Below are 144179 nucleotides of genomic sequence, written 5' to 3' on the forward strand. Positions count from 1 at the left end.
CCCAGGCCAAGTTCAAGACCCACCACCGACAAAAAATTTTTAAAAAAAGAAAAGAAAAGAAAAAAGAAAACAGTAAGAAAGTTGGCAAGGTTTTTAGGAAAGAGGAATTGTCAATATTTGTACAATGCAAATTAGTACAATTACTATGGAAATCAGTATGAAGGTTCCTCAGGAAACTAAACCTAGAATTGCAGTATCATGCTTATTTTTTATATTTATATTTTATATATATTTTATATTTATATCCCTTGAGTGTATATCTGACGGAACAAAAGTGAACAGTCAGTTGAGATATATGAACATCCATGTTTATAGAAAACATCATTTACAATATCCAAGCAATGAACCAATCAAGTTGTCCAAATGCCCAAATGCTGATGAATGGATAAAAAGAAATGTGATACATAGAATGGTGTATTTTTCAGCTATAAAGAAGAATTAAATTTTGTCTTTTGCAGGAACTAGAGAAGATACTGACCAAGATAAATCAAGCTTAAAAAGATAATTACCACATATTTTCTTTCATATGCACAATCTAGATGTTAAAATATCAATAATAATAAGAATAATAATAACAATAAGGCATGATTGAAAAGGGGGTCTTTCTGAAGGAGAACCTAATGGGAATGGAGATGGAATGGAGGTGATGGGAAATGAGTATGATTAAAGCATACCATATGTATATACCTACACAGATATATACATTACATATATGAGAACATATATAATAAACATCATTATTTTTAAAGAATTATTTCTGTGCTTTCCATGAGTGTTCCTTGTCTCTTTATCTAATATCTGCTTTAGTCCCTTTCCTTGCTTATATTGGACATTTTCTGATATCTTCAATGTTTCATTGCTAATTCTGCCCTATGTGTCCTTGCTTCTCACTATAATCCTAATCCTATCTGCACATGGCTGACTCCTTTTTTGTCCTCTAGCTTCATTTAGCTATTACCTCTTAGAAATAATACCAAAATGAAGGACCCTAACAACTCCTGTACAGTTTACTTCTATCACCTTTCTCCTAGTCACTTGTTTTATGCATGTATTATATGTGTACTGTATGTGTGTATTATATAAGTGTGTTTATAAGCTCATATATGTGCATTTTACAGTGCTGGGAATCAAATCCATGACCTTGTGCATGATAGGTAAGTGCTCTAACACTGATGTTATATATCCCTGGCCCTATAATGGATAGAAATCTTTCTACATCATTTTGTTTTGTATTTGGATTGAACCCCCAATCTCAAAATTGCTAGGCAAGCTCTATACCATTTGAGCCATACCACAGTATTTCTTGCTTTTGCTTGGTTTATCATACAAAGTCTTGGGCTTTTGCCCAATTGGTCTCTGACTCTGATAATCCTACTTCTCTCTCTTGAGTAGATGTGATTACAAGTATACATCACCATGCTCTGCTAGTGACAGTTTCTTCATCATACTTACGGCTTTATTGTCTTTATACATTTTAAGTATGAATTTATAATCTTTTTAGTTATATATGGAATGTGAGCTCAAAAATCTTGTTTATCTTGTTCTGTGTTGCATTTTTAGCACCTTGAATTTAGCAAACACAGATTTCAGTTGAACTTGTTAAGGAAAAGATTTTTTTCTTTTTTTAAAAATTATCTAAGTAGTTACACAAAGAAGGTTCAATTCAAATATCAGTTGATGAGTAAAATACATATTGATCATTATCCCTCCCAAATGATTTAACAAAACACCTACCTTTAAGCTTTAACTAAATCCTACATATTATTTTTATAGGTAAATCCACTGATTCCTATAATGTTATATTTGGATATAATCTCAGATATTACCTAACCCAAAGCATTTATTATGCAAATATGAGATGTTACCTAAACCTATTAAGTGATTTATCCAAACCTATTATGTTGCCTAAACCTATTAAATGATTTATCCAAAGAAAGTGAGCATCAAGATCACGACAATTACCCAGGTTGTCTGACACCTAATCCAGTTATTTCTTTCAACAGTAAATTCTGTTACTATAGTAGTGAAAAACTGAAGTAGCTGGCATTTCACAGCAAATCCTCTATTAGGGGAACCTGCCTCTCTGACTAGATATGTTTGTCATGCAGTAGACATCAGTTTACTCTTGTCTAAGTAAGTTCAAGGTTATTAAAATTAAGAATAAAAAAATGAGACTGAGATTCACTTTACTGATGCTGACAGTCATGAGCTTTAAAGATGGGAAACAATGAATACTTGTAAGAAATAAGGCTACAAGTACGGAAATTGAAGTCCAATTGCTCTAGGGGAAAATTAAGACCTTAGGGCACAAGGATTCCAGAAAGCATCTGATTCCTAGGCTCCAGATTTCCAGTTGCCTTCTGCATTGTTGGGTTACTAGGAATCTCCAAGATTCTTCCATTTTCTGTTCCGATAAATTTGAGCGTGTTTCAGTTACACATATTTAATATCTAAAAGGTGTTATAGAAGCAATCTAAATTCCCAAAGTATAGACAAATCAGTATTAAGTCTGTGTTAGGTTCAGGAATGCATTCTATTTATCTTAACATAGGAAGTTCAAATTATTTCCTCTATTGATTTTTAGATTGGGGAACTGAAGTTCAGATACAATCCATTCTAAATCAGAAGGTGAAGGGTTTGAATTCATATGAATAATTTTCAATTAGTTTTATTAACAAATTCAATGTGGTCTAAGTTTCAGTTCCTAAAATGTCCTATAGAATGTTTACATCACCGAGGAGCTTGTTAAAAATGAAGAATCTTGATTGGTCCTGACTTCAGACTTACTGAGACATTATCTGAATTTTCAAAACATCATCATCAGGTTATCTATGTACATGAGTTATGAGATGATCTGATCTAGTTGAAACACAGGCATGAGAGAATTAAACTGGATAACTTTGAACCATAGTATCACATTTCAGAAACATTCTTTCTTTCTTTTTGTTTTTTTGTTTTGTTTTTTGTTTGTTTGTTTGTTTTTGTTTTTTGGTTGTGGGGCCTGAACTCTGGGCCTGGGCGCTGTCTCTCAGCTCTTCAGCTCAAGGCTAGCACTCTACCACTTGAGCCACAGCACCACTTCCGGCTTTTTCTGCTTATGTGGTGCTGAGGAATCAAACCCAGGGCCTCATGCATGCAAGGCAAACACTCTACCACTGAGATACCTTCCCAGCCCAGAAACATTCATTCTTAAAATGTATAAAGTAATTCCTACCTCACTGGCATTTTTGTGAGTATTATATAAACTTGGATATGAAGGCAACTGCTACAGTGCCTGACATTAGGCTTTTAATAAAAGTTAATGCCCTTCCCTTTCAATATTAGGTAAATACATCATTATTCCCATTGGTAGACAATATTCACACAAAGTAGTATTTTACATGCGTTAGCATAGTGCATGATTTTGCTAATCTTTCTATATACCAGCAGTATTCTTTAGAAGATAAGAAGTTTCATGTACAAAAGCTAAAAGTATATATATATATATATATGTATATATATACATTATTAATGATAATAATGTATCAAATATTGTACCTATGCTGAAGAAAATACAAAATCTTAAGGACAGTCATGAAGTCTTGTATCATGGTAGACTATTAGGAAAAAGAATGCAATCAATTTAAATCCAAATGGAATTTCTCATGGGGAACTTGACAGTGATTTTCAAATTAATCCAGATAAACACTAAATAATAGGTGATGAAACAAAAAACAAAATTCAGTAAGGGGTAACAATTTTTAGTTTCAGCATCCTTTAATGAGTTCAAAGAGTGATAGGAAGGGAAGGAAAGAGGAACAGAAGGACAAGGAGAGAGACTAGAAAGAGAGACAGAGAAAGAAAGGACTTTTATTACTTATCTCTACATAACAATTACCCAAAATTTAGCAGATTTAGCAACTTAAGGAAACATTTATTATTTCACGTGGTCTCTATGAGTAGGACCTCAAGACTGGGTGTTTGTAACTCAAGTTTTCTCATGAGTTTGTAACCGGTTAACTGGTGGTGCAGTTGTAGGCTTGAGTATTAGGTGAGTTCTAAAGTCCTTCACATGGCAAAAGAAGGTCTCACATCCATGCATGTGTGTCCTTCGATAAGGCAGTTTGAATGGGATAAGGTTTCAAAAAGCAATCTTTTACTCATTAGAAGTAATTCTTGGTATAGGTTTACATTCTGACTCTTAGTAGTGAATGTTGAGAGCAAATACCAAGTTTTTTTCCTCTTAAACTCATTTGTGTTTAAACCCAGGAAAGTAAACATTTCTCAGAATTATTTAGCACAGGGCAAGAAAGGAATTGGTCCCAATATTGTCTAATATAGAAATAGAGAAATAGATGGATTCATCTCAGATCTTTGAGGGAAACTATAGGGTCTTTGACAAGATAAACCTAGGGACTGGTAACTCTGACCAAAGAATTAGGATGGACTTCACAGAAGAGATGTTATACTAGGAAAACCTAACAGATAAAGTATTTTTGTAAAAAAAATTGCAGTCAGTCATAAAGGGCTCATGTCTGTAATTCTAGCTACTTAGAAGACTGAGATGTGAGGATTGAGGCTCAAAACCAGAATGGGCAGAAAGGTCTGTGAGATTCTTATTTCCATGTAGCCAGCAAAAAGCCAGAAGAGGTGTGTCTCAAATGGTAGAGTGCCAGCCTTGAGCAACAACAGCCAAGGAAGAATGTAAGGCCAATCGATCACTTCTATCTATCTGTCTGTCTGTCTGTCTGTCTGCCTGCCTGCCTGCCTGCCTGCCTGCCTGTCTATATTAAGACAAAAACTGGGAAAATTATTATGAAAATAATAGGTGTACTCAGACCTCACACAAACTAAATATTCTACCAAAGAGCTATATCCCTAATCCCAAGGGAGAATTATTTTTTAATACTAAGTAACAAGTTATATTCTTGTGAGTGTTTAGATTATCAGTTAGGTTGCTCTTCAAAAGAAAAATAATAGACAAGCTTAGATAATTCTAAAAAAAAAACCTTATAAAATTAAATGAGACAACCTGTTATTTATTGCCTACTAAATATACTTGCTTTATATATTTCTGCATCTTGTGCACAGACATATAGTATTTGGTAATTGATGTCATGCTGTGCACAGAGAAAAATAGCTTGCAAAACTTAATATTCGGAAATACCACAAACTAGTAGAATCTAGTGTTGGAATCCTTCAGCTTATCTCTTAGTTTCAACTCTGTGATGTTCAGGCTGTTTCCTACAGCATGTAATATCTTAGGGTAAGCCAGTTTCCTTCTGGCCTTCCTCTCTTGCAGGTTGACGCTCTTAAGGTCAGGGAAAAGTCCCCTTCATCTCTCTCTGTCTGACTTTAATGCAGAGGAGAGGGCAAGGATGTGCGTGTGTGTGTGTGTGTGTGTGTGTGTGTGCGCGCGCGCGCGTGCTGTACTGCTATGGTAGCCCAAGGCACTGAGGTTTCTCTTTGCCATAGAGGGGCAGAAGTGCAGAGGTTTCCTTTCAAGGTTGTGTGGCAGCAGAATGCTGGAGATAATGGGAGTTTCAGTCAGCCTCCAATGGGCCAACCAGTGGGCGAGACGGGATGAGATGGAAGAGTCTTTGGACATTGTAACAGGAGGATGAAAGTGGCAAATGCTCTTCCTTAACTGGGATCCACTTGTCACGGAGTGCTGAGGTGCTTCTGGCTGAGACTGGAGAGGGTGCGTCCTCCCGACTCGCGCCTTTGCTTCTCACACCTACTCAGCTCAACACTCCCACATTTATCCCTGCACCTGCCGCACGCATCTCGGGTCCGCAGGGGGCCGCCGCCGCCGCCGCCGCCGCCGCCGCCGCCGCCGCCGCCGCCGCCGCCGCCGCCGCCGCCGCCGCCGCCGCCGCCGCCGCCGCCGCCGCCGCCGCCGCCGCCGCGGCGTCCGGCACATGCGCAGTGGCGACTCTCCCGGCGCCCTGTCCCCTCCTCCGCCGCCTCCCGGTTCCGCAGTCACTTCCTGCAGCTGTTTCCCTGTGAGTCGGAGCCCGCTGACTTGACAGCACCGCTGCGGAGCGGACTCGGCGGCCGCGGGCGGAGAAAGTTGCTGCTGAGAGACGGAGTTGATCCGGCGAAGCCGGGCCGCTGGGTCGGCGGCCGGCGCCCTGGCCGGAGGCGCCGCGAGACCGACGGCCTTGGCGCCGAGGCCGCGGCGCGCCCCGGGGGGCCCGGTGAGTTTAAGCTGCTGCGAGGCCTGGGGCGGACAGGACGAGTCGCGGGGCTCTGGGGCCGCCGACTGCTTTCCGATTCCGGCTTCCCACTGCCTCCGCGTGACGCTGCGGCGCCGCTCGCTCAGTACTTGACGCGCAGCCTTTGATCCTGGGCCGGGCTGTGGGAGCTCCGCCGCCCCCCGCAGGGCCGTGCACACCTACGTGGATGCGTGTATGTGCTTACCTATGGGGGCTCCACCTTTCGAGTTGGCATTCCTGCAAGATTAAGGTGTGTGCGTGCGTGTGTGTGCGTGTGTGTGTGCGCGTGCGTGTGCATGAGTGTGTGTGCACGTGCGCGCGCACCTCTCAGGAATGTAAGGTGTTTGTTGTGGGTGATGCTGAACTGTCTGTAGCTTTGATCCACAAGTGTAAATGGTTATTGGTCACCGGGGAGACTGGAAAACATTCGCCAATTTGTCAAGGCCTTTCCTTCCTCAGTTCTCTCAGTTCCTTCGAGCCTTCCCGATGTGACACATACATACTCTGCTGATTATCTTTCTGACTGATGCCTTCTGGTGACTTGAGTATAGTTCCTCTCCTTTCTTTTCCAGAATTCGCAATGAAAGTCTTCCCTAGTTTGCAGAGATGTCAAAACTTGTTTCTGCATTCTGTTCCTTTTCCTCTGTAGATTTCTCCAAATGAGAAAGCGATTGCTTCAATACAGTATGTGAAGAGTAGGCCTCAGTCTAATCGAGAAAACTATGCTATGATAATTTGGTTTCTTTAAACCGGGTACTTCGTAGAACCTTGATTTTCTTTAGTATCTTCTCATCCAGTTTCCAAACTAGGACATGAAAACCTATAAATACTTTTTTTTTTTATGCCACTGCAAGTGTAATGTTTTAGAACTGAACAATATTTATTTACATCAGCCTTTAAGTCAGTCTTAAGTCAATGCAACAGCTAAACGGATCTGAGTCACATATGTTTGGGTCTCTTTATATTCCATTAGTAATTTGTTCATCCAGTCATGGAGGCTTGATTTTGCATATTTTGGGTTTATGTATTTCTAAATTCTTATTTGCATTGTAGTAATACATGTTGTAATTTTCATGTGATGTCTTATCTGGAAGTTGGCCTTCTGTTGATTGTTACAGAATTAGAAGAAATAATATTGTTATGCTTAGGTACACTTTAAATGTTACAAAGATAAAATACATTAATGGGTAAGTCTATACTGTAATTGTTTTCTTTAGTTCCTCTGGGAAGAAGATCGTTTTGTTCTTATGCTTTACAAAAGATCCTTTATTTTGATGGAAACCTGCAGGCACAATTGAGGAGAACGCAGGCTGGAATTTCCTCAAGTGGCAGCATTCATAAAACACGTCCAGACGCATTTTGGTGATTGGTGGCATTTGATTTTGTTTATATCACTGATTTCCTTTTTCCATATATTTCAACACAGCCCTGTACCCTTTTTTCCTTATGAGCAACAGTATGTTTATGTTAGTTTAGATCTGAATGACTGTATAAGCATTTTGTGTGGCCTTTTAGCATCACTAATTATTATAGTTAAGTAGTTGATTTTTTAAAAGCTGGTCTTTTAAAGAATTTCCTTAAAAAAATTCTGCTTCCACATTTGCTTTCCAGATATCTTTAATTGAGAAATACTACTAGTATAGAAAACCTGACTTCTTAAATGTTCCACATCCGTATTTTTTGTGGAACAGTTCTAGAACTTGAATCAAGCTTCACTTTTGGCTTTTGGTTGACTCCACTTTTGGCTTTTTATTTGTTAAAGAGTCTTATGGATTTTTCTGCCCAGACTGGCTTCAAACTGTGATCCTCAGATCGCAGGCTCTTGAGTACTTAGGTTTACAAGTGTGAGCCACCAGTGACCAGCTTTGTATTGCTTTTTATATATCCTGAGAGATATGGGCAGAATACTTCTGCTTAGGGTGAAATAATATTTTTATTTTCCTAGACATTGTGATTAATGAAAAGTATTACCTAGATCTATGACTAATAATTTATGATTTTTTTGTCCTTAGTTACATTATTTCTCAATTGCAGTAATTACCTCTTTGACTCTAGATCCTGAATGTAGAATTCAAATTGTTACTTAATTGAAATTATTTGGTGCTGTTTACTTAACAAATGGTGTAGACTTTTACATTTCCAAAACTTATTTGATTCATTTTTATAAATCTACAATTTGCATAATGTGCATATATCCAGGGCAGATGGAAAATTTCAACAGCTACATTGTAGTTATATTGTATTGACCAAGAAAATATGTTTTAGTATTATTGGGACATTGGGGGAATTGTAGATTTTGAAATAAGCACTCTAATTTCAGTTAGAACCTTGGGAAGTCACAGGTATGTATGGTTCATTTTGAGACAGTCAGAATTTGAAGATGCCATTTGAGTAGGAGATAAGAACTATCATGAAGTTTAACAGGGAAGAACATACTGGATCTTCTTTGAAGGAATTAGAAGAGAGGGTTTTATTTATTGGAAGAAGGGGAAAGAAACAATGTGTATGTAGCCTGAGAAACTGGATTACCAACCTGGATACTTTGTAATTTACCTACTGAAGGACAGGAAGTATTTTTACAGAGGATTTATAAATATAGTCCAAGGCAATATGAACTGCGGGCCCTATGCTGGAGGGCCTGCAGAAAGCAGCCTGAGTGGGGACTGCGGTGGTATGGACTGGCAGCCCTGGCTATGAGTACAGCAGCACATCTAAATGTGTATGTTACCAATGGCATCTGTTTCAACTCTGTGTAAGAAACGATAGGCTCAACCTCTCCAGTATTGCTAGTTGGTCAGAAGGAACATTTTAATATTTTAATTTGGAGTTACTTTTAGAGTTCCTTTATATTTTTGTAGATCTGTGACACAGTGATAGTCTTTTGACTTTGATATTATTTGGATGGAAAAGAGATAGGTACTAAGATTCTCAGATGCTACTAGGCATAAATATCCTTGAGACTGTTTAAGTGTACCTGAGGGATGGGGTCTGGACGAGGTGACCTTTGATGTTTGCTTGACTTCTGACTTCGATTTAATTAGCCTTGGATACAATGCTATTAGCGTTCATAGTTCAGAGGGATAGCAGTTGGAGCTGTACCAATTAATATAAAGCCAAATTTATAAAGGCATTTTTCAGTGTTAGAGAACATTGTGTCCATGTGAATGAAGGCGCAGGAAAAGCCAGAACCGCCCAAGCCGCGGCTGCGGGCAACGCCCCAGAGGGCCGCGGGTTCCTGCCGCGAGCTGGGCTCACAGGGGTGAACCGGGTAATGGAGAGGAGGCCTTTGTGGCAGTGTGGACCAGGGACGTAGTCGGCCTGCTTCTGGAAGGTGGATGGGGATGAGTACGACGAGAGCAAGTTTGTGGACAGGGAAGATGGGGTGACGGTCAGGCCGGGCCCGAGACAATGAAGCGTGATGGTTGCTCTCCAGGCAGCTGTGAAGAACCCCTGATCAACACCAAGGCAGGCAGTGCTGTCTCGAGGGTGCGCATCTCCTTTAAAGCTAATGATGGTCAGTCTCCGGACAAGACTGGTGTGGGTCCTCGTGAGGTCTGTTTATAAAGGCCTTCGAGCCCACCCAACACTAGCAGTGCTGTGCTGTCGCGGTGGCCTGCAGGAGGAGTGGGCCTCGTTCGCGTCTGGACTGCCAGGAAAGCCGCGCAGTCCGCTGGAGCTGGGTCTTGGCCGTGAGAGTGGGCATGCTGGTACAAAGACCAAGGCAACCAGATGCCATCACTGCCCCGCAGCGGCATCTGCTGCCCTCAGCTTTGCCTTCTTGCTTTCTTTTTCACATCTGTAAAGAAGAAAATTACACATCAGTTTTCCTTCGATGAAAGTTGGGATAAAATAGAGGAAGCTGTTCGTCGGGAGTGTTTGTCCCCTCATAGTCATTTCAGTGATGTGTATACCAATCTGTATGATTTACATATAAGTTTAATTGTGCAATTTTAACCCCTAGTGACTTGATTTCCTATTACATTATTTTTAACTAATACTAAGAGATCTGATCAGACTTTGAGGCCAGTTTCCTAACTCATCGCTAATCAAGAAATGATTTTTATAAATAAAAAAGTCTCGCAGCTTTTACCATTGGAAAACTGGACCATGCTTCCTATTTAAGCAAAATCTATTTCTGGACGAAGTGGTGAATGAACACCACTACCAATCTCCATCTTGACTTCTGCTGGTCTTCAGATTCTGCTGAGCTTAAGTATGCTGATGCCTTTTAGCATCCAGTTATCATGACTTCTCAACTTGTGGTCACCCAGGGTCCAGAGCAAGGAGTCTTGCTCTACACAAATGTATCTATAAAAGATCAGAGCATGTTTAGCACAAACATCAAACTTTTGTGTTCTGATAGTATGGTTCTGTTTGGAAACTACTCCAAACCAGAAGGGACATATTTAAAACTCTGGGCAGCCTCTCTGAGTAAAATACTATTTTATGTAAAAATATAGTAGCTGCCTTAAACATTGTGAGGTATACACAAGTATTTACTCTGCCACTTAATATGCCCCATAAATCCCTCAGTTTTCTTCAGGGTAATTGGGATCTCAGAAGATTTGGTTCAGATTCAAACAAATATACATTATGTGTTTCAGCTCAGTGTTTTTCTTAAGAAAATGACATTCGGCAAAAAATTGTTTACTTTATTGGAAAACCAAATCGGTTCTCAAGAAATGACGGGTGCTTACGAAAAATTATTATTATTAAACTCCAAAACCACCTGAATGCATATGATCAAGAGGGAAATCAGCCTGTGTTTAGTATTTACATTGGATACCAGTTTTAAAATCACTGATTTATGTGTGAACTGGTGCAGAAATTCTATAAACTCTGCTGTTTTTGATACTTGCTTTTTGTTTTGTTTTGTAAAAATGATAAACTTCAGAAAATAAAATGTCAGTGTTGAGTAAAAAAAAAAAAAGAAGAAGAAAGAAAGAAACAGGAGAAGTTGTTATATATGGCAAAGGAAAGAAGTCCCCAAAATGGATTTGGGGTAGAAGGAAGATTCGGTTGTTGTTATTTTACATGTCATGTTGCTGAGGTCTCATTGTGCATTTTTTTTCTGTTTAGATTTGAAGACATTCTCTCATTTCCCATTGGATTATGCTCAAGGCTTTCCTATCCAATGATCCTTCTGCAACACCCTGGGCTTCCTCCACCTAAGCAGCCCTCATCCTCTCCTCCTATGTCAGTGGCCACCAGGTCCACGGGAACCTTACAGCTTCTACCACAGAAGCCTTTTGAGCAGGAAGCTTCCTTGCCTCTGGCAGGGGAAGAAGAGCTACCTAAAGGAGGAGAGACAGATTCTGCCCTGGAGGAGCTGTGTAAGCCCCTGTACTGCAAACTCTGTAATGTCACCTTGAACTCAGCACAGCAAGCTCAAGCACATTATAAGGTAAGGGAAAAGAAGAAAATTAAGTATTGAGTGGGGTGAAAATTTCAGGCTCTGCCTATTTTACAATTGTCCCATATAACCAGATGTGACCAAATATGCCTGGAAAATGTGATGGCATAGAAAATAAATATTAGTTCGTTTCACTAAAAGCATAATGTTCCTATTTTACACATAATCATCATTTTTTTTACAATGAGTCTCTACCTCCTACTGTAAGATGTCTGTTGTTTGATAACTTACTTTATGAGCAAATATAAATTCTACTGTGGCAATCTCCTGGGGAATGCCTGGACATAGCCTTCTCTTTCCCCTACAGTATCATTTTACACCTTCATGTGTTTATTGACAGTGATGGATGTTTTGGGTAATGGATAGGAAAATCTCACTTTAGTGGATTATAAGATTTAAACTAGATAAGGAATGAAATCAATTGTACATTGTGTGTGTGTGTGTGTGTGTGTGTGTGTGTGTGTGTGTGTGTGTGTGTGTGTGATTGCTATAAATATTTTAGTTGGTAAGATTCATAATTAGGGGAAGCATGGTTGCTCATACCTATAATTCCAGGTACTAGGGTGGTAGAGATAGGGAGGATTATGATTCCAGGCCAGTTTTGGCCTAAAGCTAGTGAGATCCTATCTTAGCAAACAAGCTGTAGATATGAGTGATGGCACATATGTATAATCCCAAGTACTGGGGAGGCATAGGTAGGAAGATGGTAGTCAAAGATGCCCCAGACAAAATATATGAGATTTTATGTGAAAGACACCCAAAAGCAAAAAGGGAATATGTTTAGAATCACTGAAAACAAACCCCATTACTGTCAAAAGAAAAAGAACAAAAATAATTTCTGCTCTCAATGATGTGAATAAATAAATTTGAAAAACAAAGAAATAGAATAAACTCTATTTCTCCAGAACAATTAATTGGAGAAGGTAAAAGAGAAGGACTGTCACAGGGGAGAAGACAAACAGTGAAACAAGATTAAAAATAGAGAAAAGAAGGAGAAGCAAGTTGGGATTAAAGTAGAAATCAATTAAAAGTGAGAAGTTTGGATATAATAAAGCAAGTTTCTAAGAACAGAAGCAAAGAACTAACTAAGAAAAATGATACTAGGGGCTGGGAAGGTGGCTCAGTGGTAGAGTACCTGCCTCACATGCATGAGGCCCTGGGTTCAATTCCTCAGCACCATATAAGCAGAAAATTCAACTGGAAGTGGCGCTATGGCTCAAGTAGTAGAGAGCTAGCCTTGATCTGAAGAGCTGAGGGACAGTGCCCAGGCCCAGAGTTCAGGCCCCAGGACTGACAAAAAAAAAATAATAATGATACTAGTAACTGTTAAAATGAAGAAACAAATTGGAGTAGTTTAAGTATAAAAATAGAAGAATAATATTAAAAGTATTAAAGGAGAAAAGTAATCTTTGCATTTTAACTTGGATTTCAGTAAGGTAGAAATGGTGAAGATGACAAAATGTAATTCAAAATAATTGGCAACCAGAGAATAATTATATAGCCTAGAGACATGTCTTTCTTTGTTAAAGAAAGTGTTGATTGCCTTAAATAATATTATTAAAAGCTGGGTGCTCGTGGCTCACACCTGTAATCCTAGCTATTCAGCAGGCTGAGATCTGAGGATGGAGGTTCAAAGGCAGCCCAGGAAGGAAGTCTGTGAGACTCTTATCTCCAGCTAACTACCAGAAAACCAGAAGTCAAGTTGTGGCTCAAAGTGGCAAAGTCTTGAGTAAAAGAGCTCAGGGATAGTGCCCAGGACCCAAGTTCATGCCCCAAGAATGACAATGTAGCCTGGTTTGTGGTCAATTTGGATATATGCCTGTGAGTGGGATTGTTGGGTAATAGGGACTCTATGTTTAGTCTTTTGAGGAACCTCCATTCTGCTTTCGTGAGTGGTTGAACAAGTTTACATTTCTTTTTTCTTCTTTCTGCTTATGTGGTGCTGAGGATCAAACCCAGGGCCTCCTGCATGCAAGGCAAGCGCTCTATCACTGAGCTACCTTCCCAGCCCACAAGTTTACATTTCTACCAACAGTGTAGTAGAGTTCCCAATGATGCTTATTGAAATCAACTCTAAGAAATGGAAGCAAGAGGGTTTTTTTAATTGTACTGTTTGCAATTCTTTTTTTTTCTTTTTTCTTTCCTTTTTTCTTTGGTTTATTCTCTTTTGTCACTTTTTGATTTCTGTACCCTTCATCTATTGTATAGGCTTATCCAATTTGAGGAGGGGAGGGGGAAGCTCAGAAATGGTGGGACAAAGGTTGAGCCAATTCAGCATTGAAACCCATATGGGTCATTGGTGAATGAACTATATAACTTGAAGGTGGTGGGGAGGGAAGTCAGGAGTTGAAAAGCTGGGAGAGAATGAGGGAGGAGGTGACACTGTTTCAAAGGAAGTCTACTGGGCTGGGAAGGAGGCTCAGTGGTCGAGTGCTTGCCTTGCATGCATGAGGCCCTGGGTTCGATTCCTCGGCACCACATAAGCAGAAAAAGTCAGAAGTGGCGCTGTGCCTCAAGTGGTAGAGGCTAGCCTTGAGCTGAAGAGTTGAGGGACAGCGCCCAGGCCCAGAGTTCAGGCCCCACAACTGACCAAAAAAAAAAAAGGGAAATCTACTCATTACCTGACTTATGTAACTGTAACTCCTCTGTACGTCACCTTTACAACACAATTTTAAAAACTAAAAAAAAATGAAATACTTAAAATATTTTGGTGATTTTGTTTAGTCTCAATCCTTGATTCTAGCTCGTTTTAGGTATTTTCTGATTTCATATCACCTTGTCCTACCTATCCTACCTTAAGCCTGCATTGTACTTTTTAATTGATAGTGATTTTATCAAGGCATAAATTCATTAATTTATCTATATGCCAGATAAAAATGGTCACTGGTAATGTGCTGGAAACACCTTCACTGGAAGTGATATATTACTGTGATTACATTACCCAAATCTTTTGTCAGTTTATTCCATTGTTGAAACCTAAACATTAGATTGATAACTTAACATTTCCAAACTGGGGCTGTTGTATCAATGACCCAGGTACATCTGTAGTCATCATACATACAGTTTTCTCCAGGACTTTTTTTTTTTGGTCCTGATGTTTGAATTTAGGGCTTTGACAGAAAAGTCTCAAGAGTCATTTTTTTCCCAATTAACTAGGAAAATACTGGAATTAGAAGTGTGGCTCAAATGGTAGGGCTAGAGCTCTTGAGAGCAGAAAGCCAAATGAGGGTGGGGAAGGAGAGAGAGACAGAGACAGAGACAGAAACAGAGAAGAGACAGAGGCAGAAACAGCAACAGAGAGACAGAGATTCTAATAGTCCTTACTTGTGTGTTTTAGTTCCTCAAAGTCGTATGTAGGTTAGTATGTTTTGTATGTAGATTATGACTTTCAAGTATCTTCTTGTTTCTCCTTTTGGTTTTGATACTTTTTTTTTAAGGGAGAATAATCTTATGCCTTTAAAAAATGATTAGCATTTTAACAGATTTAGGAAGATATGGGCCCTAGCAGGAGAGAAGAGCTAACAGAGTAAAACAAATTTAGTTAATTAGCTTTTCAAATCCCTCTCTTTATAAAATTCACTGATTTCCTTTTTGATTTGAATTTGTTCCATATTTGGAACTTGATTTATTTTGTAGCTTTCTGTACTCCCAGGAGTTTTTAGTTGCTTTTTTTTTTCTTTTCCCTCTTGTTTTTATGTTATGTTTATCATAGGTTCATTCCTATTTCCTCTACCAAGCCCAGTAATTTTAGCTATCATGTTGAAGCCTCCTTTTATCTTCAGTGTCTTCTCAGGCCATTTCAGATGCCTGCCCTCTGATTTTACTGTATAGCTATCAACTTTCTACTTTTCTTTATTGCTATTTGGGTTGGATTTTCACTTTTTAAATGTACTTATTTTCTTGTTTTAGTTTATTCTATCTTGTTTTGTTGGAGTGTATCTTCACATTACTTGAAAAAAGAAAGAAGAAATATAAAGTGTACATTGCAAATACGTCTCAAATAAAATGCGAGATAGTGGGAAAACTGATCTCTAAAACAAAATTCTTCCATTGTGTTCTCATATTTGGCAGTTCTGTTTTACCTTGAGATTTGTTTTCCTCAGAATGTTAAAGACTGTATAAACCTTTAAAAAAATCATATAATGTTTCTGAAAAGAAACCTTACTCTGGTTCTGATTCTTTTGTAGGTGACCTGCTTTAATTTTGTGGCCTTGATTTTTCCCCCTCCTCTAAGCGATTAGGCTTGCTTTTTTTTATCTGGAGTTTGAAATTTCTCATTGGTGAATGTGTCTATGTCTGGTTTTCTAGTTTTCTTTTCCTCTGGTTAACATTAGAAGATTCATCAGTTTGTACATGCCTGATCCTGTGAGGTAGGGGGATTTTTTTTTTTCCTTTATTTTTTTGTTGGTTGTGGGGCTTGAACTCTAGGCTTAGGCGCTGTCCCTCTTCAGGCTCTTCAGCTCAAGGCTAGCACCCTATCATTTGAGCCATAGCACCACTTCTGGTTTTCTGGTGGTTTGTTGGAGATAAAAGTCTCTTGAACTTTTCCTGCTCGGGCTGGCTTTGAACCGTGATCCTCAGATCTCAGCCTCCTGAGTAGCTAGGATTACAGGCGTGAGCCACTAGCACCCAGCTCTTTTATTTCTTAGATAATATAATCTCTACTATTTCTTCCTCTGGAAATATTATCTTATCCTATATTCCCTGGTTGTCTTCTTCTTTTTCTCCCCCAGCTTTACTGAAGCATAATTGGTTTTATATATTATTTTCTTTTATGAAGTAAGACGCCGCTTATTTATGAAGATACATTCTAAGAAGTATGAAATCTTAGATACTACTAAGCCTATATGTAATATGGATATATACAAACATACACACATTTAATGCCCTTTCAAAGCACTTAGGCAATATATGCATAGTTTTGCAGCTTGAAATGTGACAGCAAATGAGCATAGTTAGATTTGTTTTACCACAGATACCAGCAAACCAATGTGTGACTTTTTTTTCTTTCCTTACTGAGAGTGTTAATTTTTTTTTTTTTTTGGTCAGGTGTAGTGGCTGAACTAAGGCTAGCACCCTACGACTTGGGCCACAGTGCCACTTCCAGCTTTTTTCTGTTTATGTGGTGCTGAGGAATTGAACCCAGAGCCTCATGCATGCTAGGCAAGCACTCTACCACTGAGCCAACTTCCTAGCCCTGAGAATGTTAATTTTTTACTTAAAGGGAGGATCTTAAAGCTTCTCTTTGATATATGTGAATTGTCAGTATCATTAAGTTTTCATTTTGGAGACAATCTAATGACAGTGATAATTGGTAGGGTGAATGGCAATGGCTTCTAAATGATAGTGGCATATCCATCATGGAAACAGTGGACAAATGCATGTTTCATGTATCCAGCAAAATGAAGCCAAATTGCATGAGCTCTCACCACACTAGGGAATTCGTACAGTATCTAACTTAAAACTTGTAAATTTTACATTTCTGGAACTTTCCATGTAACTGGGACTGAAACTGTGGAAGGAGAAATGAAGGGTAAGGGAGACTATACTGTATTGCTTATCTCTTCTCTTTCATATTATTATTTTATTTTTATTTGAGAGATGTTACTGACTTCTAATTCTACATTTATGTGTTTTATTTCGTTTGTCACTATATTTAATTAGAAAGGATTTCTTTATTTCTTATACCTTTTCACAGCATCAATTAAGAACATGAACTTATTGACTTTGAGATCGGATTACATATAACTTGTAATTTACCACCTACTAGATTTAGGATGCTGGAAATATTTCCCAACCTGTTTTTGTCTCATGAAGATGATGATTTTATTGACTTATGGAGCTGCTAATTCTACTTCAAGTCAATGAGTATAAGGCATACTGTACCTGAGTGCCTGTGTCTGAGGCAGTTCTTAATACTGCTACAGCTAAACATGGTGACATGGGACAATGAGAAGAATCAGACTTTCCAGATATATTACTTGGGGCTTTTGATAGTTTGGGCTTACCTAACTTTTTTAAAAAAAATTTTTAATTTTATTTTATTTGTGAACATACTGTACAGAGGGGTTACAATTACATGGGCAGGATAATGCATACATTTCTTACCAAGCATTGCAGCCTCCTCCTTTGTTTACCCTTCACAAAATCCCTTCCTTCCCAGCCTCCCCCCTCCCCCCCCAACCCCCCCCCCCCCCCCCCCCCCCCCCCCCGCCTCCGCACCGACGTTGTAAAGCTCATTTTTGACATGACAACTTGTACTTCTCATTGTTGCAACAGGTCCATCTGAATCCTTAAACGGCTTGTTTTTCCCCATCTCCCCCACAAGTTATACTGACATCAAATATAGTGAAAGCAGGGGTTATACTGTGGGGGAGGGACATACAAAGCAACAAAGAAATAATATTATAAATGTGTTAGAAACACATGCATGAAAGAAAACAAACATTAAAATACATATCTAAGGGTTCATTTTCCTAACATCACATTATCTGACCTTTTCCGCTTGACTCATACATATACTAGATATTGCAAATAAGGGAAACCATGGGACCTGTGTTTCTTTGGGCCTGGCTTACTTCACTTAATATAATTTTTTCCAAGTTTTTCCATTTCCTAACAAATGGGGCAATGTCATTCTTTCTGATGGAGGCATAGAATTCCATTGTGTATATATACCACATTTTCTTGATCCATTCATCTACTGAAGGGCATCTGGGTTGGTTCCATGTCTTAGCTGTCTTACCTAACTTTTTATTTGAATAACTTTAGACTTAAAAAATGGCTCCAAAAATTAGTAGAGTCCAAAATTTCTAACTATACCTCATCCAGATTCCTGAAAGATTAATATTTTATGTAACTACATAGAAATGATCAAAATCAGGAAATTAACACTGTAATATTTAATCCATTATACCATGTCAGTACAGTTCATTATGCTCGGTATCGAATCTAGAATGAATTAAAGTAGTTTGTGTGTTGCTTTGAATTTGGACATATATTTTGTGGAGTGATTGATTGTGGTGCTGAGGAGGAACGTTTGGCCTGAGCATGCTAGACCGCTGTTCTACCACTGAACTCAGTTCTCAGTGCCTTCTTTTTTAGGATCCTAAACTTTTTGAAGAGTTGTATTGTAGAATGGCCTAAATTTAGGCTTATTTTACTAAATTCAGATTATATATATTATTGGCAAGAATACTACAAAAATTATAGTGTGTTTTTCTAAGTGAATCAATTCAGGAAGGATATGATGTAACTGATGTTGGATTACAGATAACTGTGAAATTAGATCACCTCATTAATTGTGTTGCCTGCAGGAGCCTCCATTGTATAATTATTTTTCATTTCCTGTTGTATGAATGTCATATGGATAGATATTATGGGACTGTGTAGACATCTTATATTTTTGTCCAGTGATTCTTATCTGTAATAACACAGTGGTGTTTGTCATGTAGTGATTTTTCAGTTTTAATCTTTCTATAGTTACTAGTTGAAATTTTACATTCAGAAACACTTTCCCTTAACGTTTATTTATCTAGTCAAGTTATTTATTAATATAATTAGCCATAGATTCTTACTTTATTTCTAAGGAAACAATTTGTTTTTATCTAGCCAATTATTAATATCACCATGTGTCTACGGATCCTTGCTTTATTCTAGAGTGATAATCTACTATTTTCTACTATTATCATTATTTATTTATTTTTATGTTTAAAGTGTTCCAGATTTAACAGTGTCTTTTCAAACTTGTGCTTCTGTCATTTTGATATGCTTCAATAAGTTTTTCCATAGTTCCTTATTTTCTAACAGTATAAACTATCTAAAAATCTTTTTGTACTTTTCCTTCTCCCAGTTGTTTCTCATAGAGTCATGAATAGTATTGGAAAATGAATGCTGTTTTTATAACCCAAATCTAGGCACTAGATATTCCTTTGGTACTGGAATGTCCATTCTGTATCATGTGAGTGGATATTTAAATGTATGTTTGTATGTGTGTGTGTGTGTGTGTGTGTGTGTGTGTGTGTATTAAAAACGGTCCAGAGTGAGGGTTCCAATTTCAATATGACACTAGTGTTCATTTTAATATTTCTTCTTTTTCCCTTATGTTTAAGTACTTTGACAGAAATACCAGCATTCATTATTCACAAAATAAGGATGTGCTCATACACATTCTTAGTTTATTTTTTTATTTTTATTTTATTTATTTTTATTTTTTGATGGTTGTGGGGCCTGAACTCTGGGCCTGGGCACTGTCCCTCAGCTCTTCAGCTCAAGGCTAGTGCTCTACCACTAGAGCCACAGCACCACTTCTGGCTTTTTCTGGCTTATGTGTTGCTGAGGAATCGAACACAGGGTCTCATGCATACAAGTCAAGCACTCTACCACTGAGCTACCTTCCCAGCCCCTCTTAGTTTCTTTAGTTAGGCTTCTTTTTTCTGTTTGAATTTTATATTGGTTCCTCATCCATACTTGTTTGTTTTGATTTTCCTTTTAAGAATCAAATACTGCTCTAAAGTTCAAAGTGATATAAAATTGTGTGCTCAGAAGTGTCATATTCCATTCATATTAAAATGTCGCAAGGAAGCCTGGTGCAGATGGTTCATGCCTGTAATCCTAGTTACTACAGGAGGCTGACCTTTGAGGATCAAAGTTCGAAGTCAGCCTAGGCAGGAAAGTTCATGAGACTCTTACCTCCAATCGACCACCAGAAAACCAGAAATGGTGCTGAGGCTCAAAGTAGTAGAGGGCTAGTCTTGAGCAAACAAAGCCCAGGAACAGTGCCAGGCCTAGATTTGAAGCCTCAGGATTGACAAAAACAAGTCATAAGGAAACTCAGTTGTACAATTGCTATAATAAAATAAGTATTCCAAAAGAAGTGTCATATTTTACCCTTTCTGTTGTCCATTCTTATTCTGCTAATATTTATACTTTTATGATGACTTTATTGTTTTTTAATGGGAACAAGAAATTTCTACTAAGCTTTATTTTTTAATTAAAATTTATTAAACATAATATACAGAGGGGTTGCAGTTTTCAACAGCATCACCTCTTTCCTCATTTTCTCCCAGTTTTTTTTTTCCCATCCAACCTCATTCTCTCCCAAATTTTATAGTTCATTTTCAACATAGTGTCTACTGAGTATTACTTCTGACTTAATTCACCTTTTGTTCCACCATATCTATGCTTACCCTTCCCCTTTCCAAATAAGACATATGGAAGGCTTCATGGATTTGTGTATCATCCTTGCGCAGGGACCATATTAATTTTATTTGTATCATTCCAATTTTAGTACATGTGCTGTCAAAGCAAGCACTTTTCTCATGTTATGGAATATTTTAGCATTTGAGTTCTCAGCTATTCATAGAATCCTAGCTATTGACCTTTGCAGTATCATGAACTTTTTCTATTTTCCTCTTTTTTACTGCATTACTCCCATGTGTCATATTGTATAACATCAAATATTAATCTTTCAAGCTGGGCTTGGGATGTGGCTCAAATGGTACAGTGTCTGATTTCAATCCCTGGATATAGTGGGAAAGACGTATGGTGAAGTGCTGATGGCTCATGCCTGTCATTCTAGCTAGTCTGGAGGCTGAAATCAGATAATTATGATCCAAAGCCAGCTCAAGCAAAGCTAGTGTTTAGGACTCCATCTCTAATTAACCATAAAAATGCCCAACTAGAGGCATGGCATGAATCTAGTGGTATAGTGTCACCAGTGAGCAACATTGAGTGAGGGCATGAGGTGCTGAGTTTAAGCAATCAAGCCACCAGTACTGTCAAGCAAAAACAAAAAAGAAAAAGAGAAAAAGAGAGAGGGGAGGAAGAGAGGAAGGAAGGAAAGAAAGAAGGAAGGAAAGGAAAGGAAGGAAGGGAGGGAGGGAGGAAGAGAGGAAGAGGGAGGGGGTGAGGGAGGAGGGAGGGGGTGAGGAAAATAGAAAGGAAGGAAAGAAGGTTGGTTTTTGTATTCATCTCTCCTTTGAACCAGTCTTCCATTTACAGAGCTTAAAAGTACCACCAGCCATTTGTTGGAGTTTGTCATCTGTTTCTTGATTGGTTAAAACACTATTTATAGATTCCTCATTAGTATTGAATTCCTTAGTTTTTACATGTTTAAATTTGTTAAAAACAGTCTTTATTTTACAAAGATTTCTCTTACATCTTGATTTTTTAATACAAAGACACTTAGATGGATATAAAATCCTTCGTTGATTTTTAAAATAAGTTGTTTTTAAGTATCTATTGTCGTGTTATTTTTTTATATTGTGGATGTCATGTTATTCTTTGTAAGTTATTTGATTTTTTTTTTTTTTTGTCCAGAGAGTCAAAGGCCTTTTTTTCCTTATGAAGTAGCCTTTCTTTTAAAAAGTTACGTCTAATAGCTGGGCGCTTATGGCTCACACCTGTAATCCTAGCTACTCACGAGGCTGAGATCTGAGGATTGTTGTTTAAAGCCAGCCGGGGCAGGAAATGAGACTCTTATCTCTAATAAACCACTAGAAAACTGGAAGTGGCGCTGTGGCTCAAGTGGTAGAGACTTGCCTTGAGCTGAAGAGCACAGGGACAGTGTCCTGGCCCAGAGTTCAAGCCTCACAACTGACAAAAAACAAAACAAAACAAAAAGATATGTTTTAGTTTTGTCTCAGATTCATTTTTCCAGATATTTAGACAGCCTTTTTAATATGTTCATTTTAGTCTTTTATTTTTGCAAATTTTCTTGGCCTAAATATTTAAACATCAGTTCTATTTCTTTCTTATTATTTTTTCAAAGACACCAGCTATAATGTACATGGAGATAATAATTGTTCTACCTAGTAGAGATGTCCTGATTATTAAATATGATAATATTTGTGGGGCTAGGAAATGGCTCAAGTAGAGTGACTGTTATGAGGAATTGAGTTCAAGTCTAAGTACTACCAATAAATAAATATTTATAAAGTGCCTTGCATATGACAAATGCTCAAAAAGTTTGCTTCCAATATTGTCATAATTCTTATGTTATGGGTACAGTGTTTACTTTAATACTAGTAGGGATGTGGCATTGGAAGTAAAGTACTTGCACTATCTGACTTTGAGCTATCTGGTCGTACTGGATTCCTTAGTCATATCCTTTACCTTCTGTATCATATGCTATATTGTTTTCAGTGACTTCTTCCTGTTGTTATGCAGATAAGCCAAAATATAACATGTCTTAAAAAAATCTTCCAGTGACATCATGTCCCTATTTAGCTCTATACTTTATTCTTCTACTTGCTCTAAGATAGAAAAATCTTCTATGTGCATAACTCTTCTACCTACTGCTTGTTTTTTTCTATTTTCATGCCTCACATTCCCTGCCACATTTTATCTCAACATTCCACTGACTTGTCTTGATTTTACTCAAGGAAGTAGCAAACTACTTCTTTTGTTTATTTGTTGTTGTTTTTAATTATAATGAAATCCTTTAGATGAAAAATAAAAAAAGTTGAGCAGTTGTATTTGCCATCTAGCTTATTAACAAGAAATATTCTTTTTTATATTTATTAAGTACAAGTAGTGGAGCTTAGTGCCTAATGTTTTTGCTTAGCTCTTTTGCACAAGGCTGGTGCTCTATCATCTGAACCTCATCTCCACTTCTGGCAATTAATTAGAGATTAATCTCATGAACTTTACTGCCTGGGCTGGGCTTTGATCTTCCTGAGTAGCTATTATCAAAAGGGTGAACCACCAGTAAGAAAAAAGGCACAAGTAAAAAATATTAATTCAGGTGATATTCTCATGCATTTTTCCCAACTATATCCCTGCTGGTGTTTCTGTATTGTTATGATTTCCCCCCCTCCCCCATTTTGGGTGTACTTTTGCTGAAACAAGGACACAGGATGACCCATTGCAACGAAGATACCCACTGGACAGTATATTGGAAATAAACTTTACAACTTCGGGTGGCAAGGTAGGGAGGGGGGAGATAGGAGTGTGGAAGCTGTGGGAGGAAAGGGATAGTGGGACAACAACAAGGAAGGGAAGGGATAGCAATGATTGACAAGTAATATACTCATTGTCTTACTCATATAACTGTAACCCCTCCATACAACATCTTAACAATAAAATAAAATTTAAAAATTCAAATTGTTACACTTTATATTAAAAGTTATTTAGCCAGGCGCCAGTGGCTCACACCTATAATCCTACCTATGCAAGAGGCTGAGATCTGAAGATCACAGTTCAGAGCCAGCCCAGGCGGGAAAGTCCTTAGACTCATCTCCAATCAATTACCAGAAAACTGGAATTGGCTCTGTGACTCAAGTGTTAGAGTGCTACCCTTGAGCTGAAGAGCTGAGGAACAGCACCCAGTCCCAGAGTTAAAGCCCACAACCTACCAAAAAAACCAAAGTTGTATATTTCTTTTTATGCAAGTTTGTTGTGAAACTAGCCCTTGAATGTTTCTTTTCACTACTGTCTTGTCTTTCATGAGACAAATAATCTACAATTTATCCACTATCTTATAAATGGTCATTTGTTTTCACTTTTCTGCTTTTATACACAGTCCTACTAAAGAAATTCTTTTAGTTGTTTCCTCCAGTGCATATTTAATACTTTTAAGCAGAGTTCCTATGTGGTAATGTATCTAACTAGATTATTTTCTTTTGAGACAATTTGCTTTAGGCTTCCATGATGTTGCCTGAGTTTCATCTTTCTCCTTAAGATAGGCATTACATATCTCATTATTTTGGGTCCTTACTTTTTTTTAAGTGATTTTTTTTTGAACAGTGTCACCCCTCCCTCATTTTCTCCTAGGTTTTTTTCCCTCCTGACTCCTCTCTTCCCCAAGTTGTATCGTTCGTATCGTTCATTTCCAACATAGTGTCTAGTGAATATTACTGCTGAATTAGTTCACCTTTTGTCTCACAGTTTCTATGCTTCTCCTGTCCTTACTCTTTCCAACAGTCTATACTGCAATGTCCTAAAGATTTATCCTTCATTTTTATCTCTATGACAGTATCAATTACATCATCTTGTTTCTTTTTTTCCCTGCAAAACAGATATCAGTCACACATACACACACAAACATACTAATGTGTGAATAAAAAATTAATAATAAGAAAAAGTCCTTTGGAGCCAGGCACCAGTGGCTTATGCCTATATTCCTACCTACTTAGGGGGGCTGAACTCTGAGGATCAAAGTTCAAAGCCATCCCTAGTAGAAAAGTCCATGAGACTCAACTCCAGTTAACTACCAAAAAAATTGGAAATGATGCTGAAAAAATGATGCAGAAAAAGCTCAGTGACAGCACCCAGGCCCTGAGTTCAACCCTCATGACCAAAACCAAAAAAAGTCCTTTGAAGTCAAAGATTTAATTTTTCTTCAGTATTTTATCTCTGTTTCTTAGAATAGTGTTTTACACATCTTCCCCAAAATTTATGGATTCAAATTCTCACATATTTTTAGAAGAGTCTCAGAACTCCTTTAGGTTTGACTTCCTTAATCCCAATTCCTTTTTTAGGGGAGTTTCATCCAGATGTCTTTCGGTGTGGTCTGTGTCTCAGGTTGACTTCAGCTGTCTTTAGTCCGTTTCGTGGTACTATAGCAAAATACCCATGCAGGTCATTTCAAAAAGAAAGAGGCTTATTTTGGCTCACAGTTTTAGAGTTAGGAAAGTCCATCAAACTCATGGCATGAAACTCAGCTTCTAGTGAGGGCCTTGTGCTGTGTTATAAGGTGATGGAGAAGTAGAAAGCCAACACATTCAGAAGGAACACACATGTGACAGAGATTCGAGGAGATGCTAAGGCATGCCTGAAATAACTTGCCCTGGAAATAACTAACCCAGTACAGAGGGGATTAAATTAATCTCTTCATAGGTTCAGTGTCTCCATGACCTCAACAACCTCTTAAAGGCCCTGTCACCTTTCCGTATTGGTAAAATGGCAAATATGTGTTCTGGTGGGGCAAAACCATTTGCAGAGATGCCATTCATTTTCCCCCTTAAAAATAGTTGTTGTTTTGTTTGTCCTGGGCTTGAACTCAAGGCTTGGGGGCTGTCCCTGAGCCTTTTCAACTTGAGGCTAGTGCTCCTCCACTGGAGCCACAGCTATGCTTTCAGCTCATGTGTGTGTGTGTGTGTGTGTGTGTGTGTGTGTGATTAATTGGAGCTAAAGAGTTTTACAGACTTTTCTACCTGGACTGGCTTTGAACTACAAACCTCAGATCTCAGTGTCCCAAGTTAAGATTACAGTTGTGAGTCACTGATGCCCAACTTAAAAATGGTTTGGGATCAGTTAGCCCTATTTACCCAGTTGATTCCCTCCTTCCCTCATTTCAGTTTCTTATTACTTGCTTTTGTCTTTTTCAATTTCTGTATTTTTTTTTAAAATTTAATTTAATTTTATTTGTGAACATACTGTACAGAGGAGTTACAGTTACATGGGCAGGATAATGCGTACATTTCTTACCAAGCATTGCAGCCTCCTCCTTTGTTTACCCTTCACATCCCTTCCCAGCCTCCCCCCTCCCCCCCTAATCCTTCTCCTGCCCCCCCCCCCCCCCCCCCCCCCCGCACCAACGTTGTAAAGCTCGTTTTGGACATGACAACTTGTACTTCTCATTGTTGCAACAGGTCCATCTGTATCCTTAAACAACTGGTTTTTCCCCGTCTCCTCCACAAGTTATACTGACATCAAATATAGTGAAAGCAGGGGTTATACTGTGGGGGAGGGACATACAAAGCAACAAAGAGATAATCTTATAAATGTGTTAGAAACACATGCATGAAAGAAAAAAACATTAAAATACACATCTAAGGGTTCATTTTCCTGACATCACATTATCTGACCTTTTCCGCTTGACTCATAAATATACTAGATATTACAAATAAGGGAAACCATGGGACCTACGTTTCTTTGGGCCTGGCTTACTTCACTTAATATAATTTTTTCCAAGTTTTTCCATTTCCTAACAAATGGGGCAATGTCATTCTTTCTGATGGAGGCATAGAATTCCATTGTGAATATATACCACATTTTCTTGATCCATTCATCTACTGAGGGGCATCTAGATTGGTTCCATATCTTAGCTATGGTAAATAATGCTGAATTTCTGTATTTTTTTTTTAAATTTTATTTTATTTTATTTGAGAACATACTGTACAGAGGGGTTACAATTACATGGTCAGGATAATGCATACATTTCTTACCAAGCATTGCAGCCTCCTCCTTTGTTTACCCTTCACCTCCCTTCCCAGCCTGAATTTCTGTATTTTTTGTCTTTTCTTCCCTCCAACAATTCTCTTGTGTCAAGCTCCCCTCATTTTATTCCAGTGCTTTTTGAAAATTATTATTTCTCTCTACTCTGTCTATGTAATATATTTTAGTTTACTGGTCTTAAATATCATCATATGTTAATACTTCTTTTGCAGTCTGACTTCAATCCTAAAATCCCCTTTGGTTTTATAATACATTATCTGGTTTTCATCTTATTTGATAGATTAGGTGTTTTCAATTTCACTTTGTGAGCTATTTGTATGTTGGTTTTCTACCACACCCTGTTACGGTATTCTGAGCCTTGGCTCTCTTCTCTGTCTTCCTAACTTCCAACTGTGGTCTACTTTAATTTATCCCCCATCCTTATCTCAGAATGAGTTTTATGAAATACAATTCAGTCATGTTCCTACTTTTTGCTGACAATCTCAGCGGCTTTCTGTTCCCTCCAAAGTTGAAGTTCTAGGCAAGATCACTAAGGATGGACGTGTTATGTATCTTCACACCTACTACTTCCCCTAAGAATCCTGAAAACCACCATCTGTTCTGGAGGCTACATAACTCAGCTGGTTGGATCTTTCCCATACTGTTTTCTCAATTCACATTTTTTTCTCCCTTTCAATCTTCCCTGCTTGGTCAAGTTTTACTCAAAGATGACTCAGTGTCTCCTTCTCAGGAGAACTTTCTCTCTAACAATCTAGAATTGAAGTACAAGCAAAAAACTCCTTCTCTGTGTTTTCCTAATTTTAAAAAATCTCCATCATAATAATTATCCAACTCATTTTTGCAACCAATGTTTAAAGCTTGCTTGTCCTATGTTAGAAATCAACCTGACACCTATAATCCAAATTAATCAGGAGTCTCAGAGTTGTGGTTCAATGACAGCCCAAGCAGAAAAGTCTGTGATTCTTATCTCCACTTAACCAGCAAAAATCTGGAAGTGGAGGTGTTGTTAAGTGATGAAGTCAGTCTTGAGTGAGGAAGCCAAGGGAGGGCACTTTGTCTAGAATTCAAACGGCAGTTACTGGGACAAACAAATAAAATAAAAAAATCTCAGCACTGGAGGAAAAAAAATAAAGTCAGTGTTTTCAAAGAGTCTACATTTCAGAAAGGAAAGAAAAAAACGAAAATGAATACTATGTTTGATAATGTTATGTGGTAGTAAGATAAAATAATACAATGTGATAATATGATGGAGTGTGTATATGCTTAGGAATGCTGAATGTAGCCCTTCAGGATTAGTGAAATGTGCTGTAAGTGGAGACATCCATGGTAAGAGAGCCAGCCATGCAGAGATCTGAAGCAGCCTCAATCTGATTAAAAGGAGGATACTTACAAAGGCCCCAGAGTGAGAATGTTCTTGGTATGTTTAGGAGCATAAAAAGCAGGAGCCCAACAAGCAGTTGAAAGGAGCATTAGATCTGAGAGGTACTCAGGACCAAAGCATTTTTGAAAGAGTCCAGCACACAGTTCATGTAAGCTCATGAAATAGTTTATTATAGGATTAGAAAGACACATATGCTTCATGCTGACTTCCCGTAGTCCGTACATCTGCATTGATAATTTTGAATGGCCTATAAATGATGCCTGTAAATGAAAAGTTTTGAAAAGTTTTCAAAAGGCCTTTGGCCTTTGATAAGGCTGTAAAAGTAAGATTTGTCAGCCAGGTACAGGTGGCTCATGGCTGTAATACCAGATATTCAGGAAGCTGACATTTGAAAATCATGATTTGAAGCCAGGCTGGGTGAAAAAGTCCATGAGACTCTTACTTCAATTAATTATCCCCTCAAAACAACAACAAAATAAAATAGCCAGAAGTGGAGGTATGGCTCAAATGTTAGAGTGTAAACTGTGAGCAAAACTATCTAAGAGACAGTGTGTGTGCCCTGAGTTCAAGCACGCACACTCTCACACACATGAGTGCACATGCACACACACACACACAGATTTGTCAGTTTTAAGTATCAAATTTTGAGCGAGTGACATAAGCTAGTTGATTTCTGTCTAGAATTATGTCAGTCTAGTTTATAATGAGGAAAATTACAAAGGGACAGATTTGACAGCAGAGCCTAGTTAGGAGCTGTTGCCTACTGTAAGTGAAAGCTGTTGGTAGTTTCAATTACGGTAACATATTTAGTGTTTGTGTATATAAGTGGAATGACTGGATGTGTATTGTGAAGGTTAGCTGACAGGACTTCCTTATACATTGAAGGTGTTGTTTTAGGGAAGATTGGATCCCAGAAAAGAACTCCTTGATATCTCCTGAGTAAGTGAGTGGATGATGGTACTGTTTATTGGTCTATGGATGAAAGTGACAGTGGCATTGGATGGAATTAAGTTATGTTGGATGCACCACTGAAGATTTCAAAGTTTAGATGGGACGTCAGTTCTATATATGGTACTGGAGGTCAGGGACGGAGCTAATTTTGTCTTAGAGTTGTAGGACTGAGTAAAACAACCTTAGAATTAAAGAGGAGATGGAGAGCAGGCTAAAGATCTAGATTACCTCAGAGTTTATGGTCTGGTAGAGGAGAGATGGAAAGGGAAAAGGAATTACAGAAGACATAGGCAAAAAGAAAGATTATTTCCAGAAGGAAGGAGCATCAATTTTGTCATGCTGCTCAGAGTTTGAGTTAGGTGAAGATATACAGATAGGACCATTGGATTTGACTCTGGGAGTCACTGTGGCTGTGGTATAAGCACAGCTAGGATATTTGAGGGGGTAGAGATAAGACTTAGCTTACTACTTTTATTGCTTATGTGCCTGTCTTTGTAGATTGCGTACTAGGTCTTCAGTTTATTTCTATAGTTTAGAATATAGTAGATGGTAAATGTTTGCCAGTGGATTTGAAGATTAGTAAAGTTTAATAAGTTGTCTTACCCTCAGAATGTTCTTAGACTATTAGTTCTTGCTACTAGTTTGTATTCATTCAAGCTATGGAAACAAGTGAATAATACAACATAAGGCCAGCCCATTTTAGTAGAGGTACATAGTGGATCCTAAAACCATTATGGTTAGAGTGGAACAGATAATGCTTTGGATTCAGAAGGTCTTCTTGAGGCTTTGAATCTGCTACTTTATCCTTTGGAAAAGGGTCTTTGGCAAGTCCCTGTCCCCTAATTTCAGGTTGCAAATTCCTTAGATGCCACATATGGGTAGTATCAACAAATTTTACTTGTAGGATTTTTGCAAGTGGGAAAGAAGCTATTGCATGTGAAAGTCATTTGCAAGTTTAAAAATGCTCTATAAGTGCTCTTTTTGTAAAAATAATGGGGGTTGTCCATTTCATCACTCACTTCTAAAGCAGATTATATTGAGTATCAAAAGATTTGTATTTAAGTAATGGTTTTCAAATAACAATAAGTTGACTAACTACATGGATCACTGGAAAACATGATGCTTTTTCAGAAATATATAGGAAATTACTATTATTTTTAGTTTTCTTCTTTTTTTATTTTCAATATTTTTTATTTACTTAGGGTGATATATATTTAGCCACAGACGAAAAGCAAAACTCAGGATTTGTTGAATTAGCATAAAGAAAAACATGCAGTAAACAGAATCATTTCTGTAAGAATTCCAGAAATTGGTTAAAGTTGTTTTAGTTATTTTAAAGAAGCAAACAATATAGTAAATTAAACTTAATTTTTAATTTATTTCTATTTGAGAACCTTTATGTCTGTATAAGTATGTCATGTATACATGGTGTGTTTGTGTGTATATATAAATACATGTGACTGTTAAAATTGCTTGAAAATTTAATTTCACTATGTTAGATTCTAGTCCTCGATAGGTCATGTCATATAATCAATATGAAATACAGATTAGTTTAAATGTAAAGTTAGTGACTCCATGGCCAAAGAATACAACATATATTAGGAAGAAATTTTTCTACTTATTCCTGCATCATTCTTTTTTTTTTTTTTAAATTTTATTTTATTTTATTTGAGAAGATACTGTACAGAGGGGTTACAATTACATGGGCAGGATAATGCATACATTTCTTACCAAGCATTGCAGCCTCCTCCTTTGTTTACCCTTCACCTCCCTTCCCAGCCTCCCCCCTCCCCCCCCACTCAATCATACCCCCCCCCCACACACCGACATTGTAAAGCTGGTTTTGACATGAAATTTTGTACTTCTCATTGTTGCAACAGGTCCACCTGAATCCTTAAACGACTTGTTTGTCCCCATCTCCTCCACATGTTATACTGACATCAAATATAGTGAAAGCGGGGGTTACACTGTGGGGGAGGGGCATACAAAGCAACAAAGAAATAATCTTATAAATGCGTTAGAAACACATGCATGAAAGAAACAAAAACATTAAAATACATATTTAAGGGTTCGTTTTCCTAACATCACATTATCTGACCTTTTCCGCTTGACTCATACCTATACTAGATATTGCAAATAAGGGAAACCATGGGACCTATGTTTCTTTGGGCCTGGCTTACTTCACTTAATATAATTTTTTACAAGCCTTTCCATTTCCTAACAAATGGGGAAATGTCATTCTTTCTGATGGAGGCGTAGAATTTCATTGTGTATATATACCACATTTTCTTGATCCATTCATCTACTGAGGGGCATCTAGGTTGGTTCCATATCTTAGCTATGGTAAATAATGCTGCAATAAACATAGTTGTGCTGGTAGCTTTAGTGTGGTCTTTTTTGTAAACATTAGGGTAAATGCCCAAAAGTGGGATTGCTGGGTCATAGGGGAGTTCTATGTGAAGTCTTTTGAGGAACCTCCATACTGCTTTACAAAGTGGTTGAACAAGTTTACATTCCCACCAACAATGAAGTAAGGTTCCTTTCTGTCCACATCCCCTCCAGCATCTGTTGTTGTTAGAGTTCTTGATTTTTGCTGTTCTAACTGGAGTGAGGTGATATCTCAATGTTGTTTTGATTTGTTAGTTTTCTTCTTTTATCTTCCCCAGATGAATTTAATCATCTGTAAAAAAAAAAACCCAGGCTTTTATATTTAAGATCTAGTAAATCAAATTTAGCTATTACTCTTACTTCAATTTTGTACATACATGAAAGAAGAATAGCATGAAATTAGTGTTTGTGATTTTTTTTTTGGGGGGGGGGGTGGGTCGTGGGGCTTGAACTCTGGGCTTGGGCGCTGTCCCTGCACTCTTCAGCTCAAGGTGAGCATTCTACCACTTGAGCCACAGCACCACTTCCGGTTTTCTAGTGGTGTATTGGAGATGAGTCTCACGGACTTTCCTGCCCGGGCTGGCTTTGAACAGCAATCCTCAGATCTCAGCTTCCTGAGTAGTTTGGATTATAGGCGTGAGCCACCGGTGCCCAGCTTTTTCTTTGATTTTTTAAAAAAATAAATATGTTGATTAATGCAATGTGATGTTCTCATTCATTTTTTATTTTTACTTCTAGGGTAAGAACCATGGCAAGAAACTCCGAAATTACTATGCAGCCAATAGTTGTCCTCCGCCTGCTAGAATGAGCAATGCAGTAGAGCCTGCAGCAACTCCAATTCTTCCAGTTCCTCCACAGGTGAGACATATATAAAAGGTAGGAAGCTGTTGTTTGCATAAATGCTCCTCAATGACATTTATTGTCCATTTGTTTAGCTAGGTACAGTTAGGCAAAAACTCCTAAAGGATCTTACTTGGTACTTTTAACTTATTGAACTGTGCTAGATTTAATGTTTGCTAAAATCTTTAAACATTGAGATTTCTCATTGAATTTGGTAGTGATACATGATATAATGAAACAAATCCAGTTACAGTACACCTGTCTTAGAATTCTGAGTTAAATGACCTTAGGTGTATGGACCATGAATGAAAAGAAAGAGATTTAAACATTTCTTTTTGTAATTTATTCCATTATTATTTCTTTATTATAGTTATGCATATATATACATCTATATACAGTTATATATGTGTATATAGATGTATATATAGTACCCACACACACACACACACACACACACACAAACACACACACCCCTATTGTTAGGTCTGTCCAGGAAAAAAATTGTTTTCCCTCCATGCACATGTGGCTCTCCCTAGCAGACCCTGCTCAGCCATGTAACCTCAGTAACTGGCACACCTGGGGGCAGTGGGAGGTTCCCAGGCTCTGAGGTAATTTCCATGTCTGATGTGGCCATACCTCCTTCCTGCCCTCCCTCTATATAATCAGTCTCCATCATTAGTTCCTCCCTCTGCATGCCTACATCTCCTTTGGGCAGGCAGGTTCAGTTCTTATAATAAACTTTCTCCTCTGCCTGAACCAACATGGAGGGCTCCTTTCTCCAAACCTTACATCTGATATCCCAGGAAGGGATAGTGTCAGGAGTTACTGGACCCCTCCTCTCTCTCTTTCTGAGCATCAGTCCACCTCCTGATCCCCCTCCATGGACCCGAACAGCCGAAGGGAGCCCAATGCCAGACCTCTCTCCATTACCATTGCTGGCAGTGCATTCACTACACTGTCCTCTATCTTCTGTCTATGTCTGGTGAGTGACTTCTGTCTATGGGTCCCTCTGTCCCCACCCCCGTCTTACCATAACAGGGTTCCATCTAGTCTTGTTGGCCTACTTTCTGCATCCCTAGGGACCCCTTCTTTCTACATCCTCACCAGACTCGTATTGAAGGACTCCATAAAACCAAAACACTTTATTTATTGCAACAGTTTCTGCCAATGCAATGGTAAATGGTCAGAGGATACATTCAGGCTTTCTTCACTCTCCTTGCTTGTCCTTTGCTGTCTCCTGTTTCCCTCTGTTGATCTTCATCCCTGTTCCTGCCACAGGATGGGGGTGGGCATAAGCTTCTCAGCCATCTCCTCTAGAAAGGTAACTTATTTTGTTTTGTAGCAGTTCAATTTCCTCTTTCTTTTTCTCTCTCCCTCCTTCCTCCCCCTTTGCTTGTACCCTTGAGAGTGAGGTGGAGTCACTCCTGGGACCCCTCTTGAATGCTAGCCATTCTGGGCTTAAATTCTTTTAGTTAAAACTCTCTCTCTCTCTCTGTATCTCTCCTTGGCCCCTTATTTTCTGTTTGTCTGTGTGTTTGCTTACTTAATAAAGCTCTGCCAAGTTTTCTTATCTCCATGATTTCTCCAGAAATTCACTATCTTGACTAAGTGGTGTGTTTTCATGGGATCCCCAGCCATCTAGCAAGTGATCAAAGGTCAGTTTGTCTCCTAATATGTCTGTTTACCAAAATTAAAGATTTTCTGGTAACCAAGACTTAACTGGCTCCACAGACCAAAAGAGAAAAAAAGGAAAACAAAAAACAGGCAGTTTTAAACTCAAACCACATACAGTTCTAAGGTAATCAAGACTTAATGGCTCTGCAGGTCAAAGAAAAAAAATGAGCAGTTTTAAATTCAAACCACAAAGAAGCTCACCTGATTTGGATGTGAACAAATGTGTCTAATGTCTGTTTCCCAAGTGTGTTGGGCAACTTGATGTAGAGCTGACAATGGTTTCAATCTTAAGTAGTGTCCTAAAGTGCTACATTCAATTAATTAATTGCTTTTTCAAAACATTCATCATGTCTACTGTTGAGTTTGTCATTGAAGATTTTATCCTCTGCAGCATTTTGTCAGATTCACAGAGGGATAAATAACTCTTACATTTAATTTTTGGTCAAATTTAACTTCTATTCTTAACAAGTTCCAGGTAAGCCCTCCTTTAAAAAAAACTGATTTCAGCCAGGCACCAATGGCTCACTCCTATAATCCTAGCTACTCAGGAGGCTGAGATCTGAGGATTGCGGTTCAGAGCCAGCCCAAGCAGTAAAAGCTGTGAAACTCTTATCTCCACTAAAACAACAGAAAATTGGAAGTGGCATTGTGGCTCAAGTGGGAGAGCACTAGCCTTGAGCTGAAAAGCTGAGGGACAATGCTCTGACCCAGAGTTCAAGCCCCATGACTGACCAAAAAACCCCCAAAACAACCAAAAAAACAAAACAAAACCCCAAAACCTATTTCTATTGAGCTGCTTGTTGCTTCAGTTGAAATATAAAAAGCGTCTTCTTGGCATCAACTCTCACTTGATCTGTCATTCATCTGCTCCTCCGATGTGGGACATGCCATCATCAGTCAACTGGAACAAGCCATCCCAGCAACAAGTAGATGGGACATCATCCCAGCGAGGAGCAGACATTCCTGGGACAAAGCTTGTCCTGCCAACAAGAGTCCATCCAGAGGCAGTTTGAAAAACTGTGCAGATAAAAGAGAATCGTGTCAGATCCTAAAAGGAGACACTTTCTGCTAGCCCTTTCAAAACTACTCAGAGCCAGAAGATCAAAAGAAAATAAGTTAATAAACATGCCTATCTAATGTTCATATCTGTCTGCCTTCTAACTAGACAGGAACTAACAGTATTCAATTTCATTGAGTTAACAAAGAGTTACAAAGAAGGTTTGGGGTAGAGAAAAATAACATATAAAGATTCTTGAAACCATGTGATATTTGAAGAAAATAGCACTGTCATATGGAAAAGAAGAATCTCTAGGGACAGATAACTGTCTTCAAAAGTCAAAGGGGGCTTGGCACTGGTTGCGTAATCCTAGCTATTCAGGAGCCCAAGATCTGAGGATTCCAGTTGAAAGCTATCCCAGGCAGGAAAGTGAGATTCTTTTTTATTATTATTATTTTTTTATTGTGAAAATACCATACAGAGGGGTTACAATTACATGAGCAAGGTAATGAGTACATTTCTTTTTCTTTTTTTCTTTTTTTTTTTTTTTTTTGGGTCCGGTCGTGGGGCCTGAACTCTAGGCCTGGGCACTGTCTCTCAGCTCTTCAGCTCAAGGCTAGCGCTCTACCACTTGAGTCACAGTGCCACTTCAGTCATTTTTCTTTTTGCTTATGTGGTGCTGAGGTATCGAACCCAGGGCCTCAGGCATGCAAGGCAAACGCTCTACCACTGAGCCAACTTCCCAGCCCATGAGTACATTTCTTATCAAGCATTGTTGCCTCCTCCTTTGTTTCCCCTTACCATCCCTTCCCATCCTCCCCTCTGTCCCTTCCACGTCCCCCCACCCACACCAAAGTTGTAAAGTTTGTTTTTCCACCATAAGTCTTGTACATCTCATTGTTGCAATAGGTCCACCTGCATCCCTATTTAAGCAATTTGTTTTTTCCCTTCCCCTCCACAAATTATACCAACATCAAATACAGTGAAAACAGGGGTTATACTGTGGGGAAGGTACATACGAAACAACAAAGAAATATTTTATAAATATGTTAGAAACAATAGCAAGAAAGAAAAAACATTTGAGTCTTTATCTTGGGGTTCATTTTGCCTCACATCGACTTATCTGACCGTTTCTGCTTGTCTCAGATATATACTAGTTATTGCAAATAAGGGAAACCTATGGGACCTATGTTCCTTTGGGCCTGGCTTACTTCACTTAATATAATTTTTTACAAGTCTTTCCATTTCCTAACAAATGGGACAATGTCATTTTTTTTGATGGAGGCATAGAATTCCATTGTGTATATATACCACCTTTTCTTGATCCATTCATCTACTGAGGGGCATCTAGGTTGGTTCCATATCTTAGCTATGGTAAATAATGCTGCAATAAACATAGTTGTGCTGGTAGCTTTAGTATGGTCTTGTTTGTGATCATGTGGGTAAATGCCCAAAAGTGAGATTGCTGAGTCATAGGAGCTCTATGTGGAGTCTTTTGAGGAACCTCCATACTACTTTCCAAAGTGGTTGAAGAAGTTTACACTCCCACCAACAATGCAGTAGGGTTCCCTTCTGTCCACATCCCCTCTAGCATCTGTTGTTATTAGAGTTCTTGATTATAGCCATTCTAAGTGGGGTGAGGTGGTATCTCAATGTTGTTTTGATTTGCATTTCTTTTATGGCTAGAGAAGTTGAGCATTTCTTCATGTCTATTGGTTATCCTTTCCTCTTCAGAGAAGTTTCTCTTTAACTCTTTTTTTTTTTTTTTTTGGTCCGGTTGTGGGGTCTGAACTCTGGGCCTGGGCGCTGTCCCTCAGCTCTTCAGCTCAAGGCTAGCGCTCTACCATTTGAGCCACAGCGCCACTTCCGGCTTTTTTTTCTTTTTGCTTATGTAGTGCTGAGGAATCGAACCCAGGGCCTCAGGCATGCAAGGCAAGCGCTCTACCACTGAGCCACCTTCCCAGCCCCTCTCTTTAACTCTTTAGCCTACTTATTTATTGAGCAGTTGTTTCTTTGAGGATTTGTTGTTGGGGGATTTAGTTTTTTGAGTTCCAGGTATATTTTAGATATGAGACCCTTGTCTGTTGTATGGCTAGTGAAGATCTCCCATTCTGTGGGCTTTCTATTAATCTTGCTAGCTATTTCCTTTGCCATGCAGAAGCTCTGCAATTTCATGCAATCCCATTTGTTCAACCATTTGTTCTTGGATTTGTTGTGTTTCTGGGTCTCTATTAAGAAAATTTCGACCTGTGCTAAGGAGACCTAGGGTTTTTCCTATTCTGTTCTGTAATGTTTTCAGGGTGTCTGCTTTGACTCTGAGGTGTTTGATCCATTTGGAGTTGATTCTGGTGCAGGGTAATATATAAGGATCTAGCTTTAGTTTTCTACAAGTGATTAACCAATTTTGCCAGCACCATTTACTGAAGAGGCTGTCTTTCTTCCATTCTAATTTTTTAGCTTTCTTTTGGAAGATTAGATGGCCATAGGTCTGTGGGTTTATTTCTGGGTTTTCAATTCTATTCCATTGGTCCTGAGGTTTTTTTTTTTTTTGTGCCAGTACCAAGCTGTTTTGATGACTATGTCTTTGTAGTAGAGTTTGAAATTTGGTATTGATAGTCCTCCAGCACTGTTCTTTCTGTTAAGGATCATTTTTGCTATTTGGAGTCTTTTATTGTTCCATATGAATTTTTGGAATCCCTCTTTTATTTCCTTGAAGAATGAGGTTGGAATATTGATAAATATCACATTGAATTTGTAGATAGTCTTGGGAAGTATTTTCTGGGTGTTGATCCTTCAGGGAAGTGAGATTTTTATCTCCAGTTAACCACCAGAAAACCAGAAGTGGCTTTGTAGTTCAAAGTGGTAGAGTGCTAGCCTTGAGCAAAAGAGCTCAGGGACAGCACCCAGACTTTGAATTCAATCCCCATAACTGCCACCATCAACAAAAAAAATGTCAGAGGGAGTGATGTGATGAAAGGCAGCTTCTATGCTTTCCTAGTAGTAAGCAACCCCAACAGGAGGCACCCATCCAGTCTTAGAGCAGCCTTCAGCAACCAGTAATGTGCAAACTATTCAGCTTGATGATCTCTCTTTGAGTGTTTTTCTATCCTGGTTTCATTTTCAATATATCTCATCCCCCCTGAAAAATCTACATGAAGGAAAAATAGCTAGAATTGCCGTCCACATTTGAAACATTAAAACAGTGATACTAGAAACATAAATTTACACTATGGTGATTAAGAACAGATGTCCAGGCTCAGAAGGAACTGGTCTCACCACTGCAAAATATATAAATCTGTGGAAAGTTACTCAGCAATCCTGAGTTTCTAATAAACTTCCAGAAAGGCTCATACTTGTGATTCATGTACTGTACTTTGAAAAGTAAGGCTGATACTTCTATGTTGTTGCAAGCATTAAATAAAGTGAAGGTCTAGAACTAGATTGAAGGAAGTGAGACACTTTCCCAGTACACAGAATTTAAGTGAATATTCCAAAGCTAAAGTAATTAAAATAATATTTAAAGAAATATTTTTAAAATCTAGTACAAAAATAAGTTAACAATAAAAATGTTTAAAATATGAAGTGTAAAGTTCAGTAACAGTGCTATGCCAAGTGATATTGCATTTGAAGGCAAAAGAAAAATTAGTATTAGTTATCCTATCATTAAGTTTTCAGTTATTTTTACCACTGATTTTTTTTCATTAATTTCAGACTTTCTAATATTGCTGTAAAATATTTGCCTTGAGAACTGAGGTTTTGTTTTTCTGTGTTTTTTTAATTGTGAAAATACTGTACAGAGGAGTTACAATTTCTTATCAAGCATTGTAGCCTCCTCCTTTGTTTCCTCTTCCCATCCAATTCTGTGGGTTTTTTTTACTCCTCCTTAAAGTTTGTGTCCCAGTCAAGAACCTCATTCCACCCTTTTGCTAACCCTGACTGCTTCAGAGAGTGCTTGGGCATCCTGAGTTTACAGTTATTTTTTTATGAGAACTGTACCATTCTGTGAAAAAATAATAATTCAAAGATTAAGTAGTAGAATACATATTTTAAAAGCTACAAAAAAATGCAAGAACATCTTCTTGAATCACCTACTTTGTCTTCCAAAGAACAGAAGGGACTGAACTCTTAAGTCTATCATAACAACACAATCCAGAATGCATGTATACTAGCTCCCTAGACAAAGGTCCCTAAAGGGTACCTCAAGAAACTGATCTTACAACTGGAACTATACATATATACATATATATGTATGTATATATACATTATGTATATATGTATAAAACTATATATATAACTGTATAGTTATATATATGTTCTCTCTCTCTCTCTCTCTCTCTCTCTCTCCCTCCCTCCCTCTCTCTCTCTCTCCATATATAAACATATGTAAAGTTTGGAGAAAGACATCCATGTGGTTGTTCAGGTAGAGGAGAAAGTTTAATATAAGAACTGAACTTGCTGGCCAGCACAAGGTAGAGGCATGCAGAGGGGCAACTTATAGCAGGCAGGAGGTGTGCCCACAGTGAAGGGTGGGAGGAGGTATAGTCACAGCAGATCCTCAGAGGATGAGGAGGTGACCTCAGGGCCTGGGGCCTGCCCCCAGGTGGGCCAGTTGCCTAGGTTATGGCTATTTTTCTTGGGTGGGCCTAACAAATATCCTTAGTATTATATTTCCTTTAATATGTTCCCCAATCTGAATACAGTTGTCTGGATCTGCTAGTTATCTTTCTTTGATTATATTGAATCTGTATATTGTTTGTAGACTTTATGAGTATTGGGACATTGAAAATAATAATTGAATCCCTCTGGACTTGGCAGCAAGCCCAATAAACAATTGGTATTTAGTATATGCTTATTAATAGATTCTGAGCATACTTTACTCTTTCTAGAAATGAGATTTTAGGCCTCATCTATTTATCTAACTATTATTTCCTTGTCCAACTCCTCTGTGTGGAAATTCTAAAACACAGTTAAGTTTTTTCTTCAATGATCATTCAGAGCTTTGGTACATAGATGATTATAATACAAAGCCATGAGTGCCTTCCAGTCTGGCTTCGTTTTTCTCAGACTCATTTCATTTTCTTATAAAGCTGAATGCTAGGGCTGGAGGAATGGCTCAAGTGGTAGACCATCTGCCTTGGAAGTATTAAGTCTGTGTGCCAGAAATTCACACCCAAGTGCCAAAAAAGTAAACAAACTGAGTGCTTGTGGTCATGCTATATCTTTTGATTATTTTTCAGCTCTACAGAACAACTTTTGAGACGAATGATGAAATGAATTCTATATTTTTTATTAACCTTATTTCTTCTTATGTTTTTCTTTTTTTATGTCAGATGGGCTCTTTCAAGCCTGGAGGCAGAGTGATCCTGGCCACGGAGAATGACTACTGTAAGCTTTGTGATGCCTCCTTTAGTTCCCCTGCTGTGGCACAGGCTCACTATCAAGGGAAGAATCATGCCAAGAGGCTGAGACTGGCAGAAGCCCAGAGTAACTCATTCTCGTAGGTATTGCCATTTTCTCTGAGACCAAACTGTTACGAGAGATAATTACCTTTACAAGAAAAGAACAGAAATGGATCCTTGTTTAGAAATCTCATGTTTTTTAAACTTTCTCTAGGGATTCCTCAGAAGTGGGTCAAAGAAGAAGCCGTAAAGAAGCGAATGAATTTAAGATGATGCCTAATAGAAGAAATATGTATACAGTACAGAATAATTCAGGTAACCTGCATATTTTTATAGGTTTTGGACATTTCCACATACATTCTGCAAAGGGACTTTCTTATTTTTATTTTCTTTTATTAGTAGTACATAAGCCCTGAGAACTTATTGAGCAGTCATTGAGCAATCATTGTTTTGTTGAATTGGTTTAGTGACTTTGCAGGCTGGTGTGTATTTCAGGTTATATTTATTTCCTACTTAGTTTATTTATTATTATTAATTTTATTTTAAACCACAGTAGTATTTTAGGGTCTCTTACCATAGGTTCCTTTATGTTTCTTATGGTACCACATTGTAAGAATAAGCTGCTTTGTTGAAAGTTATACCACGTTCAATTTCTATGTCATGAGGAAGATATTTCTTGTTTCTGTCAGTGCTAGGGATCAAACTGGGGATCTTGAGCATGCTAGTAAAGCACACTATATCCCTAGTCCTTATGGGGAAAATAAAATAATAGCAGTTGTGTTACTAAGCAGGAAATTTAACCATCCTTTGTTGTTGTTGGTGGTGGTCCTGGTACTAGGATTTGAATTTAGGAATTCTCTTTTGTGAGGTAGGCAGGTCTTTACCACAGAGCCATGCCTACAGTCCTTGTAGTATTTTTTTTTTTTTTTGGTCCATCATGGGGCTTGAACTTTGGGCTTGGGCGTTGTCCCTGTGCTCATTAGTTCAAGGCAAGCGCTCTACTGCTTGAGCTACAGTGCCACTTCAGGTTTTCTGGTGGTTTATTGGAGATAAGAGTCTCAGGGACTTTTCTGGCTGGGCTGGCTTTGAACTGTGATCCTCAGATCTCAGCCTCCTGAGTAGCTAAGATTCAGGCATGAGCCACCGATGCCAGGCTCCTTGTAGTATTTTTATTGTCATTTCTGTTTTGTTTTTTTGACTTTTGATTTTTGTTTTTCTTTTTATGCCAGTAACTGGGGCTTGAACTCTGGGCCTCATACTCTTATTTAGCATTTTTGTTCCAAGCTGGCACTCTACCACTTGAGTCACTCCTTCATTTCTGGTTTTTTGTTTATTAATTGGAAAAAAGTGTCTCATGGCCTTTTTCCCAGGCTAGTACTTTGAACTGCCATTGTCATATCTTAGCCTCTGGATTAGCTAGGCTTGCAGGCCTGAGCCAATAGCATGTGGCTTCCTGGCAGTGACATTTTGATTGTTAATCAGAAATGGTGGGACAAAGATTGAACCAATTCAGCAGTGACACCCACTAGACACTGTGCTGGAAATTAACTATACAACTTGGGGGAGAGGGAAGTCAGGAGGGGAAAAACTGGGAGAGTGGTGTGGGGTATTGACACTGTTCAAAAGGAAATGTACTCATTACCTGACTTATGTAGCTGAAACCTCTCTGTACATCAGCTTTACAATAAAAATTTTAAAATCTGAAGGAAAAAAAAAGACTTTCACGGATTTTCTTGCCTGAGCTGGGCTGGTTTCAAACTGGAATTCATGCCTTTTGAGTAGTTAGGATTATAGATATAAATCATTTCCTGGCTCTTAGCAGTAGTTTCAACAAGGGTAGTAAATCAGAATGATATAAGGAGTTCTTAGAAAATGTAATTACCTGAAATATAGAGATTTTTTTTTAAATTTAATTTTATTTGTGAACATACTGTACAGAGGGGTTACAATTACATGGGCAGGATAATGCGTACATTTCTTACCAAGCATTGCAGCCTCCTCCTTTGTTTACCCTTCACCTCCCTTCCCAGCCTCCCCCCTCCCCCCCAATCCCAATCCTTCTCCTTCCCCCCCCTTCCCCCCCCCCACCGACTTTGTAAAGCTCGTTTTGGACATGACAACTTGTACTTCTCATTGTTGCAACAGGTCCCCCTGTAAATATTAGAGATTTTTAAACAGTATATTTGAAATGGGATCCAGACAAACATATGCTTTGAAATGTTCCCTTGGTGCTTTTTATATATAACATTCAAGTAGAATCATGCATTTATAGGAGTTTGTTCTGCTTAAGTGTCCTTTATCCTTTCCCAACTTTTGCCTGCAATACAACACATGCTATCAGAGCTATTTATATATACAGGAAAACAAGAAAGCAAAACTTTAAAAAGTTCATTGAAAAGCAAGAGATGACTAAGAAAAAGACCATTTAGCCTGGCACCAGTGGCTCATGTCTGTAATCCTAGCTACTCAGAAGGCTGAGGATCATGATTCAAAGCCAGCCTGTAGAAGGAATGTCCATGAGGCTCATCTCCAATTAACTGCCAGAATACCACAAGTGGCGCTGTGGCTCAAGTAGTATAGCTCTCACTTTGAGCTGAAGAGTTGAAGGACAGCACCCAAGCCCACAGTTCAAGCCCCATGACCAACAAAAAAAAAAAACGAAAAAGAAAAAATGAAAAGAAGAAGAAAAAGACCATTTAGAAAACAAAATGCAGGGCATTAAAAAGTCTAAACATGGCTAGGAAGGTGGCTCAGTGGTAGAGTGCTTGCCTTGCATGCATGAGGCCCTGGGTTGGATTCCTCAGCACCAAATAAGCAACAACAACAAAAAAGTCTAAACATTAGTAATTATAATAAATGTTATTGAAATCAGTTAAATGACAAAGATTATTCAACTATATAAGGAAAGTCTAGGTAAAATGAAGGATGCCTCAGTAGGTATATTAATATCAGATAGAACAAAATTTTAGGATAAAAGTAGTAGAGATTATATTCTCTGACCAGAGTATAATTTAATGTCAATTAACAAAAATGTTAATGTCAATAACAAAATTTAAAACTAAACAATATTTCTATTCAGGATTTTAAGTTTTTTTCATTGTTTTTATAAAGGTGACGTACAGAATGGTTACATTTACGTAAGTCTGGTAAAGAGTATATTTCTTTTTGGATAATTTCACCCCTTCCCTCTGTTCAGGAATTTAAAATACTTATATATAATTCCTGATTCAAAGAAAAGATTATACTAGACATTTAAAATGCTAAGAATGAAAAAATTAGTGAAAATACCATATCAAGATTTGTGGAATGCAGTAAAAACTGTTTTGAGAATAGCACTGGATATTTATTATTTTGATGTGTTTGATGATCAGACTTTAAGTAGTCAATAATGTACCTAGAAGAAATGTAGTGTAAAGGTAATGTAAAAAGTAATGTAATCAACATTCCTGATGTCATTCTAATCTTTTCACATATGATATAGAAATAGAAATAGTGATATTGTGATGTTCTCATTCTACTTAATATAATCATAATTAAGGATTTTCCTATGTACGTATTTTTTTATTGTCTATGTGGTTCTGGATATAGAATTCAAGGTCTTATGGATGCTAAGCAGATGCTCTACCACTAAGCTGAATCACTGGCCAACGACATAGATTTCCATTGCATTCAGTTGTGGATTTCTCTTATAAAGTTTCATAAACACTGCTAAAGTGAATATCTTTGTTGCTAAGTCTCTGTGTAAAACCTCAGTGTTTCCCTTGGGTAATTTTTCAAGTGGAATTTTTTTATTAACACATTAACATAATTATAAGAATTTAATGCTTAGAACTTAAAGTATGTTTTAAATTGTATTCATGTTATAGAGTTTGGCTGGACAGACAAACACATATAGTCAAATATATATATTGTATGCTAACAGCTGGAATGCTTTTATTGTGTAGATTAAATGTATAGTTTAAGAAAATCCATTAACTTCTCCTTTAAAATTAAGAATATGTAAATATATAATAAATATACAAAGATACATAATATATACATGTTATATAATTTATATGTTATATAATTTATATTTATATTGGTAAGAATGAAACTATCATTTCCTAAGTGAATAAAATTAAGAATATATAGTAAATATACAAAGATACATAATACATACATGTTATATAATTTATATTTATAATTACAAATATCAGTAAGAATGAAACTGTCATTTCCCAAGTGAATATTTTGAATATATTATTTTTATATCTTACTTTGCCAGGTCCTTACTTCAATCCACGCTCTCGGCAGAGAATTCCACGTGATCTGGCCATGTGTGTTACTCCAAGTGGCCAGTTTTACTGCTCAATGTGTAATGTGGGAGCTGGCGAAGAGATCGAATTCCGGCAGCATTTAGAGAGCAAACAACATAAAAGCAAGGTGTCTGAACAGCGGTATAGAAATGAGATGGAGAATCTGGGATATGTATAGTGATTACCATATTCAGATAGAACAATTTGTCCTGCCTGTGGTTTGCCTTCTGTCAACTTACTCTACTTTGTGATCCTTTTGATATGAGTACATTCCTCTGCTTACTGTTCTATATGTAACCTGCAGTGGTACTGTGAGATGTCAAAACTTAGGGGTGGTGGGAGGGGGGGTGCGGGAAGCCTGCTTCTTAGGTCATAATGCATTCTAAGGCCAACTGTGTTGTGCTGTGTATAGCATGTGACCTTCTTGTTCCTTCAGAAAGAACTTTTTATTCTTGGCCAACCTCTTGTTGTCAGTAGCCTGATCACTTAGACTGTTTAACAATCTCATATTCTTTTGTTATTTTAGTTTTATGTACTGTTAGATGAAACACAACTTTGAGTTCTTACTTCAGATCTCAATAAAAACAGTTAAGTAGAGACGTTCATTTTCCAAGGCTCCACTGGAACCATCAACTCAGTGCATTGTCAGTAACACACATGCTCTAGGCTCCATTAGGGATTAGGGTTGTTTTTGTTTTTGTTTTTCCCCAGGATGTTATTTCCCTGTGTCATTTCCCTCCATTTTAAAATGAAGCTTTCTTAAACTTAGACATTTTCAAAGTGCTTTAGTTCTTCCAAGTAGTGTAACTTCATTTTCAATTATTTCACACATTTAATTGCCACTTACCCTCCTCCTACTTTTTCATGAAACACCTAGTTGTATCAGCCTGTCTAATAAGCTTATTTGTATGCTTTAGCTGTACTATTGGTTTTCTAAGCCCAGATTTGAATAATAAGTTTAAGATGGATCTTTTTTTTTTTTTTTGTCAGTTGTGGGGGCTGAACTCTGGGCCTGGGCACTGTCCCTCAGCTCTTCAGCTCAAGGCTAGTGCCCTACCACTTGAGCCACAGCAACACTTCTGGCTTTTTTTTCTGCTTATGTGGTGCTGAGGAATTGAACCTAGGGCCTCATGTATGCAAGGCAAGCACTCTACCACTGAGCCACCTTCCCAGCCCTGAGATGGATCATTTTTTAATGAGTTTAAGAAATATGAAGACATATTTGATTTTTTAAAACTTAAAGGAATGTTTTCATTGATAGTCAACTGCACTTACATGGTAGTCTAAACAATAACTTCAATCTCTATTTTATTTTGGCAGATGTTTTAGATAATCCAGTCCTTACCTTTTTACATTCTTCTTTGTCCTGCCGGCTTATTGGGCTGTTCTGAAAAATACCACTTCCTGCAAATCCATAGAGAAACTGTTTTAAAAATTGTGCAGATTTCAGCAGCATCATTTTCAGTAATAAAATACATGAATTTTGCTCTTGATCTTTGTATTTTGGCTTTCTTGAAGACACTAAAAATGTGTTACAAATGATTTTAGTATCTGGTAATTATGATAGAATTATTATCTCTTTTACATAAAAGCCATAGTATATTTCTAGATGAACTAATGAAATTCTCTGAACTTTGATTAACGGCATTTTCTCTATTTACTATGTTTTAGTAAATGAATTTATATTTTTGGTTAAGATTGGTAGCCATCCATGCCACATTCACCAGGACGTTTATATTGAGCAGTATTTTTATAGTACGGTAAACATATGTATGATTATTAATGTTTTCAAGTGAAAGTGAAACTCCTGTGTAGCCTTGAGAACTCTATGGGCAAATGGATGTAGAGAAGGGAAATTATAATCATCATTCTTTTTAAGTAATACAACGGAACAATTTTGAGCACTCTAGACCTGTCATTAAAATTCAGTTTTGTGATTAACTTCTAGAATAGTATGAAGTTACTTTATTCTGCCAAAGTGATGGTTTATTGGAAGGCAAAATTATTTGATAAAAATACTTTTCTCCCAGAAACAGAAAACTTAATTAATGGTCTGTTGAGATCTATCTTGGTCTGTAATTCTTTGAGTAACACATTTTTTTCAGTAATTTTTAAAGTACAACTGCCAGTTTAGGGCAATTTAGGGCTTATTTACAAGTTGGTTATTCATTTTGCTGCTAAGTATGATTTGCCGGGGTGGGGTAGATTTTAATACACTTGGTTCTATGATTGCTTAAAAATCTCATGTTTCCCTCTGTAGAGGTATGTATGTGTGCATAGTTACACCCACTCACCCTCACAGGTTTATGTGATACCATTTAGAGAGATTTGTTTTTTACTGACTCTGTTTCAGATAACACTAAAATATTACAGATATGAATTTACATTTTGTAACAGTGGCATTCATCTTTCATTTTTGTTACTCTGAAAATGAAATTGATGGACATCCTCCTCCTGCTCTCCCCATTTAGCAATGCCATTGTATATGTTCAAAAAGCTGTGGACTTAAAGGGCTTGATTTCTTTTCAAGCCTGTGTATTCAGGTTTCCAGTTTCCCAGTGCCCTTAATGGATGTTATGGATGCATTTTCTTCTGATGAAAAAAGTTAGTTTTCTAGTGTTGTTTCTTGTTCAGTTACTTTGCACTAAAAACAAGGTATGTATTTGTTTTATATGACATTTTAGTACCATATTGCCTATGATAGCTAAATTTCTTTCTTAATTTTCAAACTCGGAAAGTTGATGAGTAATTTCTGTGATCATTTATAGAAAAAAAAAATCACAAGTCTCTGTGATGCTAGGTTGGGTTTAGGGCTAGTTACTTGCTGTATTCTTTCCATGTTCCCTAGGTGAGATAGAGGGTGACAGAGGTTGCTGTGGCTGCATGCTGTATAGTCATTCTAAGCAGGAAGTTGTTGCCTTTAGGTCAGTGACATGTGATCTCTTATTTCATGTTGTGAAATAAGCTCTATTCTGTAATATGCTTAATATCTGTACTCTTTCTCTGAGAAATCATGTGTCTTTTTCTGTCCTATATACAAGAGGGCAGAGACCTAAAAACATAAATGATTAGTTAAAAACAAAGAGAAAGAAAAAGGATAAGAAAACTAATAATCATATCAAATCTTCCTACTCTGTGAATATCTTTGTATATGTCGTCATTAAAAATCACTGTTGAAGATAATTAGGAACTCCTCCAAAGTGTTGAGAGTGAGAGGTTGTAATGGAGAAGTTTCATGTTTCAATTAAAAGATCAGATTGCATATGCTTTCAAAGTGTTTTTGTTTTTTTAAAGGTCAGTTGGAAAACTGAGTATTTCCATTAATAGTTTGACTCCAAAGCAGTTGGAACAAAAAATACTTTACTGGTCCTGACTTGGTGTCATATCTTGTAACTTGCCAATATGTGCATGTTGTTTATTGTTTGTGTTGCTTGTCTCTTGGCTTTTTTTATTTTTGGACCTTCTTGTCTGGTCTACCTTTGAACTGTGATCCTCAGATCTCAGCCTCCTGGGTAGCTAGGATTACAGGCATGGCCTTCTGGTGCCCAGCTCCCACCTAGGATTTTTGTACCTGAGATTGAAAAAAGAATTATGACTTGGGTCATCTCCATTCATGTGACCTACCAGGCTAATGGGAAACACATGGCCTCTCACCTGACTTCACAAGCTATTCTGCAGAACTATGTGAGGTAGATAACTGACTACAGTTTGAACAGTGATAGAAAGATACATGTATGCATCATACACACACACACACACACACACACAAAGACACACAGACATGCACATATTATAAATCTCCCTCTGTAGATAGAGTCTAAGCAATAACAGTGGGATTTGCAATTGCTTGATTCCCATTTCAGTTGAGACTGAACAATGGTAGCTTGTCTGTTACTGTTTTTCACAGTATTCTTGACTTTGTTTTAAAATTTAGGCTGAGAATACTTGCTTAGGAACTTGGAGTGGAGTGTGTGTGTGTGTGTGTGTGTGTGTATGTGTGTGTTAGTAGAATTGTTTTAGAAATATATTGAGTGATGTGCTTTCAGAGTAGGCAAAAGTTTAATGTTGACCTTTGAACAGCTTTTTAAAAAATTTCACCTTACCATTTTTTTCTTTATTACCCAGATCAGTGGTTAGGAGTTTTATATATAAAAGAAAGTGTCTGGTTTTGGTGGTGATATTCTGGGTAGGGGTGTCCTGCCCTTGGTAGCTATTAGTATTTGTGTAGCTGAATAAATCTGTGTAAATAGTTACTCATAAGACATTTCTACTGATAATTGTTTTCCCAGGATGATGGGAATCATTTATGAACTTCTTTTCTGTGTATCTACCAAAAAAGTACTGGCTTATGGTTGCATGTGACCCTATGTCTGTTAAGACCAGAATATGAGTGCCTTTAGCAAGTGTTAGCATTTCACAGAGAGTAGAGATGAAAGAATTATTGACATTAATCATGATTCATAAAACAAGAGCTTGAAATAGCAAAGATTTGGGTGAATTCTGTTCTATATCTTTTTTTCTTTTTCTAATGCAATCTCAGTTTGATAACAAGTAAAATTGTTATATGAATCCAATTTTAATAGCATGGCCATAACTACTTTGGTATGTTACATTCATATTTAGTGAAGGTAGTTACTTGCTGGATTGTGAGGGCTTGACACTGATGTTGGGAAAAAGTTCTTTTTCTTCACTCCACAATGCCTTTTTAAATATTTTTTTCTATAGAGAGTAGAAAACTGCATATTTGTGAATCAAGTGTATTAAAAGACTATTGTGCATAGTAATTGTTAATTGTTGGTTCATCTCTGCATCAAAAGAAGTATATATATTTTCTATGAAGATACAAGGCATTTTGATATTATTCACCCTCCATCTTTCTCTAAAAGTATTCACAAATTGGGCTTCTGGGTTTTCAATTGCAGTTTTCCTTCACTTAGTTTAAACATTTAAATTTCTTGAGTACTTAAAAGCTTTAAGATACGTGGTAATCTTGTTATAGAAATACATTTTTCTCAGCAACTTTTCATGACCAATTTCAAATATCTATCAAAGCTGTAAACATTTACAATATACCCACCACTAGATTCTGCTATCACTTGCATTACATTTCCATGTCACCACGCATCAATTTTCTACACTCAGTCCATCAGGATCACCATTTCAATAAAAATATCAGACAGTACACGCTCACTTGGTATCATCAACAAGGACTTAATATTTTTTAAATTAACATTTCTTTTTATTCTATGGACTTTAATCTCCCTGCTTCTGTTCTTGTGTGTATGTGTAGAATGAAGAAAAACAAACTCCTTTTGCAAACTGAAGTGTTCTAGAGTAGGTTATCTAAATTGTTTCATTCTTAAACATTTTTGTTTTCATAATAAGACCCTCTTCCCCATCTCAGCCAGTGGTGTGTTTTTCCTGAACTATGCAACCTCATTTTATTTAATTGCTGCTTTTTATTGTTGTTGTTCTTAATTCTTGATCTGCTTTTAACTCCTCTGCCAGAAGATAGAGGGGAAGAAAAGGTGAACCTCATATGTGATGAGGTGTTTCAAACAGCTTTAGAACTGATTAAGTTTGTTAGAAATTTGAAACTACTAATTTATCTCAAGAATTTTATTTCAATTCCTAGAGCATGCTTCTTTTAGTTGCAATTAGCAAAATTAAAAGCAATTTTACTGTACAATGAGTTGATGAAATTGTGAGCCTACTATTGTTAGCTTTTTGTATAATGTTTCAAACATTTAGCATCTGACTTTATTTTTTGTGCCCACTTCTTGTCAATAAATCTAAGGAATTTAAGTATCTTCCTCCAGGTCACCAAGATCAATGGTGAATCAGAATTGAAGCTTAAATCAGTAGATTCATATTCTTGTGCTTGAAAAGATTCGTAGATTCTTAAATAACTAAACAATTTTGGGTCCTTCAAAGCAACATACATATTTTTACTAATTAGACTTTTATTTTTAGACATTTTAAAATGCTTTGAACCTAAAGATACTCTCATAATCAGTTTTAAAGTTAAGGCCAGTGGCAGTTGTTAAAGTCTCACACACTGTTATTAATGCAGGATTCATCAGATTTTTTTTTGCCTTAAAATGGCTGTCAGGAATCACTCATAACTGTGTGTTTTAGCGACCCTTTCACTAGAGAAGGTGAATGTTCTGTATCACTGATTAATCAGTGCTATATAATATATAATCATATATTATATTCTCTACCTGATGTTAAGTGATATTGTCCTAGGGAAATTACATAGTCTATTATAGTTAGCAAATCTGGCATTTATGGAACAAAACTCTTTTGGAGTGGCTAGTCATTATTTTGTCTTCTGTTGGTACCTGACTACCTTCCTATGGTTTTGTAAATAAAAGTCCTTTTTTGGTTAGAATTTCAAGTAGGTTCTGCATTATTTGGTATTCACCTCGTGGCACCCTCAGCTGACCTTGATGATTTGGTTTGGATGTGGTGTGTCTGCTTTCAAATGCCTTACTAGAGTATGCCAGGCTCTGCTTTAAAGCATTCTGTGCACTTAACTATGCTGACAAGTGCCCTCTCTTAGATGTATTATGCTCTAGGTCCAAAAGCAAAGTTTTGCTTTTACTGTTAAGGTTGTAGTTGAATACTATTATTGTCTTAAATTAGAGAACAAATCATGGAAAACCAAGGAGGACTTTAGAACCTTCATTTAATGGCATGGCAAATTTTTAAACTGCTTTTGCTATTTCACTCAGACAAAATTTTTGGTAAAGAATATTTCTGAAAAGTGCTAGCCCAAACAGTACAAAACTGGGTTGTTTCCAAAAGTCTTCACTAAATGTCACACAGGTGTTTAAGATCTGTGTATACTATTGGAGCAATGTGGCAATGTGCCAATCACCACTTTTCTTTTGGGGCTACAGAAATGACAAATGTGTCATGGCATTAAAACCAAACAACTGTGAATTATGAACTTGAAATTGTTCTTTATATTGAATATAGAAATCTGAAAGTTATTTAAGATTTATACTGCTTATGTTGATGGCTTATTTTGGCTGTGTATTCTCTCTTATGCACTGATTTCTGGTAAAGGCTTGATGTTATGTTCAATTTAATAAAACAATTTCTGAGTCTTGTCTGAAAATGGCTTGATTATTAGTTGGAGATAAGGGAGGAAGTGAATTTTCAGTAATGAATCTTATTTTGATGTCAATTGTTGAAGTCTGTAAGTCTTCATTAATGTCTGTACATGATCTGCCCTGTCCTTCCTGAACTCTTGTAGAGCACGGTAAACCCTTGGATTTACAATGGAATTGACCTACTTGTGTCTATTGCCTCTTGCTCAGCACTGGAGCAGTCCTGGGATTAGTGTATATTCTTAATGTTATTGGTATATTTGAATATTTATCTTCTCTTCAAATTCTAAACAAATGGCCTTAGCAGGATCACAACCATTTCTTCTAGAAATAAACATGTATTTAAAAATTACATGCTTAATCTCTTGAATGTTTTACATATAAAATGCTCCACAAATGTAATGAGTTTTTAAATGTGTAATATTGAGATGTAGTCTTTTGAGCACTATGGTTTATATTCATTGTGCTTTTGGATTAATAAAAAGTAGAAGCTGGGTGCCAGTGGTGCATGTCTGTAATCCTAGCTGCTCAGGAGCCTGATGTCTAAGGAATGCAGCAAAGCCAGCCTGGGCAGGAAAGTCCATGAGACTCTTAGAAAAAGCTGGTGGTAACGCTGTGGCTGAAGTGGCACCTTGAGCACAGAGAGCCTCATGGACAGAGCCCGGGCCCTGAGTTCAAGCCCCAGACTGGCAAAAAAAAAAAAAAAAAAGTAGATTATAAGCCATACAATGCCTATTATACTTTTTGTAACCTGAATGCAAGACACACTTACTGTTGTGGGAAAAATTCTTGGTTCTTCATAGAAAAATGTTTCTGAGTGAAGTGAATGTGTCACATTGAATTTGTGTGTTATAAAGTAACCAAGGCATCAGCATATTTTACTTAATCATCTTTGTAGAATTTTGGCTCAAAAGAAAGCTATGGTAATGGCCATCAGCCAAATTCTTTTTTTTTTTTTTTCTTGTCGGTCATGGGGCTTGAACTCTGGGCCTGGGCGCTGTCCCTGCGCTCTTCAGCTCAAGGTGAGTGCTCTACTGCTTGAGCCACAGTGCCACTTCCGGTTTTCTGGTGGTTTATTGGAGATAAGAGTCTCATGGACTTTCCTGCTGGGCTGGCTTTGAACCGTGATCCTCAGATCTCAGCCTCCTGAGTAACTAGGATTACAGGCGTGAGCCGGTGCCCGGCCAATCAGCCAAATTCTTAAGCCACTGGAGATTTCCAGCTTTTCTTTATTTAGACATTTCTGAAGTTTATTCATTTGCTGAAAATCTATTGCTTTATTAAGCAATAGGAATTATACTTTAAATTGCTTTTACATAAAAGGCTAGCAGTGAATTTTGCCAGACTATTAAAAGTCAAAATGAGATTGTCAAGAGATCAGAAATGCACCTTTGTGTGTGTGTGTGTGTGTGTGTGTGTGTGTGTGTGATGAGTTTTTAAGACTTGTACTATTTGAGGCTTTACTCACCAACTGTTACTCCTATTTGTAGGGTATTCATAAACAATTGAGAACTGGGAATTTACAGGAAAAATTAAATCAATTTAAACATTATTGTGACATGTGAGTATTGCATAATAGGGATGTAGCTATCAGTTCTTACAGAAAAAATAAAAGTCCTTCCCAAACACACATACACACACACACTCGCTCTCTCTCACACACACACACACACACACACACATACACACACACAAAGTGGGATAGACATTAGGAAGAAATGACTAGAAATAGGTTTAAGGTGATCAAGTAACAAAAGTGAAATGTGTTCAGAGGAACAGATGTAAACCTGTCAGTGGAAGAAATACACTCCACAATAGGCCGTCTATAACTTATGATTGTTGTTTTGGGTAAGTATGGTTAGGTATGAGATTGGAATTCATGTGTGTTTTGGCTGACAGTCTTCCCTTCAGGCAAGAGAAAAATATCTTTCATATTAGCTTTAGTGTGTGTGTGTGTGTGTGTGTGTGTGTTGGTCCTGCAGTTTGAATTCAGGGCATGGGCACTGTCCTTGAGGTATTTTGCTCACTTAAGACAGTGCTACTTTTGTTTTTGGTAGTTAATTGGAGGTTTCCCTGGATGGCTTCAAACCCCAGTCCTCAGATTTCAGCTTCCTGAGTGGCTAAGGTTACAAGTATGAGCCACCAGTGCCTAGTTTATCTTTCATTTTAAATCTTTTCTTAGGTCAAGGCACTTAATAAATCCTGATTTTTAGGAACAGCTTCTAGGTTTAGACTTAAACCAAAGGCATCTAGTGCCACCCTGTGGTTTCTTCAAAATTTACAGTTAACAATTGTGGTTGGTATACAGACTTTCAGGCAGGAGGATCTTTAGTTAAAACTGACCTTGTGGAGGATAGGAATTTTTACTGGTAGGCAAACAAAGCCAAACTTAGTTGTTGTTTTCTTAACTGTAAAGAAATAGGAAGCACAATATAGGCCTTTCTGTTGGTGCAGCTGTTAAAGGTATAACAATGGGAAAAGTTGAGAATCAGGATACTTACCTGTATGTGTGTCGGTGTGTCTGTGTCTGTGTGTATGTAGCTATGTATGCATAAACATGTCAATGTGAAATTGTTGTAGTTATCAAAATACATTGTTTATATATTTTCCTGCCTAATAAATTAGAACTACAATAATTGAAACTCTCAAACAGGAAGCAAAGAACCACAAAAATCTTTCCATCCAATGACTGGTGAAAATTAAAATCAAAATTGTACAGAGAGGCAAATGTTACCAAAAAAATTAAAAGTTAATGCTGATATTATTACACTTTACTGAAATTATTTGGGCAAAGAATTATTTTAATATAGTGTATCTATCTGAAGTACATTTCCCTGTTAGGTATGAATTTCAGTCATGTCATTTCTTTCTTAGTACTGTAGGTAATTTAGGAGACTGTGTTTTTAAAAAAATGAACTGATTTTTATTAGTAAGTTTGAACGCTGTGCTTCCCTGTCCCCTTCTCAGAGTTTAATGCCAATCATGAGTTTCTTGAGTATTTACCACAAATGGTCTATTATGCCATTCCATCTGCACTGTTAATCACCTTGGGTTTTTGGTAACCTGTGGGTCCTTAAAAGCATTCCATTCCAGCCAAGGAGAAAGTGTCTTATTTTTCATCATTGTGTTGTACTTTCTTGAAGGAGTTCCACAATTTCATGTATTACCCTATAGAGATAGACCCACACACACATTTTTAAATTTTAAAAAGTATATGCTGCAAAGTTTAATATTTTTAACCAGTTTAGTGTATAGTTTAGTGACAGTAAGTACACTGTTGTTGTGCCACCATGGCTAATATTATCTCCAGAACTTGTTTTTATATATCCAAGTGAAACTCAGTACTCATTAAATAGTAACTTCCCATCCCCATCTCCCGATTTTTGCAACTACCATTCTATTCCCTCCTCTTTCTCACTTTCTTTGCCCTCTGTAAATTCCACTAGGCACTTTATGCAAGTAGAATTATGTGAACATTTGTGTTTTTGCATCTGTCTTATTTCACGTAGCACTAATCCTCAAATTCATCGATATTATAGTGTGAATGAAGTCCTTTTTTTTTTTTTACTTCTATGATTCCTTTATATATCACATTAAAAAAATCTATTCATCCATCAATGAACAATTGAGTGGTTTACACCTTTTGGCTATTATGAACAACGCTAGTATGAATATAGTTGTGTTGGGTATTCATAAATTAAGACAGGTTGTAAATTAAGAGTAGACATACAATAATCACTGCCAGTTTAGATGTATCAAATTTTAAGATTTTTTTTTGCCTTACATTACACCAGAATCAAAAGTATATGTGTGAGCATGGTCACACCAAGGACAGGTTGAGGGTCAGAGGCTGTCGGGTCTTCGTTGGTCCTTGGAAAGACCCATGGGGTCTGAGGAAAGGTAAGTGAACTGCTAGCTCATTCCCCAGCCTCCCTTAGCCCAAGAGACAATCAGATGCAGCGCAGCAGCGGGGAGTCAAGCCAAGCAGGAACTCCTTTATTAACACAGAGCCAGGGAGGAAATGGAACCAACCAATCACACTGTAAAGATCACACTCTATCCTGCACCTAAGCTTCCACAAGCTGTTTACACACTGAATGTAAACAAATCCAGCTCTGCCCACTTAACTTCCTCTCAGGGCCATCTTTGCGACCAGTGTACCCCACAAGAGGCCATAACTGTAATTTCCAAAGTCTGTTTTTTCTCTAACTTGTTTTTGATTTGGTCGGTTGTGGGGCTTGAACTCTGGGCCTGGGTGCTGCCCTTGAGCTCTTCAGCCTAGTGATCTTCCACTTGAGCCACAGTGCCACTTCCTTTTTCTGAGTGGTTTATTGGAGATAAGAGTCTCAAGACTTTCCTGCCTGGGCTGGCTTTGAACCATGATTCTCAGATCTCTGCCTTCTGAGTAGCTAGGATTAGAGGCGTGAGCTGTGAGCACCCAGCCCTCTCTAACTCATTTTGTGGATTTGGAAACAAATATCCTAAAATGTAAATTAATTCTACCATTTCACACTGCTTTTCAGTATCATATTTTTAGACAATATAATTATATTTCCCCTAGTTACAAGTTTCATTTCAAGAAGTAAGTTCTAGATGGCATAAACCAATTTGTTATACAAATTCTAAGCTCACACACACGACTGTAGACTCAAAAAGAGTACTAAAAAGTTTTGAATTGGGATTTTAGATTAGTGGCAGAAAAGTTGCCTAAATATACACAAGGCCCTGGGTTTGATCCTAAACACTGAAAAATAATAATTTAAAATATTTCTATGGAGAAAAATATATGTATGCCATAAAATGATAAGGTTTATATATGATACAAATAATAATATAAAAAATTAAACATGGCAGAAATACATGAGATTCACTGTGCACCTATACTGATTTCAATCTTTCTGCTCCCCAAATAAACCTACAACCTTTGTGGTAGTTATTCTTTCTATGTATGTTGTCATAATAATATCATATGATTCTATAATCACATCATTCATGCTTAAGTAAATCAATGTCTTATAATGTGAAAATACCTCTGCTTTTTCATTTTTAATCAGCATTGTTTATGAGGTTTATGATAATGCATGTAAACTTATTTTATGTGCCTATGGTATTCCATTATCTTAATATACTTTCTATAATTCATCCTTCTATTAATGGACTTCTTTTGTTTTCAGTATTTACTTATTACAAAGAACACTACAGTAAATGCTTTTGCACATATTACCATCAATGCTTGTATGATAATTCTAGAAACTGAATCTTTGCTTCATCATATTGGTGCTTATGGCATCTACCCAGGACTTGTAGAATTAGAATCTGGCTTTATTGAAGAACCCTGGGGACTTTTTTTTTTTTTTTTTTTGGTCAGTCATGGGGCTTGAACTCTGGGCCTGAGCACTGTCCCTCAGTTCTTCAGCTCAAGGCTAGTACTCGACTGCCTGAACCACAGCACCACTTTCAGTTTTCTGGTGGTTTATTGGAGATAAGGTTTTCATGGCCTTTTCTGCCTAGGTTGGCTTTGAACCACAATCCTCAGATCTCAGCCTCCTGAGTAGCTAGGATTACAGGAGTGAGCCACCTGCACTTGGGTCCCCAAGTGACTTTGTAAATATTAAAACTTAAGCTGGAGTGCTCAGAATCATCTTGTAAGTTACAAAGAAAGCAATTAAAACAATTATCAGGAAATCCTGATTTTTTAAATTTATTTTTTATCTTTTTACTTTTTTGCCAGTCTTGGGGCCTTAACTAAAGGTCCAGTCACTGTCCCTGAGCCTTTGTTCTCAAAGCTGGTGTTCTGCCACTAGAACCACAGCTTCACTTCTGACTTTTTGCTCGTTAATTGGTGGGAAGAGTCTCACGAGCTTTCCTGTACAGGATGACTTTGAACTGTGATCTTCAGATCTCAGCCTCCTGAGTGGCTAGGATTACAGGCATGAGCCGTAGATGCCTGACAGGAAGTCCTGATTTAATTTTTTAAATATATCTCTGGATCTAAATGAATTTTTGTTGTCTTAGGACTTGAGCTCATGACCTGGGTGCTGTCCCTGAGCTCTTTTTTTACCCAAGGTTAGCTTTCTACCATGGGAGGCACAGCTTTACTTCTTGTTTTTTGGTGGTTAAATATAGATAAGAGAGTCCCATGGATTATAGACATGAACTACTGGCAGCTGGCCTTTTTATGGATTTTTTCCCCCGAGTCTTGGGACTTGTACTCTGGGTCTGGGCACTCACCCTGGGCTTCTTTTGCTTAAGGCTAGCACTCTACCACTTGAGCCAGAAGTGCTGCTGTGGCTCAAGTGGTAGAGCACTCACCTTGAGCTAAAGAGCTCAGGGACAGTGCCCAGGCCCAGAATTCAAGCCCCATGACTGAGAAAAATAAATCAGAAATATTAAATGAAAAATAGTTTATAAGAAAATCATAAAGGTATGTTAGCAGAATGTATTTCACCAGAGGAAGGTGTGGCTCCTTGGATTTGTGTTCAGTGACTCAGTATGGCAATGGCACTCTGACAAAGCTTTGGTGGCTCAGGCTTCCTAACTTCTAAGGAGGCTCAGATCTGAGCATCATGGTTTGAAGCCAGCCAGGAATGAAAGTTTGGGAAGCTCTTACCTCCAATAACCACCCAAAAGTGGAGCTGTGGTTCAAGGGTAGAGCACTAGCCTTGAATGAAAAAGCTATGGAACAGTTTCAGGTTTTGAGTTCAAGCTTCAGTTTAGGCACCAAAAAACACTGCATGGACACACTGCTTTCAGCACTCCACCTGCACCTGCCTAGAACGGAAGCTGATATCCACCTACCTGTATATGGCATGGGGTCTGCATGTTCAAAGCTACTTCAGAAAGGGAGAGAACTTGAGACCTTCTTCATTAGTGATTTAAGCTTTACTGCCCCACCCTACAGTGTCATTGTGGTCAGAACTCAAAAGTTTTCTGATATTCCAGCACTCTGGTTACTTATTAATAATTCAGCCACTCCCACCTGTTGCAACAATGAGAAGTACAAGTTGTCATGTCGAAAACGAACTTTACAACTTTGGTGGTGGGGGGGGAGGGTTGGGTGGTGGGGGGAGGCTAGGAAGGGATGGGAAGGGGAAACAAAGGAGGAGGCTACAATGCTTGATAAGAAATGTACTCATTATCTTGCCCATGTAATTGAACCCCTCTGTACAGTATTTTCACAATAAAAATAAATAAATAAATAAATAATTCAGCCACTCCATGTCTTTGAGAAGAAGTTGGGGAACAGAGCACTTTATTCAAAACTGGATTGGCTACTTCAGTGTATGGTTCTATAACCTAAATGAATTTTCTTGAGTGAGGAAATTCTTTTTTCCACTGCTTACATGTGCTTAATCACATAAGTAAATATACCTATATTTCTACTGTCAAGAAGTCAAACACTTTTTAAAAGGGAAAAAGTGGGGCTGGGAAGATGGCTCAGTGGTAGAGTGCTTGCCTTGCATGCATGAGGTGCTGGGTTGGATTCCTCAGCACCACATAAGCAGAAAAAGCTGGAAATGGTGCTGTGGCTCAAGTGGTAGAGTGCTAGCCTTGAGCTTAAGAGCTGAGGGACAGCACCCAGGCCCAGAGTTCAGGCACCACGACTTACAAAAAACTCAAAAAGTGCGAGGGGGGGGGGTTTCTTAAATTCCGTATTTTCCTAAATCCTGTTTTCCTTTCTCAGAAGTAACTAGTATCATCATATATTTAGCATAGCATAGTGATTCTTGCAAATCTTTTTCTATGTATTTCTAAATACATAGATGATACATTTTATTGTTGAAGACTTTTTATATCCTATACTTTTAATATTTATTTTAGTCCTCCTTATGTAACTGTTTCCTCATTATTCTAGATTTACTAAAATCTATCATGTGTTACACTAGCAATGAGTTTATTCACTCAGAATACAGCTTAAGAATACATTCCAGTGGGGCATTTATGGCTCATGCCTGAAATCCTAGCTTTAAGGAATGAGATTTGAAGCCACCCCAGATAGACATATTGAGAGATTCTTATCTCCAGTTAAGTAGAAATGGAGAAGTAGAAAAGTATCTTAAGTAATACAGTGCTAGCTTTAAGCAAAAAAGCTAAGGGATAGTACTAGAGCCCTGAGTTCAAGCCCCAATACTGGCAAAGAAAAAGAAAAAGAGGAAAAGGGGGAAAAACACACTCCAAAACAATTAAACAAGCTACTAAAATTTAAGAGGTCATTGCTGTGTTGGATTTTAAAAACCTGTTTCAGATAGCTCCTTTAGTCAGCAGCCTGGGACATTTTCATTTGTGGAGAAAGATGCTTTTCTTCTTTCTCCTTCCTCTCTTGGAGGAGGACTGATAAATGTTGTTCCATAGGAATGCTCTCAGTAATCTGGCGGAACAGTAGTCAGCTACTGATCTCTTAGGGTGAGGTAGGGCCTTGTTTTCTGCAGATAGGACACCCTAGGGATGACTGGTGTCAAATGTTGGTGCACCTTTCCTCAACATACTCTCTGGCTGGGCCTTCTTAGAGGACTGGGGAAAGAAAATGAGTAACTGACTGTTTCTTTGTATCTGATCATTAGTTGATCATCTGGTAGCCATCAAGGAAAACAAGGAATTCATCTTGGGCTCAAGGATTTTGCAAAGTCATTATCAATTAGGAAAACTTTGGCCTATTGTGGATTTCAAGAGTGATTTGTAATGGGATGCCAGTAATCCTTTCTTCTTAGGAAGCTAAGATCTGAGAATCACTGTTCAAAGCTAGCCTGGCTAGAAAAGTCTAAGACATTTCTCTCCAATTAGCCATTGAAAAGTTGGAAGAGGAGGTGTGTCTTAAGTAGTAGAGTGCCAGATTGAGGTGAACAAAAGCCAATCTAGATGGTAAGGTCTTGAATTCAAGGCCCAGGAACAGCACAAAAAATGAGAGTGGAGGGCCAGACATAGCAAGAGACAGGGTTAGAAAGACAGAGAGACAAAGACAGAAAGAAACATTAAAGAGAGATTTGTAGGCTACCTTGAAATTGTTCTATTGCAACCAGCTACAACCTTTGAGATTTGGGGACTGAATGCTTCAGATGGAAAACAAAAGGCTGTATTCATGACATGTTTTTGCTTTTGCTTAAAAACATTCTCTCATTCCCCAATGAAATTTAAATTCTTCTGTTGCAGAACCAAAGCAAAGCTTTTTTTTTTTTTAATGTCAGTCATGGGGCTTGAACTCTGGGCCTGGGAGTTGTCCCTCAGCTCTTCAACTCAAGGTGAGTGATCTACTGCTTGAACTACAGTGCCACTTCCAGTTTTCTAGTAGTTTGAGATAAGAGTCTCACTGACTTTCCTGCCCCAGCTGGCTTTGAACCGTGATTCTCATATCTTAGCCTCCTGAGTAGCTAGGATTACAGGTGTGAGCCACCGGTGCCCAGCTTCAAAGCATTCTTAAAAATGAGTTGTGTGTATACTTTTCAGATGAACTGTCCTTCACCTTGTAGCATCCCTTTAGGGAGGGGATCTTCACATTCCTTCCTTCCTCATTGCACCAGGGTCCCATTATGTAACCTTTGCCTTATTCCCCTAAAGTTTCTCTGCCCTTGCAGGGTACAAAGAAATTCACAAGTCTCTCTTAATCCAAGGGAAAATGTGAAAGTGAGGAATGTGTTAATGGTTTATAGGGCAAGAGCCAATTTATAGTTACTCCCCATGTTTAAGTCTCAAGTGAATAATTGCAGAATGCATTCTTTTTTTTTTATTTTTTTTTTAATTTTATTGTAAAGCTACTATACAGAGGGTTACAGCCACATGAGTGAGGCAATGAGTACACTTCCTCTTGAACATTGTTACCCCCTCCATTGTTTTCCCCCTACCATCCCCTCCCTCCCTCCCTTCCCCGAGGTTCTTTTTTTTTTTTTATTGTGATTAAATGATTACATAATTTCAAAGTCACAAGTTCATTCTAACTTCCCTGGAGCAAATTGTCTACCACAGTCTGTAATATATAACAGTGTTCACATGTTATATACCATGTTTGTGATCAGCAGCATAGGGATATTTAGTAGTGGTTCAACCAGATGAGCGGGAGTTCTTTGTTTCTTAAGTCCTGTTAATTTTGTCCTATCACCTAACCTTTTGGATTTAGCATCCACTTATCAGGGAGACCATGTACCGTTTGTCTCTTCGTTCTTGGCTTACCTCGCTCAACATGATTCCTTCTAGCTCCATCCATTTCCCTGCAAATGCCATCACTTTGTCATTTCTAATGGCTGCATAATATTCCATTGTGTATAGATACCACAATTTTTGGATCCATTCATCTGTGGTGGGGCATCTAGGTTGCTTCCATATCCTAGCTATTGCGAACAGTGCCGCAATAAACATGGAGGTGCACGTGTCCTTGTATATTGGTTCCTGTTGTTTAGGGTAGATGCCTAGAAGTGGTATGACTGGGTCGTAAGGGAGGTCAATCTTTAGCTTTCTAAGGACCCTCCAGACTGCTTTCCAAAGTGGTTGTATAAGTGTACATTCCCACCAGCAGTGTAATAGGGTTCCTCTTTCTCCACATCCCCTCCAGCATTTGTCGTTGGCTGATTTGTGGATGTGGGACATTCTGACTGGGGTAAGGTGGTATCTCAGGGTTGTCTTTATTTGCATTTCCTTCACCACCAGGGATGATGAACATTTCTTCATGTGTTTCTTTGCCATTTTTATTTCTTCATTTGAGAAGTCCCTCTTTAGTTCCCTTGCCCATTTAGTAATTGGTTTGTTAGGTTTGGGAGGGATTAGTTTCTTGAGTTCCCTGTATATACAGGATGTTAACCCCTTGTCTGATATATTGCTGGTAAATATTTTTTCCCAATTAGTTGGTTGTCTTTCTAGCTTAGTTGCGATAGATTTAGCTGTGCAGAAGCTTTTTAATTTAAGGTAGTCCCATTTGTCGAGTCTCTCTCCAACTTGTTGTGACCCTGGGACTCTGTTCAGGAAGTTCCTTCCTGTGCCTATTAGTTCAAGTGTCTCTCCTACTCTGTCCTGCAGTAGTTTCAGAGATTCAGGTTTAATGTTAAGGTCTTTAATCCATTTTGAGTTGATGTTGGTGCATGGTGATAGGCTGGGGTCCACTTTTAGTTTTCTGCATGTGGCTGCCCAGTTTTCCCAGCACCAGCGGTTGAAGAGGCTGTGTTTCTTCCATTGTATGTCTTTGGCTCCTTTGTCGAATATCAGCTGGCTGTAGGCCTGTGGATTTATATCTGGATCTTCTATTCTGTTCCATTGGTCTTCGGGTCTGTTTTTGTGCCAGTACCATGCTGTCTTTGTTATTATAGCTCTGTAGTAGAGTTTGAAGTTCGGCATGGATAGCCCTCCCATATTGTCTTTATCCCCTAGAATTGTTTTGGCTATTCTAGGTCTTTTGTTGTTCCATATAAATTTTTGGACTGTTTTCTGTATTTCAGTGATGTACGTCATTGGGATTTTAATAGGAATTGCATTGAATTTGTATATTAGTTTTGGAAGTATCACCATCTTTACTATATTAAGTCGGCCTATCCAGGAGCATGGGAGGTCTTTCCATTTCCTAGTGTCTTCTGCAATTTCTTTCTTTAACTTTTTATAGTTCTCATTAAATAGTTCTTTTACATCTTTGGTTAGGTTAATTCCTAAATATTTTATTTTTTGGGAGGTTATTGTGAATGGGGTTGTTCCCTTTATTTCCCTCTCTTCCTGTACGTTATCAGTGTATAGGAAGGCAACTGATTTTTGTGGGTTTATTTTGTATCCTGCTATTTTGCCGAAGTGACTTATGATTTCTAAAAGTTTGGGGATGGAGTTTTTGGGATCATGGAGGTATAGTATCATGTCGTCTGCAAAAAGGGATAGTTTAACTTCTTCTTTCCCTATGCGGATCCCTTTAATGTCTTTTTCTTGCCTTATTGCCCTGGCTAAGGGTTCTAGGACTATGTTGAAGAGGAGTGGAGACAGTGGGCATCCTTGCCTTGTTCCTGTTTTTAGGAGGATTGGTTGTAGCTTTTCCCCATTAAGTATAATATTGGCTATTGGTCTGTCATAAATGGCTTTTATTGTTTTTAGAAATGTTCCTTCTATTCCTATTTTCTCCAGAGCTTTTAGCATGAATGAATGTTGAATTTTATCAAAGGCCTTTTCTGCATCTGTGGCGATAATCATGTGATTCTTGACCTTGGCTCTGTTGATATGCTGGATTACATTTATTGACTTACATATGTTAAACCATCCCTGTGTCTCTGGGATGAAGCCTACCTGATCATAGTGTATTATTCTTTTTATGTGTTTCTGGATTCTGTTAGCTAGAATCTTGTTAAGGATCTTTGCATCTGTGTTCATCAAGGAAATTGGCCTGTAATTCTCCTTTTTGGTTGGGTCTTTGCCTGGTTTGGGGATGAGTGTGATATTGGCTTCGTAGAATGAGTTTGGGATAGCTCCCTCCTTCTCTGTTTCTCTGAAGAGCTTGAGGAGTATGGGTGTTAGTTCTTCTTTAAAGGTCTTATAGAATTCTGCTGTGAATCCATCTGGTCCTGGGCTTTTTTTTGTTGGAAGACTTTTGATAGCTTCCTGTATCTCATTATAGGATATTGGCTTATTTAATTAGTTAACTTCTTCTTTGCTCAGTTTGGGTAACTTGTATTTCTCTAAAAATGCATCCATTTCCGCCAGATTTTCTTCCTTTAGAGAGTATAGCTTTTGAAAGTAGTCTGTTAGAATTGTTTGGATATCTTGGGTAAGTGTTGTGATGTTTCCCTTGGCATCCCTAATCCTATTAACATGGGTTTCCTCTCTTCTTTTTTTAATTAATCTTGCCAACGGGCCATCAATTTTGTTTATTTTTTCAAAGAACCAGCTTTTTGTTTGGTTTATTTTGGTTATGGTTTTCTGATTTTCTAATTGGTTAATCTCTGCTCTCAATTTGGTTATCTGGCTTCGTCTAGTAGCTTTAGGTCCCATTTTTTCTTGTTTTTCTGGCTGTTTTAGTTGCAACATGAGATTATTTACTTGGTCTGTCTCCATTCTCTTGATGTGGGCACTGAGGGCAATAAATTTGCCCCTCAGGACTGCTTTTGCTGTGTCCCACAAATTTCTTTGTGAGGTGTTTTCATTTTCATTGAGTTGTAGGAAATGCTTTATTTCTTCTCTGATCTCTTCTGTTACCCAGGCCTTGTTAAGGAGTGTGCTGTTCAATTTCCATGTATTAGAGAAATTTCTGCGGTATGCTTTGTTATTGAGAGCTAGCTTGATTCCACTGTGGTCAGATAGGATACAGGGGATTATGTTGATCCCTTTGTATTTGCTTAAGTTCCTTGCATGAACTATGATATGGTCTATTTTGGAGAAAGTTCCATGAGCTGCTGAGAAGAATGTGTACTGTGTTGTTTTAGGGTGAAATACTTGGTAGATGTCAGTTAATTCCGCTTGAAGTATGGCCTCACTTAATTCGGTAGCTTCTTTGCCAATCCTCTGATTGGTAGACCTGTCCTTTGGTGAGAGTTGCGTGTTAAAGTCTCCTAGTATTATCGTATTGGGATCTATTTTATTCTGTAAGTTTGAGAGCATTTGTTTGACATATCTGGGTGCACCGATATTTGGGGCATATAAGTTGATGATGGTTATATCCTCCTCTTGGATTGTTCCCTTTATTAATATGTAGTGTCCGTCCTTGTCTTTCTGTACTGATTTTAATGAAAAGTTTATTTTGTCAGGTATCAGGATAGCTACACCTGCTTTCTTATTGGGGGAATTTGATTGGTAGATCCTTTTCCACCCCTTCACTCTGAGTTTGTTTGTATGTTTGGCTGAGAGGTGGGTCTCCTGAAGGCAACAGATGGATGGGTCTTGTTTTCTGATCCAGTCCTCAGTTCGTTTTCTTTTAATTGGCGAATTCAGCCCATTTATATTAAGAGAAAGTATAGAGAGATGCATTGTTGTCCCTGCCATTCCGTTTTCCTAAGTTTTTCTTCTTTCCTTTCCTCCTGTGCTTGCTCAGTTAGACTTTGAGTAATGCCTGTTTGGGGCAGGTCCCAGTTCCTGGTTGCTTTCTTCAGGTTGTGTCCCCCCTCTTAGAATTCTTTGTAATGCTGGCTTAATGTTTATGTATTCATTTAGTTTTTCTTTGCTATTAAAAGTTTTCAGTTCTCCATCAAATGTGAATGGAAGCTTTGCCGGGTATATCAGTCTGGGTTGGCAGTTATTGGCTCTCAGGGCTCGTATGGTGCTTTCCCAGGCTTTTCTTGCATTCATTGTTTGTGTGGAGAGATCTGCAGTGATTCTAATTTTTTTCCCATTGTAGTATAGCTCCTTCTTCATTTTTGCTGCATGCAGGATTGTTTCCTTATTATTCAGATCCATCATTTTTACTATAATGTGTCTAGAAGTGTTTCTCCTGGGATCTTGCTTGTTGGGTGTTCGATAAGCTTTTGTGATGTAGTTAAGATGGTCGTTTTTGAGGTGGGGAAAATTTTCATTGACTATCTTGTTAAATAGGTGTTGCATTCCCTTGCTCTGGAATTCCTCACCTTCGTCCACTCCGATTATGCGAAGGTTAAATTTTTTAGCATTATCTGCTTGCTCTTGAATTTCCCTTTGGTTTAATTTGAGTGATTTTTCCATATCTGTCACTTTTTGGTCCAGTTGGTGTATTCTGTCTTCTGTATCTGTACCTTCCATTTCATTCACTCTGTTGACCGTGGCTTCTATTGTGGTTTGCATGGTGGAAATGGATCCCTTTATGGAGTCAATGTTGGCGTTTATCTCACTTCTTACTGAGGTTTGTGCAGCTTCTATTTTTGCATCCAACTTTTGTTTGATATCCTGTATATCTTTTGATAGTTCATCCTTGTGCTCTTTCAATTTCTGATCCATTTCTCGCTTTATTTCTTGAGTCATTGCCTCCAGCAACCCTTGGATGTAGCTTTTGTCTTCCATTCCTGCTTTGCTCCCACTGGGGCTCTCCCCTGCGTGGCTGCTGGCTTTTGAGGTGAGCTTGCTGTCCTGGGTAGTGGTAAACCTTGTGATTTTTCTCTGTGATTTTCGCATGGGGGTTCAGGAGACTGCTCTTCAATCTTGTTTTGGTGTGTCTGTCTTTGCTTGGTTGCTGATTCTGTATTGGTAGAGAGAGTCTGTGCCTGATCTGGATTTTGTTGGGAGCCTATTTCCAGCTGCTATTCTGACTTACTTAGGATTCTCAGCTCTCTGCTGTAGATTGCTGGCAATTCCCGCCTTTGGAAGGGTTGAGCAGCCTAGACTGCTTGTGTTTGCTCCTGCGGGTGCTCTTGGGAAGATCAGATGCTCTGGATGCACTCTCCCAAATACTGGAGTCTGCTATGGGCTCCTGATGTGTTTTTGTTTGTTTGTTTTTGGCTGGTTGTGGGCTTGAACTCTAGGTTTGGGTGCTGTCCCTCAGCTCTTCAGCTCAAGGCTGGCACCCTACCATTTGAGCCACAGCCCCACTTCTGACCCTTTTTGCTTTGTTCAGGCGCTGGTCCCCCGGCCTGGTTCCGGCCCCAGCCTGGAGCACGCTCCTTAGGCCTGTGCTAATGTGTATACCACCTAGGTTATGCAGCCTGGAGGACACAGTTCAAATTTCTTCTACTGTTGGTAGTCTTGACCCAGGGGCGCTGTTCCTGGCTTGGGAATTTAAGCTCCCTTCCAGGGGCACTCTTGCTCTGGCCTGGCCAGCAGAGTGTGCTCCACCAGCCGGTGGAGCTCTCGAACAGTTCCCAGTTTTAGTGGGTCCTGTGGTCCAGGTGTTGGGGTAGGGAGTCTAGGTCAGGGTCTGGGGATTCCCTCCAGCTCTGGTCTCCCTTGATGGATTCACTGTCCCCTGTGGGGTACTCACCCTGTAGGTCGTCAGTTGTTGTTGCAATCCGAGTTCAGTTGGGGTGGTTGCGGGCTGGGTTGGGCGCCCCCCCCCCCCCGTCGTTGCGATTGGGCGGCTGGTCTCCGGACAGGTCCCTTTGTCGCGCTGCTGGTGCTGGGCGGCTTTGGCGGGATGGAGCCTCTCCGCTCCGGTGGAGAGTGAGGGGTGGGGGTGGGATCCTCGTGGAGACTCCCGGCTGGTAGGTTTCTCTGTTCCTGGCGATCCGCTGTTCTGCAATCCGGTACCTGGTGATCTGCAAGCAGCCCCCTGTGTCTCTGTGGCTCCGGCAGCCCCCGCCGGGCCAGCTGGCCGGCGGCTTGGCACACTGCCTTGCGGCCAGTAAAGGTTGGGGGAGGGGTCTTCGCTCTTCTCTGTTCTGAATTTCTTCTTTTCCTCTCTTTCTTTTTTTGTTATTTTCCACCTCTGGTTTTTCTCTGAGTGTTCGTCTTTTTGTTGTTGTCGGTCTCTTGGGGAGATTAAGCGTTGGAACTCGAACTCTCTTTTTGGTTGGAGAGAGCTGTGGCGTTTCCCTACTGCCCCGTCGCCATCTTGGTCCAGAATGCATTCTTCACAGCTCTTCAAAGAGTTCACCATAGAAAAGAGCCACAATTGGGGGATTCCGGGAAGATGGCGGAGATGAAGCTGGAATCTGAACAAGCTCTCGCATAGAAAACAGTTTTAGAGTTCCAGTGAACAGTCCTAAGCCAGAGAATCACACCAAGTGTGCCATCACAGGACAGAGAGTTAGACAAGAGAGGGAAAGCCAAGGCAAGAAGACACATCTGAGCGCTTGCCAGCAGCCGCGGCGGCGGCGGCAGGGTCACGGCAGAGACTACAGCCGGGGCCATACCTGAGCGCTCACACAGAGAGTCCGGGACGAAGGAGCCAGACGCAGCGGGGGAGCGGATTCTACTCAACACCAGCAAGAACCGACAAGGAGCAGACATCTTCATCCGACAAGGAGCAGGCATCTTCATCCTGCAGTTTGCAGACCAGAGATGACCCAGGATCTAAGACTTGGCGTGAGTAGAAGCCCAACGTCCTCACTCCTTCTCAGGGAGCAGAGGAGGGAAGGCCACCCCTCCCCCCCAGCACCGGTGATCTCCATCTTGGATACCGACAAAGCCTGGAGGAGCTGCCAGCTCCAACTCAGGCCTTGGAATAAAACGAGTCATTTATCAGGTCACAAGAACTTAACGGCGAAGTGACCTGCCAGACTCAGCTCGATCCAGGGAAAAGTCACCCAGCTCAGGCGCCAGCCATTGGAGTGGCTTTCCTCACTGGGTAACCAGAGCCAGAGGCTGCCCCTCCCTCTACCACCCTCAACAATCAATTGAAAAACAGAAACCCTGATAATGGCTCCAGGCTGGGCTCTGTGAGTTTTTTCACAAAATAGCCCCAGGGAAAAGCTACTGATTGTTGAAAGGCCTCAACTCTACCCAGAACCTAGCCTCACCACTGCATCCCCCTCTTTTGTGATTCTCAAAGCAGATCACCCTCCCATTAAACTAATCTGGGAGGGGGATCTCAAAATCTTGGGTAAAGCAGAGCATTTTTCTGCCTGTTCCAACAAACTGACTTAAGAAACCAATCAAGCCACAGGACCTCAAGCTGACCAGAGACTCCAACAAGAGGTTGGTTACAGACAAAAGGGAGATACAGGATTCTTCCCACCCCTCCCCAAAAAATCAAAGAACTTTTTTTTTTCTTCTTCTTCTTTTCTTTTCTTTTTTTTTTCTTTTTTTTTGGTACCTTATATATATAAAAATTTTTTTTTCCTTTTCTAAAAATTTTATTAATCTTTAATTTTTGCCTTTTTTGAAAAAATAATTGTTTTCCAGTAACTTTTTTTTCCTCTTATAATTTTTATTTTAGGAATATGTGAATGTGCGTTTTCCTTTCTTTTCTTGTCTTCTTTCTCTTTTTCTTTCTTTCTTAGCTATCTTTTTGTTTTTTGTCTAGCTCTACTGAACTTCTGATCTTTTTTCCTCCCTTTCTCATCCTTTTCACCTTTTCCTCTCTTTTGATCTTCTTTATGTGACCTAACTCTTGTCCTGCACATCCTCAGATAAACCCGTAGTTAACTAGTAGACCCTATCCCCCATTGTGTACACACGTAATCCACAAATTTATTACTCAATTCAAAACCTCTGAGACTTAAATTCCTTAATAGCAGTACTACCTCTTTATACCTATATAATATTTTAAGCATTTTTTTTAAGTTTTTCACTTCTCCTCTGTGTCTCTTCCCTTCTCTTAATATACTCACATTCCTCTCTAAATAGACGGTCTTTTAATCTCCATAATAATATTAATTTTTACGTTTCTATTTTTTTCTGGTCTCTTTTCATTTCCCTTTCCCTTTCTTCTTTTTCTCTCTCTCTCTACTTGCATCCTACCCAACCTTTTTCCTGCATTGGGATTAGGACATAGTTAACTCTCCCTGTGCCTCCCCACACCAATCTATTCCTATTTTTTACCCACATCTCTCCCTAACCCTAAGAATTTCTGGTTTTCCAAATTCTTCTCTGCGGTCCGAAGCCCATTAACATATAGTTGTTTGATGTTGAATAGATGTATCTGTTGAACTAGATTGTATCTGTAGACTATTGACTGTACAAACTCAAACTTTGTTTGATGGTTGCCTTAAGATAGTGTTCTAGCACAAAACTGGTGCTATCTTCATCTCAAATGGGCAGAGTAAGCCGGAAAAACACAAGAAAAATGGCAAATCCAGATATCTCAATTCCCAATCTTGATAATCAGGGGTCAGAACAGAGAATGAATAATCCAGATGAGAGTTCTCAAATAGCTCTACAAACACTGCTGGCAAACATGATAAATGAGAAGTTTGACAACTTAAAAAGGACTCTGTATGAGCGTGAAAGGGAGAGAGAGGAGGCAACACAAAAGCTTATACAGGAATATCATAAACGTGAGGAAGCTACTCAAAAACTGATACAGGATTTGCGTGAACAACTTGAGAATACTCAAAGAGAAAGGGAGGAATGGCGTGAGCAGGCTGAGAACACTCAAAGAGAACTGCAGGAATTCCACGAACGGCAGGAAAGAGAACTGCAGGAATCCCACGAACGGGAGGAAGCTAATCAAAGAGTAATACAGGAATTGAGAGACCAGGTAGAGAACACACAAAGATCACTAAAGGCATTCATGGAATCCATTAACAAAGAGCTGAAGGAAGTCAGGGAGACCACAAAGGGAATGCTGAATGGAATCCAACAGAAGGAATGGGAGTCCAAAGAAACCATAACCAATCAACTAAGTAATTTGAGAACAAACACTGAACACCAAATTAAGGAAGTAAGAAATTCATACAAGTCCTAAAACAGAGCTTCAACAAAGAACTTGAAGCCATCAAAGCTGACCAATTAGAAGGAAAAGAGATAAAAAACAAAGTAGAGAGTCTTGACAGCAGGTTAGATCATGCAGAAGATCGAATCTCAGGGATTGAAGACAGCCTAGATATTATAGAGAAAGAACATACAACCATCCAAGACAAGTCCAAGAAATATGATAGATCTATCCAACACCTGGAAAACACCATCAGAAGGCCTAATCTAAGGATAATGGGTGTAGAGGAGCACCTAGAAATAGAAGTTAATGGTCTAGGAAATTTGTTTAACAGGATCCTAGCAGAGAACTTCCCAAACATACAAAAAGATAGGCCTATTCAGATACAAGAAGCTTTTAGAACCCCAAATAGACCAGACCAGAATATGACATCCCACCGTCACATTATAATCCACACAGGATCAACTCAGAACAAGGAAAAGATCCTTAAAGCTGTCAAGGAGAAAAGGGTAATCACCTATAAAGGGAAACCAATTAGAATCACCTCAGATTTCTCAGCAGAGACAATCAAAGCAAGAAGAGCCTGGAATGATGTATGCCACATGCCCTAAAAACAACTATCGACCAAGAATACTGTACCCAGCTAAACTCTCCTTCATAACTGAAGGCCAAATAAAAACCTTCCATAGCAAAGAAAAATTGAAACAATACATCTCCACCAAACCAGCCCTACAAAAGATTCTTAAAGATGTCCTACTCATAGAAAACCAACAAGACCGCAATAAAGGCCAAGAAACTGCACCCAAACTGAGAATCCAAGATCCATAGGAAGAACCCAGTTTTTGCAGCCCCCAAGAAGGTGGATAACATGGCAGGAACTCCCAAATACCTCTCAGTCCTATCTCTTAACGTGAATGGACTGAACTTTCCAATTAAGCGACATAGACTGTCTAGTTGGATTAAAAAACAAGACCCTTCTATCTGCTGCCTGCAGGAGTCACATCTTGCCCGTAAAAACAAACACAGTTTCAATGTTAAAGGCTGGAACAAAATCTACCAAGCAAACGGCCCCCATAAACAGGCAGGAGTTGCAATCCTAATATCAGATAAAATAGACTTCAAATTAAAATTCGTGAGAAGAGATAAAGAAGGTTGCTGCATACTAATTAAAGGATCTCTCCTTCAGGAGGATATTACAATTCTAAATACCTATTCGCCAAACAATGGAGCACCCAAATTTATCAAAGAAACACTACTTTCCCTCAAATCCCATATAGATCCAAAGACATTAATTGTTGGGGATCTTAACACACCACTCTCCCCACTAGATAGATCAACTCGGCAAAAACTCAACAGAGAAACCGCAGCTCTAAACAGCTGCATAGATCAACTAGACTTAACAGACATCTACCGAACATTTCACCCAGCAGCATCAGAATACACGTTTTTCTCAGCAGCACATGGAACGTTTTCTAAAATAGACCACATTTTAGGCCACAAAGCAAACTTGTCTAAATTCAGAAACATTGAACTTATACCTTGCATCCTCTCTGTCCACAAGGGAATAAAATTAGAACTCAACAACAAAAGCCACCAAAGAAAGTCCGGCATCACATGGAGGCTGAACAACACACTGCTGAATCATGAGTGGGTCATGGAAGAGATTAGAAAGGAAATTCAAATGTTCATGCTATTCAACAAAAATGAACACACAAATTACCAGCTCCTCTGGGACACAGCAAAGGCAGTACTCAGAGGCAAGTTTATAGCTCTGAGCTCCTACATCAACAAATTGGAGAGATCTGAAACTAACAATTTAATGACACATCTAAACCTCCTTGAAAAAGAGCAGCAAGATAAACCCCAATCCAGTAGACGGAAAGAAATAATCAAAATTAAATCAGAATTAAATGAATTAGAATCCAAAAAAACTGTAGAAAGAATCAACAAAACAAAGAGTTGGTTCTTCGAAAAACTTAACAAAATTGACAGACCCTTAGCAAATCTTATCAGAAAAAGAAGAGAACACACCCAAATTAATAAACTCAGAGATGAGAATGGAAACATCACCACGGAAACAACCAAGATTCAGAACATTATAAGGGAATACTTCTCAAAACTTTATGCTAATAAGTTTCAGAGCTTGACAGAAATGGACCTTTTCCTAGCAAATATTGACATGCCAAAACTAAACCAAGATGAGTTGAACTATCTTAACAGGCCCATATCAAGCACTGAAATAGAAACAGCAATAAGAGACCTCCTAGCTAAGAAAAGTCCAGGACCAGATGGTTTTACAGCGGAATTTTACAAGGCCTTCAAAGCAGAGCTCACACCAATACTCCTCCAACTCTTCAATGAAATTGAAAGAGAAAGCTCACTACCGAACACATTCTATGAAGCCATCATAACCCTCATCCCAAAACCAGGCAGGGACTCATCAAAGAAAGAGAACTATAGACCCATTTCTTTGATGAACATTGATGCAAAACTTCTCAACAAAATTTCAGCCAATCGACTTCAACAATTCATCCAAAAAATCATACACCACGATCAAACAGGATTCATTTCAGGGATGCAAAGCTGGTTCAATATACGCAAATCAATTAATATTATTCATCACATCAACAGGAGCAACAATAAGAACCACATAGTTATCTCAATAGATGCAGAAAAAGCATTCGACAAGATCCAACACCCCTTCATGATGAAGGTTTTGGAAAAATTAGGAATCCATGGAACATTCCTCAATACAATAAAGGCTGTATATGACAAACCTACAGCCAGCATTATACTCAATGGTGAAAAACTAAAGCCATTTCCTCTTAACTCAGGAACAAGACAAGGATGCCCACTCTCTCCACTTCTCTTCAATCTAGTATTAGAATGCCTAGTTACAGCAATAAGACAAGATGCAGACATAAAGGGGATCCAAATAGGGAAAGAAGAAATAAAACTCTCCCTCTTTGCAGATGACATGATCTTGTATTTAAAGAATCCCATAGACTCCACTCCCAAATTACTCAAGCTGATTCAAAACTTTGGCAAAGTAGCAGGCTATAAAATTAACCCCCCAAAATCAATGGCTTTTCTGTATGCCAACAATGAGAAAAGTGTGGCTGAAATTAGGAAAGAAACTCCATTTGTAATAGCCCCACAAAAAATAAAATACCTAGGAATTAACTTAACTAAAGAAGTGAAGGACCTCTATGGTGAAAACTTTAAAATCTTGAAAAAGGAAATCAACACAGAACTAAAAAAATGGCAAAGCCTCCCATGCTCCTGGATTGGAAAGATTAACATCGTGAAAATGGCAATACTTCCCAAGGCTATCTACAAATTCAACGCAATACCTATCAAAATTCCTACCTCATTCTTCAAGGAAATAGAAGAGGCAATCCAAAAATTCATATGGAACAATAAAAGACCCCGAATAGCAAAAATGCTCCTCAACGGAAAGAACACTGCTGGAGGAATATCAATACCAAATTTCAGACTCTACTATAAAGCCATAGTATTCAAAACAGCTTGGTATTGGCATAAGAACAGACCTCAGGACCAATGGAATAGAATTGAAAACCCAGAAATGAACCTACAGACCTATAGCCATCTAATCTTCGATAAGGGAGCTAAAACAATAGAATGGAAGAAAGACAGCCTCTTCAGAAAATGGTGCTGGCAAAATTGGTTAACTATATGTAGAAAACTAAAGCTAGAGCCTTATATATCACCCTGCACCAGAATCAACTCCAAATGGATCAAAGACCTTGAACTCAAAGCAGACACTCTGAAAACATTACAGGATGGAATAGGAGAAACCCTAGGGCTCCTTGGCTCAGGCCGAAATTTTTTGAATAGAGACCCGGAAACAACAAATCAAAGAAAGGTTGGACAAATGGGATTGCATAAAGTTGCAGAGCTTCTGCAGGGCAAATGACATAGCTAGCAAGATCAATAGAAAGTCCACGGATTGGGAGAAGATCTTTACTAGCCATAAAACGGACAAGGGTCTCATATCTAAAATATATTTGGAACTCAAAAAATTAAACCCCCCAACAACAAATCCTCAAAGAAACAGCTGCCCAATAAATAAGTGGGCGAAAGACTTAAAGAGAAACTTCTCTGAAGAAGAAAGAAGGACGGCCAATAGACACATGAAGAAATGTTCAACACCCCTAGCCATAAAAGAAATGCAAATCAAAACAACATTGAGATATCACATCACCCCAGTTAGAACGGCAAAAATCAAGAACTCTAACAACAACAGATGCTGGAGGGGATGTGGACAGAAAGGAACCTTACTTCATTGTTGGTGGGAATGTAAACTTGTTCAACCACTTTGGAAAGCAGTATGGAGGTTCCTCAAAAAACTTCACATAGAACTCCCCTATGACCCAGCAATCCCACTTTTGTGTATTTACCCAAATGTTTACAAACAAGACCACACTAAAGCTACCAGCACAACTATGTTTATTGCAGCATTATTTACCATAGCTAAGATATGGAACCAACCCAGATGCCCCTCAGTAGATGAATGGATCAAGAAAATGTGGTATATATGCACAATGGAATTCTCCACCAGAAAGAATGACATTGCCCCATTTGTTAGGAAATGGAAAGACTTGGAAAAAATTATATTAAGTGAAGTAAGCCACGCCCAAAGAAACATAGGTCCCATGGTTTCCCTTATTTGCAATATCTAGTATATGTATGAGTCAAGCGGAAAACGTCAGATAATGTGATGTCAGGAAAATGAACCCTTAGATATGTATTTTAATGTTTTTTTCTTTCATGCATGTGTTTCTAACGCATTTATAAGATTATCTCTTTGTTGCTTTGTATGTCCCTCCCCCACAGTATAACCCCTGCTTTCACTATCTTTGATGTCAGTATAACTTGTGGAGGAGATGGGGAAAAACCAGTTGTTTAAGGATACAGGTGGACCTGTTGCAACAATGAGAAGTACAAGTTGTCATGTCCAAAACGAGCTTTACAACGTCTTTGGGGGGGGTGGAGGGGGGAGCGAAGAAGGGGGGGAAGGAGAAGGATTGGAATTTAGGGGGGAGGGGGCAGGCTGGGAAGGGATATGAAGGGTAAACCAAAGGAGGAGGCTGCAATGCTTGGTAAGAAATGTACGCATTATCCTGCCCATGTAATTGTAACCCCTCTGTACAGTATGTTCACAAATAAAATTAAATTAAATTAAAAAAAAAAGAAAAGAGCCACAATTTCCCACAGAAGATGGACTTTCTCCTTTTTTAATCATTCCTTAGGAACTCCTCTTAAAACATCTGTATGGTGGCCTCATATCTGTAATTCTAGCTAGACAGGAAGCTGGGATCTTAGGATCACAGTTCAAACCCAGCCAGAGCTGGAAAATCTGTGAGACTGGAGCAGTGAGTCAAGTGGTAAATCACCAGCCTTGAGCAAAAAGCTCAAGAACAGCACCCAGGCCCTGAGTTGAAGACTTTGGACTAGCATAAAAGCACCATATAATACACAGCACAATGCATCATCTGTTTTTAAACCCTTATCTCAAGATCTGCTTTTTGGTGGAAACAGGTATTTTATTGGGGGAGGGGTGTCATTTCCCTCTCTCTCTATATTTTTAATTCTTTATTCTCCCTGCCCCAGTTTTCTCCACTCATCCCTGTCCACAAGTTACCTACACCATTTTCCATAGTGTATACTGAATAACATGATTACATTTGTTCACCCTTCCTCCCTCTCTTTCTGTGCCCCCACCTGCTTTATTCCTCCTGAAAGCAAAGCAAAGCAAAACAAAACAAAACAAAAGCGCACAAAGCAAAACCCACCACCACCACCACCACAACCAATAACAATAACAAAATGTCCCCATGTTTTCATTTTTTAAACTTAGGTATTTTTTTTAACCAGCTTTCTTGACTCCTACAGCTAAACATGTTAAATTTTGAAAACAGTTAAATTTGAAATTGTGACTATTGGAGGCACTTTACACATTAGTACCCTGAGCAACTTCCTGAACATTCCTTGTAATGTAAAGAAAATATTCTTTGCTCTGCTTGAAATCCACTTCCTCTAAACCTGCATGGATGCCTTGATAGCCTTCTTTTCATCAAACAAATTCCTGTGCAGCCTTCACAGCCAGCTTCACTTTAGTTAATTCCTTAATGGCCAATAGGAGGGTGCTAGGAGAGGGGAAAGATTGCAGATGAAATCAGTGCTTGAAGAGAATAGAAATACCATCAAGTGCAGGAGAAGGATTCTCCATATCCTGTGCTTAGAATAATAATACAAAACAGTTATATGTGCCAGGCACTATTCTGCTTGTTTTCAGAATATTAAGTAAATGTTAGTCTTTATTTCTCATAAGAACCTTACAAACTGCATGTTTTTATTACCATCCCTGGTAATAAATGTTTGAGTGACTTGTACAAGATTATACAACTTATAGGTAGCTGGTAGGTGGTCTGGCTTTTGAGTTCATTATTTTGACTACTGTGAGCATTCTTTTCTAAAACTCTTTTCTTCAAGACAGTGTCTCACTATATAGCCCATGCTGGTCTAGAACTCTCAAATTTTCTGCTTTCAGGGGGGAATAACAGGCATTTGCCACCACTCTCAGCTCTGCTTTACTACTTCTTAAGGGAAGATAATATATAGTCAGTTCTAAAAAAGAAGATAACTTGAACCTGGAAGTTCAAAGCCAGTCTAAGTTCCGGGCTATCATGGACCTCATGGTAAGACCTTATCTCAAACAAACAAAATACATAGGGGCGAGAAAACGGAGTTTTATGATGGTTAAGCTTAAATTTTCTTGTTAAGACAGGAGACCCAGCAGACAATATAATTGTAGGAGGCAATGACCCTATTCAATTTGCCTCTTTCTGTTTCTCTGGCCTCCTCCTTTTAGCCCCTGCTGTCACAGCCCAGACATGTTTTAGCTTTATAATATTCATTTGTTAAACTTTTAATTGTTTAAAAGGGTAATACTACGATATCACACTCCTGAATATACCATACTTTAGTCATAGTTTGATCTGTGTGGTGTGTGTGTGTGTGTGTGTGTATGTGTGTGTATGTGTGTGTGTGTGTGTGTGTGTGTGTGTGTATATGCATGACTCTGAATGTATTTACATATATGTTTATATTTCAGGCCTAACATCCACATGAGAGAAAATGCATGCCCTTTATCTTTCTGAGGCTGGCTTACTTCACTCAGTATTTTTTCCAGATTCACCCATTTTCCTGCAAATCACCTAATTTTATTCTTCCTGATGAATGAATCATGAAATATGTACATTTGATTTTGTTAATTGTAGGTAAATTAGTCTCTAAAATGCGACATGGAATTGTATGCTGAGATTTGTTAAAGACAACAGAATATAGCTGCCATGCTTTTTCTCAAGGCGTCCTTGTGCCATATAAAGTCCTTCACCCTGTCTTTTTATTTGGAAAGGGACTAGTGGAAGACTTAACATATAGAGCTTCTGGGGTTGGGCCTGATGTCTAAAACTTCAGTTTCAGCTTTGGTAACACAAGCCAGGAGGCAATACATCATTTTAGCATTGGCCACTAACAACTAATCAACTCTGGATGATGAAGAAAGAAGAATGAAAGAAATGAAATTAAAGAAGAAACATGGTATGGTTTCCTTAAAGCTATTGAAATTATTTTTATTCTGGGAATTTCTTTTTTTTTTTTTTTTAATGTTTTCACTTCAACCAGAACTGCCTACTTTTTACCATTCTCTGATTATGAAGAGAAATGTATGTTTGGACTGGAGTCCCTGAAGTCTGACCTTGGTGAATTCTTTCTTATCAATGCAATTTGGGTTTTTTGTTTGTTTGTTTTTTTAAATAAGTTTCTTATTGTAAAAATACCATACAGAGGTGTTACATAAGCAAGGTAATGAGTAGATTTCTAGTCAAGCATTATTGCCTCGTCCTTTGTTTTTCCCCTACCATCCCTGCCCTCCCATTTCCATGATTGCACTCCCTCCCACCACCCCCCCTGCCAAACTTGTAAAGTTTGTTTTTCTATATAGCATCTTGTATATCTCATTGTTGCAACAGGTCAACCTGTATCCCTATTTAAACAATTTGGTTTTTTTCCCTTCCCCTCCCCAAATTATACCAACATCAAATACAGTGAAATCAGAGGTTATACTATAGGGGAGGGACATACAAAGCAAAAAAAAAAATCACGTTATAAATATGTTAGAAACAAAATAGCAAGAAAGAAAAAACCACTTGTGTCCTTATCTTGGGGTTCATTTCACCTAATGTCATCTTATCTGACCTATTCTGCTTGTCTCAGACATATACTAGTTATTTCAAATAAGGGAAACCATGAGACAATATAATTTTTTCCAAGTCTTTCCATTTCCTAGCAAATGGGGCAATGTCATTCTTTCTGATGGAGGTATAGAATTCCATTGGGTGTGTATGCCACATTTTCTTGATCCATTCATCTACTGAGGGGCATCTAGGTTGGTTCCATATCTTAGCTATGGTAAATAATGCTGCAATAAACATAGTTGTGTTGGTAGCTTTAGTATGGTCTTGTTTGTGATCATTGGGGTAAATATCCAAAAGTGGGATTGCTGGGTCATAGGGGAGCTCTATGTGGAGTCTTTTGAGGAACCTCCATACTACTTTCCAAAGTGGTTGAACAAGTTTACACTCCCACTAACAATGCAGTAGAGTTCTCTTCTGTCCACATCTCCACCAGTATCTGTTGTTATTAGAGTTCTTGATTATAGCCATTAAGTGGGGTGAGGTGGTATCTCAATGTTGTTTTGATTTGCATTTCTTTTATGGCTAGGGAAGTTGAGCATTGCTTCGTTTTTATTGGTCATCCTTTCCTCTTCAGAGAAGTTTCTCTTTAAATCTTTAGCCCACTTATTTTTGGGCAGTTGTTTCTTTGAGGATTTGTTGTTGGGGGATTTAGTTTTTTGAGTTCCAGGTATATTTTAGATATGAGACCCTTGTCTGTTGTATGGCTAGTGAAGATCTTCTCCAAATCTATGGGCTTTCTATTGATCTTGCTAGCTATGTCCTTTGCCATGCAGAAGCTCTGCAATTTCATGCAATCCCATTTGTCCAACCTTTCTTTGATTTGTTGTGTTTCTGGGTCTCTATTAAGAAAATTTCGGCCTGCGCCAAGGAGCCCTAGGGTTTCTCCTATTCCATCCTGTAATGTTTTCAGGGTGTCTGCTTTGACTCTGAGGTCTTTGATCCATTTGGAGTTGATTCTGGTGCAGGGTGATATATAAGGATCTAGCTTTAGTTTTCTACAAGTGATTAACCAATTTTGCCAGCACCATTTTCTGAAGAGGCTGTCTTTCTTCCATTCTATTTTTTTTAAACTCCCTTATCGAAGATTAGATGGCTATAGGTCTGTGGGTTTATTTCTGGGTTTTCAATTCTATTCCCTTGGTCCTGAGGTCTGTTCTTGTGCCAGTACCAAGCTGTTTTGATTACTATGGCTTTGTAGTAGAGTTTGAAATTTGGTATTGATATTTCTCCAGCACTGTTCTTTCTGTTAAGGATCATTTTTGCTATTTGGGGTCTTTTATTGTTCTATATGAATTTTTGGATTGCTTCTCCTAGTTCCTTGAAGAATGAGGTTGGAATATTGATAGGTATCTCATTGAATTTGTAGATAGCCTTGGGAAGTATTGCCATTTTCACGATGTTGATCTTTCCCATCCAGGAGCATGGGAGGGTTTTCTTTTTTCTAAATTCTGTTTTGATTTCCTTTTTTAGGTTTTTAAATTTTTCAACATAGATGTCTTTCACATCTTTGGTTAAGTTAATTCCTAGGTATTTTATTTTTTGTGTGGATATTGTGAATGAAGTTGCTTTCCTGATTTCAGCCATGCTCTTCTCATCGTTGGCATACAGAAAAGCCATTGATTTTTGAGGGTTAATTTTATGCCTTGCTACTTTGCCAAAGTTTCCAATCAGCTCGAGTAATTTGGGAGTGGGGCCTGTGGGATTCTTCAAATACAAGCTCATGTCATCTGCAAAGGAGAGTTTTACTTTATCTTTCCCTATTTCGATCCCTTTAATGTTTGCTTCTTGTCTTACTGCTGTAGCTAGTCATTCTAATACCAAATTGAAGAGAAGTGAAGAGAGTGGACTTCCTTGTCTCATTACTGAGTTAAGAGGAAATGGCTTTAGTTTTTCAACATTAAGAATAATGCTGGCTGTATGTTTGTCATATACAGCCTTTATTGTATTGAGGAATGTTCCATGGATTCCTAGTTTTTCCAGGGTCTTCATCATAATGGGGTGTTGGATCTTGTCAAATGCCTTTTCTGCATCTATTGAGATAACTATGTGGTTCTTATCCTTGATCTTTTGATTTGATGAATTATATTGATTTGTATATATTGAACCACCTTTGCATCCCTGAAATGAATCCTGTTTGATTGTGGTGTATGATTTTTGGATGAATCATTGAAGTCAATTGGCCAAAATTTTGTTGAGATGTTTTGCATCAATGTTCATCAAAGAAATGGGTCTATAGTTTTCTTTCTTTGATGAGTCCCTGCCTGGTTTTGGGATGAGGGTTATGGCTTCATAGAATGAGTTCAGTAGTGAACTTTCTTTTTCAATTTAATTGAAGAGTTGGAGGAGTATCTCTGATTTGAAGGACTTGTAGAATTCCACTGTAAATCCATCCGGTCCTGCGCTTTTCTTAGCTGGGAGGTCTCTTATTGCTGTTTCTATTTCAATGCTTGATATGGGCCTGTTAAGATGGTTCAACTCATCTTGGTTTAGTTTTGGCATGTCAATATTTGCTAGGAAAAGGTCCATTTCTTCCAGGTTCTTAAACTTATTAGCATTAAGGTTTGAGATATATTCCCTCTTAATGTTCTGAGTCTTGGTTGTTTCTGTGGTGATGTTTCCATTCTCATCTCTGAGTTTGTTTATTTTGGTGTGTTCTCTTCTTTTTCTGATAAGATTTGCTAAGTGTCTTTCAATTTTGTTAATTTTTTTGAAGAACCAACTCTTTGTTTTGTTGATTCTTTCTATGTTTTTTTTTATTCTAATTTGTTTAATTCTGATTTAATTTTAATTATTTCTTTCTGTCTACTGGATTGGGATTTATCTTGCTGCTCTTTTTCAAGGAGGCTCAGATGTCTCATTAAATTGTTGGTTTCAGATCTCTCCAATTTGTTGATGTAGGAACTCAGAGCTATAAACTTGCCTCTGAGTACTGCCTTTGCTGTGTCCCAGAGGAGCTGGTAATTTGTGTGCTCATTTTTGTTGAATATCATGAACATTTGAATTGCCTTTCTAATCTCTTCCATGACCCACTGGTGATTCAACAGTGTCTTGTTGAGCCTCCATGTGTTACAGGACTTTCTTTGGTGGCTTTTGCTGTTGAGTTCTAACTTTATTCCCTTGTGGTCTAAGAGAATGCAGGACATAACTTGAATGTTTCTGAATTTGGACAAGTTTGTTTTGTGACCTAAAATGTGGTCTATTTTGGAAAATGTTCCATATGCTGCTGAGAAAAATGTGTATTCTGATGCTGCTTGGTGAAATATTCAATAGATGTCTGTTAAATCTAGTTGATCTATGAAGTTTCAATCTGTTGAGTTTTTGCCAAGTTGATCTATCTAGTGGGGATAGTGGTGTGTTAATGTCCCCAACAATTAATATCTTTGGATCTATGTGAGATTTGAGGGAAAGTAGTGTTTCTTGGATAAATTTGGGTGCTCTGTTGTTTGGTGACTAGATATTTAGAATTGTAATATCCTCCTGAAGGAGAGATCCCTTAATTTGTATGTAGTGACCTTTTTTATCTCTTCTCACAATTTTAATTTGAAGTCCATTTTATCTGATATTAGGATTGCAACTCCTGCTTGTTTATGGGGGCCATTTGCTTGGTAGATTTTATTCCAGCCTTTCACTTTCAATATATGTTTATTTTTATGGACAAGGTGTGGTTCTTGAAAGCAGCAGATGGAAGGATCTTGCTTTTTAATCCAACTAGACAGTCCATGTCTCTTAATTGGAGAGTTAAGTCCATTAATGTTGAGAGATAGGACTGAGAGGTGTTTGTTAGTTCCTGCCATGTTATCCACCTTCTTGGGGACTGCAACAATGGGGTTCTTCCTATGATTTTTGGATTCTCAGTTTGGGTGCAGTTTCTTGGCTTTTATTGTGGTGTTGCTGGTTTTCTGTGTACGGCTCTTTAAATATCTTTTGTAGGGCTGGTTTGGTGGAGATATGTTGTTTCAATTTTTCTTTGCTATGGAAGGTTTTTATTTGGCCTTCAGTTATGAAGGAGAGTTTAGCAGGGTACAGTATTCTTGCTTGATAGTTTTTTTCGTAGGGCATGGCTCTTCTTGCTTTAATTGTCTCTGCTTAGAAATCTGAGGATATTCTAATTGGTTTCCCTTTAAAGGTGACTGATCTTTTCCCCTTGACAGTTTTAAGGATCCTTTCCTTGGTCTGAATTGATCATGTGCGGTTATAATGTGACAGTGGGATGTCCTGTTCTGGTCTGTTCTATTTGGGGTTCTTAAAGCTTCTTGTATCTGAATAGGCCTATCTTTTTGCATGTATGGGAAGTTCTCTGCTAGGATCCTGTTAAATAAATTTCCTAGACCATTGGCTTCTGTGTCTAGGTGCTCTTCTACCTCTATTATCCTTAGAGTAGGTCTTCTGATGGTGTCTCCCAAATATTGAATAGATCTATCATATTTCTTGGATTTGTCTTGGATAGTTGTATGTTCTTTCTCTGTAATATCTAGGCTATCTTCAATACCTGAGATTCAATTTTCTTCTTCTTCTTCTTTTTTGGTTCGGTTGTGTGGCCTGAACTCTGGGCCTGGGCGCTGTCCCTCAGCTCTTCAGCTCAAGGCTAGCACTCTACCACTTGAGCCACAGTGCCACTTCCGGCTTTTTTCTTTTTGCTTCTTCTACATGGTCTAACCTACTGTCAAGACTTTCTACTTTGATATTTATTCTTTTCCTTCTAATTGGTTGGCTTTGCTGGCTTCAAATTCTTTGTTGGAGCTTCGTTTTAGATCTTGTGTGAACTTCTTTCCCTCCTTAATTTGGTGTTCAGTATTTATTCCCAAATCACTTAGTTGATTGATTCCTTGGACTCCCTTTCCTTCTGTCAGGCTACATTCAGCATTCCCTTTGTGGTCTCCCTGGATTCCTTCAACTGTCTGTTTATGGATTCTGTGAATGCCTCTGTTGATCTTCATCAATTCTAATCCTGCTCACACAATTCCTGTATTACTCTTTGATTAGCTTCCTCGTTCTCACTCAATTCCTGTATTTCTTTTTGACTGTTCTCGGTCTGCTCATGCAATACCTGTCTTTCTCTTTGGCTGTCCTCAGCCTGCTCACGTAATTCCTGTATTAATCTTTGAGTAGCTTCATCATGCTCAGGAGATTCCTGTATTAATCTTTGGTTTGCCGCCTCTGGCTCCCTATCATGCTCTCACCAAGTCTTTTGCAGCTTTTTGTTCACCATGTTTACCAGTAGTGTTTGTAGACCTTTTTGGGAACTCACTTCTGTCATTTGATTAGATATCTGGACTTGCCGTTTTTCTTGTGTTTCTCTGCTTGTTCTGCCTATATGTTATGGAAGTAACACCAATTTTGTGCTAGAACACTATTTTAAGGCAAGCATGAACCAGAATCCTGTAGTTGCACAGTCAAAATGGCTGCAGATACAATCTAGTTCTACAGATATAATCTATTCAACATCAAACAACTATGGATTAATGGGCTAAGAACAGCATAGAGGGATTCAGCAAACCAGATATTATTAGGTTTAGGGAGAAATGTGGGGAAAAATAGGATTAGAGGGATGTGGAGAGGTAAAAGGAGAGTGAATTTAACCAAGTCCTAATCTCAGAGAGGAAAATGGATTGGAAGGATGATAGGAGAGAGATTTAAAAAAAAAACAAGAAAAAATAGAAAACAAAAATTTTAATTTAAAAAATGAAACACTTAAATGTAGGTAAGTATAAAGAAATTATATTGAGAAAAGAAAAGGATAGGATGAAAGGAGGGGAGGGATAGAAAGGAAACATGAAAAACTGAAAAATAAAAATTCTTAAAATTGGAATACTTGAAAATTATATAGGTATAAGGAGACAATACTACTATTAAAGAAGTTAAGCCTAAGAGGTTGTGAATTGAATAATAAATTTCTGGATTAAGTATGTACACAATGGCGGATAAAGTCTAATAATCAACGATGGGTGTATATCTGGGGATGAGTAGAATAGCAATTAAGTCATGCAAAAAAGAAAGAGAGAAAAAAAGAAAGAAAAAAGAACAAACAAGAAAAAAGAAAAGGATCGAAAGGTCAAAAGAGATTTTTTAAAGCTCACATATACATACATACCTAAAATAAGAATTATGAGAGAAAAAAATAATAGAAAACAATTTTTAAAATTTTTTCAAAAGGGGTTGGGGAGGTGGCTCAGTGGTAGAGCGCTTGCCTTCATGCATGAGGCCCTGGGTTCGATTCCCCAGCACCACATAAGAAAAAAGCCGGAAGTGGTGCTGTGGCAAGTGGTCGAGCGCTAGCCTTGAGCTAAAAGAGCTCAAAGACAGCGCCCAGGCCCAGAGTTCAGGCCCCATGACCGGAACAAAAAATAAATAAATAAATAAATTTTTTTAAAAATGTAGAAAAAAGAATTCTTTGAGGGCTGGGAAGGTGGCTCAGTGGTAGAGTACTTGCCTTGCATGCCTGAGGCCCTGGGTTCGATTCCTCAGCACCACATAACCAAAAAGAAAAAAGCCAGAAGTGGTGTTGTGGCTCAAGTGGTAGAGCGCTCACCTTGAGCTGAAGAGCTGAGGGACAGCGCCCAGGCCCAGAGTTCAGGCCCCATTACCGGACCCCCCCAAAAAAGAATTCTTTGATTTTTTTTTTTGGGGGGGGTGGGGAAGATCGTATATCTTCCCTGTGTCTGTAACCAGTCTCTTGGTGGAGTCCCTGGTCTGCTTGTGGTGTTTGGTTTTCCTGTGGCTTGATTGGTTTCTTAAGTCAGTTTGTTTGAGCAGGCAGAAAAATGCTCTGTGTTACCCAGGGTTTTGTGATCCTCCTCCCAGTCTAGTTCAGTGGGAGAGAAATCTGCATTGAGTATCAGAAAAGAAGGAGATGGCTGTTTCCTCTAGTTTGGAGATGCTGTGATGAGGCTAGGTTCTGGGTAGGGTTGAGGCCTTTCAGCAAACTGTAGCTTTTCCCTGAAGGGCTAGCTCCTGAGACACTCATAGAGTCCAGCCTGGAGCCATTCTCAGGGTTTGTTTTTCCTGAGTTTCAATTGTTTGTCTAGGCTGCTGTAGGGTCGGGAAGCCTCTGGCTCTGTTTACCCAGTGAAAAAAGTCACTCGCCTGGGGGCAGAGCTTTCTCTGCCTGGGCTGGGTGATTTTCTCTGGGTGGAGCTGAGCCTGGCAAGTCAGATCAGGTTCCTGTGACCTGCTAAATGATTTTTTTGTTTTCTTCCAAGGCCTGAGTTGGAGCTAGCTGCTCAGCCAGGCCTTTGTCAGTATCAAAGATGGAGATCTCTGATGGTGGGGGAGGGGCAGCCTTCCCTCCTCAGCTCTCTGAGAAGGAGTGTGGATGTGAGGGTTCTACTGTCACCAAATCTTGGTTCCTGTGCCGTCTTTGGTCTGCAATCTGCAGTATGAAGATTTTTACTCCTTGTCAGTTCTTGCTGGTGCTAAGTAGAATCTGCTTGTATGCCGCATCTGGTGCCTTTGTCCTGGACTCTCTCTGTTGGTATTTCAGCCACGACCGCTGCTACTGCTGCCACCACAACCATAGCTACTGGCAAATGCTCAGATCTGTCTCCTTGACTATATTTTCCCTCTCTGGCCAAACTCTCTGTACTGTGGCGGCACACTTGGTGTGATTCTCTAGCTTAGGACTGTTCTGTGGAACACTAACATTGCTTTCTCTGTAAGAGCTTGTTTAGCCTCCAGCTTCTCCTCTGCCATCTTCCTCCAAATCTATGAGTGGTGTCTTTTGCTAATATAGCAGCAATTACCACAGCCCCAAACTGAGTTTGGTTGCTTCCTCAAGCCGGGGAATACAAGCACAGGGCTGGGGAATCTAGGGTCCTTTACCACTGCTAATGCTGCCTGCCTCAGCTGCTGCTGCCATCCCAGGCTGGGCTGGGCTGCTTATGCAGGCTGGTGCAGGGAGGTGCTGAGTCCCACAGCAAGTCTAGGGTTGCCCCAGTCTGGACCCATACTTATGAGGGTGGGTGCAGAAAGGTGCTGTGTCATGCTGGAAGCCTGAGGTTGTTTATTGCTGCCACTGCTGTGGACTCTGCCCTGGGCTGGACTGGGTGGGGCTGTTCCCACAGGCAGATGTGGAGAGGCCGTGTGCTGCACGTCTGGGGTGATTCATTACTCACTGCTGCCACTGTTGCTGGCTGCGGTTCAGATCTGAGCTGGGCTGTTTATGTCAGCTGGGCCAAGGCACTGCACCATGGGGGGTTTTTCTGTGTGTTCTGTGTTCTGAGTTTTCTGTTCGAATTCTCTGGTTTGGCAATGGCTCTTGAGAGTCTTCCCGGAGCCTTGGGATGCTTGTGGCTCTGTGGTCCCTGGTGGGTCCTGAGCCGGGCTGCTTAGGCAGCTTGGCACAGAGCCCCGCCACTGGAGCAGCTTGGCGTGGAGCCCTGCTGGCAGCAAGGGGTGGGGGAAGCCTATTCTTACTTTACCATCTTTGTGTAGGTTCTGGAGTTTTTCCTTTTCCTTTTTTTCACTTCCTGTATCTCTCTGAGTAATTGCCTTTTTGTTTTTGTTGTCTTTTGAAGAAACAGAGTGTTGAAATCCAAACTCTATTTGGTTGGAGAGAGCTACAGTGTTTACCTACTGTTCCATCGCCATCTTGGACCCCCCCCCCCCCCCCATCCATTTTGTCTTCCTTGTTGTAAGGTCAGCGGGCTCCTGAATAGCATGAGCAGACTCCACCATCCTCGCAGCAAAGTCTCTGCCAGTACCTGCGTTACCTAGGCAACTGGCACACCTGGAAAAGGTCACATCTGCATCCTCTGAGGTCACATCTGGATTCGATGTGGCCACACCTTTCCCCACCCCTACCCTAGATAAAGCCTAGCCCAGGGCCAGAAGCTCTTTTCCCAGGACTTTCCCAACTGCGTGGAGTGCTAACGTGGCCTGGTGCTAGCTGGAACGATGAATAAACCTACCCCTTACCTGAATACCATGTGTGTGGTGTGGTTCTTACTTGGCTACCTCTCTTTAAAAACCTAACATAAATGGTGCCCTTTGAACCTGGGAAGGGCTTAAAGTCAGGATAGATGGGATTCCTCACTGTTTTTTTTTTTCTTTCCCCCTTTTTTGCTCTGAGGAATACCCACAGTTTTGATGGCACACACACAATGCATCAATACTATTGCTGGCCTCTGCATCCACCTCCATGTTTCTACATTTTGGTGAGTGAACTACTCTCTAAGGGTTCTCTGTCGCTCAGTCTCTCTTCAGATGTGGTACCACATCAGAGAAGCTATTAGGCCTTTAACTGAAAGGCCGTCACCTCTGGAGCTGAGGGCTCTTGACTCTGGTTGCTTGGCCACTCCTCCCTACAAGGCTCGATGGTAAGCTGGGATACCACTTTCATCTGATAAGCCCTGCACTCACTAATTTTTTCTCTCCTATGCCTTTAATGGGGTGCTGTGTGTCACTCTGGTGCCATGAAACTTCTCTGAAATGCCTCCTGAACTCCCTAGAAAGCCAGAGTGCCTAATTTTTTTATGCTGTTCTCAGATGCACCCTTACTGTCAAAATCTTTAGCTCTCTCTAGCATTGACTATGTGGTGGATGTGCCATCTTGGCATCATGGGAGCTCAGCTGCTATTTCACACCAACTCAATTTTGCACCGACCTCAACTTGATTCTCTGTGTATATGCCTATGTGTGCATGTCTGTGTCTGTGTAAACTTGTTATCTGGCATTGTAATCAAGTTATTTGGCTTAAATAGTGTGAGATTCCTGAAGTTTGTTCAGTTTGGATTCGTAGTTCAGTGCCAGCCAGTCTACATGTAGTCCAGATCCAGTCCATCTCTTCCAACCTGGAAGACAGGCCTCACTCTTGCCTAGACCATCCTGACTACCTCCACCATGATAAAAGTAGACTGGAGTCTCGCTTGGCTCCATCACACACAGCTGATTTCCTGGTGAAAGATTGCTTTGGATTTGCAAAAGCTAAGGCTCTTTCTGTAACTTTGGTTAACTTAAGCACTGTTAGGGTTACCAGAAAGAAATCAATACTATATTTGTGCTAAAATTCTCATCACATCTAACAAGTTTTGTCATTGCAGAATATTTGTTGGTCAATTCTTGATAAGCTGTATTTATTCTACTTGATCTCCTTGTTGCTTTAATTGAAAATAATAAAGGTTTTTTTTGTAGAAAGATTGCAGTTCAAAGCCAGCCTGGACTGAAAAATCCCTAACACTCCATCTCCCAACTAACCTGCAAAGAGTCAGGCTGGAAGCATAGCTCAAGACTCATCTCTAACCAGCAAACACTGGAAGTGGTACTGTAACTCAAAGTGGTAGAGCACCAGCCTTGAGCAGAAGTGCTCAGGGATAGAGCCCAGGCCTTGAGTTCAAACCTCCATGAATACTAACTGGGACAGCCATCCCAGCAAAGAGCACCTAGACTCAGCCAGTCTGGGAAACAAGGGACCATGGAGAGGAGTAAGAGGAGATGATGTGACATCAGCCACTTTGTGCCTGCCCTTTCAAAATTAACCAGAGCCGGGAGGCAATAGAAGTAAGAAGCCTGCCCATCTAATGTCCATACCTGTCTACCTTTTAACTGGCCAGGAATTTAGGTTCTTGCCTTTGTTATCTGACTTCTCTACCTAGTTGTCAGATATCAGAAGTAGCTAGGGATAGTTCTACCAACTCCAGGACAGCCTGTAATGCACGAGATAAGAACTAGCCATTCTAGCCAAGTCATCCAATTTTTAATTTTCAACCCCAAGTCCTTCCTCTATTTATTTGCTCTCTAGTATTTTTTTTCCAGCCCCTCAATGCCTCATGAGCCTTCCTCCAGACTTCATCCAAGAGACTTGCCTCCTCCAGACTTCATGTAAGGAGTCACACCTACCAAGAGACAGCTGCTGCTCACTGCCTTCTCTGAAAGGGGACCACATTCTGGCCTTTTACCCCCAATGTCGACTCCCCTTGTCAGCAGGAAGTAGCCAGAGAGAATCCACACCCTATTTCATGATTATTAAAAGGCTGGAATGTAAGGTCCACTCTTGGGTGGTGAGCAGACTCCACCCTCCTCACAGCAAAGTCTCCGCCCAGTACCTGTGTTACCTAGGCAACTGGGATACCTGGAAGAGGTCACATCTGCATCTTCTGAGGTCACACCCCTACCCTAGATAAGGCCTAGCCTAGGGCTAGATGCTCTTTTCCCAGGTCTTTCCCAGCTGCACAGAGTGCTAACATGTCCTGGTGCCAGCTGGAACAATGAATAAACCTACCCCTTACCTGAATTCCATGTGTGTGGTGTTGTTCTTATGCAGCAAACTCGTCTTTAAAAACCTAACACTTATCCTTGTTGTCTGACTCCTCTTCTGAGTCACTTTGGAGTCTGCTGACTAATTAGGGATTTTGCTATCTGACAAAGAAATCTGAATCTTGCTCAGAAACATTTATGAGCATTTGGGTTCTTCTAAAGTTTTGTATAGGCCATTAGCACCAACAGGATACAAGATACACAGAGAAACCCAGATGTCTTCGTTGGAAATCTCTCCAAGATTTGCTTGAGAATGCAAAGAGTTAAGTCTATCTTGCCCCCTATGGAGTATTCAAGTTCAGTATTCTACTTAGAAAAGAAGGCAAAAGGTAATTTATCTAAGAGTGTACTCTTGAGTGAACATAATCCTTTTGAGTGTCATTGTTTATCTGTTAGTCTGGCTATGAGGATTTGTTTGATGGAGGCTAAAAAATCTGATGATTGAGACTCTTTCTTTTTAATTGGAGATTAACTCCTATCACTTCCCTAGTAGCAGCTCTTGCTTCAGCTACCAAAATAAGTCTCATAAAATGAGTCCTAAAATAACAACATTGATTATAGATTATCTACCTCTGAAATTCCTAGAAATAACTAACCATATGTTTTTGGCCTCTACATTAAATTTTTGCAATTATTTTTGCTCATTCACACCTAACTCTGGGCATAACAAATGTAAAACCTTTTCCCCCCATATATACGCTTGTATGTATGTGAGAGTCTTTTAAATGATTTTTAGGAGTTGTACATTTTTTCTCCCTCTTCACTTGCACAGCTAAATAAACCAGGTTTTCTTCTCCTTTTTTTTTTTTTTTTGGGTCTGGTCGTGGTGCCTGAACTCTGGGCCTGGGCGCTGTCCCTCAGCTCTTCAGCTCAAGGCTAACGTTCTACCACTTGAGCCACAGTGCCACTTCCGGCTTTTTTCTTTATGTGGTGCTGAGGAATCGAACCCAGGGCCTCAGGCATGCAAAGCAAGCGCTCTGCCACTGAGCCACCTTCCCAGCCTAGTAAACCAGGTTTTCAAAGTTCATTTTATTTAAATTAGCCCACTTCAGTGGGCTACTCTCAAACTTGAAAATAAAACTACATGGAACATATTCATTCTCATTCACTCTCTTCATTAACCATCTCCTCTCTAACTGGCATTTGAACTTCCCAAGAGAACCTATCCATTTTCCAAAGTTATTTTCTCAGCCATGTCTAATTAAAATGCAGTCATTCAGGAATTACCTACCAAACATGAGGCTGGAAAAAGAAACATTTTATGAGCAATAATCTCATTTTTTCTGTCATAAGTTAAATTTAGATCCAATTCTCTTTTATAAATGTGGGTCTATTTACAACTGTGTTTTATAAATTGTAGAGAAACAGTTTGATTGCTTTACATCCTGGATCTTGATTAGAATATAAGGCTAATGAGAATATTTTATTTCATTCGAGAAACAATATTGTCCAAATTCAAAGATTTATAAGGTCATTTTAAAAAGACAACATCATTATTCATTTTAGAACTTCAAAGGTGAGAAAGAATTTTTATTTTTGCTTTAAAAAATTGTAAGTGTTTGTAAAAGGGGTTTCAATTCAACATGTCAGTATATGAATATGTTGCATCTTCATCAGTGTCTCTCCTCCCATTGCCCCCCTCATCTATCCCAACCCCACCCATTCCCTCAAGTTACTAGATTTTATTTTCACATATCTACATTGAATATTAAGACTGTATTCCTCCGTCATTGAGAAGGACTTTGAAAATATGGTTTGTCCTAAAAGTATTATTTCAAAATTGAAAAAAACAATCTAGAACAAAAGTCTGAATACTCAAAAAGAAGTTGCAAAGTGTATGAATAAGTATATATAGTCTATGATTCTATATATCATAGATATAGTCTATATTTAAGAATATATGATATATATTTTAGATACATATTATATAGAATATATATACTTATTCATACAATTTGCAAATTCTTTTTTAGATATATATAATGTATAAAATATGCATTATATATTTTAGAATAATACATTTTATAGATATATAGAATATATATGGTGCTTAAATTAAAGAGTTATATTTCTAAACTTTAAGTATTGTGTAAACATTTGCAGAGTTAAAAACACAGGTTTAGTAAATAGGAACTGACTAACTGATGTTCTATTTTATCAAAAGTACATTCCATTTAAATGTTCTACATTATATACAAAACTTTTGATATTTCTGCTGCTTATAATTAGTATAATGGGCATGGAAAAACTCTAATCGTTTAGACAGTCTTGCTACTTAAAATATGATCTACATTTATCTGCCTAGACTAAATAAATGTTATTGTATATAAGATGTCCTTATACATTAGGAAATACATCTATTTGGAATCATTGGCACTATATACTTAACTTGTAGGAGCTCTAAAGTTTTACTTTTTACTCCAAATGGAAAACTACCTTAATATATAATTTCTTTGCACCTGTGATTCGACTTACTTTTGAGTGAGTGTCTTTATTCCTATGGGACACCCTAACATCCTGAGCTATTTCTAATAAGGCTTAGTTTAGGTTCATGTGTTTCTAAATATAAAGAACTTGACAATATTAATATAATGCTGTGAAGTATAATTAATATCCTAAAATGCTGTATGTAATGGAAATATCTAGAGTGTTCTAACAATTGCTACTGTTTTCCAATATTTTAATCATGTCTAAGAATTTTGTCATTGCCATTTTATCCTCTTAAAGTATTTGAAATCCGATCCACAGAAAAAATAACTTTGCTATTTTTATTTTATAACTTCGTTATTTGTCAAACAAACTTTTCAGACATTTGTTTTTATTGGCTTTAATAAGTATATTCATTTCAAACTTTGTATTTATTCTCTATTGACATTCTGCGCCATTTTGGAAATGTTAGGACATCACCTATAGAACAGACAGAATCAGACTTAGGAATGGAAGTCAAGTAAGCCAAGCCTAAAAACTCAGTCCTTCTAAACTTCTTAGTTGCTTCAGTTTAGCTGAAATGGTATTCTTCTTTTTTTCTTTTTTTTTGGTCGGTCCTGGGGGCTTGAACTCTGGGCCTGGGCGCTGTCCCGCAGCTCTTCAGCTCAAGGCGAGCACTCTACCACTTGAGCTACAGCGCCACTTCCGGTTTTCTGGTGGTTTATTGGAGATAGGAGTCTCACGGTCTCTCCTGCCTGGGCTGGCTTTCAACCGCTATCCTCAGATCTCAGCCTCCTGAGTAGCTAGTATTACAGGTGTGAGCCACCAGCGCCTGGCTGAAATGGTATTATTGATTCCAAATACTACCTGACCCGTAACTTCCCCTCTGAAAATAACTCATCCTAGTGATAAGGGGATTTTTGTTTTAAGCAGAGAAGATTAATTAGTGAAATATTTAGTTAAATAATTCAGAGGCTTTGGAGGAACACTGCTCAGAAAATAGAAATGGTAAGAATCCAAATGGAGTCATCGTGCAAGCCTTTCCAAAAGTAACTAAAGCTTAGAGTTTATGAAAAAGGTGCTTTTATGCATTTGAATGTCTGACATTAAAGCTCTTACAGGCACTTTTGTCATAAGTCAAACTCATATTTTTAGTCAAGGTATTTTATTTAAGTAGAGTATTTCTTCTGCCACCAAAAGTACCTTTTTTTTTTTTTTTTTGGCGGTGGTGGGGCTTGAACTCTGTCTGGGCTTCGGTGCTGTCCCTGCGCTCTTCAGCTCAAGGCAAGCGCTCTACGGATTGAGCCACAGCTGCACTTCCGGTTTTCTGGTGGTTTATTGGAGATAAGAGTCTCATGGATGTTCCTGCCCGGGCTGGCTTTGAACCGGGATCCTCAGATCTCAGCCTCCTGAGTAGCTAAGATTACAGGCGTGAGCCACCGGCGCCCAGCTTAAAAAGGACTTTTGACATATATTTATGCCTAAAGATAAGGGATGGGGGAATGAAACAGGTGCCTAAAACCAGATTGTGCTAAAAAGCACTGTTACTTGGGCGTATAATAATTAAAGGCAACAAAAACTTTTTACCACAGCTTTCATTTTGTATCTATGTACCCATTTATTTCCAGTAGACACTTGGTAGTCATCTTGGAATCCAAGAAGTACTTGACCATATGCCAGTTATTAATGACTCTTATTGTAAGAAAGTACATCCGACAAGTTCTAAGGCGATGAACTGTCAGACTACCTCTAATAACACCTCTGGCCACCCCTGTGCATGCTTGTGAGTGAGACTTTAACTATGAATATCTTTCATTCTCTACCCCAACTCTCTACTTAAAACTGTAATTCATGTCTGTATCTTAAAGATAGATGAATATGGAGAAAATTGTATTTTCTTGGGACTCTACATGCCATAAAATAAATCTCCTTTTTTCCTTAAAAATAGATTGATCTTTTTCTACCTTTATTCTTTTTTTGGTGGGGGGGGTCCAGTCCTGGGGCCTGAACTCTGGGCCTAGGCACTGTCCCTCAGCTCTTCAGCTCAAGACTAGTGCTCTACCACTTGAGCCACAGCGCCACTTCCGCCTTTTTTCTTTTCGCTTATGTGGTGCTGAGGAATCGAACCCAGGGCCTCTAGCATGCAAGGCAAGCGTTCTACCACTGAGCCACCTTCCCAGCCCCTTTCTACCTTTATTCTATGAAGAATTTTTCATAAGGAAAACCACAGATGCTCAAAGATTCATTAAAAAAAGAAGTATACTAGAGCATAACAGAACAATGGAAAAATAAACCACAACATATTATAGATTACTTAAAAGAAAACCATAAATTTATTGTATTTCAGTATGCATTTCTTTTGCTCTGTGACTTTGCAAAAAAAAAAAGATGAAAGCTATTTCTTCATTTTTTGAGTTTGGAGTTGGTCATGTGACATATAATTAATTAGCCTGTGAAATATTATCAAGCATGATGTAAGTAGAGGCTTGAAAAGTGTTGTGCATTGAGGCCTCAACACCATCTGAACACATTAGGACCACCTTTCTGGAGGATGAGAGTCTTGTGACAAAAGACTTATCATTCTGCCTTCCCAGGTATGTAAATAGGGCCATTCTAGATGGTCCATGTTAGCCCAATGAGCTCCCTTCTCATAACTTAACATCCTCCTTTCTTAGGCAACATTAGGCCCATTTAGTAAAGGCAGTAAATAATCAGCCTCTAACCCTCCTTTACCTTGAGATGCCACTCCTCTCGGGCAGCAGGATCCCCTTAGGGAGCTCTTCAGGTCTGGGCAGTTACAGGACCCCTTATCTACTACTTAGGCAGCATCCATAAATCCTAGTCTGCAATATGGTAGAGCCCCTGGCCCTCATGTCCACCCCAGGGTCTCTGCCCCTTAGTCCCTTCTAGCGCTTCCTAGCCTCAGTAGGTTATATAGGTTACCTCAGACAATAGATGGCACTTCTTTTCATTTCTCCCTTGTGGGAAGGGGTCTTCCTGGTCCCTTTACTGGAAATAAACCTTTTCTTTGTTCTTTGTACCTGTATGTCTGTGTGGTTTTCTGGCAAAGTCTAATATACTCTTAACAGTCCAGACCAGAGATATACAGCCATCTACATAATAAGGAACAACAATAAGCTTTTATGGAAGAAGCTAGACCACACACACACACACACACACACACACACACACACACACACACACACACGTATATAATGTCTCACATGGGATGAGTAATAAGCAGGTAACATAAATACCTTTCTCCATTTATTTAGAATTTTTATTCCTATCATCAGCCTTTTGAAGTTAGCGCCTTACAAATCTTATGAATACTGTAACATCTATATATCAGTTTTTTAATATAACTGTAAATGATACTATATTCTCCATTTTGATGTCCATATATGTTTATTGCTAGTATGATGAAAATAATTTGATTTTTAAAAGGTGTATCTTTTATACTAATTGTTGTAATTATTTAATATTTCTAGGAAATTTTCATAGTTTCTGTGCAATTTTCAACATAGATAATCATGCCACATACAAAATTTATCAGCTTTATTTCTTCCTGAGTGTTTTCAATTTCACTTATTTGTTTATTTCATTGGCTTGCACTTCTAGCATCATTGTAAGTAATAAAGTAATAACCTAGTTCTAATAATGGGAAAATATTCAATCTTTCATCATTAACTGTGATGGTTGTGGCTGTCAACTTGTTTGGCTTGGTTTGAGAATGACTAGAAGATTAATAAATCCCAATTTTGAGTGTTTGTGAATATATCCCCAAATATGGTTAACAAAGGGGTGGGACATACTCTAAATGTGGAATGTAGTATTTAATAGGAGTGTGGGAGGGTGTAGATGAAATAAAAGGAAAAGAAAAAGAAAGCCCATTAGTTAGATGCTAATAAAGTGTCTTGTCAACAGTGGTAACAAGTCTGACAAACACAATAAGATTTTGTTTAGGGTTGTTTTTTGTTTATTTGTTTTACAGACATTTTTTATAAAAGTAAGAGAATATATTTCTATTTTCCCAGGAGTTAAAAAAATTATGAATAAACCTTGATTTCATCAAATAATTTCTACACATTGTTTGATGTGATCATGTGATTCTAGTCATTAGTTTCTTAAGGCAGTAGTGGGTTAAGCCAGGCACCATTCAAAATCCAGAAAAAAATGAAACATGGAAGAAAAAGAGAGAAAGAAAGGAAAGAAAAAGAGAGAAAGGAAAAAGCAAGCAAGCAAGCAGGAAAAAAAAATAGAAAAGAGCCAGGTGTTGGTGGCTCACATCTGTAATGCTAGCCATGGCTAATGCCTGTAAGCTCAGCTATGTAGGAGACTAAAAGTATGGGTCGTGGTTCAAGGACATCCTAGGCAGAAAAAGAGATGAGACTTACCTCAAAAATAATCAGCAAGCCAGGAACTAGTGGCTAAATCATTAAGCCTAAATTTTCAGGAGGCTGAGAGCTAAGGAGCATGGCTCAAAGCTGAGCAGAAAAGTCCATGAGATGGGGTGTCTCCAGTTAAGCATAAAAACTAGATTGGTGACATGGCTGAAGTGTTAGAGCATCAGCCTTGAATAAGAAAGCCGATCTATAGTGCAAGGTCCTAAATTCAAGCCTTGCTACTGGCACATAAAAAATATAGCAGCCCTCCCGTCCCCCCCCCCCCCCACCAAAATAACCATAGTTGGAGGCAAGGCACAAGGTTCAAATGGTACAGTAATAGTCTAGCAAGCACTGGATTCTGAGTTCAAAATGCAGAAGAGAATGAAGATAAAAGAAAGAGAGAGAGAAAGAGAAAGGAAGGAAGGAAGGAAGGAAGGAGGGAAGAAAGGAAGAAAGAAAGAAAAGAAGAAAGAAAGAAAGAAAGGAAGGAAGGAAGGAAGAAAGGAAGAAAGAAAGAAAGAAAGTAAGAAGGAAAGAAAGAAAGAAAGAAAGAAAGAAAGAAAGAAAGAAAGAAAGAAAGAAAGAAAGAAAGAAAGGAAGGAAGGAAGGAAGGAAGGAAGGAAGAAAGAAAGAAAGAGTAAGGAAAAGGATAGAAGAGCCTGGTGCTGGTGGCTACTCAGGAGGCTGAGATTTGAGGATCACAGGAAAGTCCATGAGATTCTGATCTCCAATTAACCACCAGAAGACCAGAAGTGGCACTGTGTGTCAAAGTGGTAGAGTGCTAACCTTGAGTAAAAGAGATTAGGGACAGTGCTCAGGCTCTAAATTCAAGCCCCACAACCAACCAAAAAAGAAGAAAAGAAAAAAGAAGGAAGGAGAGAGATTGAGAGAGAAAGAGAGAGAGAAAGAGACAGAGACAGAGAGAGAGAGACAGAGAGACAGTGACAGAGACAGAGAGAAGAAAAGAAAGGAAAGGAAGGAAAGAAGGAAGAAAGGTGAAGGAGGAAGAAAGAAAAAAAAAGAGCATGATGCATTAACAAAAATAATCAGCCAATTTTGCATCAGTGGAGTAAAAGTTAACTGATTCTGATGAACAATATACTCTAATGATTTATTTATTGGAATCAATGACTTTTAAAATAGGATTTTATTATGTCTACGTATGCAGTTTATTTGATCAGAGTGATCATTTCTATCATTTTCCTTCCTCTTACCTCTTCCATCTTTTTTTTTTTTTGGGTCCGGTCGTGGGACCTGAACTCTGGGCCTGGGCGCTATCCCTCAGCTCTTCAGCTCAAGGCTAGTGCTTTACCACCTGAGCCACAGCGCCACTTCCGGCTTTTTTCTTTTTGCTTATGTGGTGCTGAGGAATCGAACCCAGGGCCTCATGCATGCAAGGCAAGTGCTCTGCCACTGAGCCACATTCCCAGCCACTACCTCTTCCTTCTTAAATGTCTTGTCGTTTCCTTGTTTTATTTCCATATATGTTCATAAAGTATTTTGACTATATTCATTCTTTTTTCTCTATTTGCCTTACTCCAGTAGGACCTATTAACCAGAAGACATGGTTCAACTTACTAATATTCATTTTTTATTTTCACTTTTGTTGTTATTTTTAAGAAGTAGTACAAAAGGGTTACAATTTCATAAGCCAGGTTATGAGTACAGTGCTTCTTGGGCAATGTCACCCTTTCCGTCACTTTCCCTCATTTTCCTCCTCTTATCTCTACTCACAGGTTATATACATTTTTGTTAAACAGCATTAATCTGATTGCTCATATACATATGCATAGATATATGAATATAAACATATAGATACATATATATGTATATAAACATATATAAGATCTCATATATATGTATATGCATGAATATATGTATATATTTACATATGTACACGTTTATATTTTAGATCTAACATCTACATTTGAGAGAAAATAGATGACCTTTGCCCTTTTGAACCTTGATTGACTTAATATTTTCTAGTTCTATAATTTTCCCTACAAATGGCATCCTTTCGTTCTTTATGACTGAAAAGTATTCTGTGTATAATTCATATATTTTCTTGATCCATTCATCAGTTGTAGGGCATATGGGTTTTTTCCATAGTTTAACTGTATTGCAGTACATTCCTATAATAAAGATGAGTGTACAAATGCTTCTTTTGTATCCTAATATACATTCCTTCTGAAAAATGAAAAAGTGATATTGCTATATTTTTTGGTAAATCTATCTTTAACTTCTTGAGGACTATCCATACTAATTTTCATAGTGGTTGAACTAGTTTGCATTCCTACTTATATGGGCTCCATTTTCCCACATTTTGTTATTACTTTTATTGTTTATGTTCTTGATGATGGCCATTCTGAAAGGCATGAGATAGAATCACAATGTTGTTTTGGTTTGCTTTTCCTTTATGACCAAGGATGTTGTGTATTTATATATTTATTGTTCATTTGTATGTTTCTTTCAGGAAATGTCTGTTCATCTCCTTTGCCTATTCATTAGTTGGATTATTGGCTCTTTGGAAGCTTACTTTTTCAGCCCCTTTATGTTTTGGGAATTATGATACATAGTTAGCAGAGATTTTCTCTTCTTCTGTAGATTGCCTTTTCAGCCTAGAGACTAATCCTTTGTTGTGCAGAAGCTGTTTAGCTCGATGCAATCCCATTTGACAATCCTCATTCCTATTCCTAAACTACTTAGAGTTTTATTGGGTAAGTTAATGCTATGCCAATAAGTTTTGGTGTTTTTCCTGTACGAGTTTCAAAGTTTCAGGTGTTATAGTAAGGACAGTAATCCACTTTGAAGTGGTTTTAGTGTACGATAAGAGATTGGGGTACAAATTCAATTTTATACATGTGGATATTCAGTTTTCCCAGTACCACTTGTTGAAGATGCTATCTATTTTCAATTAATGTTTAGGGCTTCTCTGTCAATAACTGAATATTTGTGGATATTCATTTCTGGGACTTTTAATTTGTTCCATGCATTTTTGGTCTGTTTTTGTGCTGTTATCATGTTGTTTTTGTTACTTTAGCTGTGTAGTATAACCTGAGGTTCATTATTGTAATACCTCCAGCATTGATTTTTTTTTTTGTTCAAGATTATTTTAGCTACTTCGCACCTTTTTTGCTTCAGTATGAATTTTAGGACTGATTTTTCTATGTGAGGAATGACACTAGAATTTAGATGATATTGCACTGAAATTGTAGATCACATCTGTCAGTATGGCCATTTTCAGAAACATAGTATGAGACACAATAAACACCAATAGGTTCGTTTTGTGCAGCAACATAAACAGAAAAAACATCAAGAGAATAATTCCATTCACAGTTGCCTTAAAAAAAAGTAGGAGTAAACTTAGAAAAACCTCTACAGTGAGAACTAAATTCTTTTTTTTTTTTTTTGTTCCGTCGTGGGGCTTGAACTCTGGGCCTGGGCGCTGTCCCTCAGCTCTTCAGCCCGAGGTGAGTGCTCTACCACTTGAGCTACAGTGCCACTTCCGGTTTTCTGGTGGTTTATTGGAGATAGAGGTCTCACAGTCTCTCCTGCCCGGGCTGGCTTTGAACCGCGATCCTCAGATCTCAGCCTCCTGAGTAGCTAGGATTACAGGCGTAGGCCACCAGCACCCGGCGAGAACTAAATTCTTAAAGAAGGAAACTGAAAAAGGCAAAGAAAATGGAAAGATCTCCCATTCTCAAGGATTGGCAGAATATCATGAAAATGATTATACTACCAATAGCAATTTAATTCAAACTCACCTAAATCCCAATGCTGTTCTCTGCAGAAACAGAAAAATTAATTATACTAAAATTTGTGTTCATAAGACTTGAATAAACAAAGCAATTCTGAGTAAAAATAGGAACACTAGAAATATCAGACTTCAAATTAGACCAAGTCACAACATCAATATTATAGTACAGGTACAAAAACAAATATGAAACCAGTGGAATAGACTGGAAGACCTAGATATAAATCCACACAGTTACAACCATCCAATTTTTGGCAAAGAAGCCCTAAAAATACACTGGAGATAAGGTGGCCTTTTCAACCAGTACTCCTGGGAAAACTTGATATCCATATGCAGAAGACAGAAACTAGACCTATCTGTCACCTTATACTAATATTTACTCAAACTGGATCAAAGATTTTAATGTTAAACCTGAACCTCTGATACTACTCGAGGACAGAATCAGGAAAAACTAGAACTTTTTGTATATCTTCCTGAACAGAACCCCAATAGCTCAGCAAATAAAACACAAGAGCTGACAAGTGAGATTACTTCAAACAAAAAAAGCTTTTGTACAAAAACCATTGCTGTATTGAAGAGAGAATTCACAACATGGGAAAAAATATTTTCCCACTCTCTGACAAAGGACTGTTGGTCAGAATATAGAGGGAGCTCAAAATGAAACTCTCAAGTAAGAAACTGCCAAAGTAAGAAATGTGCAAATTAACTGAATAGATAGTTTTCAAAAGAAAAGAAGTACAAATACTAAACACATGAAGAAATGCTCAATATTCCTGTCCATCTCATTCAACTCATAACATCCATCATCAAGAACTGAAACAAAAAATGCTGTCAAATACATGGGAAAATAGAATCCATACACTGTTGGCAAGAATATAAACTAGTTCAACCTCTATAAAAATCAGTATGGATATTCCTCAAAAACTAAAATTAGCAAAGTGGATTATTCTGAGCAAAAATAATTCTGAGCTCATGCCTGTAATTTTAGCTACTCAAAGTGCTGAGATCTGAGAATCATGATTAAAAGTCAGCCCAGGCAGCTAAATTTATGGAACACTTATCTCTGTCTAACCACCAAAAAGCCAGAAGTTGAGTTGTGACTCAAGTGGTAAAATGCCAGCCTTGAGCATAAAAATCTAGCAGAAGCAAGGCCTTTAGTTGAAGCCCCAGGACTGGCAGGCAAATGTACACAGACACACAGACACAGACACACCAAACTAAAAAACTAATGTTTCCCTTTAGCTGTGCTGTCAACTTTGGAAAAAGTATCCCAGTTTATCGTGTTGAGTTGGCATTGTACAGAAATTAATAGCCATATGGGTCTAGAAATGTTAAACTTAATTTTTTTCCATTTGTACAGGGGTAAATGCACTGTATTAAATATGTAAGGTCTTATCTATATGGGTTTGATTACAGAAACTAATAAAGTATTCTCTAAATAATGAAAAAAATAATGTTTCTATAAGACCCAACAGTACCATTCTTAGTCACTTAACAGGAGTGTAAGTCAGCATACAACAGAGACACTTGTACATCCATGTTCACTGAAGTACTATTCTGCAATACAAATAAACTATAGGCAATAAGCCTTACAGCTGCTAATGGGTCAGTAAAATGTTACATGCATACACAACAAAGGATTATTCCATTGTAAAGAAGAATGAAATTATGTAATTTACAGGGAAATAAATGATATTATTGTACTAAGTAAAGCAAGCCAGGTTCAGAAAGACAAAGTCACATGTTTTCTTCCATATGTGAATGCTAAATGTAAAATACACACACACACACACACACACACACACACACACACACACACATACACACACATCTTTGGGTATATATCTGAAAACAGAAAAATTAGGTTTGTTGAAATTGGTTTGGGAAGGGAGAGGTGAATGAGGGAGAATGACAGCTGGCAAATCTGGTCAAGGTACATAGTATGCATACATGGAGATGTCAAAATAAAACCCTCTAACCAAAGATGTAAAAGAACTACTTAATGAAAATTATAAAAACTTAAAGAAATTACAGAGGACACCAGGAAATGGAAAGACCTTCCATGCTCTTGGATAGGCAGACTTAATATAGTGAAAATGGCCATACTGCCAAAATTAATATACAAATCCAGTTCAATTCCTGTTAAAATCTAAATGACATACATTTCTGAAATACAGAAAATAGTCCAAAAATTCATGTGGAGCAACAAAAGACCTAGAATAGTCAAAACAATTCTAGGCAAAAAAGACAACATGGGAGGGATCTCGATGCCAGACTTCAAACTCTACTATAGAGCCATAATAACAAAGACAGCTTGGTACTGGCACAAAAACAGACCAAAAGACCAATGGAATAGAATAGAAGATACAGAAATAATACCATACACCTACAGTCAGCTGATATTTGACAAAGGAGCCAAAGACATGCATTGGAAGAAGCACAGCCTCTTCAACTACTGGTGCTGGGAAAACTGGGTGGCCACATGCAGAAAACTAAAAGTGGACCCCACACTGTCACCATGCACTAACATCAACTCAAAATGGTTTAAAGATCTTAACATCAAACCTGAATCTCTGAAACTACTGCAGGACAAAGTAGGAGAGACACTTGGACTTACAGGCACAGGCAAGAACTTCCTAAACAGAGCCGCAGGGTCACAACAAATTGGAGAGAGACTCGACAAATGGGACTACCTTAAAATAAAAAGTTTCTGTACAGGTAAAGTAATAGCAACCAAGCTAAAAAGACAACCAACTAACTGGGAAAAATATTTACCAGCAATATATCAGATAAGGAGTTAATATCCAGTATATACAGGGAACTCAAGAAACTAATTCCTCCCAAACCCAACAAACCAATTACTAAATGATCAAGGGAACTAAAGAAAGACTTCTCAGGAGAAGAGATAAAATTGGCAAAGAAACACTTGAGGAAATGTTCATCATCCTTGGTTGTAAAGGAAAGGCAAATAAAGACAACCTTGAGATACCATCTTACCCCAGTCAGAATGACCCACTTCCTAAAGTCAGCCAATGACAAATGCTGGAGGGGATGCAGAGAAAGAGAACCCCTATTACACTGCTGGTGGTAACGTACACTTATGCAACTACTTTGGAAAGCAATCTGGAGGGTCCTCAGAAAGCTAAATATTGACTTCTCCTATAACCCAGCCATACCACTCCTAGACATCTATCCTGAACAACAAGAACCAGAATACAAGGACACATGCACCTCCATGTTTATTGCAGCACTCTTCACAATAGCCAGGATATGGAAACAACCCAGATGCCCCACCAAAGATGAATGGATCCAAAATTGTGGTATCTATACACAATGGAATATTATGCAACCATTAGAAAGGACAATAATGACACTTACAGGGAAATGGATGGAAATAGAAGAAATCATGTTGAGTGAGATAAGCCAAGAGCCAAGAGACAAACGCTACATGGTCTCCCTGATAAGTGGATGCTAAATCCAAAACATAAGGTGATACAACAAAGTTAACAAGACTTGAGAAACAAAGGACCTCCACTCATCTGGTCGAATCACTATTAAATAGCCCCATGCTGCTGATCACATATATAGTATATATGTGCACACCGGAGGGAAACTAGGAAGATGACACAGAACTAGAGGGAATCAGGAAAAAACATAAAACAATGGGACCCATCAGCTGCACTGTACATTGATCAGAATGAACTAAGCAACTCAATGGCAGGGATGAGAGGGAGGGAATGAGTGGGAAAGAGGGAACAGCTGACACTAAGCAAAAGGAAAAAAATGTACATATCACCTGATTCTGGAAGAAATAACTGTATTGTCAAAGCTCATAGAACTCATAAACTTTATAGACCACAATAGACAATTTTCCCCATGAAACTTAGAGTGTGTTTGTGATTTTAACTAAGCATCACTATCCCACAATACTGTGAAATTTGTGAAATTATGTAATCACTCAATCACAATAAAGAATTTAGAAAAATAATTTTTCTTAGCTGGGCACTGTTGGCTCTCATGATACATGTGTAGTAAATAGCTGCTGAATATGTGCATGTATAGTTGTGAAGAGAGTGAGCTTTATGTCCAGACTCACTGGGTTTGCATATTGAAAATTACATTTCATACCTGAGAGAATTTAGGATGTTACTTAATCTGTCTGCCTCAGTTTTATCATGGGTAAAACAGGGATGAATATCCTCTACCTTTAAAGTTAGTGTGAAAATTAAATTAGTAAGTAGTAAGGACTAAAAGTAGCTCCCAGTACATATATCACATCTCATTAAGTGCTGAGGTCTCCTGCATAATCTCCTATTTTTCTTACTGAAATAATGAGACAGGTGTTTGGGGCTAAACCCCTGAGGACTTTCAACATCATAGGACTTGGTCAAAGGAAAAAAGTGTCTAACATTGAGGCTAGATTTAAATCTGATTTTTTACCTTACACAGGTTTAAAGATAACAGATATTTTAAAAGAAACATATTTAGCACTTATGTCACTAAACATTATGAGTTTTATAAAAATCAAAATCACAAGGTTGAATGAGGTTAAGTGAACTTTCATCAAAATGCCTCCTTGACTCCTGGGAAGAGTGAAAGAGGCAGTTTAGATTAACTGAAGAAAAGAATAAATCAACCCAATTTAAAACTGAACAGTATCTTCTTATGTATTTAGTGTTACTATTGGGCTTTTGCTGAAAATTCACTGTGCTCTAAAATGGCCTGATTTTCCTTTTAATTTGCATTTCCTTCCTGCCCAGATGAACTGGCAGCAGCCCAGTGACAGTTCTACCAAAACAACTGTGATCCAACACCTAAATTTGGGTCTTGGATGGTTCTTTTTTCTTTTTCTTTTTTGTTGCATAATTAGTCAGATTTTGCAAGTTATTCACTATCTTAATTCTGCCAACAAGGAAAAGGGTCATTCATCTATCTTGCTATATTGCTGCTGAGATTATTATCACATTAGCAATTTGGAATTATGTTAAAAACTTCTGGGCACTAAATATGGAAAAACAAAAACAAAAATCTTGAGCAATGAAGAGAGGTGCATACATTATACATTTGGTGAGCTGATTTACTTACCCAGGGAAATCAGGCATAAATCCTCCAGCCCAAGGTTAATTTTGTTTTCTTCTCAGCCAGGAATGGGTGTGCTATTACAGGGAGAGGAATGAAGACTCCTTAATTGGCAAAGAGGAACTGCTGCTGCATAAGGAGATACTCCCGTTGCTGCAAGTCAATAGAAAATGCTCTGGATTTAAAAAATCCTGCTATGTTCACAATTTAATATGAAATCCTTCAAATTGCTAGTACTTGAATATCCTGCATTGTTTAGAGACAGAATAGAGAAGCTCACTGTGTTGTGTCAGATTGATTCATTCACCTTTTTTTGTTTGCTTGTTTTTGGCATGGAAAGGAAATCTACATTTGCATGGAAATTAAAAATATTTCTGATACTGGGTGAAAGAATGAATAAAATGGTTCTATTTATGTTTTACAAGGCTTTAAGTAAAAATTCTGTGTCACTCAAGTTTTGTGAGACTTCAGAGTCTGATCTAGTTAGAGTCATAGCTTAGTTATAATGGGGCACTTAGATTTAAATCTGAATAGCACATGGGAGTTCTTTACTGACCAGGTAGCCTGCTTAACTCTCCTATATTTCTACTCATGTCTAAATCCCAGTATTTCTCAAAATTATCTATTTCTGTAAATCTTTTAGAATTGTATGTGAAGTGTGCTTGTGTAATGTCAAGAGAGAGCTGAAATTTTAATTATATTATCTACATTTCCCTGGGTTGAAACTCTGGGAAGTTTCCATGTTTAATTTTACCTCATACTAATTGGTCTATTTTTCTGTGTATATTCAAAGGCTTTATTTATGATACCTTGAACAAAGCTTATTATAGCAAATGAAAATGTTAGCAATTGCACATCAGTTTAAATAACAGTCATTATAGAAAACAGTAATAAGCCTTTGAGGGTTTTTCTAATTCTTTGCATTACATTTTACAAAAAACACCAAAAAAGCTTTAGCTGAATGCTTACAGACCCAGCTACTTGGAAGACTGAGTTAGTAATGTCATTTAAGTTCAGGAGATTTGAGATTTGAGTTCATTTGAGATTTGGAGATCAGCCAAAGTAAAAAAATGAAAGAAAGGAAGAAAGAATGAATAAAAGGAATGAAGGAAAGAAGGAAGAAAGGAAGCCTGGTGCAGGTGGCTCCTACCTTTAATCCTAACTAGTCAGGAAGCTGAGATCTGAGGATCGTGGTTCCCAGCCAACTTGGGCAGGAAAGTTCATGAGACTCTTATCACCAAACAAGCTACTCAGAAAAAGTGAGAAATTGCACTGTGGCTCAAGTGGTAGAGCATTAGTCTTGAGCACAAAGAGTCTCAGGGACAGTGCCCTGGTCCTGAATTCAAGCTCCAGGACTGGCAAAGAAAAAAAAAAGAAAAGAAAAGAGAAAAGGAAAAAAGATTGGTGAAAAGAAAAAGGTTTAGAATCAAAGGAACTTTTTAATCTGATCCAATCTGATCACACATTACTGTAGTTTTAAAGAGAAGTAGTGATTTGCCCAGAGTTTTATAGTCAGTGACTATCAGAGTTCAGGATTATAGAGTACTCTTTTAACTTTTAACCCACACTCTTTTCTCTCAGAATATTTCTCAGTTTAATGCTTCCATTGGTCCCAAAATAGATGAGATTTATATTGCTCTGCTTATGCATTATAGTTTTGTGTTCAGCTTTATTTATTTTTTGTCAATCATGAACTCTGGCCCTGAGCACTGTCCCTCAGCTCTTCAGCTCAAGGCTAGTACTCTACCACTTGAGCCATGGGCACCACTTCCAGTTTTCTGGTGATTTATTGGAGATAAGAGTTTCACAGACTTTCCTGTCCAGGCTGGCTTTGAACCACAATCCTCAGATCTCAGCCTCCTAAGTACTAGGATTACAGACATGAGCCACTGGCGCCCAGCCTCAGCTTTATTTTTGAAGTGAACACTTTTAAAACAGAAAAAAAATTTCCTTTTCAAGTTGTTCTACCTTACTAAAGGATAAATTTACCTTATTAAAGGATAAATTTAGTGAAAGCCAGTTTGGAAGCAAGGAGGAACCAGTTGTTGAATAGGATAATGAAGAAACTTAGCTCCCAATTTGACCTCTAGGTTTTGTATACTTTTTATTGTACGGCAAAATTTTTTTTTTTGGGGGGGGGGGTCCAGTCGTGGGGCTTGAACTCTGGGCCTGGGCGCTGTCCCTCAGTTCTTCAGCTCAAGGCTAGCGCTCTACCACTTGAGCCACAGCGCCACTTCCGGCTTTTTTCTTTTTGCTTATGTGGTGCTGAGGAATCGAACCCAGGGCCTTGAGCATGCAAGGCAAGCGCTCTACCACTGAGCCACCTTCCCAGCCCCTGTATGGCAAAAATTTGATCTTGACTATTTTATTACTGTCTCCTTTGTAACCCCACTTGAAACTTGAAAAATAATCATTTGTAATACCAATCTCTTTCTATCAGAATATCTAGAACATAAAAGTTGATCATTTTTCAATTTTTTAAAAAGCTGGTCATTTTAAAAGAACCATTAAATTCTTGTTGGAAAGCCTCCTTGCTTTATGAAATACCTCAATTCTGAAGATTACATTTTTAAAAGGTTTAGAATATTTAATTGGGTGCAAGTGGCTACTATAATTCTGGCTACAAAGCCAGAAGTGGAGATATGGCTCAAATGGTAGAGCATTAGCCTTGAGCAAAAAGGTTAACAAGAGTGGGGCCTCTTGAGTTCAAGCCCTAGAACTGGCACATAAAAAACGTTTGTAAATTACACTACTGGCAGTTTAAAAAGCCTTACATATTGTGAAGTGGCCAGTTTATTAGACTTATCAGATCAAACAATACATTGTCTTTCTGTGTCCTCGGAGTCTCCGAGAATTTTATTAGCTATCATGGAGTTAACAGAGCCTTTTGGAACCAGAAAAGCCTAGAGACAAACTCTTCTTTTGGATACAGATTCCATGTTCTATTTAGGGCTGAGGTACTAGGATCTCTGTCTTCTTGGACAATGTTTAGGGTACTTTCAAGACAGATAGCTAAGCCTCTACTTTATTCAATGGCATTCATGCAATCTATTTCCTCATTACTGAATTTATGGAATGCATGTATTACAATCTAATGTTTGTGCATACTCTTCTCTTTATAAATCACACCTGATATTTGTAGGTTGGACACCAGTGGCTCACACATGTAATTCTAGCTACTCAGGAGGCTGAGAGCTGAGGATAGGGGTTCAAAGCCAGCCCATTCAGGAAAGTTCATAATCTTATTTCCAATGAACTACTCAGGAAAAGCTGGAAGTTGCACTGTGGCTCAAGTGGTAGAGTGCTAGGCTTGAGCACAAAGAGGCTCAGCGACAGCACCAGGCCCAGAGTTCAAGCCCCAGGATTGGAAAAAAAAAGCTGAAGGACAGTGTCTAGGCCATGAGTTCAAGCCCTGGTAACACACACACACACACACACACACAGAGAAGGTCATAGGTAGAGAAGGCTGTTTAAGATTGACAGCAGTATATGAAGAGCCATAAATGAAATGGTTTGTTATTGCATATGTTTTTGTTTTCGAATAATTATTTAATTAGAAATATTCAGGCAAAGTGGGTAGCATGGAGAGCTGATACAGTATTTAGATATTACAAGATCCAATGTAGGTCTAAATTGGACCTGGATTATTTAGGCCAATTAACTGTCAACATTAATTTAATTTATTAAATAGTGCCGTGTTCTGCTTTGAAGTGTATAAGCACAAGTACAAGAGTTTTTCTGTTGTATTCTGAGTATATATTGTCACAAAGTACAGTTTTAAATTTCATTAACATTTGACAGTGTTTGGGGCAATCACTTTTCCTATAATAACTACAGTGAACACATCTTTACTACTTTCCAGGCTGAGAATCACACAAACCAAAAGGCTGTGCTTTAAAATAAAACACATTTTGAACTGATGTAAAGTTTTCCCCAGTCCTGTCCTATTCTACACACACCAAGCAGTTCTCTAGCTCACATCATCTAGGAATCCCACAATTCAATGCAATACTGATCATAAGACTGCTCCCACTTTGGAGCAAGCACACACACACACACACACACACACACACACACACACACACACACAATGGCATTGCTATGGTAGTCTGTTGTATAGAGTACAACTCAGGAACAATTAGATGGGAGAGATAGGGAAGGGCATGGAATAGTGGTGTTTTCCTCTCTCCATTTCCTGGAGGTTGGTGGGTAAAGGCTAAAGGTTTCAATCCCCCAATCTTTTTTATTCACTTAGCTATCTAGGGTTTCTACTCTAAGCAAGTGCGCTAGCATAAATTCAGGTGTTGTTGAAATAAATTCATTGTAAATAAAAAAAGACATTCAGATCACTCTGGAAATTCTGAGAATTTTAGGAACCTCTGTTCCAGAAATCAAGGACAAAGATCAAATGTATTTCTTCTCATGCTAATAGGTATTGCTCTGAGCACTAACTTTACCTATGACTCCATAAAATGCATGCTGTTGTTATACACATTTGATATCAGAAGCACTAGGTGATTTGCCCATAATCATAAAATCCATGGGTAGTAAGATTCTTAATTAATCTACCTTTGAAAAAAGTGTAAAAAAATCTCTCTCTCCCTCTCCCTTCCCTCCTCCCCCTCTCTCTCTCTCTCTCACACACACACACACACACACATCTTCCCCCCTGGCCCCCTGGATGAGTGGCATGGCTGCGACCTGTTCCTTCACAAGGTATTCTTTTCCTCATCCTCTAGCCCACAGAGCAAACAGGAATGTTGCTCTGGCTGCTGTGTCCAGCGGTGATCTAACATCTCCATTCAAAATCACTTCCAGCAGACATTTCTGTTTTCTACAAACAAATGAGTATTTGCCAGTGTGATTTTGTTCCTCTACTTTGTCACAGAATGACAACTTCTTCATATCTGGTGTGTCTAGATGGACCAAATGTGCTCTTTAAAAAGGCTTGGAGAACTTGAGAGAAGCCTTTTCATATCAGATCCACAAACAGTAATCTTCAGGGGATTCTGGTGGGCATATGTGGCTATCACTCTACTGTTCCTTGGATGGCACTAGCACTACTGTCTTGGCCACCAAATATTGCACAGGCTTCATCCAGGACTTCTAGTTTCACCCCAGTTGTCTAAGGCCAGCAGTTCTCACTGCACCTCAGTCTTTCTTTCCTTTCCCCTCCCTCCCTCCCTTCCTCCCTCCCTCTCTCCTCCTTCCTTCCTTCCTCCCTTTCTTCCTTCCTTCTTCCTCCTCCTCCTTCTCTTCCTCCCTTCTCCCCCTCCTCCTATTTTTTTGGTGCCAATCCTGGGTGCTCTCTCTGGGCTTCATTTTGCCCAAGGCTAGCACTCTACCACTTGAGCCACAGTTCCACTTCTGACTTTTTCCACATAGTTCATTAAAGTTAAGAGTCTTAAGGACTCTCCTGCCCTGACTAGCGTGCAATCATGATCCTCAACTCTCAGTCTCCGGAATAGCGAGGATCAAAGTGTGAGCCACTAGTCCCAGCTCCATCCAGAGTTGAGTATTGCATCCAGTGTGAGAAAAAGTCTTTTCTATCCAAGTACAGTAGTTTGCTTCCTTTGTTAATCTTGGGAGAATATTTTTGTTTTAGAAAGGTTTCGGCTTTGCCTAGGTGGCTTGGGCCTTATTAATTATATTTTAGTTACATCCTTTTCCTGAGCACTTTAAGATATCATGTTTAAAGCTCCTTGAAGTTTAATTACATCCTGTTAATTAGGGCACATGCTTTTGCAGATTGTGATCCTGGGCTCAGCCAATGTGAGCCGAGGGGCAGGGGGCTTGCTGGGTTAGCTCTGTGTGCTTGCTTGCCAGATGCCTGCCTATGGCTTACCCTTCTGCAGAAGTGAACTTTGCAGAGTTCCTTTCTTTCCTATGCGACACTCCAACATCCAGAGCTATTTCTAACACCAGTTATCTGGGACTTCGAGTTGTTCCATTGTCATACAGGGCTTCTCATTGAACTCCAGTTATCTGGGGCTTCATGGTACATTCCCTGCCTCTTGCATCGCACCGGCATCATCCATCAATGGGGACTTTGTGGTTGCTCCCAGCAACATCGGGCTTGGCGTTGCAACTGCAGGGCTTCTCACTGCACCCTGGTCATCCGGGTCTTCATGGTGCATCCACGGTCATCCGGGGCTTCTCTTTGTACCCATCACCATCCGGGCCTTCTTATGACGCCCGGGTTTTGTGGTGCATCCGCCATCATCAGGGATTTCTTTCCTGCCACCATCAGGGCCTCACGTGACACCTGACATCATCTGGGACTTGGCTGACCTTCCAGGACCGTTAAGACCTTCATCTGCCCTTGTCATGGGCTGAACTCTTGCTCTCTGGGACAAGGAGGACACCTAGGCCACGCATCAGCGAGCTCCTAGGCCGAGAATGCTGGTGAGTTTTCTAGGCGGTCCACCTTCTCTGTTGTCCATCTGCGGAAGGCCTCTGCTGTTCTTCACCTTGCCAGCCCTCGGCAGCCTGGCGGGGCCTTCCCCTGGGCTAGGTCCAGGGTGGAGAGGTCATCCCCGCCATCAAGTCACTGTGGTGCTGTGTGAGGAGCTCCCCTGACACGGCCAGGGCTCCAGGACAGAGGCTGAGGTCTGTCCCATGTCTCCAGTCACCTTACAAAGCCTGTCCATGGGTTACCTGTGGAGGGCCTGAAAAGGATCCCTGGGGAGTCCTGCAGGGCTTGTCCTCAGTCACCCTGCTGTGGCCTTTCCCCGGGTCAGGTCCATAGCTCACATCCTAGGATCGCTGCTTCACCCCTGCAGGCCTTTGCTCCTGTTCCCGCATTTATTCTGGTTCCCAGGCTGATCCAGAGGCCAGAGAAACCTGGTGTCAAGAGCCCCACGGGAGCAGGTCTGGCACAGTCCCTCTGTCCTGGTCCATCTTGCCCTGCTCTTCCTTGGTACGTAGAGAAACTATTGACTTTTTGAAAGTGCTGATGTTATATCCTGCTATGGTTGCCAAAAATAGTTCTAAGATATAGGGGAATTTTGGTAGAATATTTATGGCCTTTTAAATATAGGCTATTACTTGCTAATAGAGATAATTTGAGTTCTTCATTTCCTATTTCAGTTATTTTCTTTTTAAAATTTCTCTTGTTTTTTTGCTTCGTCTAGGAATTCCAGCACTGTACTGAATAAGAATAGTTTGAGAAGTTGCCTTTTCTCATCTGATTTTTAGGGAAAATGATTTGTTTTCCTCATTTAGTATGATGTTGGCTTCAGCTTTGTTGTATTTAGCTTTTTGTTAAGGTAATTTCTTTTTGTGGTATTTCAGATGTGCATTACACAGGATAAGCCTCTCAATTGCTTTCTATTCCCTGGCTTTCTCAATCTCCTAGTGATAAACAGCTTTCATTGAGGTTCTTTATGTCGTCATTATAAACAGTTGTACTTTTTTTTACAAAATTACTTTTTCCATCTTTCCATTTTTTTTTATGAAATCTACAAGTAAACCCAATGGATAATGAAAGACCAGTAATTGCACTTGGACATTCACGAAGAAGGATATTATTAGGAGAGGATTGCAAGAGCTAAATGGCTATGTTGATCATATACAATGATACCTATAGAAATGAACTCCAAGAAATGGAAGCAAGAGATTTTTATTGTACTGTTTGGTGTTATTTTTTCCTTTTTGTCCTTTTTTTTCTTTGGTTTATTCCCTTCTGCTGCTGTTTTTGATTTTTGTACCCTTTGTCTTGTGTAAAGGTTATCTGACTTGGTGAGGGGAAGGGGAAAGACAGAAATGATGGGATGTAAGATGAACCAATTCAGCAGTGAAACCCAGTAGATCCTATATTGGAATGAACTATACAACTTGGGGAGGGGGAATAAACAAAACCAAAATTATTCACCATCATTTTTTTTACCTCCCTTTCCCCTTATTCTTCTACATTATTAGAATCATGTTATAAGTGTATGGATTATATACAGGAATATAAGCATATGTATATGGACAAAAACATACAATACTGTCTTTTTCAGCTTGGCTTATCTGGCTCAAAATGATGTTCTCCAATTCCATTCATTTCCCACCCCCCCAAATCGCATTTCATATTTCTTATGGATGTGTAATATTCAATGGTATATATGTACAATGTCTTTTGTACTAATTCAGAGGATTTAGTCATTTGGCTATTGTGAATAGGACTATAATAAACAGTATCTGGCATGCAGATGGTTTTCTTGATTCACACTCATTCGGATATATGCCTAGTACTGGGTTGGCAGAGTTCGGAGATAGTTCTAGTTTTACTTTTTTGAGGAAGCTTCATATTAATTTTGGTTACACTAGTTTACATTCCCACCATCAGTGTATGAGGGTCTTTCCCCCCTGAATTCTTACCAGCATTTGTTGTTTGCTTTTTTTGATGATTGTCATTGTGACTGTGGTGAGATGGAGCTTTGAGGTTTCCTTAGGACTTTGAACTCATGTTTCCTTTATAGCTAAGGATGCTAAAATACTTTTTAGATTTCTTAATCTGGAAACTGTTCAATTTTCTTACCCATTAATTGGTTGAATTATTTATTCCTTTTCTGTTTATTTTTTTTCAGAGCTTTGCATATTCTGGACATTTACTGATTTACCTGTTGAATAGCTAGTGAATATTTTCTCTCATTCAGTGGATTGTTTGTTCTGGTAATTGTTTCTTTTACTGTACTTAAACTTTTTAATTTAATGCAATCCCACTTGTTACTGTTCTTGTTTTCTGGGTAAGTGGAATCTTATTCAGAAAATAATTAGATGTGCCTCTTATCTTCTGGGGAAATCTCTAGGCTCTCCTGTAGTAGATTGAGAGTTTTAGGTTATACTTTTGAGATTTTCAGACTATGTGGAATTAATTTTTGGAGAAAGTGAGAGATGTCAACTTTCAGTGTCCTTCAAGTGGATAACCAGTTTTCTTAGCACTATTTGTTGAGGAGGCTATTGCTCTCTACTGCATGTTTTTAGCTTCCTTGTTGAAAATTAGGTGATTGTAGCTGTGTGGTTTTGTTCCTGGGCTTCTTAGTAAGGTTTATTAGTATTTAGGTATGTTTTTGTGCCATACTGTGTTTCTGTAGCATAATTTGAAGTGTGGTTTCCTGATGCGTCTAGCATTCTTCTTAAAAATTTAGGCTTACTTTTGCTATTTTTTTTGGGGGGGGGGTCCCTTCATGGGCCTGAACTCTGGGCCTGAGCGCTGTCCTTCAGCTCTTCAGCTCAAGGCTAGCACTCTACCACTTGAGCCATAGCGCCATTTCCAGCTTTTTTTTTTTCTGGTTATGTGGTGCTAAGGAATTGAACTCAGGGCCTCATGCATGCAAGGCAAGCGCTGCTCTACCACTGAGCTACCTTCCCAGCCGCCTTTTGCTATTTTTTAAAAAATATTTTCATGTTTTACTTTTTTAAACATTTGTGATTGTGCAAGCTAGCAGTAAAATATTGCTTTCAATATTTTACTAATTAGCACCATATGCCTTTTAAAGCTAACTGGAACATTGTTTCACTGTAAATGAGTGTAAAATAAAGATGATCATTTCAAATATCCAGTCATGTGATCAGTTATGAATTAAATCACTATCTTTGGCTCTATGTAAGATGTGTTTTTCAAAGGTGAACTATGGGAAGTGGCACTGTGGCTCAAGTAGGAGAGCAATAGCCTTGAGCTGAAGAGCTGAGAGACAATGCTTAGGCACAGAATTCAAGCCCCATGACCGACATAAAAGAAAAAATGATAGTATCAGTATGTCAATCTAGCTAGTCAAAGTATCATAAAGTAGTATTTGATCTCTGAAATTATTGTGTGGAAGTTGAAAAACCATCAATAAAGACAAAAGACAGTATATAACTAATTTTTGAAGCAGACCCTTATATTTTTAGAAGAATAACTCAGTGGACAATTTCCTTGGTGCAAGTATCAGTTACACATATGGTTTAGTGTATACATTTACAAGCATTCTCATGCTTTGCTTATTAGAGTGGCCTTATCAAAATGTCCAGGACAACTCAAGAGGCAGCTGGAAGCCTGAAATAAAATTGCTCAATGCAAAAAAAAAAATCCTGTCGTGTATTTATATATATATATATATATATATATATATATATATATATATATAAATAATAATATAATTCTGCCAATCAATAAGCATGGGATGTCATCCATCTTCTGATGTCTCCTTCCATTTCTTCTGAATTTTCAGCAAAAGTAAGATGTACCTTGAGAAATACATCTTGAGCACCTATTGTAGGTCGAATTAACCTAGGTATCTGAAGAACAATGATGGCTCAAGAAGTTATTGGCATACTTTGCCATAAACTCTGGGTGTAAGATGTAAGATGGTTACGAGGAGAGGAGTGACCAACAAAGTCCTGTGAAGTTTAAGCTTCAGAGAGCCTGCTCTACCTGCTGACACTATTGGCTATTCAAGATGCCTGCAAAAATGGGTTATAAGCTCAAGATTTCTTGCAGAGGTATGGAGGCCACTCTAGTCACCCTAGAGGTGGGTGGTGATAGTTCAAAAACCCTGCAGAGCTGAGAGCTGCTGGCTCACACCTGTAATCCTACCTACTCAGGAGGCTGAAATCTGAGGATCATGTTTCAAAGCCAGCTGGGGAAGGAAACTCCATGAAACTCTTATCTCCAATAAACCACCAGAAAAATGGAAGTGGCGCTGTAGCTCAAGTGGTTAGAGCACTGGCCTTCAGCTGAAGAGCTGAGGGACAGCACTAAGGCCCAGAGTTCAAGCCCCACCACCGATACAAAAACAAAAAAAACCCTGCAGAAGGCTGGGAAGGTGGCTCAGTGGTAGAGCGCTTGCCTTGCATGCCTGAGGCCCTGGGTTCAATTCCTCAGCACCACATAAGCAAAAACTAAAAAGCCGGAAGTGGCGCTGTGGCTCAAGTAGTAGAGTGCGAGCCCTGAGTTGAAGAGCTGAGGGACAGCGCCCAGGCCCAGAGTTCAGGCCCCACTACCGGACCCTCCCCCCCCCCCAAAAAAAAATATCTGCAGAGGTACCATTATTGGAAGCTGGGATACCTAAGGGTTGGGCACTGCAGTAGTCAGAGGCCCTACTCTCTCTTATTAGGAGTGACTTCCTGCACCTAAAGACAGGGAAGTTGTAATGTTGGTTCTTGCAGCTAGCAAAGTACTCAGCATCAAGGCCCTGCCACCTGTTGACTGTTGACTTCTCATCAGGTTAAAGCTCTCTCATCTAGTCCCTTTGAGACACCACATGAGACACCACAGCCTTTTGAAATTTACATAATGAAACATTTTTAAAATTGTACCCAGCAAAATGTACACTTTCAACTTTTAAAACTGAGCATCATCTTTCCAATGAAAAAAGACAATTTAAAAATAAATAAAATTACAGTAGAGAATGTGAATTTTGAGTAAGATTCTAGGGGGGGTCTATTGATTCTCCTGTAGTGATAGAGCTCAAGTAATCAATAGGAGAGGATTTTTACCTTAAAAAGACCCTCTAGAACTGCAATGATGTCTATTAAATATCACAATTACACCTGTAAGTAGAAGCCATGTTGTCAGAATGCCTGTAACACACCCAAACATCTCAAACCCATCCTTTGCTGACCTTTTATAATCCCAATTTGTTTTTTCTTTTTTATAATCCCTTTTACACTTTTCTTCTTCTTTTTAAACAAAGGGAAATAAAGATACACATTGGTAATACTAACAGTTTATAGTCACACAGAAACACAATGTAATCTCTGAGTCCAATATACAGAGAAAGGAGGAAAAAAGCTACTCTGTGCACTACTACACAGGGCCTAGTACTCACAACAGAGCAGAGTAACTGGAGGGTTTTCTTTGTGCCTACGGAGTACAGTGGTAGTGGTGGTGTTGATTCCATACACTTTTTTTGTTGAGACAGAAAGGGATAAAAATGAATTTAGAACAGAAAGGTATGGAGATTATTTTCCCATTTTATTCTGAGCAAGGTATTTTCACTCAAATCAGTGTTGAGAAGAGACCTCAAGAACAGGGTGATTGAGCACAGAGAGGGAAAAGTCTGCAACCCGCTCCCCCCCCCCCCCCCCCCCCCGGTTTTAATGAGGTTTGGAAGCCATCAATGTTTTCTATTAGTCATCTTCTCCTTCATCCTCCTCCCCTTCCATCATTGTCTTCCTTTCCTTCCCTCCCATCCTCATCCCCTTCTCTATCAGTATCTTCCAATCCCTCTCCCTCCACCCCTTCTCCTCCTCCTCCTTTTTCCTCATCATCAGTGTCAGTAACCAGGTAGTACAGAACCAGGCTGAACATCATCTTTGATGACCTCTCCCAACTCATCTGTGCCAGCATTAGAATGGTCAATAAACCAGGTCAAGGAGCGCTCAGTTCTTCCTGCTGCTTCTTCCTGCTGGCTTTATTTTGTTTGGTGGAGTCTTTTGTCAGACCCTTTCCAGATTTCCATTTTATTTCAGTCTAGTTTGAAGATGTATGCCGTTCTCACTCAGGATAAAATTCTTTGGCTATAACTTTATTTTCAAAGTAAGGATTTTCATCCAAAAAAAAATCTGTCACCTGACTTTGTGTCTTCACATTCTGTCATTTCGGTTTTGATCTTGTCCAGCAGGCCTTTCTGTCCCTCCTCCAGCAGCACAGACACTTGTGATGGTAGATACACACTGTTCTCTCCAGATCTCAGATTTGGGCGACCAGTTTTGCCCTCTTCTGAAGACAAGGCTGGCGGAGTTGATTGCATCTGTATTCTACTTTCATCATCTTCTCACTGACCTGTCATTAAGTCTCCTTCATTCTGAACTTCATGGATAAGTTCAGTGGCTTCCATGAGTTTTGACTGCGGTTTCCTAGGCTCCAGGTGATTGGAGTTGAGTTCGTGTCCTGGCTTTGTCGGGCCGCGCATGCGCGGTAGGCGGGGAGCGCTGGGAATGCGAAGGGGCCAAGCGGGGCGAGGGGGCGGGCTCCACTCGCGAAGCCACCAGCACCACGCCCATTGGGTTTGGCCGCCTCTTGCAGCGGTGCTTGGTACCCAGGCTCACTCGCTGGCCTGCTCCGTCCCCTGCTCCGTGGCTCGCAGGCTCCCTCAACCTGGCCCTGGCCGCCTGTTGAGAGCCGCGAGGCGGCCGGTACCCTGGCCGAGCTGCTTACCTGCAGGGGAAGGCGGCGAGGCCGCCATGGCAGGCAGCTTGCTCTCCCACTAGCCCTCCGCTCTGCGCGCTGGGCGCTGCGCTCAGCTCTCAGGCTGCGGTCAGCCTGCCCGCGGCTGCCTCCCTCTTCTTCCCTTCCCTTCCTCTCTTCCCCCCCCCCCTTCGCCTCTCCCTCCTCTTCCCTTCCCTTCCTCTCCTCCCCATCCTCTTCCCTTCCCTTCCTCTCTTCCCTCTCCTCGCCTCCCCCTCCTTCCTTCCCCCTCCTCTCCTCCCTCTATTCTGCTCCTCCCCCTCCTCTCCTCCCTCTGCCCTGCTTCACCCCCTGTCCCTCCCCAGCTCCCAGTCCTAACTTCACCCCTCCCCCCTCTTTTTCTGAAAGGCTAATGAAGTCTTCTTATTCATAATAATGTCAGTTCTGTCATCTATCTTATGTCTGTCTGTCAGTTTTCTTTGTGTCTGACTTCACTGGATTTGGACCCTTTGTTTTGGGAAGTCCCCTGAAAAACCTGCCTTCTATCGACAGAGCTGAAAGTTCCAAATGTTCTTCATTTTGCTTTATAGTGCTGCCCAGAGTCCAGAGTGCATGGTTTCAGTGCTGGGGAGCCCACCCATCTGCACTATGACCTCATTTCTGTTTTGGTCTTAGAAGCTGCCTAGATTACTTTATAATGGGTATTTTACTAGCCATTATCTTCATATTTATACTTCACAGTCAGTATCCGGTTATTTTGGAAGCTACCAAATAATCCTTCAAAGCGTTCCTTCTTTTTTAAACTGTCTGGGATCATCCACCCCCCCCTCCCCACACACACACACACTAAGAAATTACAAAGGCTAGGAAGCTTCTCAGTCATTTCTTGGGGATCCCGTTGTGGGGCCTGAACTCTGAGCCTGGGCGCTGTCCCTCAGCTCTTCAGCTCAAGGCTAGCGCTCTACCACTTGAGCCACAGCACCACTTCCAGCTTTTTTTTTTCTTTTTGCTTATGTGGTGCTGAGGAATCGAACCCAGGGCCTCAGGCATGCAAGGCAAGCGCTCTACCACTGAGCCACCTTCCCAGCCCACTCAGCTCATTTCTTTAGAACATGAAATATCTAATTTCTCTCAGAAGGACAGTGAGTATTTCCAGGGGGCCTAGAATTGTAGTCAAGAAAGAATTTTGACGATAACCTTGTCAACTGCATATCTTGACCTATTATGGGTATAGTAGTAATAATAGCCTTGGGATATATAGGTATGGAATATTGGGAAATTCAGTTAATTAGTTGGAGGGCTGTTTGTGTATGTATGTAGGTATTTGTTTGCATAAATGTATATATAGACACATAGATGGCCTCTAATGTGAAAGAGTTGAATTTACTCTGTATTTGGAAGTCTTCCACTTTAATCATATCCAGAATCTTTGGACTTCATTTCCTAATTCTGAATTCTCAGTTTCAGTAGTTACAAAATGCTGAATAAATATAAATAATAATTAAACCTTCAAAGAATTATAAAAGAAGTAAATTTATAGTTTTCTTCTGGGAGTTTAAGTTGATAGGATGTTTTGATAGATCAGTGGCAGCACAGATATCCAGTTGTAATTTTATAAATGAAGGGACATTGGTTGCTCAGGTTCATACCTAATCACAACTTAGCTTTTTCCAATATTATATCTTTCTAAATCCCATTATTGTAGTTTCTTAATTCAAGAAAGAAATAACTTAAACCCTATTAATAGAGTATGTATGTGTGTGATACCATTTTCTATAGCTTTTCAAAAACTTATCTTAGGTTAAACTTTTTGTAAGGTCACTGTAAGTCATAAAGTCAGTAAACTTTAGATATTTATGTTTGAACACTTTTTTGCACTTCACAGGAAGTTGCAGAAACATAAATATCCAGAGTATTTTTAGTGCTATATAGGGCTGTATCCAATTTATATATTTTTTCAGATGAGAAAAATAGAGATAGATAAGAGGCCTAAGGCCCTGTGACTGGCCTTCTGTGTAGATCTGACACTAGAACCTTGTGCTTATCATGGTTAAGATGGTGGTTCTGTTGATTATTGTGGTGATTCAGAGTGTTCAATGCCTCCATTTTGACTATCTCTTGTGCAGTGTAATTTTTGCTATGGTAAGCGTATTTAGGATTCCAGAAAAAAAATTAGAGAGGGTTTTTGTTTTTGATTTTTTCGTTTGTGAGTCATGGAGCTTGAATTCAGGGCCTGGGCACTGTCTCTGACCTTCTTTGCTCCAGGCTAGCACTCTAAACTTTGAGCACAGCTCCACTTCCATTTTTCTGGTGGTTAATTGGAGACAAAAGTCTCATGGACATTCCTGCCCTGGCTGGCTTTGAACTGGGATCCTAGATCCTGAGTAGTTAGAATTTGTGAGCCACCCATGCCTGGCTCAAGAGAGGTTTTTTTGTTTTGTTGTTTTTTTTAAATTTATTAGTATTCATTAGTTGCACAAGAAGAATTTTGGTGTGACATTTCTGTACATGTATACAATGTGTCCCAATCACAATCTCACCCTAAAAGAAATAATTTTTAAATAACAGAACTGAGTACTTTAATGCTGGAAGCTATGATTTATTCTGGCATGTAAGCTTAGATTTAGGCTTTGAATTTCTACACTTTGTGTCTATTAATATTATACGGAAATATAGGACTGACTTAAGGTCTTCTCTTTTTAAAAAGTTGATGAAAACATTATTGTCATAGAGTGGGTGGTGAGGCCATTTAACCAGTGTTCTGATTAAGAGGCTGTTATTACCCAGGCACTAGTGGTTTATGCTTTAATCCTACCTACTCAGGAGGCTGAAATCTGAAGATTGCAGTTCAAAGCTATCGTAGACAGGAAAATCCATGAAACTCTTATCTCCAATTAACTATGAAAAAGTTGAAAGTGGAGCTGTGGCTCAAGTGGGAGAGCATTAGGTTTGAGCAAAAAAGCTGAGAGGTAGTTCCCAGGCCCTGATTTTAAGCCTCATTAATGGCACATGCACGCGTTTGTACACAAACACATACACACACATGCACACACACACACACACACACACACACACACACACACAGCCATTATTGTTTTTGCATATGCAGTGCAATCCTTTCTTCTTGACTGGCAGATTTTGACATAATATTTTATAGTAAATTAATAATCCTGACATTTATTTAAAGCAGAAAAGCATATCTTCAACATTATAATGGCTTATTAAGAGTTATGAGATGACAGTGATATGTTCTGAAAATAATGCCAGATGGAGATCAAATAAAGGAAGCAGAGATAAGACTCCCACTGACAATGAGTACTGAAATGCTTGTGTGGAAATACTGGTAACTAAGATTCAGCTTATCTGGTTTCTTAGATATTCTCTGCCTCTTTCTGTATTTCACTATTATCTCTTCCCAATTTTTGTCTTCTCTTTCATTTTCTGCCTAGCTATGTTAATACTTAACTTTTTTCTTCAGTAAAAAGCTATTGAATCACCTTTTAATAAAAAATACATGGTTTTATATAGGTTTCTAGTTCTCTGGAGTTAGAGAATAATAATAATTCAAATAAATAATAGTTTTGAGTAATAAAAAAATACTGTTCACCCTTACAGATACTGAATTCCCATTACTGTTTTGGAGTATATTTCACAACAGAAAAATGGTTTTCAATACTCAACAGAATCAGCTTTGCTCTGAGAACTTTTTCCCTGTGCTATTAATTTCACATAGTTTGGATATGTCAGGAACACTGCCTGATTACAGACTGTGAACATAATTTATGAATTTGTGTTAATTAGAACACAGAATAACAGGAATATTAAGGAAGGTAAAAATAAGTGGGCATTTTTTGATTGTCAGAAAACTTTACATTATATAAAAATATTTTTAACAAATGTTTTGTTTTTTAACATGTTAGTTACCCCATTGCTCTGTTACAGTTCTATACAGTTATGGGGAATAAAATGTATAATAATGATACTCTGAAATAAGGTTGCTAACTCCTTTTTTGTGTGTGTGTGGGGGGGGGGGGGGCTGGTACTGGGGCTTAAGCTCAGGCCCAGGCCAGGCACTGTCCCTTAGCTTCTTTTGCTCAAGGCTATCATTCAACCACTTGAGTCACAGCTTCACTTCTAGCTTCCTTTGTAGTTTATTGGAGATAAGAGGCTCATGGACTTTCCTCCCTGGACTGGCTTCAAACCAAGATCCTCAGATCTCAGCCTCCTGAGTAGCTATGATTATAGGTATGAGCCACCAGCACCCTGCTCAGGGTTTCTAACTTCTTTGAAAACAAATGTTTTTTAAAAAATCTTTTTAAAATAAGAAAACTTAAAAAAATTGACACCATTATGTGAAACCATGATAATAATATAGGCAGAAAAAGTAAAGTTGTTTGCTGTTCATATGTATCATGGTAGTGGAGAGGTCAGGCCTGACTTGCTTGGGCTGCCTATAATGACTCTCCCCCAATTCTGGATTCCCTGGCTTCATTTTAGTACAACATATTTATTTATTTATTTATTTATTTTGTTTTTTGTTTTTTTGTTTTTTTGGGTCCGGTTGTGGGGCCTGAACTCTGGGCCTGGTTGTTGACCCTCAGCTCTTCAGCTCAAGGCTAGCGCTCTACCACTTGAGCCACAGCACCACTTCCGGCTTTTTTTCTTTTTGGTTATGTGGTGCTGAGGAATCGAACCCAGGGCCTCATGCATGCAAGGCAAGCGCTCTACCACTGAGCCACCTTCCCAGCCCCAGTATAACATATTTAAAACACTGAAAAAAATATGTAAAAGGTATGTTGAGAGTCCCTACTAACTGGAGTAAAATTCCTTACTTTTAGACCTTGCTAAAAATAGAAAATTACCTGAGTAGGGCATATTTTATATGAGTTCATTCATTTATGATTACATTTGGTGGGAATCAAGGTCCCCTGTAAAATCATCACTGGGTAACAATATTTCCTTTACAGGTTTAGAGGTCATACCTGAAAGAGAATTTCAAAAGGATTTTTGGTTGAAGCAGCAGGTTATTCAACACAATTCAACATGAATGTATTGAATGTCTATGGTATACAAGGCATTGAATTATCTCTCAAGAATACAGAAAAGGAATAAAACAGATTTTTATACTCACAGAGTTTATGGTTTGATATGGTTTGTAAGACTTTCCCAGATCACAAAATCATAGAAGAAATTTAGTTCTTAGCTTCCTTTTTATTCTACATATGAAAAAAAAATTGAAGTGATTTTTTTTCTCTCTTGTTTTTTGTCTTTGGCAGTGCTGGAGATTGAACGTAGGTCCTTACTCAAACTAAGCAAGAGCTATGTCAGTGAATTGCAAGTTTTTATGAAAAAGTGAAACATTCATACAGAAGTAAACAGAATTCTGTAGTGAACCTCTGTATAACTATCCTCAAACAAACGAGGCAAATTCTGTTCTGTCCTCTACCTTTCACACTAGTTGATATTGAAGCAAATCTCAGACATATGACTTTACCTGGAAACCTTCATGGTGCAACCAAAAAGGACAGGACTCTTTACAAAAAACAGAATAGTTATTACTCTTAGCAGCTAACAGCAGCACCTTAATGCCATTTAACATGCTGACATTTTTTCTTATAAATGACATACATACACCCTAATAATTGTTTGACACCTTTTAAAAATCTTTATAGGTTCACCCCTGCATCTTTTTCCTTCCTAGTTTTTGTTTGCCCTTTAGAATTTTCCATGTCCAGATTGTTCTCTATGATTGTTCTCTTAGTGTTTCATGGTATAGTTTAATAAATTCCTCTGCTTTGTTTATTTTCTGCAAATTGATAATTAAGTTTTTAAAGTTTTATCCAATTATGGTTAGACTATTTTGGTTATATCTACCTCATAGATTAGGAGGTGGCCCTCCATCCTCAGTATAAGAAAGATACAGACTTACAAGGTGTGGTTCTGCCTGTCTTTCTGACTCTCTGTCTCTGTCTCTCTCTAACATGAGAAAAATGGTGGTCAGTGCTTTGATACATTAAATCATTAAGGGCTGCCCAATGGTGATGTTAGAATTCTATTATCTCTTTCACTTGCTGAGTGTCCAGAATACATTTATAAAGAGAACATGCACTGTTTGCTTAAAAATATGGTTGTAATTTGTGTAGTAAAAGAAGGACCAAGTTGGGCACTGGTGGCTCATGCCTGTAATGCTAGCTACTCAGGAGGCTGAGATCTAATGATCGTGGCTCAAAGCCAGCTTGGGAAGAAAAGTCTGTCCGACTCTAATCTCTAATAAACCACCAGAAAACTGAAGTGGAGCTGTGGCTTAAGTAGGTAAAGTGCTAGCCTTGAGCTGAAGAGCTCAGGGACAGTTCCCAGGCCCAACAAACCATGACCAACAGAAAAAAAAAAGGAGGACCGATATTTAATTTTTGCCTTTTATTGGCAAGTTTTCAGAATGATATAATTCTCTATTATTCTTCAAAAGGAAAAAAAGAAAAGGCTCGCCACATCTTAATTATGATGGCTAATTGTATGCATCAAGTTGAGTGGGCTAAAGATTTACAGATAACTGACAAAGTTATATTTGGGTGAATATGAGGATGCTCCCAGGAGAGATTAGTATTTTGATATGTAGACTGAGTAAAGATCACCTTTTTTTAATTGTGAAAATACCGTACAGAGGGGTTACAATTACATGGGCAAGGTACATTTCTTATCAAGCATTGTTGCCTCCTCCTTTGTTTCCCCTTTCCATCCCTTCCCATCTCCTCTCCCCCAAAGATCACCTTTATCAATGTTGTTGGTGGCATCATTTAATCTAATGAAAGGGTGAATAACAAAAGGTGGTAAGAGGGTTAATTTTACTCTTTGGGTTGGGATATTTGGCTTCTCCTCACTTTATATTTAGCATTTCTGGTTCTTGGACATTCAGACTGGGACTAACATAATACAAGGAAATTGACTTGTTTTCAAGATTTTCATATTGGACTTAGATTACACCACTGGCTTTCCTAGACTTCTAGATTTTAGATGTCAGGTTGTGACATTCTTCTTTTTATTATTTTTTGGATTTGTTTATTTGAAACAGGATTTTGTTGTAGATTCCCATGTGATCCTCATGACTCAGCTTCTCTTGTGTCACAACCAGGCACCACTATGCCTGGCCAGATTGTAAGACTTCTTTTAAGATTCCATAATTATCTGAACTTTTATAGTAATTTTAAAATTCTATCTATCTATCTATCATCTATCTATCTAATTATCTATCTATCTATGTATCATCTATCACTTGTTTCTGCAGAGACCCTTGGCTATAATAATTTTGAATATCACAGTATCTCTTGAGATTTAAATGAATTTGATGTGTCTTAATCCATTTACATTCATTGATGTGCTTATTTTCTAGTCTTTCCATACTTCAAGTCCTTCTTCACTTGCTCCTGAATCCCCATGACACAATGTTGATACTTTTTTACTTCTTGAGCTGGTCCTAGGGCATGGACTCAGGGCCTGAGCACTCTCCCTGAGCATTTTTGCTCAAGGCTGGCACTCTGCCACTTGAGGCACAGCACCATTTCTTGTTTTTTGGTGATGTTAATTGGAGGTAAGTGTGACATGGAATTTTCTGGTGTGTGTGTGTGTGTGTGTGTGTGTGTGTGTGTGTGTGTGTGTGTGTGTGTGTGTGTGTGTGTGATGGATTTTTTTCTGTCTGGGCTAGCTTATAACCATGATCCTTGGATCTCAACTTGATGAGTAGTAAGGGGTACAGATATGAGCTACTTCAGCCAAGTTTGATGTCAGTACTCTTTGATAACTTCTTTGCTATTTGGCAAGAAAATATCTTCCAGGTTTAGTTTTTATGTTTCCTGCTAGTCACCAGATTTAAGGGGAAAATAAAAATACTTACTGATGTTTTTTAAGGTTAGAATGTGAATTTGAGTTTCTTCATTATTATTAACTACAGGACTTCAAAAAGCACTGGTTCTGTATCCCAGTCTGTACTACACAGGAACATATTTACCTTGGACCATCTCCACCTTCACTAGCAATATTTAAGGAGCTGGTTTAAGCCACTTTGACCAGCCTTAGGTGTTATAATTTTTTATTGTAAAACATTGTAGTGCAACTCCACTCTCTTCCAGAGATAAACTCAGTACATAGATTCTGTCCTATAAATGCCACTTTGGCAAATGACATTACTTTTCTTTTTATGTTCATGTTTATTTAATATTTTATTTTTAGTGTATTTTTAGTATGTTAAAGTAGTTGTGTTAAGGAATTGCTGTTCAACAAAGCAATATATGAGTACAATGCATCTTGATTAATATCATCCCTTTCATCATTTTTCCCCAGCTCTCCCAGTTTCACCCCTTCTGTTTTGTAAGATAAGCATTGAATTTTATGACTGCATTCTTTCCCTCTTCTTCATTTGTCTAGCTCCCTCTCTTTGATCCTTTTTTCTTTTGAACACTCATTTCCTGTTGTTTATTTTGTTGGACTGTGAGTCAGCCTTTCTTAGCAATTACACTGTGAGTTCTTTCCTGACTCTACCAGATTTTAGCTGATATATTTGTGTACATTTGCATACCATTGAAAATGTTTACTTGTATTTATAAATGAATTCTAGCTTTCATATATGAGAGAAAACATACATCTTTGATTCCCTGAGCCTGACTTCATTTAGTATGATATTTTCTATCATTTTTGCAAATGATACAATATTATTCTTTCTAAAGGATGAGTAAAATTCAGTTATATAAATTTCTTTACCCATTCATCTATAGAGGGGCACCTGGGCTGATTCCATACCTTGGCTATGGTGAACAGTGCTGCAATAAACATGATTGTGCAGGTGGCTTTACTGTATCCTAGTTTGTAATCTTTAAGAGTAGAATTGCTGGATTTTACTGTAGTTCTTTGTTTAGTTTTTTGAGGATCTTCCTTACTGTCAGTGTGGTTGAACAAGTTTACACTCTTACTAACATTGTACTAGAGTTACTTTTTACTCACATCCATACTAGAATCTGTTATTATTTGTATTCTTGATGATGTCCACTACTACTAACAGGCTGGTCTACAGGTCTTCATCTTCCTGTCATATGAGTGCTATCATGCCCAAATTGTTTCCTATTTTAAAACTGTCAGCTTTCTATGCACATGTGATAGGTATCATAAATTGTTTTGTTGGTCTTGGGCTTTAACTTAGGACCTGGGTGCTTTCCCTGAGATTTTTTGCTCAAGGCTAGCACTCATTTGGAGCAATAGCACCACTTCTGGTTTCTTAGTAGTTAATTGGAAATAAAAATTTCACAGGCTTTCCTGCTGGCTTTGAACCATGATCCTCAGATATCAGCCCCTTGAGTAGCTAGGATTACAGGTGTGAGCCACCAGTGCTTGCTTGGTATCATCATTTTTAATGTATGTTTCTCAAAAGTATGATAAAGTACTAACCTAGTATTTCAGACTATGTCCTTCTTTGGAAGTAGCATTACTTAAAATTAACATGAGAGTAGAGTGGTACATTTATCAGAAATGATCAGCATCCTTAAAAGGAAAAAGAAAAAGTGACACATGCAGAGAAGTTACTAGAAGAAGATATCAGAGTGGTAAAAGTACAAGACAAGGAATGTGAAAAGTTCATGGCCACCACAAGAGCTAGAAAGAAGCAGGAGGAGCAAAGTTCAGCCTTCTAATCTCCAAAACTGTGAGACTGTTAAATTTTTTTTTTGTGTGCTGCAAGCTGCTCACTTTGTTATCCTTTGTTACAGTAACATTCAGCACCAAATATAACCATCTTTACCAGTGATGTATTCTATGAACTAGTTTAATTATATAACTTAATAATAGAGAATTTTTTTTTTGGTTGGTCATGGGTCTTGAACTCTGGGCTTGGGTGCTGACCTTGAGCTTTTCAGCTCAAGGCTAGTGCTCTATCAGTTGAACCACAGCACCATTTTGGTGCTCTGGTGGTTAATTGGAGATAAGAGTATCACAGACTTTCCTGCCTGGACTGGCTTTGAACCATGACCCTCAGATCTCAGCTTCCTGAGTAGCTAGGATTACAGACGTAGCTAGGATTACAGACATGAGCCACCAGCACCTGGCTAATAGAGGATTTTTAATAGGTAAATTTAATGTAGATTTCTTTTGGTTTTGTGGTTGCTTTTTAAATTGGAAAATAGTTTTTTTGTTTTTTTGGTTTTTTTTGTCGGTCGTGGGGCTTGAGCTCTGGGCCTGGGTGCTGTCCCTCAGCTCTTCAGCTCAAGGCAAGTGCTCTACCACTTGAGCTACAGCACCAATTCCGGTTTTCTGGTGGTTTATTGGAGATAGGAGTCTCAGGGTCTTTCCTGCCTGGGCTGGCTTTGAACTGTGATCCTCAGATCTCAGCCTCCTAGGTAGCTAGGATTACAGGTGTGAGCCACCAGTGCCCGGCTTGGAAAATAGTATTTTTTAGTTTGTAGTGAGCAAAGGAACTGAAAATTTGGGTTAAAACCTCAACTGCGGAAGACAGTGAAGCCTCAGAGAGGGAAGTAAGTGGTTTGCCAAAGATATTATGTAGCAGAAACGACTAAAACCTAGGTCTATGGATGTACCATTCTCTGTCTTTTCCATTACATACATTTCAATTGTTTGTAACATTGGGCATTTTCAGTTGTTGCAAAGTTTTTTTTGGTTTAGATTATTTCTCTTTGCCTTTGTCTTTTTGTCTTTGCAGTGAAATTTTAATAACGTGCAATGCCATATATTTAATGGAGTATTGCACACAGTTCAGTTTATTGTCCTTTCTTGTGACAAACTATAAACCCATTTTACTCACGTTGATTTTGTGAGACACATTTTTATTTTACTCCAGCATCTTTATAATCTTGTGTCTCTAGAGGTCAGTGTGGCTTAAAGAAATTTTTGTCTGCTTCATTTCAAACTACATTCTGTTAACATTTAGCTCAAAGCACTTTAGTCAATGTGATGATAAAAATAATGGCCCAAGGGAACAGAAGTCAATTAAAATTACAACCTTTACAAACATTAACTTATACAATGATATTGATTTTGGTACATAGAACTTTTTACTGAGCCTATGGACTTTAATATTCTTGGAAATATTTGAAGTATTTTTTCCTTTAACATGGAAATTATTACCATTTTTGTTTAAAAAATACATGAATTATTCTTCTAGTTTCCTTTTAGAAATTGATTTGTGCCTCTATTCAATGCTATTCAGACAGATGCCTCTGACAAGCCATATTAATTCTTCATGAAGTTGATTTGATTCAATTATATCTATATTTTCATATTTATGTTGTGTTTGTTTTTTTCACGGTTAACTAAGTTTAATTCAGTTGTTATATCCTGTTCTACTTCATAAAAATAACAAAATGTTCCTATCAAAATTGCATTGTGATGTGAGGACAGGTTTCTTGTTTTCATACAGCTGTAGAAAAAAGTTGGCACCAAATGCACTTAAAAGAAGTTTTAAGGCTTAATACAGACTAGTAATTTCTCAATGCAACAAAGATGGTATGAACAGTGTTCATCCACACACAGGCATTCCAGAGGTCCCATGCAAATGATAACTGGCTCAGATGATCCTCTGCACTGCTTAGGCCCTAAGCCCAACCCACAGCCTCACAGGAAGACAAGGGGGAGAAAGGGAAAGTAAGGTAGGCACTCTGCTGCCCAGGGAGTTGAGGGCACCTTGGGCTGCTGCTGTAGGTTCCCCTTCTCCACCCACAAGTCCCCATCAGTGGGCAGAACTGGAGAATTACTTTCCATTGGACCAACACAGTAATTAACATTGGATTTCTTGGCAATCCAATTCAGAATTCACAAGTCAAGTTCTCATTAAGAAAACAGTCACAAAATGTTCATTGCTACCATCAGTATTTGCTGGTAAGTTAAACAAGTTACTGTGTTTTGGTTTAAAAAGTTAAGAAACAGTAATGACATTTCTTTGAAACAGCAAAAAACAACCAAACATGCCCTTAATTTGAAATGACATCCTTATAAATGATTTTAACTATAACCCATTTGCAATCTGACCATCACATGAAATACTTGTTTCTTGGCTCCAGAGTCTGCAGGACAACTGAAGGGGAGGGGACTCTTTGGTTGACAAAGCCCAGTGCAGACCTCTCAATAGGTCAGGAATAGCAAACAGAGCTCCTGCAGGTACTTATGAAGTTAAGCAAACACGAGTGTGACTGTACAAGCTGTTGCTTTTCTTAAGCTTAATAAAAATGATGACACCTGGCATCTGGTGTGAACTCTGCAGACAGGAGCAATAGCAGCATCCAGAACCTCTCCTGTTAACTGTTATCCACCAGGCGGGAGGGAAGTAGGGAACGGAGGCTGCAGCCCTTCTGGGCTGAGCAGAGATCTCTACCAGACAGAAGATGCAACACAACTTGTACCAGCACAGTATCTCTGTTGGCAGACTACTTAACATCTTGGCCGAAGGAGCAGAATTTGTGAATGTGTTCCAGAGGCTTTCAAGCTTACCACAGGGGCTTGGAAAAGCTCTTTTTCTTCTTTGGTGTGCCTGAGAAAGGGACTCTTCCCCTGCCCCCAGATGTTAGAAATTGGGTCTATAGGCATTTACGAGAAGCTGTTATTTAAAAACAACTTTTCAGGTATTATTAAAGAAACCAACCTACAAACCCAAGGTTCTCATGCACATCTTCTTCCCACCAACTACAGGAACAGAACAGAAAGGAAGAAACTGATTAAGCCCAGTACTTGGAAATATCTGAATGTTTTAAGTTCTGCAGAGGCTAGAGGTCTTGTATAGAAAGAACTGTGGAAGGGGGCCTAGACTTAGGGTTGATGAGACAAACAAAAAGAACAATCTAGAAGCAAACCTGGCATGACAAGGAGCAGAGCCAGCCCTCGAAGATTTGTGAGACTGGGCCATTGTTTTAGATTCAGGAATGGACAATTCAGAGAATTAGTGTATAAAAATCTTTCACAAAGCAGAAGACTGAGAACTGGTTTCAAGACTGCAGGACAATACACTGGGTGTAAGATGGAAAGGTAATCTTGGGAGGGAAGGCCATGCTGGCAGCAGCACTCCCTACCAGGGAATGTTTAAGGCAGAGACCAGCTTTGTAGTATTTCCATTTACACTTCACTCCCACATTTCCCCAGAGACAGACAGGTTGTTTGGATTTCTTTTATCCATTCCTGGATGCCTGACCAGGGAAGATTGCTGATACCTGGACAGGGAAGGTCCTGCCAAGTTTCTTCTCTCATCTTGGTTTTGCTCCATATAGAACCACCAATGCATAGATTCCATGAGTCTCATTTTATCCCTAAATGTGTTTCACAGCAGCCTAGAAGGCACAGTCCTCTGTGTGGCTCTTAAGAGGGCAACAAAGCCATTAAGCAGCCAGCCTCATGTGCAATAACCATCCCCCACCCACTAGTTTGCATGAAAGGAAACACTAACATTCAGTCACCTATCTCTCAAGTGTCTGGTCTGGCTACAGGCAAAGCAGGTGCTTCTCAGTAGAAGGAGATGCTGGATTTGCTCCTGGAAGATTCAGGACCTTGTTGTGGGAGCGAGGCCGGGGCCCCAGCCTAGGCTCATGGCTGTCCACTGCAAGTATGGGCTCAGGTGCCTTTGCATGGTCTCCTCGGGAGTTCCCACCAGGCTCTTTTTGGGGCACGGCATGTGTTGCAGCTGTAAGATCAGCTTTTGTGGCTTCTCCTTCACACAGAAAAACATGGTCCTTGGGTTTGTTTGGGTGTGCCAAGGGTGAAGTGGCAGTGACTGGGGACCCGAAAATGCCACTGGTCTTCCCACCAGGTGGGTTCAGACGTTGTCTGGTCTGCACAGGAGTTGATTCGTCAAAGATACCACTTCCTTTCCCCCCTGGGGGGTTTGTTCTCTTTGTATGTTCTAAGGCCCTTCGGTTGGTCCAAAAATATTTGATGCATCCTATTAGGCCTGCATGAAGGAACCGCTTCTTCTGGACTTCCAAAAATATTGCTTGCTTCTCCTCCTGGGGGCTTCATGGACCTGGAACTCCGCCGGCCAACCTCGCCGTCTGCACCCTGGAACATGTCGTCCGCGCCCGACGCTTCCCTCAGCACCAGAGACCTTATGTTGTGTTTAAAGAAGAGGCATTATGAAACCCTTGGGATGTATCGACTTGTCATGGGTTAACTAGGATGCTATTGAAAATCTATTGTAGCTCTGTCACAACTATCTGCTTTAATATCCACCACACTTTTAAGACTTCTTTAGCTCTCTAATTTCTTCTTTGGCATCTCTTCCTGTCTTGGTTTATTGGGATAATATAAAGGTGAATTGCTGATAAAATTGTAGATTTGGTTAGAATTCTTAGATGACTTCATTTATTAAATACTCTTCAATGAACACATAGTAATGGTGGGAAGAGAGGAAAGAAGACAAGTTTATATTATTTTAGGGATGGGCATCTACAAAGTGAACAAGTGCTCCCATGGGCCACAGCCTGAACAGTTTTGCTGTTATTTATTCTCCTTTAAACTATAATCAAATACATATTAGTAACTACATATAATATATATAACAATGTAATATATGGAATAATTACATTTGTTAGAGATTATATTTATTTGATTGTATTTGTTGTAGAATCCATTGCTGCATATTGTAGAAACAGTAAAGAAGGGCTGGCTAGAGCATCAACATGCTGAAGGCAATAGCAATATCAAGTACTTGCTACAGCAAGATATACTGTATACTAAGATTGAAATGATGCAGATATTAGCATGTCTCCTGTATAAGGATGACAAATTGCTGAAGCATTCCATATTTTAAAATATTGCAAATGTATGGCTATATGGCAAGAAAAGGAACAATCAAATGTGTAGAGCCAAACTCTCAATTTCTAGAAGTCTGGGACCACTTAGAATATAAATAAATGCCTATATATACTTTAATAGCTCCTAAGAGATTATTGTTTGTCTCCTTAGTCCATATGTAAGGAACTCATTTAGTGTGCAGAGCAATTTTGTAGTTGTAGGAGATATTGTGAGATATTTAACAGATTCCAGTTCAGAGTTTGATGCAGCATATTAGGAAGGTTCTGAAAATACTAGAAATATGCAGAAGAGGAAGGAGCTGGAGTGATAGGAAAATAGTTAATGGAAAGCTATTTTTCAGATTGAGTATCCTTTAAGTTCACACCCTACTTTGATTTTTAAGTCTAGCCATGTAAATAAGTTCTAGCCATGTAATATTGTCAGTCCCACGATATGTGCTATTTTCAGGCCTAGTTTAGAAATCTCTCCTAATCATTATCCTTTCTCTTCTTGCACTAGTGACACTGGAAGCCAAGTATCAAAGTTAAGCAGAATCCATGGAAGAAATCTATTCCTGCTTCAAGAGAAGAGCTACTTAACTAATACCTAATTTGGACTTTAGGAGAGAAGAAACTAACTTCTGTCAAGCCACTGATTTTTTATTTTGTTCTGCAAATCACCGTTATTATCATTATTATTGTCTTTTTATTAATTTTGGTTTATTAGTCAAAACAATATAGCTTTCTAAAACTCAGTACATCATGTTAACTGTCATGAGAAGATGAAAAGAAAAAACCTCCCCATGGGCTGGGAAGGTGGCTCAGTGGTAGAGCGCTTGCCTTGCATGCCAAAGGCCCTGGGTTTGATTCCTCAGCACCACATAAGCAAAAAGAAAAAAGCCGAAAGTGGCGCTGTGGCTCAAGTGGAGAGCGCTAGCCTTGAGCTGAAGAGCTGAGGGACAGCGCCCAGGCCCAGAGTTCAGGCCCCATGACCGGACCCAAAAAAAAAAAAAAAAAAAATGAAAAAACCTCCCCACCCTCACTTCCCCACCACATCCAAGCTGATGTCATAGTAGAGAGTAGAATACTAGAAGTTGGGGAGAATAAGGAGAATGTGACCATAGGGGAAGGCTCAACAGTAAGTACCAACTTACAGTTCAGATCAAGAAATTCTGGTGTGCCATTATGGAGATGGGTGATTTAGATGATGAGAATTTATTGGTTATTCCATGAAACTAGAAGAAAATAGTCTGAAATTTTTCAGCAGAATGAAATGTTTATGTTTTCCTGTCACAGAAGCCTATGTTTAACTAATAGAGAACAGGAGACTGGACAGTAGGGTGCAGAAAATTACAGATAGTAAAGACGTCCTGGAGACAGAATATAATACAACTGGTTGGACTATAATATTGAGCAAAAGGATCAGAAAGTTAGGTAGTCTCAGATTATAGAGCTTAAAGTTAACCTACTGAGGTGTAAAGGTAAGGAGAAGTGATACTATGTCTTAGGATAATAAAGATTTGTTATTGTTTCTGTATTGGTGGAGGTGACATTGGATGGGGTGGGAAAATTGTGGTTGAGGTCAGAGTGGAGGCAGAGATTTCTTTCCAGGAGAGGGTAGTTGAACATGTGGGCTGATGGTGGGGGTGATAAAGGCATAGGCTGAAAAAAATGAGCCACAGGAATGTTGATGACTGTGGGAGCACTGAGGAAAGAGAGAAGCTGGAGATAATAACTTTTAGGTCTATACTTTAGAGCAGTGAGTGTTCCTTTGCCACATGAGTTTGAGGCATACAGAAAAGGAAAGAAATTACCATAGTATCTAATATGTTCTACAAAGATAAAAAGAACAGTTAACATCAAACTACAGCAGCATTCGTCATGTTCACAAATCCATTTTGTCTTCCTAGGTACCAAACTATATTTTCAATCCTTTCTTGGTTAACTTCTAGACAAAGGCACATAGGTGTAAATGGTATATGCTATTTCCAGCTCAGTCCATAAAATCCTCTATTTTATTCCCCAGCATCTGTTCTGTGGCAACCTTGGAAACTACATATTCCAAATGTTAAACTGCAATATGGAAGAATCTTGTCTGTAAGTCACCATTTAGATGAATGAGAGCTTTCCTGAACAGCTATGCAACCAACTGAACTATGACTTAAAGTACAAATTAATCTTTATTGTTTTAACCATGATGAATATAGTGCGTGTTTAACAGAATAACCAGTGACACAAATACTTTGTTATTAAGCAACTTTATGTTTAATGTAGCATCTGTTTAATGGATGGGCTAGCCTTAAAATCAAACTTCATTCATACTCTGGTGGAATAACTCGTGATATCACAGGTTATTGTTCCAATAGAATTTTAGAATCTTTTCCTGTTTATTCTCCTATTTTACAGTCTTAGTTGGTAAATTCTGGTGGTTAGATTTTAAAATAGAAAACTTGATGGCGTATTTTGTCTGTCTATTACTTTCTTATTTGAAAAAATACTTTAACAGGTAAAAGAAGCTTAAACTATAGAACTTATTTCACAATATCTTGTCTGATATACTACTGGGTGTGTTAACAAATATAGTTTAGAGCTTCTCTTATTTTTTCTTTATTTGACAGCCAGTAAGTTTTCTGGTACTGTTACATCTATGACTTCATAAATTGGAAATGTGGTCAGAAAGAGAAAAACATTATCACTTAGAAACTCATCTGCAACAAGATTTTTACCCAAGGTTTCATTGGAATTATGGTCTATATGTAGAATCTACCTTTATGCTATAATGTTGAAATCTGAAGTGAAAGAATTAACTCTGAGTGTACTTTTGAAACCTCATTATTTTCATTATAGATTGAGTAATAACAGGCAACATTCTGATTATAGAAACTAGGTAGAAGTGATCTCTATAAACTAGATTGCTAACCTTAGTTTATGTTACTTTGTGTTTCCATTGAATGAAATTTTGTTGTGCTGGAAAGTGACAGCTAAGATACAGCTTAAACATTTTTCCAATATGAAACTATATTACATTTGTGATTTTTGTGCTAGCAGATATTGAACCTGGTATCTTAAGCATGCTAGATTATTACTGTCATTAAGCTATATCTCTAATCCTTTATATATATAAATATATACGAACATTTAAAACAGAAGCAACACAGAAGAGTATAAGAGTGAAGTGCATCTTAAAACCTACCAATGTAAAAGAACTGTTAAAATTCTGAAGCAGATTTTTATGCCTTCTTTATTTCCATACACAAAATAGTCCTCACACATAAATAGAATCAAAATAGAGTTTTGTAATTTACAATTTTACTCACAAGCCTGAAATGTGGTTGTCTCATGTCAGTAAATAAGAATCACTTTAAAAACAGGGATACAGGTGGACCCATTACAACGGGATGTACAAATCGAAAACGAACTTTACAACTTTGGTGGGGGGGGCAAGGGGGGGAGGGCCGGGGAGGATTGGGTGAGGGGGGTCGGGGGGAGGATGGGAAGGGATGGGAAGGGATGGGAAGGGGAAACAAAGGAGGAGGCTACAATGCTTGATCAGAAATGTACTCATTATCTTGCCCATGTAATTGTAACCCCTCTGTACAGTATTTTCACAATAAAAAAATTAAAAAAATAAAAACACTATAAAATAATCTTTTATAGAGAATACTATAATATAACTAGTGTGGAACACTGAAGTTTCTAGTTTTTCACCATTATGAGAAACATTGCCATTAACTAATGTGTATATGTTTGGGTTTTTGTGAGTAGTGTAAATTACTATGGTGAATTTACTTGGAGGGAGGCAAACACATTTAATATTTCTAAATTTAATAGTATTGGAAAGAGAGTATATTTATTATGGCCAATGCATAGGAAAGGCAGTAGAGAGGATAATGCCTACCATTATAGAAACTGAAATGAAGAAGTCCATGATTCTCTTTCATGAATAAGTGAAAATTACCTGAAGTAAGTGATTGAATTTGTGTTGTTTTTATTTATTTATTTATTTTTATTTTTATTATATTTTTATTATCTTTAAGTAGTTGTACAAAGGAGTTATCCTTTAACAAGTCAATTGACAGTCCAATGTATCTTGATCAATGTCACCCCTTCCATGATTTCCCTCCATCCCTCCCAACTCTACCCTTCCCGTCAGTTTTCCTAGTTTCAGAGGCTATGCAGTGAATATCATAACTGCATTCTCCTCTCCTCTCCTCTTTTATTTAACCTTCCACCTCTTGACTTCTCCCCATAACTTTCAAGTGCCTGTTTCATGGTATTCATTTTGTTGGACTGTGAGTTCATTTTTTTCTAAGGAATTATACTATTTGAATTCTCCTCTGCAAATACCATACTTCACATAATACATTTGCATACAAATCCATATGTGTTTACTTGTATATTTATAAATTAGATCTAATTCAACCACAAATGAGAGAAACATGTGTTCTTTATCTCTCTGGGCCTGACTTCACTTAATGTATTCCTCCTCCCCTCTTCCCCACTGCCCCGACCCCAGCTCCATCTATTTCCTTGTGAACAATGTAAAATCATTCTTTCAAATGGATGAGCAAATTTCCATTGTGTATTTATACCACATTTTATTGATCTGTTCGTCCATTGAGGGGCATGTGGGCTGTTTCCATACCTTGATTATGGTTGTGCAAGTGGCTTTCTGTCTCCTGATTTGTAATCTTTTGGGAAAAGCCCAAGAGTGGTATTTCTGGATCACAGGGTAGTTCTATGATTAGTTTCTTGCAGAATCTCCAAATTGCTTTCCAGAATGGTTGAACAATAGTTTGTCTTCTTTTTTTTTTTAAATTTTATTTTATTTGAGAACATACTGTACAGAGGGGTTACAATTACATGGGCAGGATAATGCATACATTTCTTTTTTTTTTTTTTGTGTGTCTCTTTTTTTTTTTTTAATTTTATTTTATTTTATTTGAGAACATACTGTACAGAGGGGTTACAATTACATGGGCAGGATAATACATACATTTCTTACGAAGCATTGCAGCCTCCTCTTTTGTTTACCCTTCACCTCCCTTCCCAGCCTCCCCCCTCCCCCTCACCCAATCATACCCCCCCTCACCCCCCCCACACCTACATTGTAAAGCTGGTTTTGACATGACATTTTGTACTTCTCATTGTTGCAACAGGTCCACCTGAATCCTTAAACGACTTGTTTGTCCCCATCTCCTCCACATGTTATACTGACATCAAATATAGTGAAAGCGGGGGTTACACTGTGGGGGAGGGACATACAAAGCAACAAAGAAATAATCTTATAAATGTGTTAGAAACACATGCATGAAAGAAACAAAAACATTAAAATACATATTTGAGGGTTCGTTTTCCTAACATCACATTATCTGACTTGTTCCGCTTGACTAATACCTATACTAGATATTGCAAATAAGGGAAACCATGGGACCTATGTTTCTTTGGGCCTGGCTTACTTCACTTAATATAATTTTTTCCAAGCCTTTCCATTTCCTAACAAATGGGGAAATGTCATTCTTTCTGATGGAGGCATAGAATTCCATTGTGTAGATATACCACATTTTCTTGATCCATTCATCTATGGAGGGGCATCTGGGTTGGTTCCATATCTTAGCTATGGTAAATAATGCTGCAATAAACATAGTTGTGATGGTAGCTTTAGTGTGGTCTTTTTTGTAAACATTAGGGTAAATGCCCAAAAGTGGGATTGCTGGGTCATAGGGGAGCTCTATGTGAAGTCTTTTGAGGAACCTCCATACTGCTTTCCAAAGTGGTTGAACAAGTTTACATTCCCACCAACAATGAAGTAAGGTTCCTTTCTGTCCACATCCCCTCCAGCATCTGTTGTTGTTAGAGTTCTTGATTTTTGCTGTTCTAACTGGAGTGAGGTGATATCTCAATGTTGTTTTGATTTGCATTTCTTTTATGGCTAGGGATGTTGAACATTTCTTCATGTGTCTATTGGCTATCCTTCTTTCTTCTTCAGAGAGGCTTCTCTTTAAGTCTTTTGCCCACTTACTTATTGGGCAGTTGTTTCTTTGAGGATTTGTTGTTGGGTGGTTTAATTTTTTGAGTTCCAAGTATATTTTAGATATGAGACCCTTGTCCGTTGTATGGCTAGTAAAGATCTTCTCCCAATCCGTGGGCTTTCTATTGATCTTGCTAGCTATGTCATTTGCCCTGCAGAAGCTCTGCAACCTTATGTAATCCCATTTGTCCAACCTTTCTTTGATTTGTTGTGTTTCTGGGTCTCTATTCAGAAAATTTCGGCCTGAGCCAAGGAGACCCAGGGTTTCTCCTATTCCATCCTGTAATGTTTTCAGAGTGTCTGCTTTGAGTTCAAGGTCTTTGATCCATTTGGAGTTGATTCTGGTGCAGGGTGATATATAAGGATCTAGCTTTAGTTTTCTACATGTAGTGAACCAGTTTTGCCAGCACCATTTACTGAAGAGGCTGTCTGTCTTCCATTCTATTGTTTTAGCTCCCTTATCGAAGTTTAGATGGCTATAGGTCTGTAGGTTCATTTCTGGGTTTTCAATTCTATTCCATTGGTCCTGAGGTCTGTTCTTATGCCAATACCAAGCTGTTTTGATTACTATGGCTTTATAGTAGAGTTGGAAATTTGGTATTGATATTCCTCCAGCAGTGTTCTTTCCATTCAGGAGCGTTTTTGCTATTCGGGGTCTTTTATTGTTCCATATGAATTTTTGGATTGCCTCTTCTATTTCCTTGAAGAATGAGGGTTGAATTTTGATAGGTATTGCGTTGAATTTGTAGATAGCCTTGGGAAGTATTGCCATTTTCACGATGTTAATCTTTCCAATCCAGGAGCATGGGAGGTTTTGCCATTTTTTAAGTTCTGTGTTGATTTCCTTTTTCAAGATTTTAAAGTTTTCATCATAGAAGTCCTTCACTTCTTTAGTTAATTCCTAGGTATTTTATTTTTTGTGGGGCTATTACAAATGGAGTTGCTTTCCTAATTTCAGCCACACTTTTCTCATTGTTGGCATACAGAAAAGCCATTGATTTTTGGGGGTTAATTTTATAACCTGCTACTTTGCCAAAGTTTTGAATCAGCTTGAGTAATTTGGGAGTGGAGTCTATGGGATTCTTTAAATACAAGATCATATCATCTGCAAAGAGGGAGAGTTTTATTTCTTCTTTCCCTATTTGGATCCCCTTTATGTCTGCATCTTGTCTTATTGCTGTAACTAGGCATTCTAATACTAGATTGAAGAGAAGTGGAGAGTGTGGGCATCCTTGTCTTGTTCCTGAGTTAAGAGGAAATGGCTTTAGTTTTTCACCATTGAGTATAATGCTGGCTGTAGGTTTGTCATATACAGCCTTTATTGTATTGAGGAATGTTCCATGGATTCCTAATTTCTCCAAAACCTTCATCATGAAGGGGTGTTGGATCTTGTCGAATGCTTTTTCTGCATCTATTGAGATAACCATGTGGTTCTTATTGTTGCTCCTGTTGATGTGATGAATAATATTAATTGATTTGCGTATATTGAACCAGCTTTGCATCCCTGAAATGAATCCTGTTTGATTGTGGTGTATGATTTTTTGGATGAATTGTTGAAGTCGGTTGGCCAAAATTTTGTTGAGAAGTTTTGCATCAATGTTCATCAAAGAAATGGGTCTATAGTTCTCTTTCTTTGATGAGTCCCTGCCTGGTTTTGGGATGAGGGTTATGATGGCTTCATAGAATGTGTTCGGTAGTGAGCTTTCTCTTTCAATTTCATTGAAGAATTGGAGGAGAACTGGTGTGAGCTCTGCTTTGAAGGCCTTGTAAAATTCCGCTGTAAAACCATCTGGTCCTAGACTTTTCTTAGCTGGGAGGTCTCTTATTGCTGTTTCTATTTCAATGCTTGATATGGGCCTGTTAAGATAGTTTAACTCATCTTGGTTTAGTTTTGGCATGTCAATATTTGCTAGGAAGAGGTCCATTTCTGTCAAGTTCTCAAACTTATTAGTATAAAGTTTTGAGAAGTATTCCCTTATAATGTTCTGAATCTTGCTTGTTTCCGTGGTGATGTTTCCATTCTCATCTCTGAGTTTATTAATTTGGGTGTGTTCTCTTCTTTTTCTGATAAGATTTGCTAAGGGTCTGTCAATTTTGTTAAGTTTTTCGAAGAACCAACTCTTTGTTTTGTTGATTCTTTCTATAGTTTTTTTTGGATTCTAATTCATTTAATTCTGATTTAATTTTGATTATTTCTTTCCGTCTACTGGATTGGGGTTTACCTTGCTGCTCTTTTTCAAGGAGGTTTAGATGTGTCATTAAATTGTTAGTTTCAGATCTCTCCAATTTGTTGATGTAGGAGCTCAGAGCTATAAACTTGCCTCTGAGTACTGCCTTTGCTGTGTCCCAGAGGAGCTGGTATTTTGTGTGCTCATTTTTGTTGAATAGCATGAATATTTGAATTTCCTTTCTAATCTCTTCCATGACCCACTCATGATTCAGCAGTGTGTTGCTCAGCCTCCATGTGATACCGGACTTTCTTTGGTGGCTTTTGGTGTTGAGTTCTAATTTTGTTCCCTTGTGGTCAGAGAGAATGCAAGGTATAACTTCAATGTTTCTGAATTTAGACAAGTTTTCTTTGTGGCCTAAAATGTGGTATATTTTTGAAAACGTTCCATGTGTTGCTGAGAAAAACGTGTATTCTGATGCTGCTGGGTGAAATGTCGGTAGATGTCTGTTAAGTCTAGTTGATCTATGCAGCTGTTTAGATCTGTGGTTTCTCTGTTGAGTTTTTGCCGAGTTGATCTATCTAGTGGGGAGAGTGGTGTGTTAAAATCCCCAACAATTAATGTCTTTGGATCTATATGGGATTTGAGGGAAAGTAGTGTTTCTTTCATAAATTTGGGTGCTCCATTGTTTGGTGAATAGGTATTTAGAATTGTAATATCCTCCTGAAGGAGAGATCCTTTAATTAGTATGTAGCAACCTTCTTTATCTCTTCTCACGAATTTTAATTTGAAGTCTATTTTATCTGATATTAGGATTGCAACTCCCGCCTATTTATGGGGGCCGTTTGCCTGGTAGATTTTGTTCCAGCCTTTAACATTGAAAATGTGTTTGTTTTTACGGGCAAGATGTGACTCCTGCAGGCAGCAGATAGAAGGGTCTTGTTTTTTAATCCAACTAGACAGTCTATGTCGCTTAATTGGAGAGTTCAGTCCGTTAACGTTAAGAGATAGGACTGAGAGGTATTTGGGAATTCCTGCCATGTTATCTACCTTCTTGGGGGCTGTGAAAACTGGGTTCTTCCTATGGTTCTTGGATTCTCAGTTTGGTTTAGTTTCTTGGCCTTTATTGCGGTCTTGTTGGTTTTCTATGAGTAGGACATCTTTAAGAATCTTTTGTAGGGCTGGTTTGGTGGAGATGTATTGTTTCAATTTTTCTTTGCTATGGAAGGTTTTTATTTGGCCTTCAGTTATGAAGGAGAGTTTAGCTGGGTACAATATTCTTGGTTGATAATTGTTTGTTTTTAGGGCATGGCATACATCATTCCAGGCTCTTCTTGCTTTGATTGTCTCTGCTGAGAATTCTGAGGTGATTCTAATTGGTTTCCCTTTATAGGTGATTACCCTTTTCTCCTTGACAGCTTTAAGGATCTTTTCCTTGTTCTGAGTTGATCCTGTGTGGATTATAATGTGGCGGTGGGATGTCATATTCTGGTCTGGTCTATTTGGGGTTCTAAAGGCTTCTTGTATCTGAACAGGCCCATCTTTTTGCATGTTTGGGAAGTTCTCTGCTAGGATCTTGTTAAACAAATTTCCTAGACCATTAACTTCTGTTTCTAGGTGCTCCTCTACACCCATTATCCTTAGATTAGGCCTTCTGATGGTGTCTTCCAGGTGTTGGATAGATCTATCATATTTCTTGGACTTGTCTTGGATGGTTGTATGTTCTTTCTCTATAGTATCTAGGCTGTCTTCAATCCCTGAGATTCGATCTTCTGCATGGTCTAACCTGCTGTCAAGACTCTCTACTTTGTTTTTTTTATCTCTTTTCCTTCTAATTGGTCAGCTTTGATGGCTTCAAGTTCTTTGTTGAAGCTCTGTTTTAGGTCTTGTATGAATTTCTTTACTTCCTTAATTTGGTGTTCAGTGTTTGTCCTCATA

At 38.6% G+C, this 144179-nt stretch overlaps 1 protein-coding gene, 1 long non-coding RNA gene, 2 other non-coding genes and 2 pseudogenes across 5 annotated transcripts; 2 read left to right on the forward strand and 4 right to left on the reverse strand.

Moving 5' to 3' along the window:
* The first annotated feature begins 6111 nt into the window (after nucleotides 1-6111).
* Nucleotides 6112-45719, forward strand: Zmat3 (zinc finger matrin-type 3). Of its 2 annotated transcripts, none has more exons than XM_042678832.1 (6): nucleotides 6112-6179; nucleotides 11277-11601; nucleotides 32249-32368; nucleotides 40352-40518; nucleotides 40635-40735; nucleotides 44685-45719. In XM_042678832.1, the coding sequence occupies exons 2-6, from the start codon at nucleotides 11332-11334 to the stop codon at nucleotides 44891-44893; spliced, it is 867 nt and encodes a 288-aa protein (XP_042534766.1). In that variant the 5' UTR covers nucleotides 6112-6179; nucleotides 11277-11331; the 3' UTR covers nucleotides 44894-45719. The 2 variants fall into 2 exon arrangements, with proteins under 2 accessions (XP_042534766.1, XP_042534767.1); XM_042678833.1 differs by lacking the exon at nucleotides 6112-6179 and adding an exon at nucleotides 6366-6447.
* Nucleotides 20817-20923, reverse strand: LOC122107311. Its single transcript, XR_006147333.1, has one exon. It is a non-coding gene; the product is annotated as a U6 spliceosomal RNA (small nuclear RNA).
* A 1630-nt stretch (nucleotides 45720-47349) lies between the features above and the next one.
* On the reverse strand, nucleotides 47350-52179 carry LOC122107238. Its single transcript, XR_006147324.1, has 2 exons — nucleotides 50287-52179; nucleotides 47350-50249 (listed from the first exon to the last, which is right to left on the reverse strand). It is a non-coding gene; the product is annotated as an uncharacterized LOC122107238 (long non-coding RNA).
* Nucleotides 52180-118274: 66095 nt separating this feature from the next.
* LOC122107249 lies at nucleotides 118275-119059 on the reverse strand (annotated as a pseudogene).
* Nucleotides 119060-132253: 13194 nt separating this feature from the next.
* Nucleotides 132254-133329, reverse strand: LOC122107270 (annotated as a pseudogene).
* A 623-nt stretch (nucleotides 133330-133952) lies between these two features.
* Nucleotides 133953-134058, forward strand: LOC122107313. Its single transcript, XR_006147335.1, has one exon. It is a non-coding gene; the product is annotated as a U6 spliceosomal RNA (small nuclear RNA).
* Nucleotides 134059-144179: the final 10121 nt, after the last annotated feature.

This window comes from Dipodomys spectabilis, unplaced genomic scaffold (genome assembly GCF_019054845.1).
Source record: "Dipodomys spectabilis isolate Male_0828 unplaced genomic scaffold, ASM1905484v1 ptg000050l, whole genome shotgun sequence".
NCBI lineage: Eukaryota > Metazoa > Chordata > Mammalia > Rodentia > Heteromyidae > Dipodomys > Dipodomys spectabilis.

Bases quoted from the DNA above. Each gene is read 5' to 3' on its own strand.
- Zmat3 (XM_042678832.1), top strand. From the start codon at position 11,332: ATGATCCTTCTGCAACACCCTGGGCTTCCTCCACCTAAGCAGCCCTCA. The intron at 11,602-32,248 runs GTAAGGGAAAAG...TTTTACTTCTAG, and splicing joins AAGCTCAAGCACATTATAAG to GGTAAGAACCATGGCAAGAA. The intron at 40,736-44,684 runs GTAACCTGCATA...TTACTTTGCCAG, and splicing joins TACAGTACAGAATAATTCAG to GTCCTTACTTCAATCCACGC.